At 32.4% G+C, this 144,179-nt stretch overlaps 6 protein-coding genes and 2 long non-coding RNA genes across 24 annotated transcripts; 4 read left to right on the plus strand and 4 right to left on the minus strand.

The window, feature by feature from the left end:
* Window positions 1-6,295: 6,295 nt before the first annotated feature.
* LOC148234041 (palmitoyltransferase ZDHHC3) lies at window positions 6,296-12,717 on the minus strand. 2 transcript variants are annotated; one of them, XM_088187685.1, is made up of 6 exons: window positions 12,655-12,717; window positions 11,511-11,638; window positions 9,080-9,271; window positions 8,790-9,011; window positions 8,466-8,678; window positions 6,296-7,686 (listed from the first exon to the last, which is right to left on the minus strand). In XM_088187685.1, the coding sequence occupies exons 2-6, from the start codon at window positions 11,613-11,615 to the stop codon at window positions 7,528-7,530; spliced, it is 891 nt and encodes a 296-aa protein (XP_088043811.1). In that variant the 5' UTR covers window positions 11,616-11,638; window positions 12,655-12,717; the 3' UTR covers window positions 6,296-7,527. The 2 variants fall into 2 exon arrangements, with proteins under 2 accessions (XP_088043811.1, XP_088043810.1); XM_088187684.1 differs by having other exon boundaries at window positions 12,468-12,692.
* Window positions 12,718-16,739: 4,022 nt separating this feature from the next.
* LOC148234042 (uncharacterized) lies at window positions 16,740-26,805 on the minus strand. Its single transcript, XM_088187686.1, has 5 exons — window positions 26,751-26,805; window positions 19,288-20,208; window positions 19,100-19,195; window positions 18,902-19,027; window positions 16,740-18,835 (listed from the first exon to the last, which is right to left on the minus strand). Exons 2-5 carry the CDS (start codon window positions 20,180-20,182, stop codon window positions 18,069-18,071), a joined length of 1,884 nt encoding a protein of 627 aa, XP_088043812.1. The 5' UTR covers window positions 20,183-20,208; window positions 26,751-26,805; the 3' UTR covers window positions 16,740-18,068.
* Window positions 26,806-31,671: 4,866 nt separating this feature from the next.
* LOC148234043 (uncharacterized) lies at window positions 31,672-35,946 on the minus strand. Of its 15 annotated transcripts, none has more exons than XM_088188055.1 (11): window positions 35,729-35,940; window positions 35,504-35,653; window positions 35,282-35,440; window positions 35,062-35,184; window positions 34,840-34,998; window positions 34,618-34,740; window positions 34,400-34,537; window positions 33,341-33,463; window positions 33,121-33,258; window positions 32,908-33,057; window positions 31,672-32,841 (listed from the first exon to the last, which is right to left on the minus strand). In XM_088188055.1, exons 1-11 carry the CDS (start codon window positions 35,841-35,843, stop codon window positions 32,588-32,590), a joined length of 1,632 nt encoding a protein of 543 aa, XP_088044181.1. In that variant the 5' UTR covers window positions 35,844-35,940; the 3' UTR covers window positions 31,672-32,587. The 15 variants fall into 15 exon arrangements, with proteins under 15 accessions (XP_088044181.1, XP_088044182.1, XP_088044174.1 ...); XM_088188056.1 differs by having other exon boundaries at window positions 34,840-34,989; window positions 35,729-35,920; XM_088188048.1 differs by having other exon boundaries at window positions 33,341-33,478; window positions 34,618-34,776; window positions 34,840-34,989; window positions 35,729-35,920.
* A 1,581-nt stretch (window positions 35,947-37,527) lies between these two features.
* On the plus strand, window positions 37,528-81,722 carry LOC148234044 (tetratricopeptide repeat protein 39B-like). 2 transcript variants are annotated; one of them, XM_088187985.1, is made up of 14 exons: window positions 37,528-37,661; window positions 59,431-59,552; window positions 71,322-71,350; window positions 71,423-71,524; window positions 71,592-71,775; window positions 71,841-71,998; window positions 72,115-72,280; window positions 72,421-72,588; window positions 75,026-75,189; window positions 75,261-75,422; window positions 75,486-75,675; window positions 78,857-78,990; window positions 79,243-79,362; window positions 80,388-81,722. In XM_088187985.1, exons 2-14 carry the CDS (start codon window positions 59,481-59,483, stop codon window positions 80,470-80,472), a joined length of 1,734 nt encoding a protein of 577 aa, XP_088044111.1. In that variant the 5' UTR covers window positions 37,528-37,661; window positions 59,431-59,480; the 3' UTR covers window positions 80,473-81,722. The 2 variants fall into 2 exon arrangements, with proteins under 2 accessions (XP_088044111.1, XP_088044112.1); XM_088187986.1 differs by lacking the exon at window positions 37,528-37,661 and adding an exon at window positions 42,112-42,241.
* A 2,310-nt stretch (window positions 81,723-84,032) lies between these two features.
* On the plus strand, window positions 84,033-86,665 carry LOC148234045 (uncharacterized). The gene is made up of 3 exons (XR_015809947.1): window positions 84,033-84,407; window positions 85,676-85,766; window positions 85,829-86,665. It is a non-coding gene; the product is annotated as an uncharacterized LOC148234045 (long non-coding RNA).
* A 2,333-nt stretch (window positions 86,666-88,998) lies between these two features.
* On the plus strand, window positions 88,999-93,708 carry LOC148234046 (histone-lysine N-methyltransferase, H3 lysine-36 specific-like). Its single transcript, XM_088187834.1, has 6 exons — window positions 88,999-89,250; window positions 90,575-90,856; window positions 91,346-91,463; window positions 92,568-92,846; window positions 93,416-93,489; window positions 93,558-93,708. Exons 1-6 carry the CDS (start codon window positions 89,158-89,160, stop codon window positions 93,582-93,584), a joined length of 873 nt encoding a protein of 290 aa, XP_088043960.1. The 5' UTR covers window positions 88,999-89,157; the 3' UTR covers window positions 93,585-93,708.
* A 4,274-nt stretch (window positions 93,709-97,982) lies between these two features.
* On the plus strand, window positions 97,983-100,085 carry LOC148234047 (uncharacterized). The gene is made up of 3 exons (XR_015809910.1): window positions 97,983-98,104; window positions 98,208-98,564; window positions 99,871-100,085. It is a non-coding gene; the product is annotated as an uncharacterized LOC148234047 (long non-coding RNA).
* A 4,779-nt stretch (window positions 100,086-104,864) lies between these two features.
* p23 (cytosolic prostaglandin E synthase) lies at window positions 104,865-114,734 on the minus strand. The gene is made up of 6 exons (XM_088187265.1): window positions 114,596-114,734; window positions 108,923-109,009; window positions 107,212-107,359; window positions 107,032-107,143; window positions 106,400-106,450; window positions 104,865-106,328 (listed from the first exon to the last, which is right to left on the minus strand). The coding sequence occupies exons 1-6, from the start codon at window positions 114,607-114,609 to the stop codon at window positions 106,258-106,260; spliced, it is 483 nt and encodes a 160-aa protein (XP_088043391.1). The 5' UTR covers window positions 114,610-114,734; the 3' UTR covers window positions 104,865-106,257.
* Between the last annotated feature and the right edge of the window lie 29,445 nt (window positions 114,735-144,179).

The following is a 144,179-nucleotide window of genomic DNA, read 5'->3' on the forward strand; positions in this document are numbered from 1 at the left end:
TTTGGAACTTCTAAACCAATCATGCCTAATTATATTGTAAAATTTTGAATTTCTTAATCAAATAACGCATTCATTTGCTCTTTCTTTATCTTAAGTTCGTGCGGTACCCATTTTTTCATTGACAATAAAATCTTAAAACCACAATTTATTGAGAATTTATCATTTTTCAATGCAATACGAACTTTGTTCCATTAAAATTTAAAGAGTTTGAAAATGTAAAATATGTTCCTCAAATATCAGCACTGAATTATTTCATCTTTATCCAAATCCTTGTGCCGAACACTTGCTATTATCACACTCCACGTAAAAATGTTTTGCGTGGAGTGTGCGACAATACCACGTAAAAGTGGTTTGCTTTTATATTATAACACCAAAGTTTTTACACGAGTATAATTCATGTGGCACCCATCTATCTGCGCTTATTTACAAATTCTTAATCCGTCAACGATCCATGCGTTCATTAAAATACTTTGACGTTTGAAAGTATAGTAATGTAATACGATATCGACTCAAACTTAACATTAAGAAATCGGACATTTCATACTTAATATCCTAATATACAATACATGGCAACAATTTAAAAAATGAACACTTCAAATAGTTGCTGTAAACTAAAAATCGCAAACATGTTAACTAAAATTTGAAATGTTAAATGATAGATTTTTTTAATCATTCAATAATTAAATTAAATGAATAATTAAGTATTGGAACATTTATCACAAAAATCTCATAATTTGTATATTTTTAATTATTGTCAATATATTCCTGTCATAGTTAATTTTCAAAAAATTTTTTACAGATACAAATTCAAACTAAGTTCATTTTTGAAAAGAATGCCAGTTAACATGTTCTTAAATTATGTTACTTTATTAAGAGATTCTGTAGGTTTTTCACCCTATACTTTATTATAATTTTAATTTTGTACATTTTATTTTAAAACCTTAGCACTGGCGTAGTACAAATATGAAAATTCGTCTGTACTATGTTGCTAATATAACGCATTCGAATAAAATAGTAATAATAATACGATAAGCAACCATTACGTACTATGCAATAATTTTTTACCAGTACGATAGTGTTTGTGCGTTTAGATTTGCAAATTTAATATTAAAAAATATGTATAATACAGCACTCTGTTCGAAGCGAGAGATCAAAAACTCTCATGCAAAACTGACTATGTGAGCCATATCATTAATAAAAATTATACGCGTTTCTTGTTCCTTAAAAAATTCTACGATTTTAACTATCTACCTAATGACAAGTGAAAACTTATAACTTAGCAATAAACTTACAAAAAAATAAATAAATTATATACATATATTCCTAGCAATACGATTTAGATTGTACATATGTAATATTCAGTTTCTATAGTTAAATCAATATATACTATTTTGACAAAAGGTAAATTTCTCAAAAAAAAACCATAAATATTACGAGCATTAATTTAATCATTTATAACTCTTAAGGTAGATTTTTATATGCAATAATATTTTTCTTCGTACATTTCATATCTTTTTTTTATATAAAAAAGTCACTTTGCTGTTAACTTTGCCTGAGTCGTCATATTTAACCGTCGCATCAATTAAAACAGTGCTAGTTAGATTAGTGTTCAATTACTGTGATAAAAATTTATGTACGTGCGGATTAACTACATTTTTGTCTTACAAAATTGTATTACAATAAGACCATTTTGCAGTTTTCAAAATTATGATAAAATATCGCATAAGGTAGTACAATGTATAGTGTGAAACATTAATATGTAACTCGTGTGCGTGTATGTGTGTACAAGATATGTATACATACATGCATAAAATGCATTGTATAATGTATTATAGAAAAAACAAATATTTTTCTTACATTTATGACAATTTTTAAATTTCACTTTAAAGTAAACTTACTTTAAACTTTAAACGTGAGGACTTTATTATTTTTGTTTAATATAATGTCGTCATCGCAATACCTCTCGCCTATTCATCGCATACAACATTTAATACCGCTGATTATTTTCAGTTAATTTTAATGTGTTTCTATTGATACTAGATTTTATAAATATGCATATGTTAATAATAATTAAAACAATATGAAATAAAATCGGAGATGTGATAATCTGTCGGATATGTAATAATCCCATGTGATAGGAATTTTTTACTACGTAAGCCTCGTCCGTAACCTGACTTTTTTCAACAGGGTTGTAAAACAGGGACAGGATTTATGATAAGGTATATAAATGTTGTATAAATTTTTATGAATTATATTATTCTGCGGTGAGAGGTATTTAATGTTTTGTTAATAAAAAAAATACCGTCGATACTCTGTCTAACCTAATACTATATAAAAAAATCCCCGTTAGTCATTAAGTTGCGGTAGTGTGACAAAATCTCTGACTTAGAGACTGCCTTAAGTCACAAGCCAAAATGCAGCAACAGTTATTTAAATTTTATAAAATAAATTTCACTCATAAGCGATGACGTGTTTTATATAAGATTTATTTCTTAAATAATTCAAAATATTTTAATATATAATAAATAGATTACACTTGTAATATTTTAAGCAACCGCGTATTAAAAATGCAATAAAAAAGTCTATTATTAGATATTAAAAAAATAGTAATATTTACGATATTACAAAAGTGGCAGTTCTTATTCATTTTTTACTATGTATTGAAGACCAAAATCTAGTTTTATTCAAATAGTTTACAATGATCTACAATTGTGTTAAAAATTAACATCTTATAAAAATATTAATAACATAATTTAAAAATCATTTTAAACTCTATACCGCAAAGCAATAATTCCCAATACTAACTAACTGCATTTTAAATACCTATTTATATCTAAGTTTTTCCTGTCAGTTTGTTTTGTAATCAAAAACGTGATATCACTAAAAAATAATAAAAAAAAACAAACGTTAATTATTTACAACAAAAAAACTAATAAAAATATTAGCTATACTTAAAAAAATATATATTTAGACTAACTGTTATTAAACGTATGTTTTTTCCCTCCTTGTACTGAGCCATAGAAAATTTTGTTATATTTGTATCGATTTAATTTTGTAGATATATTTACATAATATTTATAATGATATTTAGTGAAAACGTACTTTTACATGCTATCGAGTGTTTAATGCGAAGAAACTGGCTTTAAGTTACTCAACGTGTCCGAGCAGAGTTATCTTCATATGTACATAAATATAATGACACAAAGTCACTTTTGTGAACGCTTAACGATGACAACGTACATTTTTTTTACAATTCAGCCTTTTCGAATACGAAGTGAAGAGTTAAAGTTTTAACTGTGCTCTGGACATGAAGTGAAAATTATATATTATTATATTATATTTAAAGTAACAACAAAATGTGAGCAATAAAATAAAATATTTTCAATCTAATTCTTGTTTTCATTTTATGTACAAAACCTTTAAAGAATATACTTTTTTATGTCGTCCATGTCGATTCGGCGTGCGCTCCACTGAATGCGAACTCAGACTCAAACTTTTATATATTTCCAGTCGAAAAGGATAATTTATGCAGGGAATAACAGTTTTACGACATAGAAAAAACATTCATAACACATCACACAAGATCTAGCGGCCCAGGCGATCGCCTGTATTGCATGCCCCTCGGACATGAGACACGGTCAGACACAGCAAAAAGGAACCAATCTCCACTACACTGTCGCAGCCACAACTACAATAGCTTTGAGAACCATCCTTCCGCCAGCTTCTCCACCACCGCTCGGAGAATAATAATCTCGCCTATCATAGTTTGTCACACTATATGTAATTTTTAGTTAATAAATTATTACTAATTTCCGACGGCGTCTTTCTGGCTGCAAAGTCACACCCCTTAGAGCTAGAAAATCTTAAATCTTGAAATGTTCTACTTAAACTTTATAATTTTAAAAATATTTATATTGCTGTTTTACAATTTTGTGTAGTTTCTTTTCGAACGCGTCAGTATATATTTATATATAGATTTAATTTATTAGTAGTTGTTAATGACATGCTATTACAATAGTACTTATTTTGAGTCTTTGCCGCTTTTTGTTGAAAAATGCTCACATTTCTACTCAAGTTTTTTTTAGAAATTTTTTTTCAATTCTCTAAAAAATAACTTTGAATTATTTTAAATTGCAACGTTCGCCAAAATTTAATTACAATTTTTTTGTACGAAGAAGCTAATATAAATCCACATTATTTATGTTGTAGCGGCCGATTTAAAATTATATATGTATTTATTCAGATTTAGTTATGGCCAAAACTTAGGAGCACTCTGGTAGCACTGGCGTAACGGATTTCTCTCGACTGGCAACTCTCGGCGCGCTCGCGCACGGTTATGAGCCCGCGCCCCGTTCATTGTATATCCACTATGTAAACAAGCAGTAACTTTAAAGTCAGTTATTTCGTTTTCAAAGAATTTTTTCAAGTTTTTGTGCAATAAATATTTTTTTATGAGTTAATATTTTTTCAAATAAAAGTTTTATATTAATACATCTGATTTAATCTTTAACCTTTTTCCAAGCGAAAGTATATGTATTTGTCACTCTATATGGAAATAACATAGCAGATTGAAAACAGCAGATTTGTTGCTACTGATCTCGATACACAAATACAACACCGTTGATCAATCAAGTATCTTTTTATATGGTCTGAAGCATACTTATGAATTAAGATTTCAAATATTTGAGCTGATGCTAATAAAATCGACATTGGCCTATAATTCTCTATCGTAGATTTGTCTCCTATTTTATTTATAGGAGTCACTTTCTTATTTTACATCCATCGGGGTAAATAAAAATAATTTATTGTTTTCAATGAAAGCTTTAAAACAAATAACACCAGATGTGCATTTCTGTAAGAATATCAACTGGAATGAAATCAGGACCTGTTGACTTTTTCACCTGCAATTTCCCAAGATTAGAAATGGTGAAACCATCGATCGATAGACATCCCGGAGCGGTTGTCTGAATCTGAACTTGTCGAAGAACGCTTGGAATATTCAACAATTTATTATTATTATTAATAAATATTGACGTGATAATATTAAATAAACGTTTTTTTACTTTAAATATAATTTACATTAGTAAATATTGTATTCTGAGGATTTTCAATTAAAATTATGATTAATTAAAAGACATCTTATTGTATATATTTCTTTTATTTTACAATATAATATTGTTATTATGTTTAACTAACATATATACATAACGCATATTATACAAATTATAAATATATATATATTGTATTAATATAATAACAAATAAATTAACATTCTAGCTCAAATGGAACGCCAGATTCATCACATATAGGCATTTGAAAATAATAAGGAACTTCCTGCACATTTACTGTATTTGGTACAAGTTTGATCGTTAAGCTTTCTCTAATATCATTGCACTGTCCCATAGTATATAATACATACATACATAGTCAAAAATATTTTGTGTATAAAACTGTTCGCATTGATGCTTTATAAAATTCGTCCATTCCAATTAAATTGTAATATCACTCTTGCAAGTTTTTATTAAATGATGTCAAAACAAATAGTTGCCTTTATTATTATCTGAATGCCTGTTTAATCACACAAAATGTATGAGTTGTAGTTCGAGAGGCAAAACTTGAAAATGGATCATCGTACTTCGGTCTACTAACTAAATCGTTTAATTTGTCAATAAAATACTGACTGAACACAGATAGACAAAACGTCAATCAATCCAATTAGTTTCATTTGTGATATAAAATTTAACTTACATAAACTAAAAAATATATTTTTTAAATAAAAAAATTTGAACAACAGACATTTGCCCTTAAAAATACATTAAATAAATACATCGATTGTTATTAATGAACAAACGTCTAATACAATATATTTTGATTTTTTCCTTAAAATTATTTTTATGTAATTAAAATTCTTTTAAAATTTTACCTTCAATGTATAAATCTATCTAATTTCTTATATGTTACTTACATATATACAAAAAACACATTAAATAACATCAATACAGCCATTGAAAATCAATTCATCATTCAATATCTACTATTGTTTCCGTGCCAAGGATTTAAGAACCGTTGGTTTTAATCATTCATATAATTCATTCTAATATATATTTTTCATTACAACATTATTATCACGCTTACTTAAAATAGACACTTATTTTATATCTCCACAGTGCACAAACTCAGCCTTAGGATAGCGAATAAAACTGATAATACTATTTTTGGGAAGTTAATTAAGTAACAAAAAGAGGTAATTAATACTTCAAATGAAATATTAAGGATATTATATAAACTTAGTCAATGTATGCAAAAGAATATATTTATTTTTCTAAGAGTATAGTCTGAACGTATAAGCTAATAATATTACAATAAACTAAATTTGATGGAACGCATAAAAAAAATTTAATGTTCTTTTCTTGCTGTATGGAAAACTATACAGTTATTTATTATGTCAAGAATCATTACACGTCTTTTTGCCAATTTATGTTTGTATATTGTTATCTGAAGCTAAGCAAAATAGATTGTCGTTTTACAAACAACATAAAACGACCTTATCTATAAAAATCATAAACTAAGTTTATATACTATCTATATTTCATTCATAGCTGCAGTGTCTTTATTGAAGACTTATCTTACTAAATATTGGTACAGATTTATCTAATATTTTGTATATTAGTTAACGACTAAAACACATTCGTAACAGTACAGATACTGTAGCAAACCACGATCGTTTCACGACAAATTATTGCAAGCTAAAATTTAGTGATAATGGTTCTACAGTATCTTATTTCATAAAAATAACTCTGTAATGAAACAACATCGATAATAAAATTGTCTTTAGAGATTGATTGAAAGTGCATACATATTAATCCTCCCAAATCAGAAGACTACGAAAATACTTTCTAAGCATGTATTCAGTCAAAGTCAACTATATGTCGTTCCCCCAAGAGACTCCTTAAGCGTAAGAAATTTTTAATTGCATAATATAATCGGTCTGATGGGTAAGGCAAGGCGACTTTTGTGTTTGACGGCATTTGCCTATGTCTTGATATGAATTCCCTAAATTTCGCTTATGCTGGATGACATTTTGATCTAATACAATTAAACAAGCTCAAACACTATTCTGGATTCGACGATAACACTTCAAAAAAATAATACTCATAAGTGTAAAAGTCAGTATAAAAATACTATCGTATAATATACAGGTGGCCCAAAAAACCGAACGCATTTTTAAATGTTTATATCTTTCGCACCGTTAATACTATGTCACAGATACAGAAGCGTGACTGCAAAAATAAAAATGAATTCTATTTTAGAGTATTACATATCAATAAATTCATTTAAAAATCCGTTCGGTATTATATTCGAAGGCAATAAATAACTTCGTTTTGAAAAGCTTTGAAGATAATATCTGACTAGTTGTTCAAAACTCAAGAAGGAAGAAATTGTACTAGGAAGAATTGAAGACCAGAACGCAATCGAAAAGATTGAAAGCGAAGAGCCATTCTTCTATTAAGTCGATGCACCGAGCACTTATACACTGTGCAGAAAGTTCTGCAGTCTCGTGTTGGTCTTGGTCTGCGTGAACGGCGAGAACCAACCGAGTGAGAACCTGCCGAAGACGGACTGGATGCTCTTCCATCGAGATACACGAGCCCACCGCGATTGCTCTTTCTTCAGCTGCTCAATACCCTGCAAACAAACATATATTTAATAAACCAGTACATTTTTAACCACTTCCTGGTCACAGTACTTTTTTAAAATTGACTCAAAAATTCCTAAGATGCGGTATTAAAAAATGCATGCATCCATTGTAAAACAATTAAAACATTCGTACAAATTTTATTCTTAACAAATAAATGCTATAATTTTTTTCCCGACAAATTTGCTCTTTTTTAAGATGAGAATTCACAAAATACAAATTTCTTTAACTCAGGCAAGACCAGGAAGGGATTTAACCATTTAAGTGCCAAGGAGCGGGATCGAGCAGTTACATGTTTTGACATTTTACATCAGTATCTCTTGACAGTTCCCGCATGCCGCATGCGTTTTAGGTTAAAAATATTGATTAGCTACTAATTTATATTGATTATTACTTTAATTTAAATTTGCAACAGTGGAAATAAATAATTAAAATGTATGAGTTTTTTTTTTAATTTACCCAAGATAACAAAATGAGTTTAACGACTGAAACATTTGAAAATGATGACGATTCACTGAAAGATTTTGCGAGTAGTGCTGATAGTACCATGGAATATGAATCCGAAGATAGTTTCATTGCTACTATTTGAAACAAACCCAGAGTTTTTAATCTCATCGAAAGTTCAGAAAATTGCTTCTCATATAAAAAAGTTGTTGATTTTTTTTTTATATCTCTCTTTTTAGTTAAGAAATCGTTGGCAATTCTTACATAAATATGAAGAAAAATGTGTGGCACTCAAATGGTTAAGATAAAAGTAATCAACCCTTACCGTCTCGTCGTTCCAAATTGCTTGCAGTTGAGTGCCAAGCATCACAACGCTGAAGATGACAAAGAGCAGCGCTTCGAAGATCAGAAACAAAAGTAGGACGACTGTGGCGGGCGGAGAGTACGCCGAGCACTCGCGCCACTCCAATTTGACGCAATTGAGCAGTTGGAAGATGGCAAGAATCAGCGCGTGCATTGAAATTATGGCGATGTACAGCTGAAATATGTTAATATAAAACTTAATTAATTGAATATTTATATATTATTATATTCATTTTTCAAAATGAGTTTCATGTTGGTAAAATATATTTCAAATAGATATCCTCACTGTAAATAGCACAAAGTACTTCTGGTTGTTCTCGCCGACGCAGTTGTTCACCCACGGGCAATGATGGTCCATCTTGCGGATGCACCTCTGACACACCGAGCAATGATGAGCTCGCTCGGGCTTAATGCTACAGCACTTGGTGCATTTAAAGAGTTTCTGACCCTCGCGCAGTCCCATCTGCTTGATCATCTCTTTGGTGGCGTTACCCTTAGGCACAGCACCCTGAATGCAAAAACATATATTCTCAAGCTTTTCATGGTTATTATCAATCATCAATCAAGGTCACTCACCGGATCGGTGAACATCGTCCGTAAATGGGATGCGAAAGCGAGAAAGGCAAACAGCTGGAAAACCATTATGTTCATGTAGCTATACAGTGGATAATGAGATGTGCCTGGCAACAAAACCACCATCATTATCACAAACTCGGCGTACAGTATCAACAGCCATGTCAAAATGGCGCAGATAATTCCACAAATATCCTGAAAAACGAAAAGTGAAGTGAGTACAAAGTTATTATTGCAGTTATAAGAAAGACACATTTGTACAATAACTTATTTTAAAAAATATATAATTATTTGATTTACATGCATATGTATCGGCGAAGTTTGTTAATCAACTCGTTTCAAAATAACAGTTATTGAAAAAATTAAAAAATGTAATTGTAACTATTATTTACAAATAAATAGTTCAGATAAAATTTAAATTTAAGTTCACACGAATTTGCCTCATACAAGAAATGTTCTAGATATAATATTACATAAATATCGGTACTGGTCGATTTTATACCGGCCACTGTTTAACTTGCACACATATACTGAAGCAATTGGGCGCACGATTTCTTTCATTATAAGGATTAATTAAAATAATTTAAATTAATAATAAATAGTGTATTCACATAGAATATAATTTTAATTAAATGACAAATTTATTATGGGGAAAAGTGCACATTGTAATCCTAAAAAAAGAGAACTAATTATGGATTTAAAAAATGACAAAGGTTGATCAGTGCAAATAATATCAGAATATCTAAATAAATCAAGATGTCAAATATATAATGCGTTAAAACATTTTAAAACACATAAAACCTGTGAAAACGTTAAACGTAAACAACGTCCAAAAAAAAACTTTGACACCTGTGGATCGAAAAATAATTAGAATTTCCAAGGAAAATTCATTAAAAACTGCTGTAGACATTAGAAAAGTAAATCAATTAAATGAAAGTGACATAAGTGTTAGAATAGTGCATAGAAGACTGTGTGAAGCACGGCACCATTGCTCGATGTAAACCATTAGTGAAATAAAGCAATTGCAAATTAATGTTAATTTTGCTAAAAATCATTTAAACTGGACAATATTAGACTGAAAAAATGTTTTGTTTAGTGATGAATAGAATATGCTCTGATGGAAGGCAATATGTTAGAATATATGTAAACGAAGAGTTCAACCCCAGAAATACCATAAAAACAATTAAAGGAGCTGGTGGAAGCATTATGGTATGGGGTTGGTCCTATCCATTTAATTGAAGGGATTATAAACCAGGAAGTATATGTTAATATTATGGAACCCGTAATGTTGCCTTATGCTGAAGATTTCGAAACATATTTCACGTAAAGCAAAATAGTCGTTCACAGACAATATTATGGAAGTTTTGGAATAGCAATCATGCAGCCCTGATCTAAGCCCTATTGAACACTTATGGAGACATTTAAAACACAAAATTAAAAATTAATTTGTCACAAATTTAAAAGAAATAAATTCAATTGTAAAAAATGAGTGGGAACTGATTCCTGCCGCAAATACCAGCAATTAATCGAGTCAATGCCTAACCGTTGTATGGCTATTATAAGGACAAAAGGTCACCGTACAAAATATTTTTTTTTTATTTTTTTTTGAATTTTTAGAATATACTCATATGTATCTCGCATATATGTAGGTGAATTTGACTATCAATTTTATAAATTCAATTTTAAATTGAAAATAAATATTTATTACAACATAGTATTATTCACGATTATGTAGATTATCTAGATAAAAAATAAAAAGTTGAAAAGTTTTAACAATTTTATGTAAAATTTGCACTTTACATCGCATTTTGACAAAACTTCAAAAGTGTCTTATTAAGTGGCCGCCACTGTATTTCTACTAGCGAAAATATAATTTAACTAATAGGCGCTAATATGCTGCTCTAAAATGTCTATGAAACTCAATTTGACAAAAAATATATAAATGAACATGTTCATTATATTTTATGAAGTAACAGGATAAGTTTATGTATAAAAAACTCATTAAAAACAGCGCCATGCACGGATGTTGTATGGAAATTTTTTGAACACAGCGAAAGGGTTAATGAAATTGAAATATTCAGAAAACGACCACTGACAAGCCAACTTTAACCCCCCCCCCTAACTATTGGAAGAAACTGAAAGGTAGTCGCTTCCAACAAATGTAGATATTATTTGATAAAAAAGCATTTAAATGATTATTTTGTTTCAAAAATACTATTTAAAATTAATTGTAATTTTAAGTTTAATGATAAATATGTATTTGATCTTTCATATAATGTTGTTTTATTTATAATTTATCTTTATTTATATTTAGAATACCAACCAAAAATAGTTTGGCCTTAACTTTTGACCGGTAGTGTAAATTTATTTAAAATATACAATAAGAGAAAGCGGTTTTCATATGTGTCAAAATGGACAAAGTTAAGCAATTTACCTTGATGCACCAAGCGAATCCAGCACAACATCTGTTATGCATGTCAATCTCTTTGTGAAACGAATGATATTCAATGTCCATGTCGTTGATAGATCCCAGCACCATTTTCAATTAGAGACGGCGGGAACCTGATAAATGATAAGATGTAAATGAATGAAAGGCATGTATGCATTTAGGCGCAAATGGTACATCATATTGATATGAAAATATAAGACATAAAAAACAGTTAAATTATCTTATCTTTAATAAGTCACTATATGATGTTTAATTAGTCGTTTAATTAACATTATTTTAAAATTTAATTAAAATAAAGAAACAGGACTTTGCCGTTATTTTTTTAACATATTTTTATATATCTAATAAGACTAATAAGAATGCATCGTTCCTTAGAAATTAAATGGATTAATACACAATTGAATGAAAATCCAATTATTTCTAGTCTCTTTCACTTTTCAACATACCAAATTTAACACAATAGGTGCAATTTATAAAAGTTGATACATAGAAATAATTATAATATTGGCATAAAAATTCATTATACTTGTATATAATTATACTTAGAGCATCATCTAAAACACTGTTGCTGTTTTATGTTGTGAAAAACATTAGCCGTGAATATTATTTATTAATATTGTTTTACGTATTGTGTGTTAGATAAAATCAGATTACTGACAATTTTATTCAATAGTACTTGTATTTTAAATTATTAAGGAAAACGGCTGCCATTTTGTGTTAAAAAATACAGTCGAATAATCATGAGAGAAGAAAATTAGACAATGTTTCTGTGTTTTTAAGTGAAATAAGAGAAAATGCAACACGATATAAAAAAATAATCAGATAGATATGTATATAGCTGGCCATGTTTCTGTGACGGACATGGTATACCATGAATCGCTCGCAATTGCATGTCGACAGATCGCACTGCAACGCAAATCGCTGTGCGGCACGTCTACCTACCGCAATATTTAACGACAATGGAAGGGCGAGTGACGATTATTGCGACGCGAATCGTTTCGCGATCGATACGCCAGAGGCGACATTCGATCAGCGTCCGACTGTGGCCTGCGGCTGCAGATCATCTGGAGCGCGCATCGGAGTCGATTAGAGAGCAGATGAAGGAAAAAACGAGTAACCCAACACTGACCAGCGCCCAGTGAACGGAGCCGGCTATCGACTCGGCCTGTCAAAGTAGCGTAGGGATTTCTCGAGCGCGAAGGGTTGTAACCGACCAGTAATTCAGCTACAAAACTGAAAATATGGTTACAAAATATATATATTCATTCGCCTCGATAGAAAAACGTTAAAAAATATTAGAACACCGCTAACGCATTTTTCTAATATTCATCTTCGGCTACAGATCGCATCTGAGAAAATCTGACCTCACAATCTTTATTTTTATATTTTTGCTAATTTATTGAAATCTGACTGACTGACTATTCAACATGTATGTTTCTTTAGTTTATTAATGAAATATTATTAGTTAGATTGTTAAGAATATCGGCCCATGCTGAGAAACGCAGAACAAAGAATATATAGAAGCGCCGTTAATGGTGCAAAACAAATTACGTTGAAGTCATAACTTTGTCCGCTGACGTCAGACGGCCTTGTCACGCCGTGTCCGACGAATCTTCACATTATTTTTTTCAAAATTCGCCCGTGTATTAAATATTATGGGGTGCTGTTCAGTTATAGGGTGTAAAACAAGTTCGTATATTCCCGCAAACAAAATCATCTACAGCAGTGAACATCACGCTATCCACTTTTTTTCCAAAACACACATACGCTTGACTCACACAATCATATTTTAGGAGTTGACAACCAATTACTGTAATAATACATATATTTTATTTTGTGTGAAATAGACCGAAATATTCATTTTATAGCCTTATATGATATTAAGAATTTTAGCATAATATTATTCTAAAGGTCCAAAATTTCTAGCTCCAGTTCTTTTGTCTACATTTTACCAAGCTCCACAATGTATGCACCTATTTCCATTATATTTATTTTGCAAGTAAAAGAATTGATAAAATAGGAAACCATTGTCTCAATGATAATAAGCTGCTGAAATCTCTTTTCTTGAAATTTCTTCAAAGTGATTAACAAATAATGATACGCTGAATTCACAGCTACCTGCTATTTCCTTTATATTTTGTAAACGCACGAAAGACTTCATCTGCAGATATGATATCTACAAAACCAGTTTTGATTTAAATAAGCTTACAGAGCCTATTATGCTAGAAACACGTTTTTCCTTTCCTCGCAACTCCAAAAATTCACTTTTCCCAATTTTCCAATTCAGAAAACCCAAATGCACCAGCCACAAGTCAGTTGGTATATCAAAATTTTCATTTTTGGCGTTAATATATATTTTTTTTTTCAAATCACAGAATTAGAGGTATTATATCGTTATATTCGAAAACCCATTAATTGATGCACTCCAATAAAGTGTCATCAAATGTCAGTGCCATATTCTGACTAATGCGATCGATAATATCTTCTTCACTTTCAGTCTTATTTTCTTTCATTTCTGGTTGAATGAGATTGAAAATAATATCCTCGTCACTCATTATTTACAAACCTGGATCACATGAATCATATTTTAATCAGTCCTCAATTTTTTCTCTAGCAACATTAGCTCACATAGTTAAATATTTCACTTGAATCCATAAAATCACTTTCTACATTTGATAGAATTTTCCTCCACGATCGAAAACAATACATGATTTTATTCTTGTGACTTGGCTCTAGCACGTACGAATGTATGTATGTGTGTAAAAATTGGAAGCCATTGCGTTCACTGATCTAGCGCTCACAACTTTCAGACTTTTCTTCTTATTGCATCTGGACTTGCACCTACACTCGTATAAAACTCAGATAATACAACAACTGAAGTCCAGATACCATGGTCAGCGAAGAATGTGCGCAGATTGGGTGTTAGAGCAGCAGGAAGTTGATGATTTTTCAAAGTAAATCTTTTTCTCTTATGAGGCACATTTCCACCTCTCTCAGTATGTTAATAAGCAAAATTGACGCATATGGGACAAGAAAAATCTTCATGAGATTCACGAAAGACCATTGCATGCTCCAAAAGTGATTATTTGGTTCGGATTATGATAAGGCGGCGTCATTGGGGCTTACTTTTTTGAAAACGATTAGAGTCAGACTGTAAAAGTCAACGGTGAGTTCTATAGACGCACGATAACAAATTATTTTTGGCACGAAGTACAAGATATTGACGTAAAAGACACGTGGTTCTAACAAGATGCACAACTTGCCACGTATTGGGTGCAACATTGGATGTTTTGCGTGAAAAGTTCACGTTTTAATAACTTCAACTGGCTGCCAAGACCATGCGATTTAACGCTGTTGATTTTTTTTGTAGGATTACGTAAAGAGTCATGTTGACGCCAACAATCCCGTAACGTTTGATCTCGTAAAAATCAAGTTATAGCTGAGATAACGCCCCAAATGTACGAAAAAGTCATCGAAAGAATAGACTGCTGCAAAAGATCCAGAGGCGGCCATTCAATTGGTATTATTTTTCCTAAATAATGAAAAATACAAACTGATATCCTTAAATTTGTGGATTTTTTTTAAAGTTCGTAAACTGAAGTTGGATCACCATTCTTTTATGTAGTACTCACATTTAGTACTACAGATTTTATACCACTAAAATTAAAAACAATTAATTTCAACATTTAATATGCAAAACTCTATTTTAGCTATTTTTAATTTATTCGAAATAATATTATCATATTTAGTGCTTTTATCTTATACAAAAATATTTAAATTATACTTATGTGTATGTCATACTAAATATATAATATATCTAGAGAACAAACCCAGAATAATAAGAATAAAAGCTTCTATTTTTTTAAATAAAAACTTTTATAGAAAACATAATTTATATTTCTTAGGGGTTAATATTCCTGTGTACAAATTCCTCATTACCCTCTGATGTAAATATAGTATTATTTAACTTTTATGTACAATTCTGCACTAGGATCATTTAAAATGAACCATTTTATTATTTTTGTAAGCAATAATTAGTAGGATTACATTTAATAGTTCGTAATTGTATTTTTATAACCATTTCAGCTATAGTTATATGTTAATTAAAATTTGTACTAAAAATATGTAATGTGTATGTGGTAGGGTAATAAAAATAGTTTGTAATTTATTATTATCTTTTATTTTATTTTAAAAATGCATACAAAAATAACTTTATCTGCTTATTAAAAATATATTTATATAATTAACGATATCATTAATCACTTGAAATATTATATCAGGTTCCACACATCCTTACTCTACATATATTACAATTTTATTAATAAATTTATTTATTTTACATACATAAAACATTATTTTGCTCTGTGAGCTATTATGGCTATAATATTTTTTTCTGAAATAATACAATTAGGTGTCAGTATATAATACATATGTGAGCCATTTAAAATCACAGGATGTAAGCCAGATGATGTGCTAGCGAATTATGTGTGAAACTAATTAGTAAATACATACTACTTCTAATGTCATATGTAAATATGACCAGTGTAGAAACATGACCCTGTATGTCATTCGCTTAGATTAGTGCCGTGCCATTGTATGTGTCTAGATGTGATGCCGGCTGTTGGGTAATTGATTAAGTGCATTATAATTTTCGTTTACTTCATATTACCGACTTAAAACGCATAACGAACAATTAAATAATAATTGGTCAGAGTGGAAAGGGTTAATTTTTTACGACTCCGACTCCGCTTAAAATGCTCCGACTCCACAGCCCTAGTAGAATCAATCTTTATAAGAAAAAGGAGGAAGGAAACGAATATTTGATTATGATTATAATGTGTAGATGAGAGTAGCAATAATAAAAGTAAACTCAATATTTAATGTAAAATTAGTTAATAAAAATTAAGCTTTCTTAAAGCGTTTTAAATATTCCTATAATAAATACTCAAATTACTCACTTTAGTAATTATAATTAATGACAGTAACAAAGCTTAAATGAAATCTATGGTCTTATCGTGTTGTATTGTACTTATAAAACTACCGTTAAAAAATGATTTTAAATAATAATTAACTAATTTTCTACATTTTTCCTATGGCCATGCTGCATTACTGCCGTTTTAACGAGAGCCGTCACTGTCTCTAGTGATTCACTGCAGAAACACCAAAATCACCTGCAATAAGTTTTGGAAGTCGCAAAGTTTTGAAATTAAAACATTTATTTTTGTTAAAAATCTATTTATTTTCAACAGCAAATAAAAAAATATAAGCATAAAATATAAGAAAAAAATATCATCTAAATATCGTAATATGATTTATCATAAAATGTCTAGTGATATGGTAACATATAGTTATAAGGAATGTGTCAAGAACACTTGCATATTCATAACATATAATTAGGAAATATTTTCAGACTCATACTCCTAATTTACTGCCGTAATCTTGAAATCTTACCACAATAAAAATTATCATTAAAACGTCATTTGACAACATTTTAATACCTGGTTTTAAAATAACCGACTAGTTTATTGACAATTTTAGGTATAAAAGCTTATAATATTATCACCAAGTGATGGCTTAGTTTAAAATTATCCACTATTTAAAAGTGTGAACTATAGGAAAAAAATAGTTTAATTAACATACAATTTTTAACTTAGCTTTTATTGAATAATTCAAACTAAAGCAGTCATGTTTATACAATTAATGTGAATAAAATTCAGTCAATTTCTTTGGAGATGGCAAGTTACTTGAATTATAAAGAATGTTTTTTTTTGGAATTACACCCATTTGTATATAGAATTTGGAACAGTTGTTAGCTGCCAATAAATTTAAATTTAGTGAATATTAACTAATTAATAATATATTTATTACATACAAACGCATGTAATAATAAAGTTAAAGAAAAAACGTAAAAATACTAATAACTAATGAATGATTAACGATACATAAAATAGCAAAAAAATTTCTTCAACGTCTTTTTTATTTATGGTTTGCTTCTTTAACCCTTTGGATGCTAGTGTTTTTAAAATTTTCTCTTTTTCATATATTTATCGGTTCTTACTATACATTATTATGATTAAATATATTTAAAAACTGTTTTATGCCTCTATCATACTAAGGGAGTAAAAAGTTAACAAATCAATTTACTTTTTCGACTATCGACACGTCAAGATGCAATATTTGTTAATATTTATTTTACATAATTACGCACAACGATATATCGTTGTTTAGCATCCAAAGGGTTAAACGGCTGATGTACCCATTTCGATTGTTATTAATTTTTTGTCAATGGTAAAATATTAGGCGACATCTGTCATGACACAAAACCTAGTATTAAAAGTTAAAATTTCGTGTTAAACTTTTAAGTGTTTCAAAGAAAGGTGCTACAGAGTAATCAGTACTTGCATCTCCCAATGCTACTCTCTAAAGAAATATAATAACTATCAAGATTGAGATCAAGAAAATAAAAAAAAAAAATGAGATTTAGAACCCACTTAAAAATAAAAATAGAATTACCGCTGGTATACATAGTTTTTAACCTCTATTCTATTCAATTAAAATTACATCGTCATCTTCGCTGTCATCTTCGTCGTCCTCGTCCTCGTCCTCGTTTTTGTCATCGACCTCATCGTCGTTTAATTCATCGACCTCATCGTCGTTTTTGTCGCCGACCTGGTCGTCGACCTCGTAGTCGACCTGGTCGTCGACCTCGTAGTAGACCTGGTCGTCGACCTCGTCGTCGACCTGGTCGTCGACCTCGTCGTCGACCTCGTCGTCGACCTCGTCGTCGACCTCGTCGTCGACCTCGTCGTCGACTTCGTCGTCGTCCTGACCGTCGACTTCGTCGTCGTCCTGACCATCGACCTTATTGTTTTTATCTTCGTCCTGGTCGTCTTCGTCTTCGTCGTCTTCGTCGTCATCTTCGTCATCTTCGTCGTCATCATCATCTTCGTCGCTATCGTCGACATAATTTTCGTCATCACCTTCGTTGTAATTATCGTCGCTATCATCATCGTCGTCATCTTCGTTTGCATTATTGAACATGACTGGGACATTTGGTGTATCTTTCCAGTGAAGAATCGATTGGTAATACTGGATGACTAGATGCGGCCAGCGCTTTCTAGCCTGCTCAGATGTCACTAGCTTCAAATTAACGGAATTGCGGCACTTCATGATGAATTCTAATCTGCCAAAATGTTTACGTACATTCATGATCTTCAACGGATGTATAACTTCATACCACCAGTGTTTGGCTTCTTCCTCCTTGATTTTAATTTTGTTATATTTATCTTCTTGCGAGAGTTCAGTCTTTACTGTTGAAACGTAATTGAAAAATTAGCGGGAGCGCAAACGCAAGAGACAATAGAAATTCTACTCACTCGGTACTAACTGACTCGCAGCATTTTGAAACTTCCCTCCGAATATCGGAAGGTCGGCAGCGGTGAGAGGACCCTTCTCCATCTTTACTTCAGGCTCTTCCATTTTAACGGATTCTAGTTTTACATCTGCAACATATGAAAAGTAAATGGAACATTAGTTGGATTTCAAACGAAAGAGAGAATACAAATTTTACTGACCCGGTTTATTGGCAAACTTTCCCCCGAATATCGGAAGGTCGGCAGCAGTGAGAGGACCTTTCTCCGACTTTATTTCAAAGGGTCCGCATTTTACCTCTGCAGCGAACGTAACACATGAAACGTAAATGGAACATTAGGTGGACTTCAAATGCAAGAGGGAAAATATATATATATATATATCTACTCACTGGCTGAATGCATCTCACGAGGTTCACGTTTGGGAATTTTGGGGAACAAATATAACCCCGTTCTTTGAAAAAAGCCATCATTGATTTCATCCCTAGTCAGATAACGGCCGGTAACTTTATCCTTCTCTACTATCCAAGCGCTGGCAGAGGTGAGTGGCACATTCCTCCAAGTGGAGATAGGGAGGTCCGCATACTCCTTCTTAAGCCCTCCAGTAGAGGTGCTCACTTCTTCCATCGGAGTGCCAGCAGAAGTACTCGTTTTCTCCATACAAGTAGTGGCATAAATGCTCGCCTCCTCCTTCTGAGTGCCGGTAGAGGAGCAATCTTCCTCCATCTGAGAACCCGTAGAGGTACTTGCCTGCTCCATCCGAATACCATCAGAGGTGCTCACCTCCTCCATCGGGGTGCCAGCAGAGGTACTCGCTTTCTCCATACAAATAGCGGCAGAGATGCTCGCCTCCTCCTTCGGAGTGCCCTTTTCCACCTGAGAGCCGGCAGAAGTGCAATCTTCCTCCATCTGAGAACCCGTAGAAGTACTCGCCTGCTCCATCCGAATACCGGCAGAGGTGCTCACCTCCTCCATCAGAGTGCCAGCAGAGGCACTCGCTTTCTCCATACAAATGGCGACAGAGGTGCTCGCCTCCTCCTTCTGAGTGCCAGCAGAGGAGCAGCCCTCCTCCACCTGAGAGCCGACAAAGGTGCAATCTTCCTCCATCGGAGTGCCGGCAGAGGTACTTGCTTTCTCCATACAAATACCAGCAACGGTGCTCTCCTCCTCCTTCCGAGTGCCGGCGGAGAAGCAGCCCTCCTCCACCTGAGAGCCGGCAGAAGTGCAATCTTCATCCATCTGAGAGCCCACAGAGGTTCCCTCTTCCATCTGTAGATCCATATCCATTTTGACGGGAAACGGTCGCCCAACAGCTAGAAAACTAGCAAAAGTTAAAACTTCGATTGTGTTGCCAAAAAATGAAATAAGATTTAAATAAATTCAGGGGTGGTATGAACTGACATCTCACTCGCCGATACCATTGAATTTAGCATGTATTTGTGCTCTATTGGCTTCAAAGAGACATCATAGATACATATTGTTCGGTGTGATAATGCAATTGAGAAAAACTAACCAGTGGTCATTACCAGGCTTACACTTGGGCTCAGTTCCTTACGTAAGCGAAAGAGATAACTAAGGTTGCTTTGAGGTAAATTCGAACAAAATGTCCAAATTTATGAAGAATTTGTTGCTGTAGAGCAAGAACGACCGACAGTGCCCAAAATAGTCGATAGCAAACTTAATTAGAACATTCAGTTTTAAAAACTTAAGAAAATGATATTGTTCAAGCCAGGTAATAATCTTGACAAAAACATCTTACTTGTTATTTTACGTAAAAGCAGACTAAGAATAATTTAAATAAGTATATAACGACGATAATTCCAAATGGGTTAAATAGTAATAAATAATAATAATTGTATTAAATAGTAAATAATAGTACTAAGAATATAAGATTTTTTTAAATGTCCAAGAATGTGTCTATTTTATTAATGCTCATTACTTTTATAAAAATAAGTTGAAGATAATATTAATAACTGTAACTAGATGTAGCGAATTGTTTCATAAGCAAGTCGTGAGGGATTAATTCAGAACTAATATAATGCAACAATAACATGGTACAAGCTGATATTAAAGAGCTTCTAAGTGAACCGTCGTCACTTTTGATATGCACAAATAACAACACTACAAATTCAACATCAGACGAATGGTACTATAGTAGGCATGTCGCACAAAATAAATCAACAACTAAATATATAGGAGCAACGTTTTAAATTACAATAATAATGCTGCAATAGATATGAACAATATAATCGTTATGTAATCAATAAATTTCAATTTATAAAACAAAGCTTTGTTGTTAGATGAAGTGCAAACGGCTTACACCAACATCTCGCAGAGTTGGAAGCGTTTTCGAAACATATAACTAATATCTGAAATGCACAGCAAAAACAAAAATTCTTTATTTCATGATAAATGCTGCAACGCATATTGCTAATCGTGGAGCTGTATATTTAAACAATAACATAGAACAAAATGGATATTTATTTATTAAAAGTATTACTATCGTGACCTGACAGGTTAACCCAATGCATTACGATGGCCAAGAGTATAAAATATATTACAATTTTCAAATACATATATACCAGGCGCGTATGGTGAGATACATTCCCTTTCGCGAGTTACGTGACGAGAGCGAGTGAGAAGAAGTGGGTGTGCGGAACGCATGTAACGCACACCCTTATCTCTCATTCACTCTCGTCAGAACGAAAGGAAATGTATCTCACCATACGCGCCTGATATATACGTATACATATACGTACATATACACATATAAGTAAAAAAACGAAAACAAGATAAAAGAACAAACACAAATCACCTCAAAAGGTGTGCAGTGTCCCACACGAATTGAACCAAAACCCTGCATGTGCATTAGAAAATGTCAATATCTCGATGCACAATATTAAGCAGACGAACGGTCTTTGCCAGAGAAGAGTTGGCAAATGCTCCAGTTCTCGACTTTATAGGCAAGAACGAAAAAAAAATTTTTTGATCATGAAACAATTTTTTTATGTTTTTAACCCTAGTGGAATTTATACGTACTACGCATAGTTCTTAACATATCACAAAAAAATGACTAAATTAACATAAAAAATAAGATTTTTTTTATATGATCTTCAAATTGCGAAAAATTCTTTCACAAAGGATTAACAAAAGTTAAGACATCATCGACATATTCATAATAAAAGGAATACCAATAAGTTACATAAACGTAGATATGTGCATGGACCCTACCTCTGATCATTCCCCGGTAATAATGTCATTAAGTGATACAATGATTACTAAAGACCCCGTTTCCACTATTACCAACAAAAAGGACGAATCGGTATAGATACAAAGATCACCCGGAAGGCTTCATTGTGCTTAATGTACCACTGAAAACTAAAGAACTTGAAAATGACTGAAATTTGTTCGTCAACCAACTACAACATTCAAGAATTACAAAACAAAATTATGGAGAAAAACTATTTTCTAGAAATTAAAACTGTACTTAATAGAAAACCATTCAAAAGATAAAGAATCTCCAAGTTTATTAATAAAGTAACGCCAAAACAGGTTGAGGAAATTAAACTTCTAAACTCGAAGAACGTGCCTGATACGGATCTCATAACTGTCCAGATGCTCAAAGAAATGCCATACAAATGAAAACATCGCGTTCAGATTAAATTAAATTAAGACCATCGTAACAGGTTACCTAAATGCATCACAATAGTAAAAATAAAATACATTATATTATAACAATAAACAAAAAATAATACATAGTAAGAAAGAAAAAAATCATAAGATACTGATATTAACCATTTGAGTGCCAAGGAGCGCGATCACAATCGCGTTGAGAGAATGCATGTTTCGACATGTTACGTCAGTATTTATTGACAGTTCTTGCGTGCCTCTAGTTTTTTAGGTAAAAATATATTTAGCTACTGATATATATGGCTTTACACTTTAATTTGAATCTACAATGATGGAAATAAACAATTAAAATATACGTTATTCATAGCCCAAGAAAGATAACAATATGAGTTCAACGACCGAAAAATTTGAAAGTGAAGACGATTCGCTGTACTGATTTTGCGAGAATTGATGATAGTATTCTGGAATATGAAACTAATGATAGTTCCATTGTTACTATTCAAAACAAGCCCAGAGTTTTTAATCTCATCGAAAGTTCAGAAAGCGAAGAAATTGACACAAATACAACTTTCGGAATAAAATTTCCCTTATGCTCATATAATTTATAAAATAAACGTGGGTAGTAAATGTATGCGTCTTTAATTTACATCCAAGCATAATTGAAAAAATTGAGTAGGAATGGTTAGAAATAGAAAATCAACCACATATTTCAATTACGAATGTTACCTCAACAGATTTAAGAGGGTTGGAAAAATTACCGGGTCTAAATTTAAGAAGATGTACTGTGTTCAGTTCCCAAAATGGAGGACCTATAAAAAGATCAAACCTAATTTGTGTCAGATGTAAGAAAGGTGTACATGGAATATTTGTAGGACAGCATAAATGTGAAGAATAAGTAAAATAAACTTTGTACTATGACGAAAATATTATATTTTTATTTACAAAAAATGTTTGCAGATGCAGCCTTCTATATGAATGTTTAAGAAGTAATAAGAAAAATTGTAATATATAAAGGAAAGATGTTAAATTTATAGTTCAACTTTGTTATTTTATTATTGAAATCCATATATTATTTTTTAAAAAAGTTTTTGATTTTTTTTTTACATCCCTCTTTTTAACTAAGAAATTGTTGGCAATTATGACATAGTATGAAAAAATGAATGGCACTCAAATGGTTAAATAATACAAACCAAACCAGCTCCTCGCAGCTGACATTAAATAATGCAATGTCAGCGTATTAAGGAGCCAGATGTCAACAGCCATAGGCGAGACGGCTAGTGCGGATGTCGAACTGGCTTTAACGGGCATTAGAAAAGTATCCGATCGTAATTCTCGAAAACATTCCAGACCCCAAAATTGGAAATCCTCGATCATAGTTTGATTGTCTACAGCAGGGGTGGCCAACCCACGGCGCCCATACAGCCCCGCCTTTAACATTTTTCCGGCCCGTGAGATTAATCACACTTTTACAAAATATATTTATTTTATAATGGCCAAAATGGTGAAAACCAATGTTTTATAAAAAATACATTATTTGTGCATTCGTATATTCAAAAATTAACTGTCAAAATTATGAGAAAAAATTAACTTTGGTTTTAAAATAATATTCTTGCGAATATGTGAGATATATATTTCTTTACAATGTACATTTAGTAACATTATTATTATATTATCTATGTTTATATGTAAGAATAATAGTAAACACAATAATAACTCATTATGTTTCAATTTTTCACTCTAAAAAAATGTCTATTGTGTATCTAAATCTAACATAGGGATATATAATTTTATATGTGACCTGCGGAGTTATGATGCATTTCCATTTATGATCCATTTCCATCATTTGGGTTGGCCACCCTTGGTCTACAGTATCCTTCAGTTTCCCTCCCCTTCCCCTATCCATTTCCCGTCTCCATAAAAGATAGAGATGCCGGAGACAATCAGTAGCTAAATTGCAAGTCAACCCGAACGCGGTCGTCACTCAGACGATCAAGGAAGGAGGCCTAGCCTAACGTCTAGAGGTACAGACGCGAAAGCTAGGCTGGGTAATATCCGGTCGCCCATAAAATGAAAATCCCGAGCCTAATGCGACCGTGAGGACGTGGGCCCATTAAAAAAAAGTATCCTTTAGTAGCTTAAAAAACTACTTAATAACATACAACTCTGAAATAACTCAGCGAATCCTATCCCTACCCTCCTAAAAGAAAGGCGCTGGAATACATAAATGGATAATAACCTATAACGACCCAGATACAACGTCCGTCCGAAGACGCAGCAGACTTGAAAATGAAGTCCCACTGAGACTTGCACTCGGACTAAGCAGCGTTGTACAATGACTCCGTATCACTGCTACTGTCTCCAACGCACAGAGTGGGGTACCTTTGCGCATTCGACTGGAAATATAAGACGGTGTCAAAAGCTCACATACACATTCGACTTGACTACACCTAGACGCTCGGATCACATCTTCGTTAAACGGTCTCCTTAGAACTCGTATTTACACCTCGCCTCCTGTCTGAGCAACCATCCCCAGGACACGCGCTCGAGGATAAATATCGACGACTAGTCGAAGGGTTTAGCTATGACAACAAGGTTCACCGTTAAACACGTCAAGAATACTACTGGAAGGTTACATAAGGGTTACTTTGTATAGTTCGCTGTACAAACGTCCTATTATAAATCGTCAACCGGCGCTGCTGAAAACGTTAAATAAAAACGTTAAGTAAACGACAATCCACGACCTGACTGATTCAAACCAAATATCCTAAGGTATCTCAAGAACCTTTTCTCAACTTTTTCGATTAGTTACTCGGAGATTCTAAATTATCGATTCCGATTCAAGAATACTCCAAGCTAAGGTGTCATAGAGGACACGAATAACTGACGAATCATCAGTGAGATGCATTTCTCATAGCAAAGCCAAGCATTTTGAAAGTTTTTTCGCAAACATCGTTTACGTATAGAGAAATAAAAAAGATTCCATAATCTTTAGTGGAAGTTCGGACAGTGAACAAGCGCGGGATAAAAACATAATATAGCATTTTCCGATACTAAAAGGCAAACGGTTAAAAGAATCTAAATCACTTTGTAGAGAGAATCCGCAACAGAGCAAATGCATCTTAACAATTTTAACCTTTTCCAGTCCTATGTCAAATGTCATTCGACATTGGACGTCAATGTCATTCGACATTGTGTGAGTTTCAGTATAATTCTATACACCACTCTCAACCCGTTACCGGACAGTTGTAGTGAACGCGGCCGGCGACAACCAGGCCTTCAGTATCGGGCCGGCGCCGGGTGGATTCATCCGGCATGCCTGAAATGGTAAGTACTAGCCCATACAACACCACCCACACTAGATGGCACCGGCCTAGTGCCGGATGAATCCATCCGGCACGTGTGATGCTACACTTAGGCTGGTTTTACACGTGCCGGACGAATTCATCCGGCGCCGGCTCGACCCTGCCCATACAACACCACCCCCATTACACAGCGCTGTCTCGGTGCCGGGCAAATCCATCCGGCACGGGTGAAACCGGCCTTGGTGTAGTTTCACACGTGCCGGATGGATTTGCCCGGCACCGGGCCGGCGCCGTGTAGTGGAGGTGGTGTTGTAGGAACAGCGTCGGGCCGGCGCCGGATGGATTCGTCCGGCACGTCTGAAACGGTAGGTACTAACCCATACAACAGCATCCCCACTACATGGCGCCGGCACGTGTGAACCGGCCTTAATGCTCGGCCACACAAAGCGGTCTGTCGCGGCGGGAAGCGATATCTGATCGACGCGATCAGGCGGTCTTGTTGTATGATGATGCGATGTTGCATCATACAACCAGACCGCCGACCGCGTCCGTCAGATATCGCTTCCCGCCGCGACAGACCGCTGTGTGACCGAGCCTTAACTCTTATAATTCCGTCTATGGCGCTTCAAATTCGGCACTTGGTCCATATGGAAGCAATCCGATCAAAAGGTCGCCGGTTTTGCCATGAATGAAACAACATTTTCAAGCTCGAATTCCGTTATCGCTAAGCACCGGACTTGGAATCGCCGGATAATGGAGGGCAGTCAAAACAATTACCTCACTCCTCTTCGTAAGTACGTCGCCCCGATGAAGAAAATGAGTGGCACTTTCTCAAAAACAGGTGAGGATTACGTTTAAAGCATCAGAAAACACGTTTTATATGGATTATAATCGTTAAAACTGCGACGAACGCGCAGTATTACCTGTGAGCCGGGGACCGGACGCGGGCTGTGTGATAGGTCCTAAGAGATCAATCAAACGACCATTACAATATTTTATTTCAACAAAACGTTTAATAATATTTAATTACTCAATAGCACTTTAATATAACTAAAATTGGATAATAAAAAACATTATGATTGGTAAGAATATAAAATATGATAAAAAAAATATAAAATAATATATTTATACTGCTTTTCGAAAATTAAAATGTCTGAAGTTAACACTCACGTCAGCATAAGTATGTTTTTAAGATAAAAACTGTGCTTACTACATATTCTTTTTTCAATGATTTAAATAGTGGTTTAATGTTTTTTTAAAAAAACGGGTCGGATTAATTGAAATAATTTATATTCCATTTTAAAATGATATCTATAAATTCAAATGTCAAATTATATTCCAAAAAAAATTATATTATATTACCGAAATAATATATATTAAAAGTTATATTTGTTTATTAGCTCTACAACCTAATATGGGTATTCGCCTCTTTTTTGGTTTCCAAATCCGCTTTTTTATTATTTGGATGAACAAGCAATTAACATTATGGCCAACGACCCGGTGGTGAAACCAAGCGTCGCCCATCCAAATATTGAGCGACAGGGTTGGTATGAAATTTTACGGGACACGAAAATATTACATTAAGACCATTTTATAACTACATTTTAAAAATATTACATTTTATACATACATCTAAGGCTATTTTATAACCATGTATTTTACACTCACTATATTTTTACATAAAAAAATATTCTGTACATTGGTTTAAAACACTACGTTGGCTAAGTTGAAGAAAACCACAAAAAAAGAGTATGAACGTCGAATAATTATCAAAACTCATTAAATTGCAAGTTGTTACATATATGTATGTATGTTTAAATATGATATTGAATCGAATATCCTTAAATATTTTTCGGTTACAAAAATATATACAGGAAGTCCCCGTTCAACGCGGGGGATATGTTCTGGACATGATCGCGTTAAGGGAAATTTCGCGATCAACGGGGGATTTTTGAAAAAAAAACATTGTAAAATTCTTAAAACACTTTATTTATTAAATAAATATTAATAATAACAAAAAGGCATATATTTCCATCGGGAAGAAGAGTTAGACGGTCCTTGGATGCCAGAAGCATCCATTTAACCCTTAGTTACTCGCACAAAGAAAATTACATAACTGCTCGCATGGGGTCACAGTAGACCCCAAATTGTAGGAATAATTTTTATTATTTATTAAATATATAAGTAAATAAAACTTGTTTATTATTAAAGTGCTTTATTAATTCTATTATAATTAAAAGGAATAAAATTAACTAAATATCTACTTAAACAAATACAAGCTAAATTAAAATAATTATCAAAAATTAACAATTTATACTTATACTGAGATAAAGTTAAAATTTTAGAATATTTTTAGGAACTCTCCGAATCACTTTTATTACACTGTTGACAGTATATTTGAGAGTGATCATTGCACACAAACTTTGCGTTTAGTTTTACTAGTTTTGTTTGGCAAAAAATCCTGAGGTATATCGGGTTTGTTTTTCTTGAGTGTTCCAACTAAAGTGAGCTTGTAGGGTGGATCCAATAATTCATTTGCGAGTTTCACGCTCGTATACCAATTGTCTACGGTTACTCTCTTTTATCAGCTCTACAAGACGTTTTACTATGTCATTTAGGCTGTTTGAGACTTGGTAAGGACCCGCAGGCTGTTTGCCAAAATAAACCTCAAAGGCCAGCAAATAAAATGTCTTGGAGTCTACCAATGCTTGGTTTTTTATAGCGAATTTATTTGGTTTGCTTGGCATGTAAACTTTACCTTTGAACGGCCACGGAACCCAATCAATCTCTTTCAAAAAAGTAACGTAATTACTCGCACGGGGTCACCGCTTAAGAGCGCAGCGACACATCCTTCCACTCCCGTGACTTTTTCGCTACAGGAATACAAACTTCGACGCGGATTATGAAGCTAGCAAGAGCGCGGGGAATTTCGAGAAACAGCAAATGCTTCATTTTTTAATGCGAAATTGCTTTGACCCCATGCGAGTAATTAAGGGTTAAATCCAGAAACGGTATTCCCATCTATGGAAATAAACGTACGTGTTGGCATTCGTTTCCAATAAAGTCCAGTCTCATACACATTAACAATTAAATTGATGCTTAAAAGGGTTGTGGTTGTACTTTAATTATAACCGCAACTTTTTTAAGCATAATATCAACGGTGAAGCTGGTTTTAAAAAATGGAAAAATAATTAAATTTTGGCGGCGCAAAGGTAATATAGTCGTGACGTATGGTGCGGCGGCGCAGGCTTTGCTTGTAGGGCTCCAGGGGCGCGTGTAGGGTTTTATGAGGCGCAGCCTCCAGCGACGCTCGGCGTGCTTCGCTCCAAGCGGTATGGAACAACGCTCCAAGGGGCGCGAGCAGAACGCGCATGTACAGGAGTGGATTGGGGGCCACATGGTGCGTCAGTGCAGCAGGGAGTGGATTGGGGGCCACATGGTGCGTCACAGAGCGTGCGCATTGGGACATGCATTAGAGGCTCCAAGTTGCGGGGCCTCGTCCTGCTTGGTCGAGCTTGGTTTACGATGGCACTTGGGTGGCTTCTCGCTGGAAGCGTGTTGCGGCGCCGGGTAGTTCCTAGGTCACGTGGTCGGCGTCGGCGGTTAACGATGGGGGCCTGTTAGGCCGGTTTCACACGTGCCGGGTGGATTTGCCCGGCACCGGGCCGGCGCCGTGTAGTGGGGGATGGTGTTGTATGGGCTAGTACCTATCATTTCAGACGTGCCGGACAAATCTACCCGGCGCCGGCCCGACGCTGCCCATACAACACCACCCCCACTACACGGCGCCGGGCAAATCCATCCGGCACGTGTGAAACCGGCCTTAGGGATCGCAGGCCCCTCGTCTCGGTGATCTTCCAGCTCGAGTACAAATCCAAAAAAGCTCCGGCGGGATGGCGGTAAGCGGCTCAGCGACTCATTTTGTGTATCTAAAATTTTAATTAAAAAAAACTACGTTCAGCTAAGGTCACATTTACTGAGGTTGTCAACATAATTTGTAATGCAATTAATAAGTTTAAGTATGTAGGGGGCCCATTTATATATACAGGGGTACCTCGGTATACGTCCACTTTGGAATAGGTCCAACTTGGTATACGTCCTGTTTGGACGAGGAACATTTTGCTTGGTATAAGACATTCGTTTGGAATACGACCCGCGTGCGTGCTAAAAATTTTATGAGTCAAAAAGACACATCGCGCATGCGCAACTTGTATGAGTTACAACACCGCGCGAAAAATACGTTTGGTATACGTCCTATTTGGTATAAGTCCAAGGATCTGGAACGGATTAAGGACTTATACCGAGGCAGTGACGTAGCCAGAATTTTGTCAAGAAAAAGGCAAGGTAATTTTTGTAATTTATATTTAATCAACATAAAATCACTGGCCGTGCTCCGTCAAGGGGGTGGTTCAGACCCCCCCCCCCTTCACTAAGCCACTTTACCGAGGTACCACTGTATTTATATTTACAGGATTGCAAAAATGGACAAAACTTGGCAGAACTCTGGTAATAATGGCGTGACGGACACTTTCTCTTGGCGACTTTGGCGGACTCACGACGGCCGGTTGCGAGTCCGGCCTGCTTCCTAGTTCACCGAACATAATAATATTCTTGTCGTCTGATGTCGTCATATTAACAGCTAAGTTGCGGTTGCCTTTTTGTTTGTATGGAGTTTTAGTCTGTTTCTGTATGTCGTGTATTTGTTCGTTATTTCGTCTTTTATTGATTCTATGTTAACGTCATTAGAAACATACCAGGAAGCGTCAACTATCATTCGTAACACCTTGGTTTGGAATCTCTGGATGATGGCGATGGTGGAAGCACAGGCCCCATAGTTGAATCTCGTATGTCCATACTGATGTGTACATTCATATCTTGTTTTCCAGTGTCTTCTGTGATATTCTTTCCATCATCCAATGAATTTTCCGAAGTTGAATTCCAAGTTGTTTACGTTTTACTAAAAATATGTTTCCGCCATGTTTCTTCTGTTCAAATATACTCTCAGGTATTTGACCTATTTCTTATGTTGTAATATTTTACCATTTAGCGACACATTCGGGCATGTATGTTTAATCAATGTGAACGTAACGTTCACATTGATTAAAAATACCTGTTGATTTCTTCGTATTTGCTTCAATTCTCAAATTTTTCATCCATTGTGTATCAATGGTTTATCTGGAGGTTTCTTAACGTTTTCAATAGGTCCTGATGAGAAGCGATCACAGCTGCATTGCCCGCAAATGTCGCTATTGTTGCTGAACCTGCCTCTGGGAGATCAGCTGTATATATTAGGTAGAGGCTAAAAATTAATAAAACAATATTATATATAGTTAATAATTTAATTCAGCAATGATCCAAGGCTTTAGTTGAATTATTTGCCTATCAGAAACCAGCATTTGTTTGCAATATGTATATAATACAATACAAAATTCCAATACATAAATAGAAATCAAAATGCAAATATTGTAAATTAAATGTAACAGTGTAAGTATAAACATGTTATATATATATATCAATTGACAAAAATATTCTTTATATCCGAGATCGTTGTGACTGCCAACAGCGTATTCCGTCCCAACTTTTGACTACCCAACTTAACCTAAAGCTCAACACAACGACGTTGACAGTATTGTTACTTTACGAGACAGCTTACATTCAATCAAACGTTGCAGTTTATATCTAAAAATGTGTCAATCTGTATTTTATATTTTTTCAATCCCCAAATTTTCCTTATTTTCTTATCGCCATTTATTCCCACCGTGCCACTGCTTCTAATAATCTAATGTAGAAAAAATCAATAATGGGTTTTGGAAGTCGTAAGGTTTTGAAATTAAAATGTACATATTTGTTTAAAATCTATTTATTTTTCCATCATAAATGAAAAATATTTATTAACTGATTTAAAATCAAAAAATAAATTCTACAAAAATTATAAAACGTTTTATCTTACTAAAACACTTACATATTCATAATATATAATAGGAAATATTTTTAAAAACACTATCACATACATAATCTTATTGTTTAATATAATATAAATCAATGTAAAATGTTATTTTAATAGTTGGTTTTAAAATAGATTACTTACTTATTAATAATTTTAGGTTGACTACATTTTTGGAACCATTTGTAACTTTCAAGGTTTAGACAAAATCAAATTTAAAATCAGGTTAACTCGCCCACCATTTAAAAGTATAAAATTATAAAAAAAAACTTGCTTATTACATAATTTTTAGCTAAACGTGTTTACTTTATGAATTTAACCCATTCCTGATATACAACGTTATACCGTTGTTTGCGACAATATCAAATAAATGCTATTTATGTTGACATGATATTGAAAAGCTAATAGAGTAAGATTTTGAAAAACACCAATGCAACCAGAGTTGAACAAAAATTAGATCAAAAATATTTTTTGAGATGTCATAGTTGCACATAAATAGGTGCAATATTCCTTTTTAAGGAAATCACTCTTACGTTAATAATTAATAATCGATATATTACATATGAATGTATGTAAAAGTTAAGTTTAAAGAACCACATAAAAAATACTAATATCTAACGAATTATTAACGATACATAAAAATAATATCAATAAAACAGAAAATAAATTTCTTTAAAATCTTTTTCATTTATGGTTTGCACATTTGAATGACTGATGTGTCCATTTTAATTGTTTTTTTTTTTAAATATTATTAAAACTAAAATAGTAAGAACTTATACAAATTATTTCCAATTGATTTCGATGGGGATCGTCAAGTTATGGTTCTTCTTCCCAAGAAGTAATAGATTGATAGTACTTAATGACTAACTGCGGCCAGTGCTTCTTAGCATATTCAGATGGCACTTGCTGCAACGACGGGGTGTTGTAACACTTAACGATGAATTCTACTACGCCATTTTTATTTTGGACGTCGACGATCTTTTCCGGAATTAGCGACTCAAGACCCGACTCTTCCTTCTTGATTCTAAACTCTCGAAACTTGTTTTCAATATTTATAAATTCAGTCTTCACTGTTGAAACGTAAATGAAACATTAGCAAAAGTTCAAATGTAAGAGACAATAGAAATTCTACTCACTCGGTACTAATTTCCCCTCTGCATTTTTAACAAGCTGTGGAAACTTTTGTAGGTTCCCCCTGAATAGCGGAAGGCTGGCATTGGTGAGAAGACTGTCCTCTAACTCTTCTTCTTTTATGGATTTACATACTATTTGTGCACCTGTACCTTCTGAAACGTGAACGGAACATTAGCGGTACTTCAAACATAAGAGACTATAGAAGTTCTACTCACTCGGTAATAACTGCCCCTCAGCATTCGTATCAAGCTGTGGGCATTTGACCAGTTCCCAGGATATCGGAAGGTTGGCAGCAATGATTGGATCATTTTCCAACTTTAGTTTGTGCTCTTTCTTTTCTATTAATTTAAATTCTGTTTTTACATTTGTAAGGTCTGAACCATAAATGGAACATTAGCCGTACTTCAAACATAAGACTATAGAAATTCTACTCACTCGGTACTAATTTTCCCTCTGCATTCATATCGAGCTGTGGGCACTTGACTAGTTCCCAGGATATCGGAAGGTTGGCAGCAATGATAGGATCCTTTTCCAACTTTAGTTTGTGCTCTTCATTTTCTATTAATTTAAATTCTGTTTTTAAATTTGCAAGGTCTGAACCGTAAATAGACCACTAGAACATTGAACGTCAGTGTCCAATTTGTACACACATACATTCGCACGTGCTAGAGCCCAGTCAGAATAATAAAATCGTATAAGTCGCACGAAAATACAATTGCGCTGCAATAAAGGTTATTATCGGGAAACTACAGCGTATCGGCATAGTTTGGAGAGTTTAGAAGAGATCGTAAACTTTTCCACATATGATATTTTATTTAAAAAACGCAATTAAAAACATTTAAAAAATTCATAAAATATTTTTGTTATATAGTGATATAAATAAATTATATACATATAATAGATACAAATTTACATACATAGAAAATATATTTACAAAAAAATTACATAGAAAATATACATATTTTAAAATACAATTAATTACAATTAAAAAAAATAATTAAAAATAAAATTTCTGTTAAGTTGGAAGTCAGTTTTTTTTGGTTTCGTTCCAACAATATTATTACTTTCTAATGATGCAGAAGAAGATTGGTAGTTTATTTTAAATTTTTAAAAAGGCACTATGAAAACTAGTGAGTACCGAATCCAAAAACAGTTTGCTGGTAACAGATACGTCAAAAATTCGTACTGCAATAATTTTGTAAATGCGTTGTCTACGTATGCAGATGTATCCGAGAGAGGAGCGATACATGCGCGTAAGAATATTAGTTGTCTCTCTTGTTCTTGTTGAAGTGGCAATGCTCATTTCAAGGATTTCGTCTGTGCTACATCCCCGGTTATAAAAAAACATATCGGTCTATTTCGCACAAAATAAAATATATATAATATCACATTAACTGGTTGTCAACTCCTACAATATGATTGTGCGAGTAAATCGTATGTTTTTGGATGAAAAGTGGATAGCGTGATGACCACTGCTATAGAAGTACTACTCACTCGGTAATAACTGCCTCTCAGCATTCATATCGAGCTGTGGGCACTTGACCAGTTCCCAGGATATCGGAAGGTTGGCAGCAACGATTGGATCATTTTCCAACTTTAGTTTGTGCTCTTCCTTTTCTATTAATTTAAATTCTGTTTTTACATTTGCAAGGTCTGAACCGTAAATGGAACATTAGCAGTACTTCAAACGTAAGACTAGAAGTTCTACTCACTCGGTACTAACTGTCTCTCAGCATTCATATCGAACTGTGGGCACTTGACCAGTTCCCAGGATATCGGAAGGTTGGCAGCAATGATAGGATCCTTTTCCAACTTTAGTTTGTGCTCTTCCTTTTCTATGAATTTAAATTCAGTTTTTACATCGGCAAGGTCTGAACCATAAATGGAACATTAGTAGTACTTCAAACATAAGAGACTATAGAAGTTCTACTCACTCAGTATTAACGACCCCTCAGCATTCATATAGAGCGGTGGGCACTTGACCAGTTCCCAGGATATTGGAAGGTTAGCAGCAATGACAGGATCCTTTTCTGATTTTAATTTGTGCTCTTCCTTTTCTATGTTTTTAAATTCTGTTTTAACATCTGCAAGGGCTGAACCGTAAATGGAACATTAGCGGTACTTCAAACATAAGAAACTATAGAAGTTCTACTCACTCGGTATTAACTGCCCCTCAGCATTCATATCGAGCGGTGGGCACTTGACCAGTTCCCAGGATATCGGAAGGTTGGCAGCAATGACAGGATCCTTCTCCGACTTTAGTTTGTGCTCTTCCTTTTCTATGAATTTAAATTATGATTTTACATCTGCAAGGTCTGAGCCGTAAATGGAATATTAGCAGTACTTCAAACATAAGACTATAGAAGTTTTACTCACTCGGTACTAACTGCCCCTCAGCGTTCATATCGAGCTGTGGTGACTTTACTAGCTCCCAGAATTGCGGAAGGCCGGCAGCAGTGACAGGACCCTTTTCCAACTTTTTTCCCTGCTCTTCCTTTTCTGTCAATTTACATTCTGTTTTTTCATCTGCAACGTCTGAAACTTAAATGGTACATTAGCAGTACTTCAAACACAAGCGACGATAGAAGTTCTACTCACTCGGTGCTAACTGCCCATCAGCATTAACATCGAGCTGTGGGGACTTGACTAGCTCCCATAATTGCGGAAGACCGGCAGCAGTGACAGGACCCTTTTCCAACTTTTTTCCCTGCTCTTCCTTTTCTATCAATTTACATTCTGTTTTTTCATCTGAAACGTTTGAAACGTAAATGGCAAATTAGCGGTACTTCAAACACAAGAGACTACAGAAGTAGTTCTACTCACTTGGTACTAACTGACCCTCGGCATTTGTAACGAGATCTGGGCACTCGATGTTCCCTTCTAACATTTGACAGCCGGCAGAGGTGTTACCCTCCACCACCTGTGTATCTGTGTCCATTTTGAAGAATAATGGCAGCCAAGGAGGTTTAACACTGACGCGCGACACTAACTGACAGCTAGAGACAACGGCGTAAAGTTAAAACGTTGATTGTGCTGCCAGCAAGAAAAAAAAATACGATCTTCGGTAATTTCCCTAAACGAAAAAGATTATATCTAGTTGCTTTTAATTTTTTCCGTGTGCTCTATATACAAACGTATTTAATTTCACGCTAATTATATTTTTAACACAAACTGATAATATTAAGCATTAGTATATGACATAACATTTATTTATTTGATAAAATTAAGGCAGGTAAACCTAATTTGTCACAATGGACAAAAATATATTAAAATAAAAAAATACCTACAAATGTATACTTATATACATATACGAATACATGCATACAAATACATATACGCTCACACACATATGTGCACGAGAAAATATCAATATTTCGATTAACAATTTTGAGCAAAAGGATAGCCATTGCCAGAATAATTAGTTGGCAAGTGCTCCAATCATAGACTTCACAGACGAAAACAGTAAATACGACAGAAAAAACATAACTATGAATAACCGCGGGGGCGGAAAGTGTGAATTTACCAGATTTGTATTTAATACAGAATGAAAGCTGAAGAAAAACACGATTCGATTATTGAAATTGCCAACCGACCACCGGTAACCGGGCAACCGGGAAGCTGCAACATCATTAAATTTCAAGCTTAACACTGCGACGTCACTGCTGAGTCTGTAGCAAAAGCTTTCTTCAAAATACCAAAAATTGAAGGTGGCAATTGGAGAGTGCTCCCCTAAAGTAACTCGCGAATATAACGGAAATGATTGCAGACTACAGCTTGTATTGAGTTAAAACAGGTTTTTTTATATTTGAAAGCAATACTTATTTATTTGATCGCCGATATTGAAAAAATATAATATAAAAAACTTTTTTAGGTTCAATTGATCCAGAATAGTGTTCAAGAATATCTATAAGCTTATTTTGTTGACTTATGGTTTCCATTTTTATACTTTAAAACATGTACGGCCTAATTGAATATATTGTACATTTAAACACAATTTAAAAAATAAAATACATAATAGTATTTATTTATTAAATTTATATTGGAGGTTTATATTATTTACGATATTCTATTTTGGTTGATATGTACTGTATTGAAAAAGTAGACGAATACTACCGAAAAAATATTTTTATTCTGATGCTGGATGAGATAATTACAGATATAAAATCACGTTTAAAATCAGATACAATTGAGCCCCTTATACACAATAACTAAAGATTAAAATATAAAATAATTATTTGTAAAATAAATAATGTAAATATAAATAATTTTAAAATCAACAGTAAAATATATATTGTAAACAATAAAATTATCATGATAATTTTATTGTTTACAATATATATTTTACTTTTGATTTTTAAATTATTTATATTTACATTATATATTTTACAAATAGTTATTCTATGTTTTAATCTTTAGTTATTGCGTAAAAGGGGCTCAATGTTTAAATTAAATTGCTCGCAAAAAGTATATAATACAATAGAAATACACAGGTTGCTTTTATTAATACTTTGGAAATATTTAAAGTAATATCAATTGTCTAAATCTGTTCAAATATAGTCTTGAAAATTTTAAATACATGCCCGCTTGTGACGTCATAATTGCCAATTATGTTAGTGCAACATCTCCCGCTTACCGCTCCCCTTGCCCGCTCCGCTGTCATATGTCAGTGCGGTTCGCGCCGAGCGCGCGAGCGTCATCTGCGCTGATGGCTTGTCACGACTGCTGCTATCTCCTCTCCTCTTCTACCCGTTAATCGGTAAGTCAGCCCTGCACCACCTCTCATTCATAATTTTTGATCGACCGTCTCGACGGCCATTACGCGCCATTTTTCAGCCATATCCATCTTTAACATCCGAATGTTTCGGGCGTAGAAACGCGACAGATCCATATATTTTGTTATTTTGACGTAAATATAATATATAAGACCATGTTGTGTCATGAAATATGACCGAGTACGCTCTTTGGCTAGAAAATTGCGAATACATACATAACCTTAACTTGTGAGTTGATTATATCGCATACAATTTAAATTCATATATTTAATTCAATTTGAAAAAAAATATGGTTTAAAAATATAAACCTCTTATGGCCAAATTTTAAGACCATATCTTACTTAATATTAATATTAACGAAAATTTTTTTTTTTTAAAAACACAATACAATATAATAGTGAAATATTAATTTATTTTTTGTATGTGATTAAAATAGACGTGTACTACAAAATTTTATGAGTATAATTTTGAACTATTTTGAATTTTAAAAAATGTATAAATTTCTGCATGTTGCAAAAAATAACTTGTACGTGTTTTATACGGTTGATTATGCATTTAATAATATACAATTTTGTGTATAAATTACTGATTTTCCATAAAAAAACACTTAAATAAGAATAAATTACACTTTGCACAAACAGCTTAAGTAAAAGATTGTTTGCTTTGAGTTATTACAATAAATTGTAATCTTTGAATAACTAAACCGAAATGTAAATAAACTTGTAGATTAACATTTGTGAACTTTAGAAATGTACTTATCTCAGTTTAGTCTAAATACGTTTCTTTAACACAAATACGCGATAGGAAATTTTATGATGTATCATCTAAGACAGGCCTTTCAAACTCGATCGTTGGTATGCGCCAAAAATGTAAGATTTAATTTTATGTGGGCCGCAAGAAAACATAAAAATATTTTTTTATATTTTTTTATTATTTTGTAAAATACAATATCATAATTGTTTTCGCGCTCTCCTTTTGCCAAAATTCGGTTTGGTTATACTTTGATCAGTCCTTTTATATTAGTAGTCCATAGTAATATCGGTAAAGATAGCTATCATATTTTTAAAACATAATGTAATATCGAAATGCAGACAAATATGGAGCAATATGGGAGATGTGAGCGATGAGTTGGATTAGTTTGTATTTTGTACTTGACCTGAAAAAAATTTTAAAACTATAATTAGTTTTAGAACTTTCATTAAGTTAGGTTTGGGTTTGAACAGCAAATGGACGTTTCGCAACTGTTAAATTGAGCTTCATAGACATTTTAAAATAGACTATCAGTGCCTATCAGTTAAATTATATTTTCACTAGTAGAAATATATATCTACTGCTAAAAATGTATTTGGATTTTACTAGTGAAAATATAACTCGACCAAAAAAATAATTCACTTTAACATTTATACATCAGATGTAAATAAATAATGATAAGTATGTAAATATATGTATATATTACTACATATAGAAAAGTTTAAATCATATAATTTTACTAGCATTTGCCAAATAATTTATATTTTCACTGTTTAAAATATATATCTACTGGTAAAAATATATTCTGATATGATTTTACTAAAATTACATTTTTTTTAAATATTTTTGGGATTTTAGGAATAAGAACATGACACTGAATATACTATTTATTTATTTTGCTGCATTAAATCCACTTGTCGAATTAACGATAATACAATCTATAAAAACATTAAATTTATATAATTCAGCTGATGCTGTTGTTGACTTTTCGTTATTTCTTTGTTTCTTCCTTATGTACTTAAATGTACTGCTACTAATTTACATTCGTTAAATATTTCCTCTCGTGTCTAATATTTTTTAAACGTTTAAAAAGCAATAAAGTCAACAATAATATGCAAACAAATTTTAACACAAACCGAGCTGCATCAAGAAACTACAATCTGTCCCTTTGAATAATAATGTTTATTGTGAAAGTACTGACTAGAAATTGTGTACTTTTGAAGACAATGTTCCGCTCCTTTTATTTATTGTATGTATAAAAAGCGACGAAGCAATTTATACCTGAAATACATCAGCACATACATTTCAAATTGTAGTTTAGTTCAGATTCTTTATTTGAGGTCGGTTTTTACTTTTTTTTTATAAATATATTCTTGCTATGATTTTTTCCAGAGTCGGGCCCCTCCCCCCTCTTGGCAGGCCTTGGTGTGACACATACCTACTTAAATTATTAGTTTGTAAATTGTGCAATTAGATCTAAATGTAAAATTATTCACTGATTTCCAAGCTGTCTTGATAGACTATAACAATAATACTTATAAATTGTAGTAAAGAGCTAACGACATAAATAAATACTATACGAGGGGAGTTGATAATGTCGTGTAATTAAGATGAAATTACTACTGTCAAAACTGAAGACGTTTCTAAAAATAAACCTGTTTAAATACGATAAGGTTTGTCCTATAGCAGTTAGCTCTTGTATAGAGTAATCTGCAATTAAACACGTCATTCCGGAATTGAGAGTGCAATATGAGGAAAAATATCGAGAGCCGTAATTAAGTTTCCAGCTAAGAATGGAAACTATTCATAAACTATCGCCAATATGATTGCAGACTAAACATTCATAAACATTAAGAAATGTATATATAAAACTGCGATCCAATTAAAACTCGATTGGACAACTCAAGTATCGAAAGATTAACGAACTTATTTAAATATTTATACAGCTTCCAAAGTCACTCCTACGCGTTGAACCAATGCTGATTTGTATATGCAGAAATGAACTAATTCTAGTGGCCTCTGTCAAACGGAAATTTTTTCTAATATATGCACTCCATCGATCAATCTGACGGCTTAGAATTAAATCAATCGTTATCGCTGCACTTAAAATCATCAGATTTATATCAACTGCACGTCATCGTTACGATTTTGCATAAAAACTCGTTCTTTTACCTCGTATTTGTCTCTAACAATACAATGGCTCAGCAACAGTTCCTGGATTATTAAAGCGGCCTATTAAAAAAAATTGCATCGTATAATAAAAATAATGTTTTTAAAATAACATGCTTATAAATAAATATTATATGCATGTTATGGTGGACGTCATACCGTTGACCTCAGTCACTATCTTTTTTTTTATCTAAATTTATGTTTGACGACACGTCTCATTAGGTAGCGGTCGTCAGTTTACTTTATTGTCTCTCATTTTTTGGTTTACCGTCCGGAAAATGACACCAAAAATGTGCAGAAAAACTGTCACTTTCTAAACATAATGATAGCGCTGCAACAATTCGTATTTTAAATCTCACTTCAATGTTAATTTATAATATGTAAATGTAATTTGAATATACGTTTTAGAATGCTTAAATAGTTAAATTTGCAACTACGTAAGCAAACACGATTTGTTCTTTCGGGCGAAGAGATTCTCCACTGCTACATGCTAATTTAATTTATCTAAAGTGCATGGGATACAATTTCACACCTACAATTTACAAATATATGCATCTGGGACTTCGATAAATTCTAAAAATAATCCCAACGACCAGTCTCCGCGGAAATCTCAAAAACACCCCGAGTTTATAAGCACTGAGCTTTTCGAAGTGATTTGTTCCTCAAAATTGAATGCTTCGCGTGGGCCAGACATTGTCCCGTGCGGATGACACGAAGCCTGCAAAGCGGTTAACATTTAACAAGCCTGTAGTTCATGATATTAAGGTATAATTCATTAAATATATTACACGAAATTAATAGGTGATATCATATTATTAACATTTACATCATCGACACGCATTATCTTAAATTAGTTTTTCAAAACGGCACAAAGTTGGGCTGCGAACTTTCAAGATCGCTCGTCTTAAGGCGCGTACACACTAAGCAAATTTGCTTAGTGTGTACGGGAGGCAAATCAGAGTCAATGAAGCGGTGGCTTTGATTATGATGCTCGGTAATATCATAGGGTTGGTGTTATGTTAGTCTTGGGACAACTCTCCTAGTGTGAACGCCAGGCCGACCTTTCGTTGGTTAATTTGTAATTTGTCTTGTCTATTGAACGGGTGTATGTTGTATTAAAAAATGTATTTTCCAAATGAATAAATCATTTGGGAAAAATATGAAATAGCCCATAGTCCAATTCAGGTTTAAGACTTTAATTTTGTTCCACCACACTACTCCCTACTTCATCCATCATCCACCAGCGTAATTTTTTCTTCTTTTATTGATTAGATTTTTGCAGTAAAAAAATGTTGCGACATGCGACGACTGATAAATCCTGTTCTTCCCTCATAATATCGGCCGGTTAAATTGTAATTTAAACGCCACTTAATAATACGTCAATTTATAATTAATAAAAATGGTAGCAAGTTTGACGATTTTTCAGAGCTAACTGCGATTCCACATGGGGTTTGATGAGGATGAGGCTGAATGACAATGCGTTGGCAACCAACGTTGGTTAGCCTAGTGTGTACGCGCCTTTAGAAGATGGTGAAAGTAGTGTGGCTCTCGGCAAAGTGACTCAGTCATAAATCGGAGTTTCGTGCAATCCGACCTCAACACCATAAGCCGGCAAGATATGACACCAGACAAGGCCAAGTTTGAGGTCAGTTACCGATTCCCAAAAGACTATTGAAACTAGGACATGTGATACTTTGACACAGGACTTTTTAACTTTGTCGTTTTCATCAAGTACAATGCCCTTCTTCATCTCTTGATACTTCGAATCTGTCCGAGTCACATTATTTGTATTTAGATCCTAAGCATACTTTCGATGTGTATATTTAATGATCTCTAAAATGTATTAAATTAAGAGCGTAACTTTAAATATTATCTAAACTAAGTTAGACCAAATATTAGTTTCAATATTACTTGATTGTGATATCCTAATTAAAAGTAATAAGACATTTTCTGTTTATATTATTAATATTACTCAATATTTAGTTTTAAGTCGCTTTACTAATTCCACGCGCTCTGGATTTGTCTGACCCATATTTTAAAAATAGTAAAAACGATATTTTAATACATTATGTATTTTAGGCAGATCTTGTTTAAAAGTGTCTACCATTCCAAAATTTCAAATAATCATAAATTTCAAATTGGAAAGCCTTAATTTTTTAATATTTATCGTATGGAATATTTATTTATTGTTTAATGTTTTTTGTTATCAGGATAACGTTATTGTGATAAATGTGTTATTTTGATCAGGATAAATTAAATTTCAAAAGTAAAAAATCATAAAAAAAAAGTAAAAAGGTCAAAACTTTTGTATAATAGAACTTGAAATAAAAAACTATTTGTGAGCATTTTTAAATACTCACAAATAATCCTTGCGGTCTGCTTGACGGAATTTTTCATAAAATTTTCTACTACACGTTTATAAAAACATATTATTTAATTATAATATATGTATTAATAAGTATTATTAAATCTCCTTGCATTGTTTTCGATCTTGTAATCCGTACCTCATTGAACAGTCATAGTAACTGTATGCATTCACAATGTTTTAATGTAGTGCTAACTGTAATTCGATAGGTATGCGATTTTTTGGTACTCGTTTCATTAACACGTTCACTTAAGCAATTATTTTTTTGGCATTTTGTTGCCTTAGCGTATGTAATAACAAACAATCAATGGAAAAAAAATAAATACATATGTACCTATTGTAAAAAGAGCGTTGCCTGATGCTTTGCGAATGGGAATTCATAATAATACTCCAGTTCGGTATTTTATTAGGGTTACTAGCAATGATGTTACTTGTTTTTTAATATATCATTTTTATTAAAAAATTGCAATTGGGTCATGGTATTTTTTTAATGTTTTTCAGTAAATTATCCTCGGATTTTAATTTAATTTTTATATGTATTCAGTCGGGTTTTAATTATTTCCAGCCGTAATTATTCATGGGTTTTGCTTAATATTTGTCACTGCAACATATTCAATGCTGCTGGGTTAAATAGTCCCATATTATTCTATAAATTATAAATTTATTCGATTTGTGTTGGTCTCATGTTAATTTACTTGCGTCGTTAGTCGCGCTTGAGCGAATAGCCGCAACTCGGTTCTTATCGTTTAAAACTATAATATCGAATATTTACAAGTTTTTTTTATATTTGTTTTATTTCGATGTTTTATATAGAAATAAAATATTAGCTATCTGGGTCCTCTGCTCTTTATTAATGACAATTAATAATTCAGAATTTTTGTTGTATGCTCTACTGTCCAGAATCGAAGAGAGCTAAGTACTTGGTGTTGGAAAGAAATAAAAAAATGTGTAAAAAATAATGATAAGTATGTAAATATGTATATTAAAAAAACATAAAAAAAGTTGAAATCATATATTTTACTAGCACCTGTAAAATAAATTATATTTTTATTGGTAACAAATATACATATGTAAGACATTTTTAAAATTTTCTTTGAGGGATAACCCCAGAATATCTGGTTTAGAATCAGGAACAGCACTTCACCTTTATTTAAGGTAGGGGCAAAAGTAGGCCAGTAAGTAGTCGTTTTTTTATTATTTCGATTTCATTAAGATTCATAGTATTTCATTGAATGACATGCATTTTTCTGGCCAAATTCAAGAGGGGAGCTGCAAAAAAAATACATTTGAATAATAATGCTTATTGTGAAAGTACTTCCTAGAAAGTGGGTGCTTTTGAAGGCAATGTTCCATTCCCTTTTATTTATTTTAATATGTATAAAAAAAGCAAAAGAATATTATACCTGAAATACATACATCGCAAAAAAAAACAGTTTAGTCCAGATTTGTTATTTGATGTTTGTTCTTAGTTTTTTTATGAATATATTCTTAGTGTGATTTTTTCTAGAGTCGGGCCCCACGAATTTGTCCCCCCTCCTGCTGATGACAGATATAGTTATATTATGTCACATTTTTATAATAATCTACCCTAAGCGGTCGCTTTTCAAATTACATAATTACTATTACTAAATAAATTTATAACAAATCACGTCATGATTTGGAATCGGACTATGTGTTACCCATTTATTGCTTTATAAAGATATTATTATCACAACTTTCATACATAGTATTAACATATAAATCATTATATAGTCCATCCAAGATGTTAGCGCTCATCATCGTTGTGTTGAAAATAAGGATGCATACATATACCGTTTTCCGCGAATTTGTTTACACCGATAGGAGAACGTTACCAATACTAAATAAGGGCTGTTTTAATGGTAAGGTGACCATACGTTGGAAATTAAATTAAAAATTATAATGTGTTATATTTTTATTATAAATTACTGTCATGTTGTGTTATTTTGTAATCAATGAAACAATTCCTGTAATATTCTATTGGTATTTTTAAAAAATATTATATTAAACAGATATTCAACCCGGAGAGTGATTCCAAAACTGCTATCATGTTTTTGAGTTAAATATGTATATAAATAAACAACATAAGTAAGAAAGTGATATTTGACACTGTCCTCAACAAATTAAATTAAAAAAGTAAAAATTTATTGCACTTGTAATTTCACATGGTCACCCTATTATTTTTCTCATCAATAATGTGACGATGAGCGTTCATATCTTGGACGGACTGTATCTGAATCACTGCCACAAAATCAGTTGCAAAAGACTTGTTAAAAGAGTCTCATAAAACTAATTGATTTGTGTCCCTCGGATCTTCTAAGAATCGCAGTTTTTTCTCATCATCGTAAACAAACGATATAGCGTATCCGAGCGGACTGGACTCGAGTGGACTCCGTTTATTCATAGTCTTTGGTATGTGTTCAGCGATGCTTTATCAATAATATTTTCTAAATTTACGTTGAAAATCAGAGGTGATAAAACACATCATTGTCTCACTCCTCATAATATTTCGATATCTTCTAATAATTCGTCGCTTTTTATTGCTACCTTTATCGTATATTCTTCTACATTTTAATATGTCGATAATTCTCCAATCTTTGTCTAACATATTATAGTGTTGATACGTAGCTACTTGGATCTGTATCTTTTAATATTACTATAAAGATTTGTATTTAACGACTCATGCCGTAACACATTTCGCATACAATGTTTTTAAAAGATATGTCGCCTTTACTAATATGTAACACTCGTTAAATTTAACGTGTGGGATAAAATAGAAACTTAATGTTCAACCAATGTTCGTCCAAATCATTCTGACCTTTCGTATAGTGAGATTTAACTCATTTACCGGGAGCTGCGCTTACGATCTTGCATAAACCACCGTTCGGATTTGTTCTAACCTTGTATACGGAATATAATAATTATAACCGTAATATTATGTCCACTGTTTTAATTGCTTTCCCGGAAACTTCTAGCCAGAGCCAATTTTCAATAATATTTTACGCAACAATCATACCTAGGTTTATGTATCTTGGCACGGACTGAGCTAAAATTACGTTTTTTAAGTCTTCCTGTGGGAAATTGGGAAAAACTCATTAAAAACTTTACACAAAAGCATGCACGTTGTTCGCAACGTATTTTTCTATTCTACTCTGATGTTATTTAATTGTCAGCCCCTAATTCCAGAATTAATTTTCTCCCGTTAATTAATTTCATACCTTTAATTCATTTCCATACGTAATCGTCGCATAAAAATGACACAAATGAAAATAAACTTATGTTAGAACTTTAACTAACGATACATAAACGAACGTATTCTCCGTTATTGAAAGTTGTAATTAACCTAAAAATATTGATAAACTTTAATCAATTCGGGTGATAATCATACCACTTTAAGCTCCTTCACCGCAGCTGTAGGGAGCACATATTTAAGTTATTTAAATATTATTTCAATAAATTAAAGTATTTTTTAATGTTAAATTATTCAAAAAAAATATTACAGGGCTCAAAAGTTCGTGACACATTTAGGTGTCCAATGCATACTGGCGATTTTATCGATTACTTCTATAGGTGTCATCCGCGATCAATGGGTTAAATAATAAAAAAATATATTATAATTGAAGTTGACTTTTCTGGAATGTATTTTTTAATGTAAAAAATAATAATTATACATGACATGTAAGTAAACAAATCATCGAGTTCCTTAAGAAATAATTGCAGTTATATTATAATGAATTTATAAATAAACAAGTATGAAAAGTTAATTACTTCGTTAAGATAACTAATAACAACAAACTTATTCATAGTGCAATCTTATTTCTCCTTTACACTTAGCATAGTGAAGTAATTATGGTGAATAGGAGGAATGAAAGGCAGTAAATTCATCAATTATGATTATTAGGAATGGACTTATTTTACGTTCAAGAAAAACATTATTGTGATAACATTTTACAGTTAAATTTATTTTGATTAATTTAGAGGTTGTTGTGCACAATTGACTGTGATAATAAATATAAAAAGAGGATATTATCTGAGTAAAACTGTCGTTAACCACTTACCGCTTGGATTTTTTTTTCGCTGCGACAAAAATATGTTAGGAAATATCGAGGAAAAATATTTAACCTATTTAAAATTTTATTGACAGAAATATATTAGACCTTATATGACACTGCATGTATTAACTATAATATTTATAAAGCCATGTGTGGCACTCTATGCATTAAGAAAAAAATACAAATTAAATTAAATAAATTAAAAAATGGAAACATAAAAATTAATTATAGTTTTAGAACTTTTATAAGGTCAAAGTACAAACTTAGCTAACTCATTTTTCAGAGGAAAATAATTGAAAAAATTAGTACAGACAGACATAGCATCTCACATATTGCTCCATAGTGTGTCTGCATTTCAATATTACACTATGTTTAAAATATCATAGCCTTACCGATATTACTATGGACTTATAATATAAGAGGACTGGTCAAAGTATATTCAAACAGAATTTTGTTCAATAGGAGAGCGCAAAAACAATTATCACTTCTCAGAAGGTAAAAATTCACGTCAAAAGCAATAAAATAGTGTCGGCGCCGTCGCAGTGGGAACGCTCGGTAACGAGCGTTCCCACTGCGACGGTGACGACACGGTTTTATTGCTTTTGACGTGGATTTTTGACTTCTGAGAAGTGGTAATTGTTTTTTGCGCTCTCCAATTGACCAAAATTCGGTTTAAATGAGCTTTATTCGATTCTCACTCGTAATATGGTTATAAAAAGTCTTAATATAAACGCTTGATAATCCAGCGTTTTCACTGCGATGGCACGATTTTATTGCTTTTGGCCTGGACTGTAAATTCACTATATGGCAACACTGAGCAGTAAACTAATTATCAGATAAATATTATGTGTAGATATTTTTAATAATTTTTAATGCCTCATTAAAATATTTTGCATAAAATATGATTTCAGAAAATATGTCGCAACGGTGGCTAATTTTTATATTTATTTGTAGCATCGAAAGGGTTAACTCGTACCTATTATTATTTATTCAAAAAATTATATTACGATACCATTAAAATACCATTTTTGTAATGAGGCCCGGAATCATTGTTTTCCCAGGGTCCAGTTTCGCTCTCGGCGGTCCTGATCATATTATAAATTATTTGATTTCGATATCTATCCATGAATATAAACGTTGTTTAAATTTAAACCATGTATACTTAATGAAGAAAATATTTTTTTTAAATTTATGTATCAATATTAAAAAATCAAATTTTTTCCAAGAATTTTTTTAAAGAAATATATTTTTTAAATGCCATCTATACCCAATAACTGCCGATCGCCATTTTTTTTTAAATACATTTTTAATCAAACCTTTTAAATGTCCAACATTTTAATAATAATGAAATGAAACTACGCGTCTAATATGTGTTACTAACGCATAGTACTAACATATAAGTGATATATTACATACATACAGTTTGAAACACACTGGCGGAAGATTATATTATACCTTCAACTTATTATGATTAATGCAACGACAGCGAATAAAATTGTGCCTACTTCAATAGTATGATACTTATATTACTCTAATATCAACAATCTATTCTTAGATTAATAATTATTTCATCTTATTGTTATTAATCGCTATTAAACAAATTGTTTTTTTTTTGCCAGGCGCCATTCATTCAATAAAAACATTAATCTAAAACTGAAGTCTATGACATTGACAGCACCTTACAGATTACGCAACTGCAATTATTTTACTATATATGGCTCAAGCTTCACGATTTAATCTCTCGTTTTAAAATAGCTTCGCCAACGCTCGCGCTGAAGAAGCGCGCGTGTTTCATGGAAAGTTTATCTTACGACCCACACACCCCGTCCCTTAATCAGCATATTTTTTTCCGCGTCTCAGATTCAACGCCTAGGTCAGTCGGCGCCTGTAATTTTCAACCCCCCTCCCCTTCCTCGACTATCGTGATCATGTCATAATGGTCATAGTCGACCTTGTCGAACTGTCATCGCCCCTTATCGATTCCACGGTGGGTGAATCCTACCAAGTGCGCTCTCGCTTCCAGTTTTTCCGTCATTTATCTAATGGACAGGGGTCGGGGTGCGCGCACATGTCCACCCCCTCTTACCCTGTCTACCACCCACACTACATTTGACCAGATGTAACCGACAACCCCGTCCATTTTGCATCGTGGCGCACCAACAGCAGGTGGGTGCATACCTGTGAGCGGTTTCGTTAGGACTAGCGTGAGTCTCGTTCTTTACTGTCGGTGATATATAACTTTTTTTACTTTTCAATCACAACCAAATGATCTTTTCGATGAATTTGCACCTGTTGTGTCAAACATTAAAACAAAAAATCTTTGTTTCAATGTAACCGACCTTTGGTTTGTGATGAAATCAAATAAGATTATTTGTTACGAACAAATATTTTATATTTGTTTTATTCATTTTTTTTTCTTATAATTGTGTCGCGTGTAACATGAAATAAATAGATAATAACAGTTCATGTTTATCACCTGAAAGGTCGCATACTCGATTCTGATTTTTTCAAATTCTATTATTTCTAATGGATCAAAATTAATATTTTACTATATTTTTATTTGTAGCAGTAAATGTATATGTATAATTTTCACGCTATAAATGCTACCCCATAGGAAATTAGAGTGTTGGAATATATAAAGGGTTGTAATTTAGTGGATTTCGCATTGAATTTTTTTTATTTTTTACAAAAGTTATTTTTGCAAAAAAATTGCTCTTAATTAATTAAGCTGTATCACTAGTTTTCCACCATAAGGTCGATTTTATTTTTATATATGTATATGTTTTGCAAAAATACATTTTATTTTCGGTTTTCATTCAATATAATATTTTACTAAAAAAAAATATTTTTTTATACTTACAATTATACGCCAATTTTGATTAATAAAAGTTGAGAGGCACATAAAAAGTTAATGATAAAGTCAATTTTGCGCTGCAATTTTAATTTATAAATGTGGGTTAATGATTGTAAATTATAGACATATTACTAAACAAGAGTTTAATTCAGTAAATATAAGATTTTGTTTTATAATAAAATCTGATAAATGTAACACTTATTTTGACAAAATATATTGAATAAAGATGTTATTAGTGACACACGATTTGTTTTTCGTTTTGTTGTGCGCATTATATAATTATGATTTTTAACTAGAAAATGTTAATTTTTTAGTATTTAAAAACTATTATTATTGATATAATAAAGTCTGTGTCAAATGATATTATTTTTTAAAACGTAGCTGTATTTTGTGTGTAAGTACTTTTTTACTTATTTTTAGCAAAAACCTTATACATTATTATGTTTTATTTTTTTTAATGTTAAGCACATTGCGCATATGACTGACTTGACCATTCACGCGTTTTTGTGTCATTTTGCGCACAACGCGAACTACTTAAGTACTGCCTGTCTTTTTCACATTTTTTATAAAACAGTGACTTATTGATAGACCGCGTATTTTTTTTGCATAACGCTGATACAAATCCAACGAATGTACAATATTAATACATTTTAATTTAGTTACACACATGGGTTATATTATATACGTGCCGGCAGAATTTTAATCAATTATGTAATATCCATTTGAATCTATCACTATTTAATTAAAAGTGTTGGTTTTTTATTTCTTTTAGATTTAATTTTTTTTCTTTAAAATAATGCATTTGTTTTTGTAGAAATTTAAAATGGACCACTCCTTCAAAATTCCATCGCATACATAAAATGAAATTTTTTATGTAATCCTCCCCAAACTTGACTTTCTGATGGATTAACTTTGTCTACACTGCTTTGGCGTTTATTGGTGCTATAAATGCTTCATTTCTAATCCACAGTAACAATGTGCTCTGCTTGTTTTTTTGTCGCACCGAATGAGAAAGACACATTGACACGTGCGACTTAACTTTTCAATTTAGACACTTTCCCGATCGCCAACAAATGTCGATAGACCGTCAATTGTGTTGATCCAAGTGTCTTCGATATTTCACAAACATTTCAAACTCCGCAAAATCCCTTTACCTTCTACATTCGTCCACCAACGAAAAATTACCGGATTGAAATCTAGGCCACACAGTCTCTGTATACAACGCAAATGTTTGTAGATTCGCCATTTCTGAATAAAACAACAATATATACCAAATATGAGTAGGATTGATTTCCATGTATATGACTTATTTTCTCCCGAAATTTGCACATGCGAACGCCAAAAAAACATGAAATTTAAACTCTTAGTTTTTTAAAACAATGGTATAAAAACGCACGTATGTATGGCATTACCGATATATTATAGAATTGCTTTAAAGTTTCATAAATTAACATTAAAGTTGTAGTAAATTAATATAAAAAATGAGTACCTTTATTCGTTATGTGTTTGTATCTCGAAACCCAATTTCTCAGAACATCTTATATATTACATAAATACTGAAATAGATTCAAAAATACAAATATGTATATACGTGTAGCGTGAGGCGCTTCTTTCTGCGTCGTATTTCAGATAAATGCGACGTAGTAACAACAAACTCGAATAAATAGCTTCGGCACGCGCGCAAGCGCACTGCATCGCGGTTCGTGTCTCGAATCTAGGTTCGTATGTAGAAGTCAAAATGAGTTCGTAAATCGAGGTATCTCTGTAGAGTAACGGTCCTAGCACTTGAAGTACCCAAGCTACTATATATTTTTAGAGATGTAAATGTGTAATAGGTCTTTGAGACACACCTTATCAAATGCTTGAATTTTGTACTAATAACACTTGTAAACCACTCTAAAATGTCTATGATACTCAATTTGACAGTTGCGAAACGTCCATTTGCTGTTCAAACCCAAACCTAACCTAATGAAAGTTATAAAAATAAGTATAGTTTTAGAACTTTTATTAGTTCAAATCCAATATATAATCTAAGCCAAATCTCTATGAGGAAAATAAGTGGAAGAAGTACAGACAGATGTTGAGTCTCGCATATTGCTCCATAGTTACTCTGCACTTAGATATTACACTGTTTTAAAACTATGATAGCTATCTTTATCGATATTACTACGGACTTCGATGGCGACGACACGATTTTATTGCTTTTGACGTGAATTTTTACCTTCTGAGAAGTGATAATTGTTTTTGCACTCTCCTATTGGTCAAAATCCGGTTTAGATGTAAATCGTAATATTGTTATAACAAGCGATTTTATTGCTTTTGACGTGGATTTTTCCCCTCTGAGAAGTGATATTTTTTTTGCGCCCTCGTATTGATCAAAATTAGGTTTAGATATGCTTCATTTAATTCTTACGTATTGTAAGTCGTAATTTTATTATAAAAAGTAATTATATGAATGCTAGATAACCGAGCGTTTCCACTGCACGATTTTATTGCTTTTGACGTTGATTTTAAACCCCTTTGAATTTAGTCATTTAATAGAATACTATGAAATTTGATGAAACGGAATATTAAAAAATTGCCCACACATTCAAAAAATAATATTACGACGGTAAAAATACATTACATGCGGCCCAGGATTATTATTTTCCCATGGCCTGGGTTCGGTTTCGGCGGCCCTGGCTGAAAGACCACCTGGTTGTGCAGTATTAGGCGAGGTTTAAGAGTACAGCCATCGGTCTAAATAAATCCTTTCTCCGATTCGTGTAAGCTTCTCATAAAGAAACATATAAAATACTTGACTCACTAGCAGCGGTGATCAATAGGATTTACGGGACTTCTATAGGGACTCTTCCACAAAATCACATGGATCCCGACCGCCTGCTACAGCTTTCTTTTTACGACAGTTTTTTTTACAAGGTATTGTGACAAATACATCTCGAAATACGATTCGCGTATAAATAAATCTACTGAATTTATTTAAAAATATTACTGAAAAACTGAGATCTATTACATTTTTTTTAGATATTATTAGGTTAAACCATAGATGTTACTAGCACAATAATAAAATCATCGCGATTCACCGGCGAGACGCTGGCGTTTAAAGGGTTAAACACTTGAACAAATTAAATAGAGCTATACGATGAAATACGTTGTTCGACTCAAGAATGCACGTCCATTTTATTAAATTGCCAAGATGCCAAGATAATGGACGAACAGAAGCTACTAGTTGTCCCGTATGTTCCTAAACCAGTTTGCGCTTGGCGTCTGTATTTCCTTATTTTTTGAAGGTATAAAAAGTTGCAATAGTTATAATAACATCGTTTATTATAATTATTACGGTTAGCTTCGCTTACAGAATAAACACTATTTGCTCTTAGTGATTAGCTATTTGCATATTATACTTGATTTTTTCATTTATACATTTTGCGACTTGAAACGAGAAATGGAGTAATACAAAGCGGAATTTTGATTTTGTTTTACTTCTGCACTATACTGTATGTGCGATATGTAACTTTGAATGTATGTAGCAGCTATTTATGTTTATTACTATTGGATTTGCTAAAATAACAATTATTATTATATGACCGCGATCCCTAACCTAACGATTAGCATTAGAAACATAATACACAATATTTATATGTATGTAATTTATATGTATTGTAAAATAAACGCACAATTATTATTCAAGAACGTACGCATACTTAGAAAAAATACTTGCACAAAGCGAGTTTACGATATAATTAATTACTCGTATTTCGTCACGAGTTGCGTGATTCTTTTTTAGTTATGTAACAAAAATTTTAATAGGAAATTCAAGAACATACATATGTAAATATGCACGTTTTAGGGTTGCGCGTAAAATGCTTGTAAAACAGTGCGTCTAAACCGGTAGTCTCCAATTTACATATTATATATGAAGAGTGAACTTTCGCGACCTACTTTATTATATTGATATTTTAAACCGTGGTCTGAGATATGGCAACCTTGATCATCTTCTTCGGTTTGAGTTCCATCCTCCCACCTGCGCGGAATTAAGTTTTAACCCAAATAAAATTGCATACAAATATTGGAAGGCGTTATTCAGAAAGAATACATGGTTTGAATACTATTATCCTCAGTAAATATTAGTACATGTAGTATTTTATTCTCAAATAAAATGTGTGATTTTTCCATAGAACAATTGAGTTCTATAAAAATATCTAATAATATTATTCCACGTTGTAGGAAGACGACAATGCCCTAAATGACATAAAGAACGCATTCCGCGCAAAGAGTGATCTGAGATAAACACTTATTTTTATAACCCTGACTTTTTCGCAACTCTGTGATATTCACAAGATTGTTTAAATATAAAATTACAAATGGTTTAAATTTAGCCAAATCATATAATGTTAATATTATATTTTACAAATCTATTAACAATATTTACTGAAAATCAACTTAAAATACCACAGCATTTAAACTATCAAACATTATATTTCGTACTTTATTACAAAAATTTCCATCGAATGAAAAACTTAATAAAGATGCAAATAAATTATTTAAATTACTTGTTTTTCTCCAGTTGACTCAGACAAATCGGTTTCCTTTCGAAAAAAAAGTATGATAATTCTTAACGTTTTAAAATCTGTGTTAAATGTTTAAGTTAATCCAGAAACGAATGTCGTTTTTTTGAATTTAAATTTTAACAGTCAGTCGTGCTTTGGCCGCTGATACCTGAGTACGTATTTTGATATAAAGTGTAATCCAACTTCAATTTCCGAATTTTAAACAAAACACACACACACAAATTTAATTTTTTATTATTTATAGAACATTTGCTAATGAAAAATAATATCAATTAAATTGTCACCTCTGGAGCTTTTGCAGCAGCCGATCATTTTGATGATTCACTACGTTTTATTCGCTCAGTAGGACGATGAATTGACAATAATCTTTAAACAATGTTGTTGCACATCAACATTTGACACTTTGAACACGCATGATTATTGACGGCTGTTTGATTTACAGTGTTGTAAACATAGTGTGTTGGTGCATATCTGGACTTCAAAAATTTCAAAAAAAGAACGCTTCTTTTGCACGAGCCATCCAACTTCTCAAATAGCTTGAAAACAAAAGGATGTTTTCGGTGATAGTTGTGAGGAGCTAGAAAAAAATAAAAAAAAAGGAGCTGGAAAGTCCGATAATTACAAAGGATTTTTTTCTATACGTGTATCTTGATGCTTATGAAAAATATTGTTCAAGGATTTTTTTTGTGATGGCTTTCGAAATTATCACCTCGCTGTGAGCGACATCGACGGCGATTTTCAATTTATTTCACTTCCTGTGAAGTGAAATGCATCCCTAGTACACAGGCGTTTTTCGGACGATGGCGTTAATTGAATTGAATTGGAAGGCCCTAATGAAATTGCCTATCTACTATCATGTGTGATGAACCTGCGCCTGCAAAACACTAATTGGCATGATCACGGCGTGTAACGCTAATCGTCAATTTCATCCGACAAAGCTTCGCGTGACGTTATTATTTCGTGTGCGAGTGCGATTGGACCACATGCGGCCGAAAATCAGAACAACGCAAAATCGAATGTGTCACGCGCTAATACTTGACCGACTTTCTTCCGAATTTCGTTCATCTGGTGCTGTGTGGCGGCTCTCAAAATGTGTACTGGCTGAATTTAGCCGATATTGATCGCATGCGTCTGTTCTTCTCTAATCGACTGTTTGGTCTACGGTTTTTTATGTTTATTTACTTTAACTTCTTACTATTAAGACCTTACATTGACGCCCCCTGATATAATGCCACTCTATCAAAGTATTAGATACTCTCAAATCAATTTAATAGGAACTTGATATCAGCAGTATTGACACAAAGATGAAAATGCCGACCGGCGTGGCTTTTAACTTTAAGAGATAACAATTTCCAATTAGACTTGCTTTCACAATGATCATATATCTCTTGAGGTTGTTGGGGTGAATTTGGAATCACCTGCGATGAAATTGTTTGCATATTGATATGATCTCGATGAGTCTCGTTTTTATTTACGCTTCGAAATTCCGTCCCACGTCTTTGTTGACCTCGAGAAGAAGAGAGTCACTACAGAAGTTAATTATATGCGGTTGATTTATTAATTTATAGTAAATCTTCCGTTGCAACGTAACAGGCGTTAGCCCAATCCGTTAGGTAAACACAAACTACTAAGTGCATAGTGAGTGACATATATTTTATTAAATATAAACTACAGCTGTGGCCAATTAAAAGTTGACAAGGCGGTTCTTATACGTATTTTATCAACTTTGATTCATTTTTTACACGTTTTTGAATTTATAATAGATAATTATAATTGTAAACTTTCGTTTTCCGTTAATACTGTTAAAAAATACGAGTATTGTAAAATTATTAGGAATGTATAATTGCGTCAATTCTGTGAAGGGCGCATTTTTTCGTCGTTTCAGCAAGCGCATAATGGCGAGCTTGCAACTCAACACGTGCGCGCGACTTTTTTTTTTGTTCTATTCATAAAAACAATATCGAAGACATTATAAATTAGCTTGTAAATAAAACACTTATAACATTTTAGCAAAATTATTTTTACATAATTTCATCTTTATTTTTAATAAATTTTTGTATTCTGCCTAGCATCGATAAAATCAGATTTTCAATTATTTTAAGATCGATCTCCTCTTCTTAAACTTCCATGATATGTTTTTTCAGCTCGGCTAAATTTTGTGATCGTTTTTATCTTAATTGTTTTATGATTGCCTATAAATTTTCAATTGGGTTTAGGTCGGGGCTGTTTCCTGGCCATGTTAATGATGTGATTCCCATTGACTCTTTGATTTGTGTAATCTATAGATTAATGATTTATTTAGTGGAAGTTTGAATGTAAAAACTATAATTGGACTCACAGAACAAGCTCGATGGCATGGCGCAAAATGGGTTCAGCAATATGTTGGAAAAGTTCCTTAATGGTTGGAATAAAGTCGTTTTATATTCCTGGACCAAAATTTACAGAGCTCAATCTATAAGCTGTCATGTACCCTCAGATCATCACATAGGGTTAGTGCTTGATTAATCGATTAATGCATAAGGGATGAAATCTTACTTCACAGTCGCTTACTATCTGCTCCAAACAGATTACATTTGGATTCGTCGGAGAAAGCCACTCTTCTCCAATCTTCGACGGTCCAATGGCGATGAGCTTTGACCCATTCAAGGCGATTATTTTTTATTTTATCGGTAAATAATGTTTTTTTGCAGGTTTTCGCGCTTTAAATCCAGCTTCAACCAAACGTCTATTCACTGTCACACACACAATCTACTTCAAACTCGAAATATTCGAGTTTGAAGTAGATTGCAATTCTATTTGTATTTCAGCAGCAGTTTTGAATCGATATTTTTTATGATACCCTTTATTTTGCGGTCTGCAAAAGCATCGCATGTAAAAGGTTCAATAGTTTGAATGAAACTAAATTTAAACCGAAACAAACACTCTCGAGATTATGGCTTTTAGTAGTTTCGAATGCATGTCAATAAATGTGAAAGGTTTTACGAATCGTTAAACCTTTTCTGACGCATAATTAACATCTAAATTGCATTAGCCATTTACTCTCCGAGTAAAATAAGAAATAGCGATAAAAAAAATAATTATGGTAAATATAAATAATAGTTTATTCTTTAATTTGGCATATATTTTTTCTATTATTTTAAAGAAAAAATTGTGAAATCGTGACATGAACAACATTGAATGTTTTGATCTTAAACTTTTGACCGGTAGTGTATATATAAAATACACTCGATTTCTGTTTATAAACATGTATAAAATTAAACTTTTTTTTATTGTTATCTATTATCGAGCAAGGCTGGATATTTTGTATGAACATCGCCAAAATTTGCGATAAGGCGTTGATGACCCTCGGTTTCGTTATGCGGAGCGCGTGTCACTTTAATAATTTATTGTCGATTCGCGTTCTGTACGATACGCCAGTTCGTATCGTCCTATAATATGGCTCTATTGTCTGGAATCAAAGTAAAGTACTCCTTATTGAAGAGAATTCAAAGAAAATTTCTGGGATATCTCTACAAGAGGAAGTACGGGTCGTATCCGTATTTGTATCATCGTGCATTTTTATTTGAAGCGTTGGAATACAATTCATTGCATTCTCGGCGTAGCGTCTACTTAATGAAGCGATATCGACAACCCATCAATGCTCGGCGTCTTAGACTGCCTTAAAGAGTCGCGATCACGTCCCTTATTCTGATGTTGCGGTCAAAACATTAGCGCTTGAAAACGCTTCTGTTGCACGAACCATCTAACTTCTCAACGAGCTTACCAAACAAACACAAGAATGTATTCGGTAATAGAAAAAAGATGTGGGATGATGTTAATCTATTTTAGGTGTGCATCAGAACTGTTTTTTTAATGTTTATTAAGGAAACCATTATGGTCATATTTGTTATAAAAAATAAAGTCTAATATAATCATGAATCCCGATCTCCCAAACACAATAGAAATTGAGACAATTTAAGAAACAGTAGTTGACGATAATATTTGCAATATTCTACCTGTCTGATCGAGTGTTGCTGTTTATTTGTTTTTTATCTATACTTTTATTTCCGTTTTTAAAAAAATAATTACGATTATGAAATATTACTCGTTATCTTTTAAATGAAACAATAACATCCATTGTTCAGTGAAATGTTAATATTATTAATTTATACACAAACGTTTATAGCACAAAATACGCGCAATCTTTCTCGGCCGACTATTTAGTTTTCACTCAATCTTCAACAAAGTGCAGTTATGACTCATCGCATTTTGTTACTGTTAACAGCTTGCGCCGTTATAACAGTCAAGGGTTATTTTTCGACGCTGCCACAATTCGCAATTCTGTTTGACGCAGCACAGTCTGTTCAACGATGACCTCCTTTTCAACCATCGGCGGAAAATAAAACCATTACGAACATATCGGATACACGATTTTGGTGTTGTACCTCACATTTATAAGACAGATTCAGAAACAGATCGCATTGTAAATCTGATTCAGAATCTAAAGTACGTTTTATAGGTTTTAGAACGGCGTTCCGGCACTTTTATACGGTATTTTTACTGTTTCAAAAGCAATTGTTAATGAATACACGTGCGTAGCGATTGACAATCTGTGGAATATTTTAAAAATAGTTTAACCCCAAGTTTAAAAGTTTCAATTGTGTTGAATAATTTTGAATCTCTTACGCGTCATTTTGAAAAAGCTATGAATGATCCTAAAATATATAAAAATTACAATGGCTTAAGGTAAATATTATATCTGCAGAATTTTTATTGGATGTGAAGCTGTATATTACAAATTGAAAAATAAGTGCAATAGTTCAAGTTTTTGAAAAAAGAAAACAGATTTGTGGACAAGGGCGTCATTTCAGCTTTACCGAGCGTTCCCACTGCGACAGCGCCAACACAATTTTATTGCTTTTGACGTGAATTTTTGCCTTCTGAGAAATGATAATTCTGAGATTTATAATAATTTTAAATTGTTTATTTCTACAGCTTGGCCGCCTCCGCTATTAGTTCACCTGTAAAGTAAAAGAAGCCCGAAAATGGACAAGGCTCAGGCGAATCTGGCGAAGAAGGAAGATGATTCTTCAGACAACGACGATCTGGCCGACGAGGTAAAAAACTTTTATGCCTATATATAAACATAATCAGTATGACTTATTAATAGTATGGTACAGTGGTGCGTAATCTATTTTCATTTCCAACCACCAATTTTATTTAAAATTCTATCGCGAACTTTTTTTAATCGTCAACGTAGTTGACTTGCGCTTATGCTTCTGGCATGTGAAAACACATAATTTTATGAAACAATGGTTTTATTTACGCATATGGTTATAGATATTTAATTTATGTAAAATACTTTTAAAATTTTAAAAATGCGCTTGCAAAGAACTCTATGTTTGAATCTGTTTTGAAAAACGCATGCTTTGAGTCATCCTAGTCATGTGTTGATTATCCGACTAGGAGAATGCGCGATCTATGTCGCGTCGCTTGGCACTCATCTAACGCCTATTGGGGCTGTCTCCTGTTCGCTCCTCCTACTGCCGTCGCAGAAATAAATATTAATTTATTTTACTATTGATTCTTTTAATGAATAAATTTCGTTGAATTTTGTGAACTCAAAAAAATTTCTCTTGACCTCCGAGGAGATCGGGACCTATAGTTTGTGCACCACTGCTCTAATACACGAATGGAACACAAAAAATGGAATGTAAGTAATGACGATTTATTTGGAAAGTAAAGCCACTTGTCGATTGGAAACTCTTGGTTTGTGGCAGTAAAAAACTAGCTACAAAAAATATAACCTTAAAAAAATGGCGAAAGTGCAATACACATTTTTTATTATAAATAAATAAATATATACTAATAATTATAATAATTCGTGACAAATATCGAATTGTTATCATTACAATTTTGTAAAAATCAATATTTTTAAATTTAATTAAAAAATGCTCAATATCATTTTTTTTATATAAAAAAATACTTTTGTGTAAAATAATCACAATTGAAAAATATTAGTGTGACTTATTTTTAAAATATAAATTATTTATTGAAAAAATATATTCGGTACCATTATTTGCAAAAAAAATGTAATTATTTTTAAATTTGCATAATGAGTTAAAATACGATAATTTTGTTGAAGAAAATTAATCAATTAGACCAAAAAAAACGAGACCTAGTTGTGAGAAATCTACATTTAAAAAACAGTATATTTTATTATATCGTATTAATCTGTAAATGTTTATGAATATTCATTCCAAAATACCCAATTATTTCTAAAAAAATATAACATCTAGAATATTCAGAGGTTCTCAATATTTTTTATTTCTAAAATTATTTTATTTTATTTTATTAATATTATTTTTGAAATTTCAAAACTAATAATTACATAATGCGCGTAATTCACGTGATCGCTAAAAACAGGGCTAAATTAGAACAAATAAATAATTTTCAATATATAATTTTAGAAATAAATAAAATTTAACTCCGTAATTATTATAACGTGTTTAATAGGGTTTTAACCACAGATGTTACAAATAGTAAAATGGTTTTCGATATCTCAAATTCCATAAGGTAAAAAAAATGTTTTTATACAGATTTTTTTATAAATATATTTCACACATTATATATTCGTAAAAGTAAAATCAGTTCCTGTCTGTTATAAACTGTGAATCGCGTACCAATAAAATAAAATTTATTAAATTATTTTTTTAACACTTTACGGTCAATACACGAAGTGATATTCGCGAGCGATACTCGAGAGCGAACCCGGGCCTTGGGAAAACAATGATTCCGGGCCTTATGACAAAAATACTATTTTATATATTTTTTAATATCGTAATATAATTTATTGTATAAATAATAATAGGTACAAGATAACCCTTTCTATGCCACAAATAAATATAAAAATCAACCATCGTAACGACATATTTTCTGAAATCATATTTTATGCGAAATATTTTAATTAGGCATTAAAAATTTCTACTCATAATATTTACTTGATAATTAGTCGTGTTTTTTTTGCTGCTCAGTGTTGCCATATAGTGAATTTTTTGCACTCTCCTATTGACCAAAATTCAGTTTGAATATACTTTAATCAGCCGTATTATATTAGTAAACATATTTTGAATCCTGATAAAAAAAAGTTTGCTGAATTTATTTTAATTTTTAAGATTATATGTATGTGTAATAGTAAACATATTTTCAAGTTTGGATGATTCTCTGAATTGTACGTACTATCATCTAATGTTTGCACTACATTCTCTGGAAGTTGTCCGAACCGAAGTTCAACTGAAGTCGGCCAAGGTCGCCGACTTCCGAGTAGCGGCCACACTGCCACAAATTTCATATGCCGTCCGGACGGCGTGCGTGAATGACGTACGCACGGCGGCTGCTGTCATGTACAGCTGGCATATTTGCGCGCGATCGAAAAATGTGCCAAATAATCGCAATTTTTAAATTGTCATATTATTAAAATTACGCTACTGATAATTATAAAAGTTTGTGTGGGCATTCACCAATACAATATCAGTGAAAACTTTTTGGTCGTAAATATTCAATTTACGCAAAATCTTTGTCGGCTTTTGCAAAATGCCATAAGGCATAAAAATGATACTTCAGAATACGATATCTATGACTATCCTAGAATTTGTCGCAATCGATTCTAAATAATAATTCGTTATGGTGTGACATTTATATAAACCGATCTAGGAAAATACATAAGGATATTCGAAACGATTTTTTTTAACAAAATCAAGTACCACTAATTATTTAATTTTATATGAAAAAAATATAATAACGATATCTGTTAAATATAATTAATCCCTTTTGGTGCCCTAAAATATTCAAAGATGTCAGTAAGAATCTGTTGAAGTCCCCGATAAGCATGTGGTATTTTAACTTGACCACGTGACCACGATGTAGCGCTCGACGTGCGTGTTAACCATAGGACGCCTACGCGCATACTGAAATTGAACCGAGCTACTCGTTCTATCTCAGTTTGCAAAAAAACATATCACTCTCGTCACTTAACACACGAGAGAGCGAAAGGGGAAGTATCTCACCGCTCGCGCTCGAAAGAGCAGCTCCGTTTTGACTCCGGTCCTTTTGCCGACAATTTTCGGAAGCGCTCGAAGCTGGCCAAGTCGACTGAATTACCCCCACTTTACCTCCCGTTCTCGGTAACCTCGGACAACTTCCGAGAGATTTTAGACCGAACTCGACCGAAGTAACCCACTATATTCTCCGACCTTGGCCAGCCTTGGCCAACTTCCAGAGAGTGTAGTGCAGGCTTAATAGTGAATACTGCCCATTAAAATACTGACTAGATAAATACAATCAAGTGATCCATTAACAATTTGCAAAATACTGATATAATAAATGATAATATTAAGAAACATATTCATATAAACGAAACCAATTCGTATATTCACGGTTGAAGTATGCAGAATTCTTGGGTATATTTATTTATTATTAAAAATACATTTAACTTACATATAATTATTAAAATATCTTCCAATGTATTTTCTTTATCTTAACTATTTCTATTGTCTCGTAGAATCAAATTTAAACCAGAGAAGACCCTTTCAACACTAACTTGTTTCGCTTGAGCTCCTAAAAGCATTATTTCAATTTTATATAAATGAGGATATGTATTATTATTTTCGGAAATTCCTCGGAAATTTTTCGTTTACGGATGCTGGTAAAAGCTAAAAATAAGTCACACCTCCGACATTTTACGAACAAACAGTTCCGAGGTGACTCGATTACTGGCCCATACCGGTGATCGAGTTCGACAGGCCTGGTGTAATCTGTCGTGTACATACAACTTTGCTAACCTAGACCTAGACTCGGTTATTAGATGTAGTGTTTACCTGTTTATACATAGTATATATATCCAGTCGAGCGGAATGCTGTCCGAACAATGGTCATGGCCAAGATGAAAGCGTGTCGCAGATAGCGGGGATTTCGCGCTAACCCATTCGATATGCGCCGGGTGAAGTAAATGGGGAGGGAGAGTGGACGAGAGTCGCGTTTAAACGGGCGCCGCGACAGGATTACGGTCGTTAGACACACAATATTATTATTATGTGTATCTGAGCACGCGATGTTACGACGCAATGCGAATCATTCTGACCGTTTTGCATATCTGACGGATTCGGTTTGGTTATTTTCCCATAAACGTGCATATCTTTGTGGATACGCGGACCATTATAAAATGGAAGAGACAAATAATCGATTGCTAGAAGCAAATTGTTTTTATTTTTATAGGCACGTATACTATACAGTAAAGCATTCCAAGTCTTCCAAACTACATGAAAATTGTTCGTATGTACTTAGGGTTGCAAATGCAACAGTGAAAAAAGAGGACATTTCAAAATAAAACTTTTATTGTAAGAGAAAACAATAACTTTAATATTAAAATAATTTTTAGAACATACTACTAATACTAATCATGCATTTCAACATACTTTTCGGAGCTACCCATTTTTGAGAAAAGTTCTTCGTTTCTTAATAAATAACTGTAAAAATCCGATCATGCTATACTCCATAAAACCATATCAACCTCTGCGTTATGAGCAGGAATATAAAAATAAAATTGTCAAAATTTATTGGGACAAGATTAAAAAAAATCCGTCCGTTATTCATGCAACCCATAATCTTCGAAAAACTTAATCCCTTTGTCTTCAGATTTGAGGAATGACATCAAGCTACAAAATTGGTCGTACATTTTCACGTACTCAAATCTTCGTATTTGTACTTATGGTATTCTTTAAGTATCTTAATATTAGGTTTAGATGTAAATTGTAATATATCAGATAACAATATTGTGAGCGACTATACAATAGTTACAAAGATAACAAGTCTTAATATAAACACGAGATAACCAAGCGTTTCCACTACGACGGCGCCTACACGATTTTATTGCTTTTGACGTGGATTTTTGACTTCTGAGAAGTGATCGTATTGATCAAAATTAGGTTTAGACAACACATCCTTTTAAATAAGTCCTTGTTAACTCGTATCTATTCAATCAAAAAATTATATTACGACGGTAAAAATAGTCACGGGGCCCAGAATTATTATTTCCCCAGGGCTCGTTTCGGCGGCCCTGATGAACACCAAGGACTGCACAATAGCCACACAAACTTCCGAAATCCATCAATTACTACACATAAAGACTCTTACTCATTAAAATACTAATGGTCTCGGATCGAATAAGCATTGTTGAACATACCCTTTGTAATTATCGGATAGTCGCCCACAAAGGCAATCTTGAAAATTAAGCTTTTACTAAAAATACTATACATATGTATATAATAATATCAAAAGACCAGTATAAGAATGTGACATCATGTCACATCACGAATCGACTGACTCGAAGTCTCGGCAACTCGAGAACCAGAGACTTTGTTTTAAGAAATATATTTTTCAATGTGGCTCAAGGAATTTGTAGGACCCCTTACATTTATTATTTAATATTTCCTTAAATCTAAAAATAGTGATTTCTTAAGTTTGTCAGTTATCAAGTTTCATTTATAATATAAATATGTATTTAAACGAAAAGTTCTCGTGTTGCGGTGACTGTCAAAAGGAATCAATATTTGCCACGCAGTTGTAGATGCCCTCTCTGAAAGAGTAATTGCTCTGTTTAAATTTGTATCAATAATCACTGATTTCACTCTCAGATGACTTGTTTTGTGAATTTATTTACTGAACATATTCAAAATTCAGTTCTGGATTATACATTAGCAAGTATTATACAAAGGTCGTCTTAAAAAAAATACTGAATAAAATTATAATAGTAAATTTTTAATCTGCATGCGCTTTAAAAACTCCATGGTTTATTTATGTACAATACATTGTACAAGTCGTGATAAAGTACTTCAACGATTCGTTGAATGTTTGAATGAAGTTAGACTCTTTATCATAATGAATGGATTCAGCTCGTTCTTAGACGTCAAATGTCTGAATTGTAGAGGTTCTCTCCAGCAATTTTATTATTCGTGCTAGACATTATTTTACTGAAAATAGAGCAAGGCTGAATTTGATCAGTTTATCGGTTCTCTTCTATAGTCTTTCTTTCCTAGTCTAAAAATGTAGCATTCCGACGGATAATTTTTTACCGAGGAATTTATCCACAGACATTGAAAAGGCCTCATCGTAGGTTTGATCAATGACCGTCAGCGTATGTTAGCATCAAAACTTTATCTGAAAGATTTATGTATTTAAAATGCCCTCCGGAGCATTAAATGTAATCTTGACATGCTACTGAATGCACTCGGTTTAGGACTATTATCTTAGGAATACCTAAATTATTTACATTGTATATTTTTGCCACTATCATACGCTTAATGAAAGTCTTCAAGATTGTGATGACTGTAAATCCCATATTCCCAGAAAGAAATAAAAAGGAATCAGTCATCAGTAAAATTATCCCGTATCCAAAAATAATTTTTCAAGTGTCCTCAAAGCTAATTACTGATATAAGCAAAATATTTCAATTGGTGCTTTGTATTGAATATTCATAGGCGACACTGTGTCATGTCATTGCAGAAAATGATTAACAATTAGCGAAATTGCAACGTATTAATACACGAGTGATGTCTAATCACACACAGTCTATATTATACAACCTAGTGATGTCACAAAGAGTACATAATTAGCATGTTTTCCACACGCTGTTGTATATAATATTACATGTTTGTATCGAGCTCTGATGAATGTTGTGATGATTAATTAAAATCGAACTATGTCGTATATTTTTGGTATTGAAAATTCTTTAATAATGAGCTACATCAGCTTAACGACCAAATTCATTAAATCTAAAAATAGTTTTTTGCGCACTCTTACATATACAGGCACTTAAGAATGCACACTTGGGAACCTAAAAGTGCGCATGGAACACCTTACTACATTTGTACGGACCAACTCTGGAACAAACGGTACATTTTTCATGCCACCACTGAGTACACATTATGTACTCTATCCAATCTTCAGAAATCGGTTCCTTGTAGACTTTTTTGGATCCTGGGCAGCTCCACATATTTCTCTTAAGTGTTGATTTGCATTTCTTGAGATTTGCCTTCGCCTTTCTGTTAGTTTTGTTAAGGCTACACTCTACCTTTCTTTCGGTGCCAGTCGACCACACGCTGGAGCTCGCCGTTAACAGTGTGGGAGAGTGAGGGACCTCTTTTGAGCTTGAAAAACCCCAGGCTCTTTAGAGGAAGTAAACTCTGTGAACACCCAACCGAGGTAGCGTCCTTTGGACTATCAATGACGAACAAAGCACTGCATTTCAAACCAGCAGGCTGATAAGGGACCGGGAGTCGAAACTGAAACTGAGACATCACGAAAGTGATGCTCAAGCATAGAAATGCAGGAGCATGCAACGCTGATGCTATGCAAAAGCTAAGCAATAGATTGCGGGTGATCAGGAGAGTGTTTCCCAATAGCACTCGGGAGAAACACTATTGAGACTCTAACAAATAACGTAGTACTACGGGGGGTGGTTCCCGCTTTTCTAGCCCTAAAAAGCTGGATGCCACCCATTGGGTTGGACTCGTAGAGCCCTATTACCGGTGTTTTAAGCAATGGATCATGTAGTAACACTCTACCTTTCTTTTACGATTGGCTTCTTCAAGTAGTTGTTGCTTATAAGGTGAGCTTGTAAGTATTTCAGATTTCTTATTTTTGCAGTTTGATCGATGCGCAACTGATTTTGATAGCGGTGAAAGTCTATGAAGGTTGCAGATGTTGCAGGATCATTTAGTGACACAACTGGGCAAAAAATCTGCCTCATCAAATACATCTTTATTGAATGGACATATCCCTATGACTTTGAAATCCTTAATGGCGTTTACCGCAGTAGTTGTTTTTAAGTAAGCTGGGGTGAATATTGACGTCATTTGGTAAACTGTTAATGCTCGGCCAGGGTGATTAGTCAGCCACTTTTCGCACTCATTAGAGTAGTATTTTTTCATAGGAGAGAAAAAGCTACTGTCCAGGGGATGCATTCGATGACTGCTGTGAGTTGGAAGCGTCAGTGCTATGATATTATTTTGTCTAAAGAATTCGACAACGTCAACGGAGCAGTGTGAACTGTGGTTGTCCATTATTAACAGTATCGGTTGTTGTAAGCTTGTATCAGACACCATCCCTACTAAAGAGGGTGGAGAACCATTGAGTAGTTCACTCTTTATCCTTTTATTAGTGTATATGAATGCAGGAAGAACAAAATGCCCACTCGCACTCATGGCGCACACGACAGTCATGTTTGTACCCCTTTGCAACGGAAATCTTGTTTAAACATTTTTCGCCTTTCGTGGAAAGTACTTCAGGAGGTTTGTTCCGAACTGTTGAGATGGCGGATTCTTCCGTGTTATATATGGCGTGTGGTGGAAACTTATACTTTGTGAGTAAGTTGTGCAAGTTGTCGTAGAATCGAGCGCATTGTTTTTGATTAAAACCGATGACTCTGGCAAGGCTGGTGGCAGTTGGTTGTCACAAAGAAATATTTTTATTTCTCTTTAAGAAACCATGCAGCCATCTGTGATGTTATATCGAATCGATGGGGAATATTATTTTTTTCCACAAATTCAAAAGCCAAAGCTCTTATAGATTTTGTTGTCAGGCCATAGAACATGTTGTCTAGAGTTTTTATATGGTTAGAGAGTTTGGCCTCCATTTGGGCTATGTGGATACATTGCACGTAGATCTGTAAGAGTATGCACGCACTCTTACAAACTAGGGCTGCGCACTTTTACAGGCCACCAGCAAAATTCAGATTTGCTACAAGCGATGGCATCTCCGTTAGAATTAGGGAATTACGGTGCTGGTGAACGCTTGCTACATTGATTTTGAAAAAGTAGCCCATACCATCATAAATAAACACATTGTACAGGTCTTAAGATGTGAAAAAAATTTAGCAAAATATTGTGAAAACTTACCTGACATCCGTATTATCGATTTATTTACGATGCATGGCGAAGCAGCGTGTTCTCTTATCACAAATGAAGCTAAGAACTAAAGCTAGCCACAAATGACATCTAGCGCGCGTGTATAATGAATGGTGCGCACTGTTAGAGCACTCTACACTATGTATTCAACAAAAAAAAAATATAAAAGTGAAAACAAAATTACATTTAAAACTCTGTATATCTGGTTTTTCCAGAATTAATTTTTTTTAAACCATATTTTCGTATGCTGTATGATCAGTACGTATGTTATTAATTTTGAAGCATCAGTGTGCGCATTGAGTATGTGTAACGAGAGTAATGTTCGTGATAACGCAAAAGTTATTAAACCGATTTTAATCAAACTTTATAATTGGTTTTATGAAACTCTAGCTTAGATTCGATAAACTTATAATTATACTGGTTGTTTTCAACTAATTTTTATTTTTAAATTTGTCGTAAATAAAACACGCTTTATATTTGTTTAGATAGATTATTTAAATTTTTATATGCACATATCTTCAAGGAAGGATTGAAACAATAACGCGCTGCTTTTATATAAATCTAACTGTGATGTATCCCTGGACAATAAGTGGTTGATTTCTCATAACATGACTCACAAGATGCATAGCATTCGTCTTTAAACCATATTTCGAAGTTTCTTATCCATATCTTTGGTTATCATCCGACCTTCTATGCCATACAGAACGTTAGGAAGAACGTAACATCTGATTATCCGCGTTCGACTACAACTAATCATCTTAAATACGGCTTTAATAAATTAAAATTGAAGACAGGGCAACAATTGCAAATAGTTTTAAATTTTAACGACTTATATTTAATTGGTCATTACTTAAATATATGTTTGCTCAGTATAAAACCTGAAAAACATAATATACTAATTGTATACTTTGTTCTTCTGGGCCTGACTTGATTCCTGATTTTATTTTGAAGGGTTGCGAAGTCAGTCTCACTGGTCCTCTAAATTGTATTTTTGATCTAATTTTCTCAAGATGTCATCATTTCCTGATCTATGGAAATGCACAAAAGTCACCCCTATTCATAAAAAGGCTGACAAATTGTGTATAAAGAACTAAACCAGTCGCAGAGTTGTCAGCTCCTGCTAAATTGTTTGAAATAATTATCCATAGATGTCCAATCACTTTCGGCAAGTTTTGTTGGACCCTAGGCATGGGTCTCGTCCCGCCCGATGTGTGAAACTGGGACGTATCATAAGCAGTGGCGTAGCTAGGGTATGTGGTGCCCGGGGCGATCCTTAAAATTGCCGCCGCCCCCCCCCTATACATTTTTGTATGGTCATAAAATCAGCATTTCTTAAAATAATTAACTGGTTATTGTTAATCTCTTGCTATTCGTGGATATATATATTATAGTGCATTTATGGTTACGTACCACACTAGACCAGGGCTCGGCAACCTATGACCCGCGGGTCACCAAGTGACCCGTTTGATGATTTAAGTGACCCATTTCAGTTCTGCAAATATCATTTTTTGAACGTGTTACGATGTCACGACTAGACCACATATATGGTTGTTAGGACCAAAAATATTCACTGATCCGAATAGTTTTTTTAATAGTCACATTTTAATTATTTTGACTCGCAGCCAAAAAAGGTTGCCGAGACCCGCACTAGACGATGCCGCCCCCAAGTGCCGCCCGGGGCGGCCCGCCCCCCTCGCCATACCATAGCTACGCCACTTATCATAAGCCTATATATTAAGAAATCTACTTAAAGCAGACTTATCATTCAGTTGGGTTACTTTTAGGTTATGTTTAAAAATGTTGCCAGTGCTAAAAAACCAATACTTGATCCTTTGGACGCGTTAATCAAAAATAAATATTAAATTGTTTTTTGAAAAATCCAAATTTTATCTTCGTTACTGTGTTTAAATTTACTGCTTCTTTAAATTCTTATTTATTTAAAATTATATTTTATATTTATTTACCAACAAGTTTTTTCTTCAAAATAATTTTTTTACTGATTTTTGAGTAAAGAGATAAATAGGGTGACGTTAGTTGATTTGCGCGTTCAAAGGGTTAATACTATTTATGTTTCGATATAATATTTCATGTGAAAAAAATGTATTTTAAAATTCTCGAACAACATAGTAGACCGATCGAAACTGCTTATTTACAATATTTTTTCAACAAGTTATTCTTTGCACTTTTACCTAAAAAGTTGGATGCTCGCCATTATGCACTTGCTGGGACGACGAAATAAATGCACCTTTCTCAGAATCGACGCAATTATAATTTCCTAATTTTAAAATACCCTTTTTTAAAACAGTATTAACGTAAAACGAAAGTTAACAATTATAATTATCTATTATAAATTCAAAAACGTGTAAAAAATGCATCAAAGTTGATAAAATACTCATACGTATCAGAACTGCCATGTCAACTTTCAATTGGCCACAGCTGTAGCATATTCGTGCATTTTAAATAATCTTTTGTTTGTAAAATGAGTTTCACTTATAAGCATTATATCTATTTTATTATTTTTTATAAATGTTTTTACTTCCTGGTTATGTTGTGCCAAGCCATTGGCGTTCCAATATACTATGACAAGATATGATAGATAGATATGACAAGTGTAAGAAGTCCGTGTCTTCTAGTTTATTAATCTTTTGGTGTGTTCTCGTTAATTTTGATTTTAACCGCGTCAGCATAATTAGCTCCGGGGTGGAATTTGAATGAGTTTTCGTCGGTTCTTAACTAGAAATACTCCAGTGCTTGCACTAGGGTATTTCTAGTCGTTTTCGCAGCGGTTAGATTTTTATTACGGTGTTGAGCATGTATAGAAAAATATATTTTTGTACCTTTTTCGTTGAATAAATAAGTTTGCTTTTGACTCACCTTGTGTAATTATTGTTTGATGATAATAAAAAACATATTTATTTATTTCAGTTCCAGGATGCCTGCGATTTTTCAACTCCGTAAGTATCAATCGCTATTTTTATATATAAAAAGAAATAAAATATCTTAATACAATTTTTTTTCTAATTCAGGGTCACCATGGACCTGTCCAGGGCCATGTCTGAAGCGCAACTTGCCATAGACTATTTCTTTAACAACAAATTCGTAGAAGCCCGCGCCATAATGAAACCATGGTATAAATTTTTACCTAGCATGCATTTTCACAACAAACTACTAATAAATAATCTTTATATTTTACAGGGCGGCTACTTCCATCTACCACGCCGCCGGAGAATCAGTCTTTGCATTTCTATCCGCCACCCTTACGTTCGACAGGGAGATGATAGCCGAAGCAAGTCTTAAATTGAAGCATTGTATGGTGTTGTGCAATGGGGTACGTAAGAGGAAATCTTTCGGAGAGAGCATCAGCACTTTAGTAAAAAAGGTCAGTCTTTATCGATTTATTCGAAATTAATCTTGAAAAGTTTGCTCATGCGTCACGTCTTTCAGCATAACTATGATAGTCACACTGATACAGAAGTGCATGCCGAATTGTGCTATGCTGAAGTGCTACTTCTAAGAGCCATTTTGACCTTCATGGAAGATGAAGAGTTGCTGTCTTTCGTCAAAGGCAGTCTCAAAATTAAGCAGTGTTACAGTAGCTACAAGTTAGTTTTTCTTAATCATATCCAAAAATCTCTTATCTGGATTAACGATCGCAAAAGTGTACCAACTCAATCAAATTCTTTGTCTCAATATTAATTTTTATAAATGTACGTTTCAGAGAATGCGCTACAATTTTGAAGGACCGCGCTTGGACCGACCCAAACTGCAAGCGACACTTTGAAAGCGGAGTCCGCATGGGAATTGGATCCTTCAACTTGATGATCTCCCTACTTCCGGGCAGGATCATTCGCCTTTTGGAATTTGTCGGTTTTAGTGGAGACAAGGTACACAAAAAGTACACAAATTATCACTAGCAAAGAGCGACTATTTACTTTGATATATGTTGCGATTACATGTTCATCTGCGAGCGGTTCACGCTACTTTCAATGATTGCGTATGTATATGTTAATATTCCTTTTTTTAGGAACTCGGATTAAGCGAGTTATTGGCCGGAATCGAATGTGAAGGAGGGCTGAGGAACGTCTTGTGCGTGATGACTCTCCTGGGATATCATCTGGTCATTTGTTACGTCATCAGCGATCAGCCTGGTGATCTTAAACTTTGCGACGAGATTATCACCAAGCAGTTGAAGGTTTTAAATTTGTTGATTTTTAATTTTATCGCATACTTACTACCGAACATTCTATTCATGGTATCAGTGACCATGTTCAACGTCAGAATCATACGAAACTCCGAGAATAACTGATAAAAACATATTTTCATAATTACACAAATAATAATGTCAATAAAAATATATATTTCTTTTATCTTAAAGATAATTAATAACATAGAAGTATTTTAACTTATACGGTTTACAGAAAATTTTCGTACATTAATAAAAAAATAATGCATGATTAAATATATGAAAATTTTGCTATTTTAAATGTCCGTTTAGAATAGAGAATGAATATATCAATTTTAAATCGTGATTTTGCACTTTGAAGGTTAACTTTTAGATTTATCCGCTTCCTGGCTGCATCTGAAATACATTCATTGTAAAATATCGACATGTGTCTCAGTGCAGTGGTAGTCAACTGTTAATATATCTTTTTTTAATGAACGCTTCATAATATAATATAATAAAGACGTATGACATTTTATATTTTTAACTTATGAAAAAACCGATATATGAAATATATTAATTTATTTTTAAATGTAAAAATTATTTTCCTCTTTTTCAAGGTATTTTAATAGAAAATGAGGGAAATAGAAAACTTGTCTCATTACTATTTTAAATAATTCAAACTCCATTGATTATCATCAGCGATTATGGCTGATAATTACTAACTTATCCGTCAGTTGCAAAAATGTTTTTAAAACATTATCCCAAAATTTCATTAAAATATATACACTGTATAGGAAGTCGTAAAAAGAAAAATATAAAATCTAGTAAAACTATATCGTAAGGAAAGGGTCAAATCTAGCTTAGTTGCATATTGGCTGGGAAAAAATATTTCCCGATTTTTGAGTTTCCTTTCCGCGGCCGAATGAACTAAGTCGGCTTCCATATGGGTGTGGCCCTTTTCTAGAAACTTTTTCGTAACTGTTACTATTTTCTGCACAGTTAGACGTAAAAGCGCGTTCAAAACTATATTGTTTTTATTTTGAGCGGTGCATCCGTGTATATAATAAAGTCTTTATGGTATTTGTCAATAAGTTTCGTCAAATAATTTATGAAAAATGTAGCATAAGTAGTAGCTTTCAAGTTGGTAACAGTTTTGTCAGAACAGCAACACGTTACTTAGTGGTAGCTTAAATTATAAACTGTAAAATTATGAATGCAAAGATTCGTTTTAAAATATAGTGCACTGGCATTTAAATAAGTTCATAGCAGTTCGAGCAGCTTCTTTCAAGACAACATGTCTTTAATAAATAACCTTTGATATATTACTAACAATAGGCACGGCAGGTATTAGACTAATATTTTTTGGTTGGAAAAGTGCATTGTTTTCTTGTAAAAGTAAATTTTCAAAAAGTTTTCTACAAGCAACAGGAGCAGAGACAATTCGCTTGCTCTACATACAATCGGTATAACAGCCATAGATTGAATAACGGGTTACAAGTACAGTTTTTGACTAGATTTTCTACAATAGTGTGAGGGTAGTTTTGGCAATGCATGAAGAAAATTCAATAGCGAGCTTCTTTTTTTTATTTGTTCAGAGCTATTATTTATTGTTGATTTTATAGAACGTTCCTGGGTTCCCGTCTGTCATCTATTAGCCAACCAATACCTGATGGCTTACTCTCTTGTCTGAAGTTTTTAGATAATAAACTTTGCTTTCATTGCGTCTCCTCTCTAATCCTAAAGTTTTTGTTGCAATTTTTGCACGTCAATTAAAGTCAGCGTATAAACTTTTTTCTCGCTCCAAGATATTACCCAAAAGTCATCAAATATTTATTTTTCGAATGTCTTCTATAAACATATTACAAGTAAAGACTTTCCATTTTCAATTGCTGATTTCATTTACTTGAAGGTTTTGAAATATCTTGTACATATTTGTCACCGACCTTCCTGAAACCTAAGTACTCTTTTTCATCATTCTCTTTTTTTTTATTAACTTGCCTTTTCCACGTGTCCACTTCTGTCTTCCGTTTTATTATTCTTTGTGAAATCCCATCTTGATCCATTGTTCTTTCCGGGAAACAGTCAATGTCCTCCAACTGAATAGATGATGACAGAGACCGGTTAATGACGTTACATGTTGGGGTTCCAATAAGTTCATCGTTGGGTAGCTACCGACCGATTTGTTTGTTTCAAAGCAGTTCCGCAATATTTCCAGCAAACAAGTCATCACCTACACCGCGCTCTTGCCACGAAGCAAATACAGCCTTCCTATTGGTCAATTAAAAAATATATCTTTGCAAAAATGCGCCAATGGTGGCACAGTATCACCGACGATATGTATTAGGTTAAAAGAAATTTCTCAGGACCTTAATTTTTATTTTATTGAAAAATGATTATAAAAATGTAAAATTGATTAAATTCTTTCTCGCACTTCTTTAATGAAATAATATGTATGATTTTTCAGTTGTATCCATCGGGAGTATGGTTCTTGTTCTACAAAGGCAGACTAGAATTCATGAAGGGAAACTTGGAGAAGGCTGTCGTCTCCTACAAACAATCGTGGAAAAGCCAAGATCTGTGGCCCCAATTTCATCACATTTGCTTCTGGGAGCTTCTCTGGGTGGAATGGTGATATTTTGTTCAACATACAATCGAAATGGCATACGTCAATATTAAACGACTGCAATTTTATCTTCCAGCATGTCTTTAAAATGGCGCGAAGCGTTGGTCTACTGTAATTACCTTCTCGAATCGAGCAAGTGGTCCAAGACCATCTACTCCTATCAGAAGGCGGCCGTTTTGTGCATGATCTGGAATGATCTGACTCCCACCGAGAAGAGCAGTTGCATTACGCTTATAACGTGAGTCCATATTTTTCATAAATTATTGAACAGCAAATTAAATATTCAACTTTCTTATTTCAGCGAAGCTCCATCTTTCAAGCAGAGAATCGCCGGCAAATCGCTGCCGATGGAAAAATTTGTTATCAGGCGGTGCAAGAGATTTGAATCTCAAGGAAACCGTCTCATGCTCCCCGCCATTGAAATGATGTACCTCTGGAACATGTTCCGTGTATTCAAGTGCAACTTTGCCGTCGGCGACAGGATCTTGAGAGTAATATCACACATTTTTAATTTATTGATTAAGAATTATCGTGAAACTTAATAACAATGTTATATATATACATATATTGAGCGCATATACTTATCAACAAACCTCAAGACTGATTTACACGATGCCAGTGGCTAGCTATTTCTTAACAATGGTTTATTCAGTTGGTGGCACTGTGTAAACGGCGACCCTCCGGTCAACTTCCAGCTGACATGTCAGCAACTGGCAGCGTATAAATCAGCCCTTAGATTAGGGGTTCTCAAATTATACTTTATGGTTGTACTACGAATCTTAATGAAATCGAAATATTAAAAATCGACCACTGACTGACCAATTTTTGCCCCCCCCCCCCCCCCTCTAAAAAAGCTGAAATGATATCCCTAATTTTAAACTATAAATTCTCAGGTTATCCCTCAAAGAAAATGTAAAGAAAACAGTATTGTATCTATCCTGAAAATATTTTTTTAAATATGTCATTCCAGTAAAATCATATCGGAATACATTTTTACTGGTATATACATATAAATTTTTACCAGTAAAAATATGATTTATTTGGCAGGTGCTAGTAAAACTATACGATTTCAACTTTTTCATGCGTAATAATACACCCATACCTCGCTTTACGGCCTAGATACGTTCCACAAAACTTGGCCGCAAATCGAAAAGCCGTATAACGAATCAATTATTCTAATACAAATTCATACAAATTCAATGGGATCGGTTCCAAATTTGTTAAATATGTAACATGGTTTATCATTTAAAATGCATTTTATCTTTTTATTTCATTTAAATCAAAAATACATACATAACAAGTACATACATTTGTACATAAAATAATAACAGACTCCAAAAACCTACAATAATCCATAAACAAAAATGAAACAACTTCATGTTACATAAAATATGTGTATGAATACGTACATACTTTTTTTTAAAATGGCTTTAATCTGAAGACGATGAAGAAATAATAACCTACAGATCACTGTTGTTCTCATTTTTCGCTGGTAAGGATGGGCCTTGCTTAAAAAAATTGTCCAACGTTGTTTGTCTTGCCTTTTTGTCTCTTTCGTTCTTCAGTGATTAATAGCAGCTAATGGCTGAATTAATTCCTCGAGAAACTTTAGCGCTACGTTCGACGTCAGGATCGTTTTTAAGGAAGATGTTTATTCCTTGTTCGAAATAGGAAAAAGCTTTTGACAATTTTTTTGATGTTAGCTGTTTGAATACAACAGACTCTGTCTCTTCATCAAATGCCGGTTCTGCTTGCAACTGAATGAGTTCCTTATATGAAAGAGGTTCCCTATCAGCTTCAAGTAGATCAAGCACATCATGTTCGTTCAAACCTTCAAAGCCGAGATCATGTGCTAGATCCAAAATGTTTTGCCTAATTTCAGGAAGGCATTAACTTTTGCATCAGTACTTTTTACACATTCTGACCATATTTTTTTCCAAACATGGTTCATTGTTGTTAATTTTAATTCCTTCCATGATTCACTGATGCTGTCAACAGCATCCTTGATGTTATAGTTTTTCCAAAATGTTTTAATTGAAGATTTACCATCGGTTTCCCTTATAAGTTGTCGGAAAGTTCGGCGTAGGTAATATGCCTTAAAAGTTGCTATTGCAACCTGATCCATTGGTTGGATCAGAGCTGTTGTATTTTTCGGAAGGTACTCAATCATGACATCTTCAGATAGTTCGGATAAATTAGTAGGATGCCCTGGTGAATTATCCAAAATTAGCAAAGCCTTGTTGCTTAAGTTATTGTCTCGCAAATATTTTTTCTTTTCTGTGCAAAAGTGATTTTTGAACCAATCCTCTAAAGTAGCTTTAGTCATCCAAGCTTTCTTGTTGGATCTCCATATGACGGGTAATTGATTTTTATTTAGTCCTTTAAGAGGCCTTGGATTTTAGGACAAATATATTAAAAGTGGTTTTAGCTTAAAATCACCCGCGGCATTTGCACCAAGTAGCAAAGCTAATCGTTCTTGAGACACCTTATAACCAGGCGCAGATTTTTCGGTTTTTGAAATGTACGTGCAATCAAGCATTCGCTTCCAATAAAGCCCTGTTTCGTCCACGTTAAACACTTGTTAAGGTTTATAACCACCTCTTTCAATAATTCCCTTTAAAATGTAGGGATATTCCTTAGATGCGGCCTCATCAGCGCTAGCTGCTTCACCTTTTATTTTAAAATTATGCAAATTAAATCTATTTTCAAATTTTTTAATAAATAGACATCGAAAAAAAGTTTTTTTGCCATTATAGCGAAACATTTTAGGCCGTTAATCGAAAACGTGTCTTAATTGAAGAGGGCCGTTATAGCGAAAGGCCGTATAAAGAGCGGCCGTATAGCGAGGTATGGGTGTATATACATTTACATACTTATTATTTACTTACATTCGATGTATAAATGTTACAGTGAATATGTATTTTTTGGTAAAGTTAATTTTTTTTTTAAAGTGTATATGAAGCTCAATTTAACAGTTGCGAAACGTCATTCGCTGTTCAAACCTAAACCTAACCTAATGAAAGTTCTAAAACTAATTATAATTTTAGAAATTTTTGTAAAGCAATAAAATCGTGTCAGCACTGTCGTAGTGGGAATGCTCGGTAACGTGAATTTTTGACTTCTGAGAAGGGATAATTGTTTTTTGCATTCTATGTGCGAAGATGCGCTTTATTCGATTTTTACTCGCAATATTGTTATAAAAAGTCTTAATATAAATGCTTGATAATCAAGCATTTTCACCGTGATGGTACGATTTTATTGCTTTCGCTGGGGGGGGGGGGGAATTTGACCAAAAAAATAGATGTCATTTAACCAATAGATGTTCAATTGGATTTAGGTCGGGAGTATTCCCGGACCGAGAGAGAGAAGATATTCCTTAATCCTCCTTAAATTTTGTAATCTGGTGAAAGAAATGAACATTATGAACAAAAAAATTAACATACCTATCCAAAAAAAGTCACACTTTCATAAAGATTTATATTTGAAAGTGGAGCTAAACGCTAACGGAATTGTCTCTCAACTTACCTTATCTCCCATTCGTTCCAGTTTCAGTTATTTCATATTGTGCATCATCATCATTATCTTCAATACACTTCTTATTACACCATTTGTAATTAAATACTATTATAATTATTGAATTATATGTTTTATTTAATTTTTTTTTTCTTACAGTTGATCGAATCTGCCGAAAAAGAAATCATAAGTGGTGTGGAAGAACGAGCATTGTTATATCTATTGCGTGGATCAGTACTACGTCATCTCGGCGCACACTATCAGTCATTGGCGTGCTTAGAAAATCTCATTGGGTATGTTTGGTTCAAATAAGTATTTACTAAGGGAGATTAGTTTTATGGCAAATAACTAGAGTACTTAGTTTTATTATGCTTTTAACAAGTAATTGCCACAAATTTAGCTCACAGAGTGGTCACAACATACCAAATATTATTTGGCAAAAACTTGAAGCAGTGTTGTTGAAAAAAATTATGATTCTGTAACTACACATAAAAAGTTACAAGTATAAGCTGTAACTGCTTAAATATTTTATTTATGATTTTCAGGTTAAAGAAACAGATCAAAGAAGATATGCATCTGATTCCATATGGGATTGTCGAAATTGGACTATTGTTCGCAGCCATGGGCGAAAAGGAGAAGGCTATTGCTACATTGGAAGACGCAAAGTAATGATATTCTATATAAACCTTTTATTATTCTTTAATTTATGAACCCTTATAATATCATGCTTATTTTGCATTTAACCTAATCGGCTTAGTACAGTCCGTCCAAGATATGAACGCTCATCGTCATAGTATTGATGAGAGAATATAATAGGGTGACCGTGTGAAATTACAAGTGCAATTAATTTTAATTTAATTTGTTGAGGAAAGTGTAAAATATCACTTTCTTACTTTTTTTGTTTATTTATATACATATTTAACTCAAAAACATGAGAGCAGTTTTGGTATCACTCTCCAGGTTGAATATCTGTTCAATATAATATTTTTTAAAATACCAATAGAATATTACAGGAATTGTTTTATTGATTATAAAGTACCACAACATGACAATAATTTATCATAAAAATATAACACATAATTTTTAATTCAATTTCCAACGTATGGTCATTCTACCCTTAAAACAACCCTGATTTAGTATTTGTAACGTTCTCCTATCGGTGTAAACAAATTCGCGGAAAACTATGTATGTATGCATGCATGCGTACACGCACCCTTATTTCCAACACAACGATGATGAGCGCTATTATCTTGGATGGGTTATACTTCATATTACTAAAATGTAAAAGACAGTTTGCGTGTGTGGCGAAGCTTGGACAGATCTGTGCGTGTGTATCATTTTATGCCTTGGAGTGTTTACTACATATCAATTTTTATTTTAATGATTTTGGACATTATCATTGCTAATTTTCGCTGTTTTTGTCAAGGTTCAGTATTTAGGTGTCGTATGACTTGACACAAGAATTTAGCAATTTCTAAAATTATAAAAACTTGAAGATTTTTTTATAGGGATAGGATTAATAATTTGACTAACAGGTAGTAAAAGGTATTTCTAATAATGAATAGGATATAATATATTAAAAAACATTATTACTTTTAAAATATTAAAGTTTTTATCATGAATGATTTATATATGTATATTTAGTTGCAGTATTTCTTCCAAATTTTAACCTACTGTCCTAACATTGCAGGAAAAACTACTCTGGATACGCTCTCGAGTCTCGTCTTCACTTCCGCATCCACACGGCTCTCGTAAATCTCAAATCGGATCACTAAACACAAATTCTTATGATGTTGAATGTATAGTGTGATAGATATTCAGTGTGATTTTCATATCAAAAATTTGTTAACAATATTTATATACAAATATTTACATATAATATGAATATATATTATACAAAATGTATCTATGTATTTATGCGATATACATATGTATATGTATAAATGTTTTAGAGTTTAGCTGTTATCAATGTATATATTTGTGTCGGAGCAATCTCTGGTGCGTTTTTGTGATTTTTAGTTTATTAATGTTGAAAAATTTTATTTGCATTTACAGTTTTTTTAATAAAAAACTAGCAAAATATCTTAGGCATAACCACTTAGAGCTTCATAATATATTTTAATCGTTGAAAACTAATATATTTTTTAAATACATAACATTCCAAATTCATTTGTGAAGCATTTTATTTTTTTATAAATCAGTTGCTTTAATAAATACATGTATTACTTATATATGTATGGTAGTTTAATGGCTAAATTGGCTTAAAGCCATAGTTGTGTACCATGTTTATTAGATAAATTTATTAAAGCATATCCATTTATAGCTTTATATTATTTAACATAAAATTTTCTATATTTTTGAAAAAAATCCTCAACTAGAAAATTATTTTCATAAAATTTGGACCATCGCTCCATTTAAATTAAAAATAAATGTTACCATATATTATATAATACAGGGTTTAACCAAAATGCATATGTTTAGCTGCAAACCAAATTATATAAATTTAAAAAAAAAGCTGTTTGAAACTATAAAATAAAATTTATGTTTCGTTTTAACTAGATTGTTGCTCTTTAATATATTTTTATTTATATGCACAAGTTAGTTACTTTATTTTTAACGGTAATTGTGATTTGTGTCGTTGATTTAAAATATTTACAAATATTTATGATAAACTCAGCTCTCTAAAAAGCGAGGTTTTTGTTTGAATGTGGTATAGTAAAAAATATTTTATTAAAAATGCACAATGTAAAACTTTTTGTTTAAAATAAACAAATGTGGAAGTTTTTGAAGATGTATACACACTTTTATTTATATGCTTATCATTAAACAAAAAATAAACATGTAAAATTCTACCTCGTATTCTTTTCACATTGCATAAACTATTTCTAGTCCGTATCAATTGTCAGTATTGTGGCGAAAGATGATCAATATTTGTTAGAAGTGATTTATATATTTTTTAAACAAGATAATATGTTTTTAAAAAAACTTTCAAAATGTGTGAATAAATATAATTCAGAAAATAAAATGTTTTATGTAATATATTATCAACTAGCTTTCGATACTTCACTATCGTGAAGTATCGAAAGTATCTTCAAGTGTCTGCTGTAGTCTGTCTTCACCTCATCAGAGTCCAGGCTTAAAATGATGAAATGTGTGGAGAGTTTATGAAATCTGACATTTGTCGCTGTAAGATTTTTCATCGTAAATTACACACGTGCCGGATGGAATCGCCCAACACCGGGACAGCGCCAGCTTACAAACCCTCTTGCCGGAGTGTAAACAACAACTACATACTACGAGTATCTGAATGCATCACGGCTGTCAATTTCTTGTTTGTGGTGTTTACGATCTTGTAATTGTCTACGGTGTAGAAGCATAAATTACTTACCGGAATTAAAAAGGCTAGATTATATCAAGTTTTCTAAATTTTCGGAATATTGTATTCAAGTTTTAAATATCTTATGAAATCAAAGACAAATATATTTTTACTGATTACTATATGTAATCAAACAAAATACAGCAGAAATAATATACATTCCGTCAATTTTCAATAAGCATGATTATATCCGTTTTTTATTATAATTCTTGGACTAATTACGATTACATAATTAGCTTGAGGTTCTTCCGGCTTTATATTGCAGCAGACGTTCCCTTGAAATGGTCCTTGCCCTAGCATTATAGCTTGAGGAAAAATCTCGTCTTGGTAGTCAGCTAGATCTTTAATCTGAAGTAGTTCGGCGGTAAAAAAAGAAATCATAATCTTCTTCATTAACTTCAGCTTTCCCCTCGTACATATATTCTATTAAGCTTCTTAATATGGCGTAATTAACGCCATTTAAATACATTACAGGCCTTGTGTATGGTCTCTAAAGTAATCCAGAAAATAGTTTGAGTGAATGGATAGAAGCAATTTATGAACGAGGAATTGTCGCCCTTCTGCAACCAAAATAGCGTCGATTAACTCTCCCTGCATTAACAGCTTGGAGATACCAGTATGCACGTACGAGGATAAATTTTCACATCGTACATGGTATGGTACATTCGACGCCAAGTATCTATAACCGGTCATTGTTAGAGAATTTCGCGACGCCATGATGACGTCGCTCGCCGACGCCAGTTCGACGAATGCGCGTAGGCGTCGCCATGATCCGCAAGGGTGGGGGCGAGGCATCGTCGCACGCTTTTGTGTTTTCTACGCATGTGTATTTGCTGCTGATCACAAATATGAGTGCTCTTCCTGCTTCTTTTCAACATATTCAGCTCGAAAATAATATTTATCGAGCTAATTTGTTAAATGCTGAACACCTGGATCAATGGGTGAAGGAATATGCCGACAATTCCAAGACAGCTTGGACAATCGTTCGAAAGACGAATACCCAATCGCGTATCCTTTGCAGGCTTATATTTTTATAATAATAAAATTTAATATATGATATATATTTAGTATGGATGACACTTTTCTAGAAAATTGTTTTATTGCCATTACAACAACTATCGAAAAATTGTGAAGTACGTCCAAAAAACTGCTTGGTAAAAATAGACATTCGTATCAACTCGACTACAGCTATTACAAAAAAGTGATAAATACGTCAATGTGTGTTTTGCGTATGTTTAGGTGTACATATTTATACATTATAATAATATAAATTATATTTATATCTTACAGAATGGTTATCTTGCTATTATAAACAATCATATATCTATCTATATAAATAAAAGGCAATGTTCGTATATGGGTGGCCACGATACTCAAAAACTACCAAACAGATTTTGCTGAAAAATTCACAGTTTGTTCTTATTAGTACCAGGAGTATTTATAGAATGGTTCGACAAATCCAACAGGTAAGGCTGTTGTTTTTATAATGTTATCGGGCTCAAAACACTCCCGATAAATTTGACGTCATCTCATGTCATATCGTCGACGTCGTATATTTTTTATTACCTATAAATTAAATTTTAGATGAAACGCCGCGTCATATTTTTCTTTTAGATGTTCGCCGCCGATGATGTCATGTAGGTAAAATGCGTAAATGGCTCAATCCCGCTCCCGATAATTTTGAAATACATCGCGTATCTTTCTTTATAACTGATAAATTAAATTTTAGATATTCGCCGTCGAACTATAATTTTGACATCTCATTATGACGTCACATCAGCGCTGTTGATTTTTCTTTGTTCAAATATATTTTAATTTAGTATTAAATATTCGCATCCTGTCAATTGCTCGTCGCTGTTCTAATTATTATTTAAATATATCTCAAATTCCTGATATAATGTTATTATACATTTCCGTCGTCACATATGAAATAAATTTAATAAAACATAGAACAATTTAGACCAGGGGTAGCCAACCCAAATGATCTTGATTTCAAATGCATCTAACTCCGCAGGCCACATATAAAATTATGTATGTTTATATTAGATTTAGATACAGTATAGACGTTTTTTTGGAGTGAAAAATTGAAACATAATGAGTTATTATTATTTTTAAATTTAAAAAATAAAATAATAAATTCGCAGCCCAGCAAATAAATTTATATATTTGTTAAAGAGTAATATATAATATAAAAAAACATAAATATAAACGTCAATCAACCAGTGCTACTAGTAAAAATAAAAATAATAAAGCAAAAATATTTATGCACTAGCAACACTTGGTTCGCGCAAATCCAGCTGTCAATGTCGCGTGCTACGATTGTCCCGCCCAAAAGTAAGAAAACCAGAAAAAATACAATGTGCTCATTAATTTGTGTGATTTTCTGTAATTGGTATGTTAATGTTCAATAAAAATAATAGTTTTATTGAACATTCTGTTCTGTAGCTACAGATGGTGCTCCTTCAATACCTCCACCTGCAGTGTATTTTTCAGCCTTCAGTAGTGTAGGATTTTTACCCACTAGAACCCTCCTCAGCTCCCGCCACCTTCCCGGTATGTTGCTTTTACGCATTAACTTCGGGGAGACAGCCATCCTGAAGCTGGCGCTCCTATTTCACACGATAAAGGCCTCATCTGTTATCTTTGATTCAGCCCTTATTCTTCGGTGAGGATAGCTCTTCGGCTTCTCTCGTCTTCCTCTTTAACTTCCTCATAACATTCTCCGGTGAAGGCGGCACGCTTCAGTTTTGCTGAAATTCCAAATTCAACCGTCGATCCTAAATTGTTTGAAATTGTCACAAAAAATATGACTCATGGTCCATGAGGTGTTCACAATATGAATTCACCATGTATGACTGATGGAAAATGCACAAAACGTTATCCAAGTGCATTGCTTCCAGAAACTATTACTGGCAATGATGGTTATCCACAATATCGTCGTATATATCAACCGAGCAAAATGGTAAATCAATATTATTAAAAGTCAGAAACAAAGGGTTGCGCCATATTCACCTTTACTACCAAAAACATTCAAAGCACACATCAATGTTGAATATTGCAATTATGTTAAACCCATCAAATACATTTGCAAATATGTCAACAAAGGAAGTTATATGGCTGTTTTTGGAGTATCAAGTGAGAATGGATCTGTTGATGAAATCAATCAGTATCAAATGGAACGGTATATTAGTAGCAATGAAGCAGTGTGGCGTATTTTGGCATTTTCAATACATGAACGACATCCAACCGTTGTTCATTTGACAGTTCATCTCAAAAATGAGCAATGTGTTTATTTTACAACAGAAAATGTACGAGAAAGAGCAGCAAGACCACCTCCAACGACATTAACTGCAATTTTTTAATTATGAAAATATATTTACAGAAGAAAATGAATTATTCCACACAAATTAATTCATGTTATTTTAATTAAATGAATGAATTTATATCGAACTTTAATTGTATTTATTTAATTCATATACATATATATTCAAATTTAGCAATAGCGTAGCATTGCCGGGTTCGCTAGTATCAATGATAATTTAGGTATTACACATTTATTACTTCAAAATACATGATACAAATATAAATATTTATTATCTTAGATGTCACAGAGGCCATTACTTTACATGAAAAGAAATTAGAATTAAAATATGGAATGGATGAAATGATACACATGCTGGAAATACATTAAAGGTACTTATTGCTAAATATTATAAAACTATTACAATATTAACAAATTAACATTTCTGTTTCAGATGTTAGAATAAAAATTGCCAGCCCATGAGAAGAAGGCAACATAATTAAAACCCACGAGGATTCGTTTGCAGTGAAACGAGCACATCAGTTACCATTTGCTTCTGATGTGCTATTTGTGGATAACACTAGCAAGACCTCGACTTTTCCTTCAAAAATTAATTTTAAAAAGTCAATATTTAACTGCCGATAGTATTACAAAAATTGACGCCAACTTGTATTATGTTCCTTCAGAACTTAATGATTTAATTTATTCAGTAGGTATATTTACAGGGCTTTGCTCTTGTGCAGATGGATGGCTAGGTAAATTTTGCAAACATCAAGCATGCGTTTTTGTATTGCTCAATCAATCCCTTCCTAATGCACCGCCTGTCACCACAGAATCACGAATTTATATTGCCCGTTTGCCATTTGGAGAGAATAATATTCCTCCTTTGTCTAATTTTGCCCCATTGGTGGAGGAAACGCCATAAATTTCACCAATATTAGATAATATAATAAATAATAGTTCAGAAATATCTGAATGTGCCAGACCATCTACTTCAAGTATTATTGAACCACATAGTAATGCACTTAATATAGTCATTGAATCTACCAAAGCATTACTTTATATAGATTTTATTTTACATAATATAAGGTAAGAATTCGGACTATGTAGGGGATGGAGGTGCCTAGTATTTGTTTTGTATAAATTTAATGACTATTATGTAATTACTTTATATAAGCTTCGTTTTACATGATATAGTAAATGTGTGGATTCGGACTAGGAAGGCGATGGAGGTGCCTAGTATTTGTTTATAGCTATTATTATACACGCAATAATAAATAATTTAATAAAATATTTTTCCGTTTTATTTCCCCCATATATTATAAGATTTTACATTTATAGATAGTGCTTTCTATTTTGTGAGCTTACTGTAAACTTTTTAATTTTGATAATTGAAATTATTGTCATTTTTTATTGATGATGAACTGTTTAGTAAAATGTGATTTCGAACTTGATTTTTTTTAAAACTGCCACCTTTATTTGAATAATTGAAATTAAAATGGCTTTACTTATATAATATTTTGCTTAATATCTTAAATAGTATTTGATATGTTAGTTTGTTTTTGATATAAATATTGAAATTTTCGCTATAAAGCAAATTTCATTTTTAAATGTATATTCAGGAAAAAAAGTGATTTGATTTTATTAAATTTAAGTTGTACTCTATGTTGTTGCTAAAGACCAGCGTGAATCCAAATTCGTAAGCCCATATAGAAAGCACATATCATATGCAAATATAAAGCATATATCGTTTACAAAAATAACGAAATTGTCATTTCATATATGATTAAATAATTGAAGAAGTAATGAAGTTATTTCACTTCGCAAGATATATTAAAAAGGTTAGATTATATCCAGTTATCTAAATTTTCATAATATTGTATTCAAGTTTCAAATATTGTATGAAATCAAAGACAAATATTTTTTTACTGAATACTATATTAAATCAAAAAAATAATATGAAATAAAAAGCAAAAATTCATATTAATACAATTCAAAACTAGTATGCATTCCATAAATTTTCAAGGAGCATGACTATGTCCGTTCATCGTCTTTGTGATTTTCCTCTCTCCATATGTTTACATTTCCACATTTGAAGAGTTTTCACCAAATTTTTGTCCATCACATAAACATAATCTTGACATACAATCTCGCTGGGTCCTGTTTCCAGAATCATCGTTCTTGGAATGTGATCGCTAGACACTCCAGCGTCGCTCGGTTCGTAATTATATTGAGGTACTTTCATATTAATACTGTTGCAGACGTTCCCACGGTCGTTGTTTATTACATTATCATTTAAAGCATCACAACTGCTATTTGAGCAGTTTATTTTCATATTTGGGTGCCAAATTGGATGGTACAGGTTCCGTTGGGTTAAAAGTTGAAAAATTGTGAGATGGTATTTTCCTTGGCGTTATAATCGGGTGATAAATCTCTGATTGGTAGTTGGATAGACCTCTATTCTGAAGTTGTTTGGCGGCAAAAATAAATGAATTTACCTCGTCTTCCTTGATATCCACTTCCCCCAGATACATATATTGCAAGTTTTTTAATATGTCGTAAGTAACGCCACTTAAATGCACTACAGGATATGGTGCGTGATTTTTGAAAAAATCTCAAAGGTTTGAGTTAATGGATAGAACTGTTGGGGCCTATTTACATATAAATTTAGATTTTGTTATGGCCAAAACTTGGCTGCACTTGGGCAACACTGGCGTTACGGTTTCTCTCTCAACTGGCAATCAATCTTCCGGGCATTCGGACGCGTCGTCTCGCGTCTGCTTTGTAAACACGTAAACAACTTAATATCGCAATAAAATATTACTGCAGCGGCACAATCTATGTCTAATTGCCACCCGTCACCAAAAAAACGAACTTACCTTTACGCTTTTGCACATGCAGCAAAACAATTTCTACCGTGTGTATTTAGGTATTAATAAGGATTGACACCAAGGACGTCATCGCATATATGAAATACTTTCGACGTCATCGAGCTCCATAAATATTCTTAATGGCCACAGCCTTGTCGCCCGTACGCAATAATATTCAAGAGTCATTTTGTACCATTTTTGTTCTGTTATAAAAACTAATCACCGGTGGTCGTTTGTTTTTGCTGCCTTAATTATCTGTTAATAAAACTTTTGTACTGAGCAACAGAACCGAGTCAATTTTTTTAAACATAAGACGCCAAGCACGTCGGTTTCGCTACGTTACGTCGGAGGCAAGAATATTCTGCTTTCGACGTAAATCATACTGACGCACGTTTGAAACGCCGTCTGATGCGTGCGTCAGAGCGAATCAGAGTGTGCGGCACCTTAACCTAACTCCCTCGCTCTGTCACAAACACTTGTGCATCTCTCTTGCTAAAAAAGGGGATATACTCATCGTCCGATATATTCACCTATCTCTCTTTTGCGAAGTTCTATAACGAAACGGTATAGCATGGGCGCGAGAAAGTTAAAACTAAATGGAAATATTGATTTATTCAATATTCTAAGAAACTTTAAAAAATGTTTGTATATTTTTACTTTTTAAAAATATTTTTTATTTTTATCCTATTATTCACTGAATTAATTAATTATTTTTTAGCATTTATTTGTACTACATATTATAAATACAAATGAGAAAATTATGGCAATAAACAGTGATGCTTTTAGCTGTTGATCTTGTTCTTGGTGTGAAAATTAATGCTTACAACCATAACAGTGTTACCAATAGATTTAACGGTTGCTTGTCGACAATAAAACGGGGAAGCTCGATCTATAAGTCGGCTTACGACGTAGGATGCCTCCCGCCAGGAATCTGCGCTTAACAGAGAAAAGGAAAGCCATTATTCAAAACAAATTTCCGAGAGCGTGTAAGAATAAACCCACTGAAGTAAGTTTTTTAACGATCAAACTTATATATACCATGAAGTTTTTAGATTTACTTTCACGAACGCGGACAAAGAAAGTTGCAGGATCTGTTCGTCATGCCCTGAGTTTTTTTTATATCATCGATTCGTACTAAAATTTCAAAGCGGTCCGCATGGCATATTTGAAATCCGGAAAAACGTTCAGTGGATTGCGAATATTTGCTATTACGATTTAGTTTAGTTGCAGCATGTACAATTCCACGACAAAATTAGAGCAAGTGACATAATATTGTTGGTTTTCTACTTTGTATATACTTGCATATTAAAATAATTCAACCTTTGATTGATTTAACCCAATATCTAATTATAATTCTCATTTATAGTTTTATCATACTCGCAAACACGTGTAGATAGCAAAGGTAGTGATATATGTTCCAACTTGTTAATTTACATTATAAATAAACAAGTTGGAACAGATATATTTGGTGTAAATTTTACACCAAAGCGGAGGATACTAGTCCGATATAATTCGTGACAATGGCACTTCAAGCTGTGTTACAAAAGTATACCACAACGGTACCACCGTACCAATGCGGTATAATGGAACAGTATGCATTAGTCTCGTACTACAAAGCGGTATCATTATCGCACCCGCTGCATTGCTCCATGAATCGGAACGAATTTATAAAAATAGTCATGTTCCGGTGTTTTTTCTATCGAACCGTTTACTTTTTATAACAACCATTCAGTGTAAATTTATTGTACACTGATCCCCAGAGTTAAAATTAAGATTGTTTTACTGTTGGCGCAATAAGTCAAAATAGAAAAATTCATACAATTCTATACTAAAGTGAATTAATTGATTCTTGACTTAAACTTGTTTACATAGACAAGTTGCTGTTAAAGCAGTGGCTTATATTTGAGTCATCGTACACAATTTTAGCCTTTGCAGCTCTTGACATCGAAAAATATGATAAAACTGTTTTGTTCACAATTGTTGGAATGAAGTTCAAAAAGTGCTTCTGTCAATCGTCAAGCATAGACAAAATAAAATATTACAAATAAGTAATACCAATTGCTATAAAATAGTTTAAATATCAATATATTTTTTCCCTTTTATTACTCCTAAAAATTTCACATATTTCAAAGCAATTTATCCCAGCTTCCCTACCACTAATCTAAAAACAAAATGTAATGACCAAATCCAATGGCTCCCAAAAGCGCCCGCCTTTTGTCTATTTTTTCATCTGGCCCATTCGCCCCTGATAGTTACATCCTTCTTGAGTACTTATAGTAATATTAACTACATTCTATGTCTTTCATACTAATATATACATATTTCCACAGAAAGTGAAAAAGAGAGCGCCGATGAAAAAGACATTAAAAAAGAACTTTAAAAATACAGCTGAAGGAAAATCATGCAATAATCAAATCGTGTCTTTTGATCTTCAAACAGTAAAAGAATTAGGTTTCAAACGTTTGCGTGAAATGTATGAGACCATGAAAGATCATCTCAAATTAATGGACATTAACAACTTGACCGTATTCATTGAGAATTTCTCGCAGCGGTATAATAATTCTATTCTGGATAGCCTTATTACTCCAGATAAAGTAATAACTCCCCAAAAGGTATATTGTTTTTATATTAATCACTTTTTAGTTATGCATCTGCTATTTTCTGTGGTGAAATCTCCATTCCCACACCTAAACTTTCTAATTTTCTTAGACATTGCTTATTCTCGACTGACATTGTCCATGCTTCAACATTAATCATTGAAGACGATTCAAATGAGCAATATATAAAATAATTGTTCCATAAAACGAATTGTTTATGCATTACTGTTCTACAGATAGGTGTGAGTGAACGGTAGCGAGTGAGTGTTGGTCAGAACAATGAACACCTTATGAATAACTCTCTGGAACGAATCCTTTTTTGAAGAAAAAATCCAAAGATTTACTTTAGATAAATGCACAAACAATTCGTTTTATGGTACAAAGTATTTTATTTTAAAGCACATATTTCAAAATAATCTGTTGAATACCATTTAGGTTATCTCTACAGACCCATACTATAATACAATAGATTAGGTCCATAATAATAAAAATGATTAATTTCAGGTTGCTAAGCGAACTTTGTACTATCTGCCATGGTGCTGCAAATGCGGGCGAGACACTGAATCCTTGATGAAATGCTCGAGATGCTGTTTGTCGTTTCATAGCATGTGTCAGCTCGATCGTAAGTATCTATATTTTGATTACAAATATATTACTGTACTATTAAAAAACATTGAACTTTCACTTTTGGAAGATGAACAGAATGCTCTCTATAGTCTTAACACTACCAACGGGTCGATGAGTAGTTACTATCTTTTACGACTTCTAATGTTTAATGACAGGTTTGATAGTATCTACCCGCAAAAACTAAAGCGTTTTGTGCTGCTATCTATGAATCAATGTTTATACTTAGAGAAAAAAATATTTCAACACATTATTATTTTTATTGCCGTCGCTGACTTCCGTTCAAGGGACTATCAAAGAGCTTTGTTTAAAAACGAGAACATAGTATAACTTGATCATAAATTATTAAAGCTGTCAAATCACCCACAACTAGCGACAAATTTATCACCGCTTTCATCGACTTCCAATGTTTTTAAATGAGGAAATATTTTTACCGATTTTTGTTTTATGAGTTGATACTTCAACGGTAAGCTTTTTTCTTTGCAATTTTCAATCCATTTAAATAAGCAATTTTCCATTATATTATAGTTACGCGTGCAACTCGTTTCATGGATTGAGAGGATCCAATTGATAGCACTATCTTGATTTTTTCTCTTGTTTCGTCGAATTCTATGAATCATCGCTTCATATAGATTAAATTCTCTTAAAATTACAAAAAATTATCTACATGTTTTAGTCAATCTAAAATTTTTTTTTATAAGGAAATAAAGTTCCTTTTAAATTTGCTTTTATTTCCGGCCTAGAAATAAAAATTTAATAATAGCAGTTAAAAAAATTAGCGTTGATAATATAATCTCTGCCGTATCACTCAGAGCTCGGAACACTGGCCCTTACCGGATGGCAGCTAGACATACAGAAAGCATAAAATGCATGTGATGTGAGAGCTAGCAAGACCAGTGTACTGTTCCAAGGTCATACCGTACTACGAAATCATTCTTAGCGAGCAAGTGTGACGTAGTTCGTGCTCTCGGAGAGTGGGAGTGTGTTGTCTCTGATCTCCCTGGAGATAGTGGTCACAGTGATCGTGTTCTCCAGGGGTCTACTGTATAAATAATGATTGAATAATTAGGTAATTTAACAATAAGCTTTTTCATTTTAACAGTGAATTACGAAGATAATCTTCGACAGGACGAGACGGGCCTAGTTGAAACATTTTCTCGGCAATGTCCGGAGTGCATTTGGAATAAGTTCCCAGGAATCGGTGATATGATTTATTATAAAATGCCAAAACACCCGTGGTGGCCAGCCAAGATCATCAAGCGCTCAGACTGTCCTGCCTTCATGCACAAGTCCCCATCTGAGAACCATGTACCGATCCTGTTCTATGGAGAAAAAAAATATTTATGGGCCTGGAATATCCAACTAGCCAGTTTTGGCGCAAGTAACTATATTTTTTTTTCAATTGTCAAAATTATAAAACGATATTTTTTTTAAATTATCTATTATTAAAATAAATATACATTGAAATAGCTTATTGCTCTTTTTGCCAAATTCATGAAAAGTGCAAACCCATTGCTTCATTCATGAATTAGGCAAATTATCTACAGAATGCATGCATGCAAGCCAATAAAATAAGATAAGTAGCGCTCTAATAGTGTTTTTTGCAACTAATCCAAATATCATTTTTGACAATTGCAAATCGTCACATTTATTGTTTTTGCAATATATCCAGCTAAAATTTTAACCCCTTTCGTACCGAGGTTTCGGCAAATAAAGATGACGCATCAAATAGATGTCCTCAATAAAAATTTAAGTCAAAACAAATTTTAAATCTTTTGTAATAACAATTTAAAAACTTTTAGTAAAAATTGTATTATTCAATCAAAATCTGCACGTAATTTTATTATTGAATAGTTATCTTAGTGCAGAAAAACAACCAAAATTGTTTTACTGTGCTATTAAATTATTGATAAATGCAAATTATGTATTAAAACTATTTTTTTTTTCTAGATTTTGCACCTTTAAAAAATAATCCTAATAAGAAGCTGCAGTTAGCATTGAAAGAAGCTTATTCTGATTACTCTGTAAGTTATGGAATATTTTTCTTTATAAAAATAAGAAGTTCACAAAATTGTATTTTTTTTAATACTAGCTTTCGTGTCACACGCCTGATGATTGATACCTAATGTATGTAGACCAGACAAAAATAACTGATAAAGGCTCAAGTTGAAGCATCAACCTTGATATCATGAAAAGGACAGTCACTGGGAAAAAATACAAGTAAACCATACATAAATTAAAAATATTTTAAATAAATATATTTCCTATTTTAATGTTTAATGTTTTCTAATTAATTATTCATTAGATATTATATAGTATTTTTATCTTTTTATTAAACTTTTATATTTAATTCTTACATACATTAATTAATAATCACTGAAATATAATTTAATTAAGGCAAATAACTGTTCCTAAACTCTTACTACATTGTAATTAATGTGTATCTATGACATCCAATAGTTTTATTTTATTAAATATGTTTACTTTTATATAAATTGTGTAATAAATTGAGATAATTTTTTTTTCAAAATTGTATATTTATTATGTGACATATCTTATCCTTGCGACACTCAAAAGTTCACTAAGAAATTATATTTCTTATTAATCCTTTCAACGCCAAGCGCATGATATGATGGGCAACTAAATCTACTGTCTAACGCCAAGCGCATGATATGATGCGCTCGTTAAAACCTTCGTTTTTTAAAGAAACGGAAAGGTAAAAGTTGGCAATATATGTTTTAAAAATCAGTTTGAGTTCCTAGTAAACGATTTCAGTGATTTTATTTATAGAATTTGCGATGAAACAGTGGTATATATAATTATAAAGTCACGCCTTAATTTTAGTCGTTTGTATTTCGCGCGCGGTTTCGATCGTGCTTCTTTAGACCACTTTTAGGGTTAGCACAAACGCAACGCGGAAATTCGTTTTTTTATACTTTAATTTATGAATCGAAATTAAATTATGTCATCAATATTTCAATGATAATTGTGATTTGTAAATACTTGTGAATATATTTATACGTTATTTCGACTGTTTTAATATTGTCAACTGTTTTTGTGATTGGTTTTTATTGTTTGTAATAATTAAATAATAATAATAATAATTACTATTAAATACTTATTAATAAATATAAATAAGATATAATTAATAAAATATCAATATTAACTCTTAGTAAATATTAAATAATAACAATAATAACAAAAACGATTCCTTGTCGTAGAATCATTTTATTTTACTTGTTCTATTATTTTATAATTTATTTGTAATGTGTTTATTTATTTACATTAAATTAATACCATCGTGACCTAACAGGTTACCCCAATGCGTCACGATGGTCGAAAAGTTTATTATTTATTGTATATATATGTGTGTGTGTGTGTGTAATATATATTACATATTCCACCTGGAGTGTAGATATGTTGCACTCTTGCCGGTCCCAAGCCCGGATAAAGGAGGAGGGTTTCTATCATGGAGCAAACCAACCAACGTGGATAAATCCAAATAGCTATGAAAAAATCACAAAGAAATAATAAATCCGCCCCGATTCATAATGACCTAGACCAGGGGTCGGCAAAGTGCGGCTCCGGAGCCGCATGCGGCTCTTTGGCTTCTTGAGTGCGGCTCTGGCACAAATATCCACGGATTTTTGTGCAATTAGCCCGGGCGCTAATTCTGGTCGAGTGTCCTTATGTCTTGATCTTCTGCTTCATAACAAGATTCGATGGTTATCAAGAGGGAACGTTTTAAAACGTTTCGCGTCCCTATTGCCAGAAATTGAAGCATTTCTCCTTGAAAAGGGTGTTCACTATCCAAAACTTACAGACAATCAGTAGATCCAAAACTTTCATTTCATGGTAGACGTTACGTCTCATCTAAATCGGCTTAACCGTAAACTACAAGGGAAAGGAAACACAATTTTTTCGATGTTAGAAGAAGTAATTTCATTCGAAAACAAATTATCCCTTTTTGCTCAAGATTTTGAAAGGGAAACATTGTTTCTCTTTCCGAGCCTGCTGAAGCATCGCCAAGAAAATAATTCCTCTATTGACAAGCACCATTTCAAAACAACAATTTTAAATATGAGGGAAGCATTTCTCAGAGGTTTCAGGAGTTTAAAAACAGCAAAGCGACCTAAGCATTTGTCAAAATTCCTCTTTATGCTACAATAACTGAGTTGAAATTTTCTCCTTTTGGCATTAACATTGGTAACTTTGAAATACAATTGCAGGATTTAGAAAACAAGGAAATATGGAGCTCTAAATTTCACCGTTTTTGTATTGATTTGGAAATATTGGAGAAGAACGAATGTGATCTTAGTTCACAACACAAGTGTTCTGCTTTGAAAGACCTGGAGAATGAAGACATGATCATTTTCAACGTCTGGAATAGTATTCCTGACTCTTACGATCAGCTAAAAAAACTTGCGTTTGCTGTTCTTTCCCTTTTTGGTTCTACATATTCATGCGAACAATCCTTTTCAAGCATGAACTTTATCAAGAGTAAAATGAGAAGTCATCTTATTGATGAGAACCTGGAATCATGCCTAAAATTAAAAACAACAACATATAAACCTGACTTACTGAAACTTTCCCAGGAAATGCAAGGACATTGTTCGCATTAAGTGTTTGTCAGTCATTGTCATGATTTAAATTTATGGATACCTTACTTTCATATTATTGTTTATCAACGAATAAATCTTTATTAAGTGTGAAATCAAGTTTTATTCAGTGTACCCGTAATTTAATGAAGGTCTAAAATTATAATAAAGGTTTACTAAATTAAAAAACAGATTTGGCTCTCAAAACTTTTTTGATTCGTTGTAATGTACATATTTGGCTCTTCGGCCAATAAGTTTGCCGACCACTGACCTAGACGATCGAAATATAGATAAACGATTGGACTTCAATTTTGGAAGCTGGAATGTGCAATATTACAACCAGGAAAAATGCAAACAATATCGGAAGACATACTAAAACTCAAGATATATCTAGAAGCCCTACAAGAAATTAGGTGGAAATGCCAAAACCAATCACCGGTTGTAGTGCCGTGGAAGAAGAAGAAGAATATGTATATATTATAAATTATACATCTTATTATATATAGTTAAATGTAACATCGTATCTTGCTATCAAGTTTTATTATTTATTATTTTTATATATAAAGAAATATGACAACCTTCAACAACAACCAATTGCAAACACCATTGATCAAAAACAAACGGTTTGGTTATTAGGGTTATTTTTGTGTACGATATATGTGATTTTGTATGCATCAAAGAAATCTTGTCGATTTGTAAATTTTTATAACAGGATGTAGGTCAGACGAAGAAAAAATGCGTTGCAGATTTATATATTAAAATTGTCTCAGTGTGAGCATGACCCTGCTTGTCGTTCGCTTGTATAGTGCCGCGCGCGTTCATGTGTGTGTAGGTGTGTGTACGCGAGCCAACTCGCGGACCGACGAATAGATTAAGTTTTGTTCACTCCATATTTCCAACAATACGACTAAAAATGTTTGTTTATTGATATAATTAGAATGTTTAAACCATGTTAATCATACATATATAATTTTAAAATATAAAAATTGAGTATTTTGGCTGTAATGATGTGTTAAACAGAGTAAGTAGCCAAAAAATTATATCGCTAAAAACGCATGGCGTACAGCGAGTAATTAACAATTTACCGGTCGGCGGTCTAAGGGTTAACTACCTTTTCCTCACAAACCAGATGAAGCCCAATGAATAGACTTGCATCAACAATACTGTCACTAAAAGACACTTCTGAGGAAATAATATGTACAAATTCTTGCTATTTTACTTTCAACAAAATAATAACATTTTGAGAAAAAAACCGTTATAATGGGCTCATCAGCCGTGCTACGAAAATGTGCAAAAGATATTTAATAAATGGTCAATGAATCAATAGAGATGAGAGTATGCTATTTTTGTTGGGGGACATTCTAAAGGTGTATACCTATTTCGCTGTTCTGAGAAAAGACACGCCATCTACAAGATTACCTCCCACGGACATCATCCCTCCGCCGGCTTCTCCACCACTGGAAAAAACAACTGCCATCTATCGTTTGTCGCAATATATGTAAATAGTATCTAATAAAACTAACCAGTTTCTACCAGAGTTACACTGGCTACTAAGTTACGCCCCCTAGGGTTCTCAAACCTTAAAGGAAAGTCAGAGAAACCATTAAAACATCGGAAATATCAGCAGAAATCATTATTTCTCGGAGAAGGCTTTGATAACTTTAGCCTAAATGATATACAGTACCTGGCCATATTATTAGACCCAAACAAAATTTAGTTTTTAATAAGTGCCTGAATTCGCCTAGGCATGCTTTTACACGTTTTTTAATTGTCTCTTGAAGATTCGAATTATGATTCCATTTATAAATCTCCTTTCGGTTAGCTCCCTTTTGGCTAAGACTGGCCAAGTAGGAGAGCGAGCGTCATGGTTAGAGAGTGGCTTAAAATTAGAAAAAAATAGCACCTAATCAAAACAATATACGACCAGACCACGTATGTGGTTGTTAGGACCAAAAATATTCACTCGCTGTCAAAAAAGGCTGCTGAGACCTGCAATAGACGACTTACCTCCGTCCGATCGTGAGAGCGTTAGCGTTCTGCAGTGGGTGTAACAATCGTTGATTGTCATTTATAGACCAACCTGCGTTTTCATAGTCGGGAAATTATTTACGTAAACTTTGAGCTTATATTTTCTTTGTTGCTAGGACGCGTAAATAAACAAGATGGCGGCCATTAAAGGAAGTGAGAATGTCGTCGACGGTGCGAGTGGAGCGCGAGACATCCGGCGTGAAAGCGTCCGAGTTAGCGCTAGAGCCACCAGGCGTGAGAGCTCGAGAAAAATATTGACAGAATATTACAACGATTATAGATGGGATATTGTAACACCGAACGTCCGGAAAGGGTAGTTCGGTGATATAGTTGCCAGACGCTTGGCAACCATCTGGGCAAGGACTGTCCCAAGCCAAAGAGGACTAGGTGTTGGATTTACAAGGAGAGGACACAAAATAAACCGTCAACTCTGCAGCCCACAAAAGTGAGAAAAGCTGGGAACGTCAGACTGGGTGAGTACCAAATTAGATCTCATTTACAGGTGAACGATCATGGAGTAAATGTGTATCATAGACACAGGATCTCAGCATAATTTATTGGCAGAAAATTGTGTAACTTTGTTGGAGTTAGAGATAGAGCAGCAAATAACTCTTTGAAAAAAAGAGTATCGTGTCAAATATAATATTAGATTACTTTAACTTGAACTATATTTTTGCCTGGGGGGACAAATAACCTAGGGCCGGCCCTGTGCGGGTCCCATTCTGCTTGGCTAATTCGCCAGTGGTGTTCCAGAGAATTGTGAACAGTATGCTGGAAGGAATACAGCATAAGGAAATTCTGGCCTTTGTGGATGATATCCTAGTCCCTTCGGCAACGGTGGAGGAGGAATTATCTCTATTGGAACATGTGTCGACATCTGTAGTATCGCTTTTCGTCGACGTGTTGTTTCTCAAAGCCCAAAAAATATAACAAAACGTCTTTCTTTCCTCACAAATAGTGTTCGTGGCATGCATGTCATATACTTTCATTTACACAAAACCATGTCTTGCGTACTTCGTCCCCGAGAAGCTTCTTCTATCTTCATGGATTTCATTAGATTGCTCGATCACCATATCTGTCCGCTTCCGGAATTAAATTTATCAGTGCGTCTTTCTGTGAAGAACCGGTTTTTAAAATTCTCAAGTCTTTTTGTCGATTATTTCTTTCAATTTAGTTATATATGTGTCGATTTGGCATAAAGAAAGGACAATTTGGGTGAAAATACGAAAGCATTTTTTCACCGTATTAGTTTACATATTGTTATCCTATAAACTGATGTGCGCTTCTCGCTCTCTGCGCTATATCTCAAAAACTTTATCATACGAAGAAATGAATTTTACCAAAGTTGTATAACATTTTATGCTCTACAAGTCTTGTGAAACATCTAATGACATAATATTTGAAAAAACGATTTTAGTGACCTTTGATATCTTGACTTGATGAGATTTTTTAGCTCATTTTAAAAACGTCAAAATAAAGGTTTCTATCTTTCATTCCGAGATTTAGCCTTATTTGACTGGACTGGTATTGATCGGAATGTTTAATGGTCCTTACAAAATTTCTAAGGAGCTGGGTAATGACAGGTATCAAATTGTTGCACTTCAACGGAGTATACAAACTGTTGATTCAGAGATCGATAGGTCTGGGAGACAGGATTTGATTGATCTGTTAGAGAGTTCAAAACTGAGATCAGACCAGTTAGATGATAGGAGTTTATAGTTCTGGTTGAGAGATGGAGGCAATTATATATACTATTAATGCAGATATTAATTATTTCAGGATGGCCGATTGTTGCATCACATAGGAGCAGGGCGAGAAGTGAACCGAAGGAATGGCTAAGAAGGGGGACAGGGTGGAATAGACCAGCACTCGCCATAGAAGACGATCATCGTTTCGGCACTGTGGTTTGAGTGACCTAACTAAGATGAGGCACAAAGAAAATTAAACTTAACAATGTAATAACTAAAATTAAATGAATAAAAAAATTCCATGGATTTTTTACATTATTTTCTTAAACTTTAACTCACTTTATTTTAAGTCAAGTCAAATAAGTCGAAATAAAGGCTAAATCTTGGAATGAAAGATAGAAAATTGAAATTTTGCATAAACCTTTGTTTTGACGTTTTAAAGACGGGCTGAAAAGTCTCGTAAGATCGATATCAATGGTCACGAAAATTGTATTTTTGCAAATATCCCACTTACTTCGTTGCATGTCATTAGATGTTTCACAATACTTATAGAGCAAATAATTTTCTACAAGTTTGGTGATATTCAATTCTTCGTATGATTAACAGTTTTTAAGATATAGCGCGGAGAGCGGGAAGCGCGCATCCCTTTATGAGATAACACTATAAACTACTGCGGTAAAAAAAATGCTTCCATATTTTCACGCAAGTGGTTGCTTTCTTTGTACCAAATCGACACATTTATACCTTCAAGATATGACTTAATTGAAAGAAAGAATGGATAAAAAGACTTTTGAGAACTTTGAAAACGGATTCTTCACAAAAAGACGCACTAATAAATTTAATTTCGAAAGTGGTCCAATATGGTGAATGAGTAGTCTAATCCATGAAGACAGAAGGAGTTTCTTGGGGATGAAGTACACAAAATAGGGTTTTGTGTAAATGTGTATATGGCATGCATGCCACAAACACTATCTGTGAGGAAATAAAGAAATTTTGTAATATTTCTTTAGGCTTTGCGAAACAACACGTCGACCCAAGAGATACTACAGATGTTAGTAATCTTGAAGAGTAGTTCACCCTTCACAATCCTTTCCCAAATATAAAGCAAATGGTATCTATAGTTGCTGTAAACTGCTACTTTTTCAGAGAATAACCGTACACAAAAAGGTATATCTACAGTATGAATTAAGTTTTTATCCTACATCACTATTTGGCAATGCTGGCATGCGAAAGACTACTAGAGAAAAATTGTATAATAACATGGAGCCTGTCAATATTGAACTGGATCAGGATAATGTAACATGCTTCTTCGATGGTGGATTTCTTCTGCGTCGCGTCGTATGGAACAAAGATGGTACTTTCTCCATCGTTCTCAATAAAAACGTCAACTATTTGCAAACGCATTTCGGTTCAAATATTGTTGTATTCGACGCTCAGACTACAGTAAAAACATAAAAGCAATAGAGGAGCATTTGAACAACAAAAGACCACCATCATCGTTGGAGAAAATATTGACTGGATGGTTATTTTAATAAGACGAACCTACGTCAGCAAGAATTTGGGCGAACAGAAGAAGAGGAATCTTGAGAAGCATGCCGACTGGTGATGATATTCAGAGGTGGACCGAGTAGCTTCTGATACCATTCACTAGGAAGTTGTTCAAACAATTACATCGGTACAACATGGGCTAGGACTATCCTATCTAAACAAAAATACACCTTGCATTTTATCTCAAAGGTGGTGTGGACACAAATGTATTATTTTGTTATTTATTGTTTATAAATTAAATTTATTACTTATAATGTATTTAAAATATTTATTTTATTAATTTTAAATTTTAATTATTATTGTCTCATAAATTTCTTATTTATAAATTATTAATATTTTCATTATAAAATTAACTTTCTAAAGTGTACTAGGCATCACTATCTGTAGTTTATGTAGCATTATCCTATAAGCGGGTGCAGTTTGTAAGTTTTGTAAAATATCTATACACCCACACCTCGCTATACGGCTGCTCTTTATACGGCCTTTCGCTATAACGGCCCTCTTCAATTAAGGCACGTTTTCGATTTACAGCCTAAAATGTTTCGCTATAATGGCAAAAAAACTTTTTTTCCATGTCAATTTTTTAAAAAATTTAAAAATAGATTTAATTTGCATAATTTTAAAATGAAAGGTGAAGCAGCCAGCGCCGATGAGGCCGCATCTAAGGAATATCCCAACATTTTAAAGGGAATTATTGAAAGACGTGGTCATAAACCTGAACAAGTGTTTAACGTAGACGAAACAGTGCTTTATTGGAAGCGAATGCCTGATTGCACGTACATTTCAAAAACCGAAAAATCTGCGCATGGTTATAGGGTGTCTAAAGAACGATTAACTTTGCTACTTGGTGCAAATGCCGCGGGTGATTTTAAGCTAAAGCCACTTTTAATATATTTGTCCGAAAATCCAAGGCCTCTTAAAGGACTAAATAAAAATCAATTACCCGTCATATGGAGATCCAACAAGAAAGCTTGGATGACTAAAGCTACTTTAGAGGATTGGTTCGAAAATCACTTTTGCACAGAAGTGAAAAAATATTTGCGAGACAATAACTTAAGCAACAAGGCTTTGCTAATTTTGGATAATGCACAGGGCATCCTATTAATTTATCCGAGCTATCTGAAGATGTCATGATTGAGTACCTACCGAAAAATACAACAGCTCTGATCCAACCAATGGATCAGGGTGCAATAGCCACTTTTAAGGCATATTACCTACGCCAAACTTTCCGACAACTTATAAGGGAAACCGATGGTAAATCTTCAATTAAAACATTTTGGAAAAACTATAACATCAAGGATGCTGTTGACAGCATCAGTGAATCATGGAAGGAATTAAAATTAACAACAATAAACCATGTTTGGAAAAAAATATGGCCAGAATGTGTAAAAAGTACTGATGCAGAAGTTAATTGCCTTTCTGAAATTAGGCAAAACATTTTGGATCTAGCACATGATCTCGACTTTGAAGGTTTGAACGAACGTGATGTGCTTGATCTACTTGAAGCTGATAGGGAACCCCTTTCATATAAGGAACTCATTCAGTTGCAAGCAGAACCGGCATTTGATGAAGAGACAGAGCCTGTTGTATTCAAACAGCTAACATCAAAAAAATTCTCAAAAGCTTTTTCCTATTTCGAACAAGGAATAAACATCTTCCTTGAAAACGATCCTGACGTCGAACGTAGCGCTAAAGTTTCTCGAGGAATTAACTCAGCCATTAGCTGTTATTAATCACTGAAGAACGAAAGAGACAAAAAGGAAAGACAAACAACGTTGGACAATTTTTTTAAGCCAGGCCCATCCTTACCAGCGAAAAATGAGAACGACAGTGATCTGCAGGTTACCATTTCTTCATCGTCTTCAGATTAAAAAAAATTATGTATGTATTCATACGCATATTTTATGTAACATGAAGTTGTTTCATTTTTGTTTATGGATTATTGTTGGTTTTTGGAGTCTGTTATTATTTTATGTACAAATGTATGTACTTGTTATGTATGTATTTTTGATTTAAATGAAATAAAAAGATAAAATGCATTTTAAATGATAAACCATGTTACATATTTAACAAATTTGGAACTGATCCCATTGAATTTGTATGAATTTGTATTAGAATAATTGATTCGTTATACGGCTTTTCGCTTTGAGGCCAAGTTTCGTGGAACGTATTTAGGCCGTAAAGCGAGGTATGGGTGTAGTCTGTTTTTTTATAACAGTCAGTCGACAATAACAAATGCACGCAGGGTTCACGTGAGTACAGGGCTGAATCAGAACAAATAAACGAATTTTGTTAAATAAATAAAACACTTCATTAATTTTAAAAACATTTACAATTAGAAAACACGTAAAAACTAATACTAAAGGCAAGGATTATAAATAAATCATATTTTAAATACTAAATATAAAACAACTTATTGAAATAAAGCAAATAAAATCGATTTGAGGAATCAATTCTAGCTTACATTAATAAAAATGACTATTTAATTCTATCACATTATCTAATTCACACATATAAATTTTAACCTTATCCTTAACATGCTCAACACATTTTTTCCATATTTCTGGCGTTATTGTCCCAAAAGCCCCATAAAATAATTTATACATTTCTGAAAATTTAAAGTTATTATGTTTATATACTTGAATAATTCAATAAATTGATTTTTTACACACTCCTGCCTTTGTTGATAATTTGTCAATAATTTGGTTGGGATTTCCCAAAATTTCCCTTTAATATATATTTAAGTGTTTTTTTTTTTTTAAATAATTATGTTATTTCTTTTAGTCCGTTTTTTTGGAGGACTACAGGGGTTAATTTTAGTACTGGTGTCCGTAGCAGACATTTTTACACTTTAAAAAATTCGACAGCCGTATGCATACAAATAAAATCTCGCAAACAGCAAACCAATACTACCATGTTGAAATAGTATTTTGGGGTGGATCCGTTCAAGTGAACGACCAGTTAGAAGCTTTCTGTGAAGAACACCTGATTGTCACGCGTTGAGCACTGTTTACAAGCGCTGACTGTTGGAAAAAAATAGAGTGTAGCGACATCTAACGTATAGGAAGCGAGATATTTGCAAAAAACGATTTTTATGATATCTTTACTAGCGGACCCCGTCTTAAGAATGTCAAAACAAAGGTCTGTGCAAAATTTCAGCTTTCTATTTTTCATTCCGAGGTTAACTTCTGATATGACTGGACTATTAAATTAAATTATGGGACGCATCCCTAACTTTTCAACTAAGCTGTGATTTTTTTTATGCAGTATCCTGTGAACGCTCCACTGCATGAAAAGTCCGCAATATATTTCTTCAATCTTTATAAAAATTGTTTGAATTGTGCAGCCGTAGGATCGCGAAATAACTAATCCAGTGGATGTTGAACTTAGCTGGTAAGTAGCAATTGCTAATTGTCAAACTTAAAAACAACCGCAAAATACTTATAAATACGCTCGCCTGCAAACATCTAGGATTAAATTGTATCTGATGGAACGGAATGGAGAACTGTAGAGGTAAAATAAGGAGAAAGCTTAGAATGTGATTTTAATGATTTATTATATAATGGTTCAATACATAAAAAAAATCGCCACGAACATATCAAAATATTACAAAAACAATTCATTCCTGTTGACACAATACACACTGTTTCTTTGCTTGAAATATTATATCACATATTTCTAGATCAAATCTATTTGTCGATATACATGTTTTTATATATTACGATGGCCACATAATTAAGCCTATATTGAAAAGAATATTTATAATGATAATAATAAAAAGAATTAATTTAAAGTAACACCCACTACTTAATTTGATGACCAGAAGACTGATCTTACCAACGGCAATATACAACAGCTACAAACTGTGGTAGTACTCAATGTGTAAGTTTAGAAATTAATTGAAGGGTGGAAATCCTTTAAGTTCTAAACGCCATTCTAAACTTTTATACGTTGGTTTTGTAAACCACGATATATCCGCTAAGTCTGTATTAAAACCTATGGCCATTGTAAATAATATATACAATTAACGATATCCTAAATGCCAGTATAATTAGGTTATATTTGTTTAAATGCCCTTATTTTAAAAATACACATTAATAGATCGTTTGAACCAACATGCCTCGTGATGCATAATTTTATTTTTTTAAGAAATGTCTTTAACCATTTGACCGCGGATGACACTTATACGTGTCATCAAGAAAATCGCTAGTGGGGGCACCTAAATGTGACATGAACCTTTGAGCTTTGTAATACGATTTTTTTTTTTGTATAATTTAATATCAGCCACGGTGAAAGGGTTAAAGAGGAATATACGTCGATTATATTAAAAGTTTAGTAAGAAAAAAATATTTTATTATCTCAGATTTAACTATGGGATTAGAATTTCCATCCTTCAATAAGACGATTCTGATTCTATAAAAAAAATTACCTCACTCGAGCACCAGTCATAACCGCAATTTGATAATTAAATGGTCGACGATCGTAAAAAAACCTTAACGCTAAAGTTAGGATCGATTATTACTACAAAAGAAATCGAACCGTCGAGGTATGCAAACAATCATAATACTATTCGTCGTTAATAATAAACGTGCAAGTTTAATACGGCTTATTAACGGTAGGTAAAAGATGAACCATTACAAAAATATAAAAGAAAAAGCAGTAATTGAAATTTGTTTTGAACGTTCAAGACTATGATGATAGGTCAGATGGGACAAAAGTAAAAACGCGGATCAGCGATCGATCGATACACAAAAAAATCGCATTAAATCCACTTATGAATGCAAAAAATCTTAAGACTACTACTGTGTTGTCCCATCGACTTACAATTACAAATAAATGGTAGAAAACATATCATCGCAAATTAAGACAATAAATTAAGTGAACGAGGGTTACAGAACTCGAATTGTTGTAAACGGTGGCTCACCAATCTCTATCCTTCGAGATCAGGCAGAGCGTCATCGTCAGAGTCCGTCTCGGTATCGTCAAACTGGGGCTTCTCGGCTAAAAAATAAAAATATAGAAATCAATATATCGTCTAGAACTTTTATGAAAATATAATATTTATTACATACCGTCGTTGTTACCAAATTGGTTCATAATGTCCTCAAACGAGTTATCAGGAGCTGCAAAATACAGGAAAAATAAAACAAACAATATAAATAAAGTAAGACACATAGATTTCAGGATTAAATTATGTTTCATGCTTATAAAATAGATTGATTCCTGCAAGGTGTATGATATTCATCTTCCAAGTGAAGTCCAGGTGTGCGACGCCAAATGCCGTCCTAATATATGGTACATTTTGATAATTCTTATACATCTATACCTCTCATAGCATTCTTGGCAAGGCAAGGAATATTTTTTACTAAGAACAGTAATGCATAACATACTTCATAACTCCTTGATAAAAAATATCATTTATTGAGATATGCACGAAAAAGAAACAGCAGTAAACGAGAATATCGACATATCAGTAACAGCTCCGAGACGAAAAACATCAGTCCAGACGTTAAAAGCCATATTGAAAGATACGATAAAACAGCAAAAACAAAAGTTTTAGTTACCTCTCATAAAATAGTGAAGGAATATAATGCACACATGGGAGGCGTTGACCTCATGGACAGTTTTATTGGAAGATATCGAATACGAATTAAAAGTAGATTAAATTTTTGAATTATATAGTATAAGAAATGATGAATCAAACCTTTCTCATCGCTGCTGTCGCTTTCCTCGAATTTAGAAAAGTCTACTCTTAACCAGTGCTGTTTGGCGTTTTCGAGCGTGAGCCTCGGCCAGAAGGCGCATTCGCTGTCCTTCTGCAATGTAATGAAAATAACGTGAATACAGTCCGATTAGAGTATAACAAAAGCGCCGAATCACTCACCTTACGTAATACGAGCTCAACGTTACGCCCCTTGTTTATTTGACTGGATTTGTCTGGGAGTACTTTCGCGTACAGTTTGATCTTGCCTTGAAAAACGACATTGTCAGGTAAACATAAGCCCTCAAAGTTGACGCTGTCTTCCTCGATCCTGTCAAAACGACGACAGTTATTAAAATCGTCTATGCTCGTTTCACAACGCAACATAGCAAAGGTTCATACATTTCAACTTCAAAATATTATGATGTCACACATTAAGTTGTGCATTTCTGTCAATGATGATTAATTAAATAGTTATATACAAAACAATACGCAATTTCATGTGTAACAACTTAATACAACAAATTGGACATAAATTGAAATGTAAAATAATGCATTTAATGTAAAATTAAAATAATTTTCATTTTTATAGTGTAAGTACAAATCAAATTATGTTGAAATCTGCCCTGAGGCAAACTGAGAAAAAGATTGATCAGCTATTTAATAACAATAAAATAACCATTTGTATATTTATACACTAGTAACTCTTTCATCTTTTTTATTATTATTTATTATAATGCACTATGTAGTAAATATTTATAAATAATTAAAAGCTAAGTTTAAAGTTCTAGATTGAAATTATGCTACAAAAAAATGTTTTTGATAGCATGTGCAAGTTTTTTGTTTTATATGAATTATACAGCTACTCGTGACGTGTATCTAAAATTTTACCATAAACTCAGATTCATTACGTAGTTGTGTAATAATGTTTTGAATAAAAAACGATTCTATTAAATGACAAAAAAAAATTTAAAACTAAATATTGTAGTATTAAACAGTATCATAAATTGTACAGAAAATCGTAACAAGTATATACTCCACTACAATTTAATAAGAGATTTATCAAACAATGTTTTTTATAAATCATTCAGTTTAATCAAAGTGAAATAATTATATACGTCTTACGCTTCGTTGTGAAAAGATATGAATAAAGCTATAGCAAAAAAGTTGAATATGCTAGCAAAAAACAAACAATAATAATTTTATATATAAAAAAACGAGTTTTTTGTAGCGATTAAAACACATATTTTTTAAAATTACAATATAGAGCGCAAAACTTAGCTTTAAATGAGTTGAAAATGTATTACGCATCATATCATATTAAAATATAATAATCTAAAAAGATGGATCTTTTCGGATATTACCTGATTTGTATTTATACACACAAATCGAGTTATGGTTATGGGACAAAAATCTTGTTGTGTCTTGCATTGGAGCTGAGCATGGAAAGTATAATTCATATATTTTTAGAAAGGCACGAAAAATCAAAAATTGAACTATATCAATATTGTAATAAATTATGTCTTCATAATCTACTAGTAAACTCGATTAGAAATCACACGTGACACAACATTGGAAATCAGATAATACTTCCATTTAAATTGAACTGAACTTTGACTGCAATATCGTTGTTGATCTAGGTATGAATTATATCACCATATCTTTATTGATATGACTATTTGTTTTACTTATTAATTGATATGTATTCGTGAAAATATTGAAATAACACCATAGCATTGAATCAACAACAATATGCAATACAAAAGGCGCCGCCAGAACTAAAAATATAATACAACGCATCGATGCCAATCGATTGTTTCACAACTGTTACAGAAAATAAATTGCAACTAGTTACAATACAATCAATATGTTTAATACATATATAAATACTTACGTTACGGTAGGATTTTTACATTCTACATTATACGTTAAGTAAATAGAGTCATATGTTTGGGCCCACATCGCCGGCGGATAAGCAGGTCTGAAAAAAAAAATAAAAAATTATGTATGCTTAGGTCAACAGGGGCATATACTACATATATTTTATGTAAATAAATAGTGTATTCTAGTCTCCACATTTAAATAACTCAATATTTTTAATAAAATCCAGCACTGATACCTTCGATAATTTAGTAAAATACTTGAATGGAATATTATCATATTCTATCACATCAGACAAATAACGCATTATATAAATACTTATGGAAATATGTCATCAATAAAGAAATCATTTACAATAAATAAAATACAAAGTAATGTAACTCAGTAAAGATAACCTCGTCTGTCCGAGTTTACAAAACTCTTACTTTTACAACCACGTCAAATTTAAACTCGTCTCGTTTTATTTGATAGCGCGCTGTACCCAGTACTAAAGAAAAGTATGTCACTTGTAAGCCGTTTATTTATTTTATTATTAAGTTGTAAAATAATTGTGTGGCCCTTCAAGGACATGCATTATTTTATTTGGCCCACCAATTGATTTCAGTTGGCTACCACTGGTCTAGTCGATTCCTCCTCTCGGTTCTTAACAGAACTTGGTGTCTTTTTAATGGCTTATACTCAGTAAATTTTCAACATAATATGAATTTTTACAAATAATTTCTTTGACAATTATTCAATGTTCAATATACTCCGCTTATAATCCTCAAACACAAGGCCCAATTTCTTGATTGATTGTAAGCATTTCTTGGCGGATCGTTTCCTTTAAAACATTGCGACGAAATAACAAGTCTTACTCATCTTATATAACCAGATCCAAATGTTAAAATGACACCTCTCACTCATGTTTACATTCATTTGTAAAAAAAGAATGATAAATAATTTTATTGGTTTAACTATCTATCGAAAATAATAAACTAAGGAAACTTATCCACACTTGTTTTGGTTTGAATTCTATTTATAGATATTACATCGCCTTCGAACAAACACGCCTTTGTAGGAACTCTAATGACTTTTGTTACTGTATTTTGAATGCTACTCCTGTTTTGTATTTTTAATGTTTCATTAGACATAAGTAGTGACCATGAAAGTGACATTGATAGCATATCTAGCAGTTTTCAAAGTGACTATAATGCAGAGAATAGTTCACTATTATTTCGTAGAAAAAACATTTTAGGCCATTAGTGAACGAGACATATGACGATACTGAGTCAAATAAAAATGATTAGAAAAATGTTGAAAATATGGAATTATAATACGGTAAATTTGGGACGCGCTATTTGGATGCCAGTTACTTTATGTGCGAGCAAGCCAACGGGAGGATATGTCAACGCACGCTCCCGATTCATATTGCAAATAATCCTAATATTTTGGACAAGTTTCGTGAAGTTTTAGACAGTAACTTTTAGAAAATGTTAGCAGTTGAAACCAATCGATATGCTGAACAAACTTTGAAGAACAAAAACTACAAAAAGAAGAAAACTGACGCTAAATGAGCTCAAGATTTATTTTGCATGTGTATAATAATGACAAGTAAAAAAAGGAAGACTTAGAAGCAATTGGTCAAAATAAAAGAATAAATACGCCAATATACAATGAAATTATGCCTTATCTGAGATTTGAAATATTATCTCGTTTTTTACACTTTACAAATAATGAGAGTATTAAAAAACTATTTCCAATATTGAAATATTTCACTTTGATTTCATATTCTTTTCTCTCAAAACACGATGCAGTAAGTCTTAGAAATATGAAAAAATACTGTCTGAATGGGTTAACTCAATCAACGTACTTATGAGTACACAACTTTTCAAATAATCTCAGAGGAAAAATTGATGGGTCAGATCTGTGGGGGCCATGGCACACCAGGTTTCCGTATTCTGTATAATAATAATAATAATAAATGTATATTGTCAAGGTAAATGCCATGAATTTAAAAAATGAATAATCCATTCGGGGATATGACTAATTCAGATAGATTATATTCGCTAATTGGATTAAAAAATAATGATCTAAATTTATATGGATTCGGATGCTAAGATAGACGATATTGAACTTGCACCCGATCATAATGATGTATCAGAAGAAACTTATCCAAAATAGTTAGACATAGCGTAAATTTGTAAATGGATAATGTATAGGTTTTTTATAAAAATATTATTTTTTCAACTTTTTCGTAAAATCATTCTAAATTCAAGATTTGTTTGCAATGTATTATTACAAACAACATAAATATGTTTTTGACATTGAATAGTTTTTACAAGAAATGTATGCATGCACTCTTACCATATATAATACTTAACTAACAGGAAAGTGTTGGAAAAAAGGACCATTAATTAACAGTCCTTTTTTCCAACACTCATAAGCACATTTATGGTTCTTGTCGGTAGTTTTATAAATGACGCATATTTACGTCATCGGCTCTTAATAAGTTATATGAATGATGCATATTTAATAAGTCTTCAGTCATTGTAACAATAAACACACATTGCAAGATTTCTCTTTGTACTAATAAGTTTCTAATCAGAAAAAGGAACAGGTAAGAACATAAAAGTAGAGGAAATAATACTGTTTCGAAAATCAAAGAGAAAGTTTACTCAGTGCAGAGGTAAAGATTATCCAAGTCCTAAATATATAGGTTTGCAATGACATTGTTTAGTGGAGAAAACTCGGACAAGTGCAAGAGGCAAACTATTCATAGCTTGAAAAAAATATCCCGATTTCCGATTATATATTCAAGACCCGGCGTCAGTCAACCACACGCTGGAATTCGCCGTTTATAGTGTGGAGGAGCGACGGATGTTAAAACCCAAACCCTTGAGGGAAAGTAATCTCTTGGGCTGGTCGTCTACGTGAGGCACTACTGATGACGAGCAACGCATATCAGAGTAATGCAAGCAGAGCCCCGGAGAAATACTAATGCAGCTCCAATAAAATAGTTAGCACTACGGGGGGTGGGGATCCCGCTCATCTGGCCGTTAAAAGCTGGGTGCCCGCCCATAAGGGTTAGATTCTTAGGGCCCTAATACTGGTAATGGCAGTGCCGCACGCAACGGATATCATGTAGCTATACTTCAATATCTTCAAGACGATTGAAATATGTATAATAATACATTAAATTCATATTTAGAAACTAGCAATGTTATGCTGAAATCATGTTAACTCGGTGATTTGTAACTAAAGAAAGTCAACAGTGATGTCATAACAATGGAAAGCTTTCTTCACCGGAAAGCACTAATTGTTTAAGCGTTTGGGACAAAATTAAAAAAATGTAATACGCTAACCGGAGATAAAGTATTATAAAATAAATGAAAGGATAGTAATTTCTTTATACTTGGCCGTATAAAACCACAAGTTTTAACCAATTTAATGCTACATTTAGCAATGAAATTTTGATGTCAATCACTTGCAATACCGCAATAAGAAAGTAAAATAAATTTTCGATTGATATGTTTCGTCAAGTCAAAAATTTTCCAAATCAAAACAACTTAATATTTCAAGAAATCAAGTATATAGTGCCTTAACACATTTTGAAAAATATACAACGTATTTGTAAATCAAAAAATAATAAATTTTTCAGGATTTTAAGAAAATATATATTATATGTACTGATATATATTGCTTTAAACTTTAATTTTAATCTACAACAATGGAGATAAACATTTAAAATATACGTTTTTCATATCCCATGAAAGATAACAATATGAGTTAAACGACCGAAAAATTTGATATTGAAAACGATTCGCTGTGCGATTTTGCGAACTGATGATAGTTCCATTGTTACTATTCGAAACAAACCCAGTTTTTAATCTCATCGAAAGTTCAGAAAGCGAAGAAATTGACACATACAACTTTCGGGTTCAATGAGGTTCAGGAGAATTTCGATACATTTCATCAACCAAGCACTTTATTTCTTGAAACGCCCGGTGTAAAACACACGCAATCGGCTGATGCACATACAACAGATTATTTTAATCTCTTTTTTACAACCAGTTTATGAAAATTGATGGTTACGGAGACAAATCGATATGCGAATCAATTTTTATTCTCACCCAATTTTAACGCATAGTGCAAGAGCTAAGAAATGGAAACCGGTTACAATAATCGAAATGAAAGCTTTTGTGGCTGTACTATTAGAAATGGGTATTACTCAAAGACCTATTATGTACTCATATTGGATAAAAATCTCTAGGTATATTCCTTGGGTTGGAAATTTTTTTTCCAGAAATCGATTCTAACTATTATTGAAATTTTTCCACATGGTTGATAATACTACACTGTTTCCTCCTGGACATGAAAAATATTATGCCTGTGCAAGATTTACACCTTTAGTAGAACACGCTAACAGACTTTTCCGCTTCCACTTCATTCCTCATCAGCAACTTAGCATAGATAAATCGCTGGTCGGAACTAATTCACACTCCTCTCTTTTATAGTATCTTCCTAATAAAAAACATCACAAATGGGGAATAAAGTTTTGGATGTTCTGCGATTCAAACCTATAAAAAGATCAAACCTAATTTGTGTCAGATGCAAGAAAGGTGTACACGGAATATGTGTAGGACAGCATAAATGTAAAGAATAGGTAAAATAACCTTTATACTATTACGAAAATATTATATTTTTATTTATAAAAAATGTTTGCAGATGCAGCCTTCTATATGAATATCTAAGAAGTAATAAAAAAAAAATTGCAATATATAAAGGAAAGATGTTAAATTTATAGTTCAACTTTGTTATTTTATTATTGAAATCCATATATTATTTTTTAAAAAAGTTTTTCATTTTTTTTACATCCCTCTTTTTAATTAAGAAATTGCTGGCAATTATGACATAATATGAAAAAAATGAGTGGCACTCAAATGGTTAAAACTGCAGAATTTAATAATAATAATGTCAATAAAAAGTAATTTTTATAAAAAAAATTTTATGTTTATAATATTTTTATGACTTGGCCGCCATTGTAAATTATCCAGAATTAAATAAGAATAAAAATTATACAACAAGGGCTGTAATTATTCAATTTGAAATGACAAATTGAATGTTTAAAATATGTTTTTGACATTTCGTTATGTAGGTTCGAATATGATAATTTTTTTAATTATTTAAAAAATATGAAAAGTGTCTTTACATGGGACAATTAAGCTATAAGCTTTATATACATAAATTTACATTAATTATGAAAATAAAATTTGAGGTTATATCACGCGTGCCCTTTGTGAATAAAATGCGGTCTTTTGATTTCAAGCAACTTGAGTTTAAATGCCTTACAGAAGTCATTACAGAACGATTCGATTGTATTCTGTAATAAACTAGTTTTAATGCACTCAAATCTAAAATACATAAATGAGAAGTTTGTTTTTGTTACACATTATAAAAATTTAGGTAAAATTACAAATATGAAATCGAATTTTGTAATAAATGATCGATACAAATGCAATTTGCACGTGATTTCGTAGAACGTTCGAGAAGGTCGATCGTCGCGGGGCGCAGCGCCTCGTGGGGAAACATTCGAGATTATTTCAATCGATAAGGCAAAAAGAAAGATGGCCGACGCGAACACGCCGGCCGCCGATTGTGTCGTTAGGGCTAAACGAGGGGCCGAGCCCCCGGCGCGGGGGGCACTCACTGTGAGTTCGACATTGTTCGCTTTGCAGATCTTCGCCGTTCGTGTGTCGTGAGCGAGGCGTGGCAGGGAACTAGTCAGGAGCACCGGCGATAGATTGGCAGCAGCGGGACCTTCGTCAGGGAGAAGCCGAGGTGTTGTCAGCAGCAAAAACGCGGCGCACATGTATACGGAATTACGAGTGCGGCGTTGAAAATAAAAGGGGTTAAGAATCATAAAGTTTTTTTAAATAGTATACAATAAATAAAATACACGCTTAACACCTTTTCTTTATAATATAAAATACAATATTATGGATAAAAAATAAAAAGATGCCTTTTATGCGATTTTTTTGTTATATATTTGTATAACTACATTTATTTATTTAACACGTTATTTTTACAAAAGAATATTATTTTTCCGCTGTAATGTCCGATTTCAAAAGTGGCCGACAAGTATTATGCAAGTATCTTTCCCAGTCCTTTGCTGCACGAAACACTACTTCGTCTGTCCTTCCCGTCCGGGTGAGAGGGGGAATGAGACAGTCAGTAATCGCTTTTTAATATTACGATTTTATTAAGATTCATGATATTTCATTAAATGACATTCATTTTTATGGCCAAATTCAAGGGAGTACCCATATCAAAAATAAATTTCCCCATCTGCACTTCCTCCAAATGACGTCCCTATTTAGAAAAATTACAAAAATAATAAAATAATTTAAGATTTGGTTATGTCTGACACATTTGTAGGTAATAAACTTAGCCGTGATATTTATACGGAAATCTAATTGAAATACGGCAGTTGCCGTCTCATCAAAAATCGTTATATACGATATATAACACATATTAATTAAAAAATAAAAACAACACTTTTTAATTACTTTTATACAATATTTTTGACGTTTTTTTTTACAAAATACAGTGAAAAAATCAAAATGGAGACGATATGCAAAAGGCGCTATCGGAATAGTTTGGTCAAAACCTCCAACATTTTGTGCTAATGACATTAAAAAAATTAATCGAGAGGTAGGAAAACGTTATATCTTTAAAAAAAATATATTTGGAGCTGATTTTTCAAGCTTATATGGACAACGAAACTAGAGGGATGTCCCTCTAGTTTCGTTTAGAAAAATGCGACTTGACAAGACCATCTTATGATTAGCTTCGCGTTGCTGACCTGATTCTGTTATCCTTTATGTTGAAAGGGCTAAATAATATTTTTTATTGGGTCCTTGAATTCTTCAACTTATTCTATACAGTGACTAATATTATATTTCCCAATTCCTTGGCATAAAGTCATTTACTTGGTTATTGATTTCTTCCTTCCTTTCCTCACCTTCCTTCTCCTTTATTTTATTAGGGAAAGAAAAAGAAAAAGAAAAAAAGAGAAAGGAAAAGAAAAACATTAATTTTTTCCTTTATATTATATATTTAATAAGCATTTGTTATGTAGTAGTTTTTATATAAGTTGTTTATTAACGGATTCGAGTGACATTTTATTCTTTCGCGATGTTTGATTTTTAGTTTATCGAAGTATTCAGTTAGTGTTTATTTTTAAGTCCCGATGGATAATCGAGTTGCAGACAAACCAATGAGCATTTGTCGCCATTCGTAACGAGATGTAACTTATTCTATAATTTTCTCTTTGTTATGCGAAATTGGTATATTTAAATTTCTAAAATACATTATTTTTTTGAAAAGTTTGCCAAACACTCTTAGAATGCTTTTAAATAATTTAAAATAGAGATAAATGGGATGATTAAACTACATCATGAGAGGCTGTTGGATTTGCCAAATGTCCATATTAAGAGTAAGCAGAGATCAAGTAACCGTTGAAAACATGGCTAAATTAGAGCAAGTTTTTTTGTAAATACTAATAATTTTAGAAAAAAATTAAAATTTAAACACGTAGAGTAAGGCAATGATTATGATAATTAAACAATAATTGTGTTATCATAGATCAGTTTTAATATGATTTCTGTTTTATTTATTCGTGATAATCGTAATTTTTTTAGATAATCACAGCTGATAAGAATCGGAGACAAAATTTATTATCGGTGTTCTCAGAAGACATTATTTTGTTTAAAAAAAATTGAAAGGAGCGATAAGATTATAATCTCGACAACCTTACCTCGTGTACTTTAACACATTGATACCGTGTGCGCACATTTATGAGTTTCGTCAATTCAACTTCATATAGCAAAAACATACGTTAATCTGCGTACGTATCCCTTTAATCACAGACGTTGCTAACTAGAAGAATTAAAAAAAATAGGTACCTCAAATTCCAGAGACTCGTTACAGGGCAGTGCTTTACAAATTTTTTAGTTTCATAAAATTTCATCTCTTTTTGACTAGATATTTCTAATATTCAAGTCAATTTTATAACACACACCCGTCGGTCTTAGAACGAATTCACTAATCTGAGGATTTGCCGCAAATACTTAAACCTACGCATAACACCGGTTGGGAGTCACTGAAGTAGGCTATTGTTATTGATACCACGCGACGCTTGAGAAACTGGGATCAAACCAGGTGACGATATATCGATATTTTTTGCTTATTATTAAGTTGAACGGTCGTGCAAATATATCCGCGTAAATCGACCGTGAAGTGTTAAAAATAAAGAAATTATTGTTTGTCATGAAGTTTGATATCTGTTAATTTTTATAAAAGAATTTTATCTTAATCTCTATTGATTTTATTTAAAAAATATGTATATTTATTGATTCTGAACAAAAATGATTATTATATTATATTGATACGCGAATAGGGCTCTCAATTATTCGTAGTTTTCAACTATTTAAATATTGAATAAATATGAAGTATTCGAATATTAGAATATATTCGTATGTTTTTCCCAGTTTTTACCGATATTTATTTATTTAATCAATCAGTGCAAGAAATCAATTATGTAGTTCCTTGTAAAATATTTTTTCATAAAATAATGAGACGCAGTGAATTTTATTTTAACTCAAATACGATTTTTTTAGAAGTTTCTCATTATTTTAACAAATGACACATGCTTATGGCAAAATTTAAAGTAAGCTAAATGACGTCCCTGTGTCGCAAAATGAATAAATACGAAAACTTATCATATACTAGAAAATATACGTGTCCCAAGATCCATCATGATAAAGAATTAACGGTTCTTATCGCAGGTTTTACCGAAAGTGCACTTTCGCTAATGGCTAATTCTACGAAGTCATATTCAATTTCGGCAAAACGACCGTTTCAATTCTCCATGTCTTCATTTTCACAATGTAAAAAAACACATTTATTTTTCATTTAAATAAAGTCTGTAAGAAACAAAATTAGCTTAAATACATAATATCATAATCACAAATTCGATGTACATATAGATCGGAGTCGTTTTATAGTTTGTTTTGTGCGGAATTGCATGTAAATTAAGATCAACTGCGATTGAATTAATTCAGAAAAATGGAATGGAATGGAAAATGTGTCTGTCGTAATCTGCCTATAATCCAATAACTCATAATGAATTATGCTCTTCATATCCCACCAAATGCATAAAATTATCTTATTGGGGTGTAATGCTTAGGGTTGGATTTGGGGGTTGATTGGCATCCAATCAAAGCCGTTTACGTATCGTGTTAAAACAAGGGATCCACTTTTCATTTTCAGTAACAATTCGACTAAAAATAAATCTTTTTAGTATCATTAATTATTGGCATAATGATGTTTTCCTCAGACAATTTATTAGATATCCATATTCTGCAAAGTAACATCTTTCCTAATTTATTAAATGTCTGTGAACTGATGTAGGCGACATGTTGAACTTTTGTGTTAGATTATGTATGGTTAATCTCAGACCTGCTTTACTGGCAGCACTAATATCTTCACTAACAATCCTAAGGACTACCAATGTAAAATTTCCCGGAACGATATTTCGAACCACATTTGAAATTTTCTAAATTTAATAGCATCCCTGCATGGATTATAGATGTTTTAAAATTCTATTGTCGCATTATGACCGAGTTGAAACTGATAAAGCATAATATGGCTTGACTGAAATGATTTTATCTTCACTGCCATTGTTGATTTAGGGTTGAACATATCAAAATAAAAAAAATCCCGTTACTAAATAACATTATTGTTAACAAGCACCGAAAGAATAATGAAATTAGCTTACAATTTTGCAAATGTAAGAAAAAAAGGGACAACCTGATATTGTAATTAGCACGGAACTTAAAATTAAACCTTGTTAATGGGTGTTTACATTATTGAACTTAAAATTAAGCCTTATTGTGATTTAAGAAGAAATTTAAAAAAATTAAATAATAAGCAATTAAATGCCTGGATTCTGTAAATCATAAAATACATTTTTTCGTAGTTTCGAAGGAAGTTATGTAACTTCCAAAAAAACAAAGGGATACATCTATGTTTTATATAAATGTATTGATAGTTTTACAATAGAAAAATAGTCAGTAAGTAATATAAACTAATTGTGTTGAGATGTCATTATTTAAATAGCGTTATCGGTTCAAGCAGATTGTGTATAATATTTGGAACGTGCACTGCGAATATAAAGTGAGAATGCTATTTATATATTTGCGAATGTGCGCAGATATTCTTATAATTCAATACTATGTATACATTTTATTCCTTTAGGTCTTTATATAATTTATTTGTATTTGTTATTCGTTATTCGATTGTACGTGGACGATTTAAATCTAAAACAATGTTTATACTGTGTAAACAGTAAACCGAGAGATTTGTACTACAATATAACACAAAGGCATTGTAATACAGTATAATTCCAGTTAAATATTACATAATATAAATATCATTTAATAAATAAGAAATGTTTATTTTAATTTCATAGTTAATTTTATAACCATTTTCATGTTTACAATTGAGTAACCCGGTACTAAATGATAAAAATAAAATAAAACATTAGTGGATACAGTTTAAGGGGAAAAGCTTTATAACCCCTTTTTAATTTGAGCGAAAGAAAATATAAAAATAAAAGTAAACAACGGATTAAGTGTTAATTTAAGTATATTGAGCTGAAAATCTGGAAACATTAAAATCACATTTTAATGTTTCCAGATCTATAAACTCTAAAGCAATGAACGTCACAGCTTCCAAATTGTACACACATTCATTCGCGCGTGCTAGAGCCCAGTCACAAGAATAAAGTCGTATACGTCGCACGAAAATACGATTGTGTGTTTTTTTTTTGTTTCTACCAGCGCTGCAATAAAGGTTATTATCGGGAAACTGCAACGAATCTGCACAGCTTGGAGCAGGGCTGTGGAGTCGTTAAAAAAAACATGGCTCCGACTTCGATTCCGATATTTACTAACAACACGACTCCACTCCGACTCCGACTCCACTCCGACTCAAAAAAGTTTAATTTTATCAGGTTGTTTTCCTACCTTTGCAAATAGGCAAATTTTTCATGTTATAGGCATAAAAATAAAACAAGATCAAACTTTATTAATTATTTATTTGTATTTATTCATAAAAACAACATTGCTTCTATTAAATCTGTATTCGTAGAAGCTCTCAAATCAGAATTGAGGATTTTAAGAGTAGAAAATAACCGCTGTACGGATACTTGGGTTGGCGGCAATTCTGTAACGGTCAACGCTGAATCTTTTACGATTTCTGGATACCGCTGTATTGCCATTTTAACATTTAAATTATAAGCTCGGTCAATTTTATCCACCAATTTCAATGCATCGTCAAATTCATTTTTAAATTTTTAAATAGAGTCTCCTTCATCTACTATATTAGGACTCAAACGAGGACGTTTTATTTCCTCATGTTTATTGAGATATTTTTCAAAATCATCTTCAGATTCAGCGGTTGGTCGGAGTCGCTTATTTTTCTCGAATTCGACTTTGACTCCGACTCCGGCCAAAACACCATGACTCCACGACTCCAACTCCGACTCCACAGCCCTGGTTTGGAGAATTTAAAAGAAATCGTAAACTTTTACACGTATGATTATTTAAAAAATGCAATTAAAAACATTTCAAAATCGCCATCTCCTAGTTATTAACTTATTCCACAACACAAACTTACACTTATTCCATTCTCTTCTGCACTGTCTTTTGCAATTAATTGACAAAAAGGTGTTTTTTTATACAATGCCAGGTCATTATTAGCTCAATCTAAACCATGATTGTACTTTATTATTCTTTGTTTAAGTTGCTTTTTGTTCAATATATGATATTGCTGATTTAAATATACGATGTGCATAAAATATACAATGTAAAATTATATTAATGTTTTATTTCACTTAACTTTTAACATATAAGACTGAACTTATAACATATAAGACTGAAACTGTCAAAAGAATAAAAAGATGCACCACCGATTTGTAAACCAAATAGAACTTGGGCAAGAACCAAGAAGCGATCAAGAGAAGGACAATGTGATTGGTCGATTGAAGAATCGAATTGAGAAAATATCATTACAAATGTCATCAGATTGGTTAGATCAAGAGTGCCTACAAATAACAAGAAGAAAAAATGAGGCATATAGATAGATACATAAGTGAAACCGCACACAAATAGCTCTAGCACTGTAACGAGCCCTCGATCTCTGTTACGGACCAAAGAAGCGAATCCACTAAGTATTGGAAAGTAAAGAAACTATCAGCCACATGAACAGTACCAAATAATTTCACCAGATGGTGAATAAGAGTAGATAAAAATTCAAACCTCGCATCACCAGCTCTAAATAAAGCAGATATTGGAAAGAACATTGGAATTACAAATTGACGCTTTTCACGCATTAATGGGGTCCATAAAAGAATACACAACAAACCGCTGCAAAAACTCTGATCAAAGTATTATTTACAAATCTAAGATATAATTATAATTTTTCCACAACACATAATTTATTATTATAAAAAATTGAATTTGACTTATAAAGGAATGAAAATTAGGATCGAAGAAAAGAAATCTGTATTGCAGGAAGGTGTTATTCTTTTTTGTAGGGTGAAAAAGTTTCAGCACTGATTTAGAAGATAATATTGTTGTATACAATTATATTTTACGATAAGAACTGAGAAAGTTGACGGTAACACCGACCACTACTAATATAAGAATATCCTAATGAGTATTTTTAATTGTCAAGATTGTCCACAAGATTCCGTGATTTATGAAAATTCGTTTGAGGCTTCCACGACCTAATAAATTAAAGATCCACTGGTTTAAATAAAGTATCACATAGGAAAGTATTGAAAGCCATCTAGCGATGCGCTTGTTCTTAAAAAATAAATATTTATATACCCAAGTTTCAAACCAATTATAGTTTAGCGATAACTTATTAATTTTTATTCGATAGATGCCACAATAAGCCATAGAATTTTAATAATTAAAAACATCAATAATACAATGAAGTAGTAGTAGGTATTTAATTTTTATTACCAATGTCTCATTGGGGTTAATTTCTATCCACCCCATTCTAGTTGACTAAGTTGGTTTTATTGTTAAAAATTACTACTGCTGTTATCGTAGTCGCAAAAATCGTTATACACCACATAAGTAGATATTTTTAATTTTTATTTTGTTTAATTTCTAATATAAAACATTTTTATACTCTTTTTTAAGATTTTTTCAACGGGGTGAACTTTTTTATTTTTTTGAATAGTCGCCTTAATAGCGAATTAAACTAGCTAACAATCTTATCCGAGAGATTTATAAGGGCTATTTTTTAGAAAAGTTTAATAGCGATTTGACTAAAACTTCCACAGTTATTGTGTCTTCAAAAATAAATAAAAAACATTTTTTCCACTTCTTATTTTATTATTTCTATTAGTATAGAACTTTTTTCTATGATTTTTTACGAAGTTGCCATTTAAAAAAAATAATAATAGTTAGCGGGATGAAACAAGATGCTGGAACAACTTAGCCGAGATATTTACAACATACATTTTTAAGAAAAGTTTCATGAGTATTTGACAAAAACTATGGAAATAATTTCTCAAAAACTGTTATATCACATACTATAAAAAATAAAATAAAACATATATTCTGCAAATGTCGTAAAAATTAGATAGACTTCTGTTTGTGTATAATTTATTTTTTTATATTATTTAAATTTGCATTCTACAATTTTTTCACCTCTTTTCTTTATTCTATGGGAATTTTTAGCTGAGCTACGATTTATTAATTTTTTTATTAATCAACATTTTGAAACAAGACAGATAAATCTGACTAAGGAACTTAGCTGAGATATTATTAAGATGTATTTTTAAAACAAGTTTTATCTCAATATGATTAAAATCATGACTTTAAAACCCCATATAATTAACAAAAAAAATATATTTTATTTTTAAATTTATTTTTTAATGAAGCTACAATTTTTTAATGATTTGTGTGTAACAAATAATTATTAAAAAATTATTAATGTGAAATTATACACTAATTAAGAATCTATTAATACACGGCGCGATTCATTAGAGAATGTTCTCTAATGAATCGCGCCGTGTTATGTTTGTATCACGTATTAGCAGCCACAAAACTATTAATAGATTCTTAATTAGTGTATAGTTTCACATTTCAGTAAATGGTTACGCTGTGGCATCATAACGGTGTTGTATTTGACCAAATATGTGATACAAAATCCAATAATTATTTGTTACATACAAGCGGGGCCTACCACCGGGGCTCCGCCATTGGCTGGTTGGGCCTTCTGCATGAGAGTGACCTGCCGCGCCGTTTGCGTGCGAGAATCAATTCAAGACAAACAATTCTTGAATTCAACACCACGATAATGTGGCAACTTTCATCCATGAAATTTTGATCAAAATGAATCATTTTCATAAACGAGGGATACATGTAAATATAGCACTATAGCAGGATATCTTCATAAAGGTGTAGAGATGCATGTATAATATTTTATATTATATAACATACATATAGAATAATCAGCAACGGCTAAAACTCTTCTTGTATGATTTCTCCTTGTATGGCGTGAGACAAAACATCATCTAATGATATAATCTTATATAAATTAGATTGTGCCATAATTTTGCTTGTTATCAAATAGTGCACTCCACAAATATTCGGCGGAATTGAATAAGCACTGGTAATTTGCTAAATGATTAACTTCTCCATCGGCCTTCTTGGGAAGTCCGTCTTAGCGGGGCTTCAAAGTCTGCCATTAAAAATGTTTGCTTACACAATGGCAGTAGCACGAATAGTCGCTACGACTATCGGACTACGACTATTGGTTCGCCTCGCCTGTTAGTCATAACAATTATGTTGTCCATGTTTCAATTAAATCAGAATAATTATAAAGTTAATAAAATTCTGACCATTTAAATATAAAACAATATATTAGCTACAATAGCGCATTGGTCAAAGATTTTTATGAAATAACTTAGATTAAATTATTTTATACATAGTTTACGATTAATTAAAGCAGATGATTCCAATCGTCAATCCTTCGTACATTCATAAAAATAATAAATTATTTGTTTTAGTTAAATTAAATTTAGTCTCCGAATCATTTTATACATAGACATTTTATTTTTTAAATTTGACAGCGAAGTACAAAATTTATTTTTACTCTTTTACATAATAAAAACACTAAGTTATAATACATTATAGCCATTTTTTTATATATTTTTACAATGAACGTCCATCATTTTAAGAAAAATTTACTATGGTGCACTATAGTGCAACCCATTAAGTTTTAGTTTAATCTAGTCCTCGTTATTTTTTTAATAAAAATATTTTTTGTGGAATATTTGCTTCTTAGAACTCGAAAGAGCATAGGAGATCCATATAATACCATTTAAGGAACATTGCTATATAAATAAAAATAATACATACGCTGACTATACACATGTGAATATGTGGTGTGCATGTACAATTCGTATTAATAGGCATGAGACGCGATAGGGTCAGCGAAAACTAGTTTCCGATTGTGTGCAGCATCAAAAGGGGTGGGCATTTCGCGCTATTCTAGGGGGAGATTCGCCCCGATTGGAGGTCCAACGGTATTGTGGTATATAATCATACACATGTATGTGCGCGCGCAATAGTGAGCGCCCAACCACCTGTATGCAAATGTGCAATGTGCGGATGACCATATAAGGCAAGTGCCGACGTTGAACCGACTGCAATTTTTCCGTTGAAATTAGTTGAAAATAATGTATGAAAAAACGACTCATTTTCTAGTCACAAATTTCAGATTTATTTACCGTGAATCCGCTCAATGAGGTTGGGGCTGCAACGCGCCGAAAGTTCGTAGAAAATCGATTCAGAGATTATTGCGGAATCGTAAATTGCGAAACCAAAAATTCCGAATATACACTTAGATGATTGATGATTTAAATAATGTAGCAAATAAAGAGCTTATTATGAATATATTGATTTTAAATAAAATTTACTAGTTTCATAACAAAATATTCTGTCCGGCAAAAGCCGCAAGAATTAGGTATAATAAAAAAGTTTTTTATTCTACTCTAATATTTAATATAAAACATTTTTGACCGAACGTATTTTATACCAAAGTTACGGTTCATTTTATTTATTTTAATTGCCGTTATTTTGAAACAAGAGTGCAGTTCTGTCTGGCTAACAAACATTGCTGAGATATTAATAAAAGTTTCATGAAAATTTGATTGAAAATTCGGCAGATATCGCTCATAAAAATGGTTAAGCCCACATTCTATCTCAACTTTTTTTTATAAAAAAAAAGCACCGCGATCTACCAATATGCTTGGGAAATATTAATATTTTATATAACGTATACAAATATTTAATGTTTTTTTAACATTTCAGTAGAAATAATTAATAATTATCCAAACTTTTAACATACCATTGTTATCCACCAACAAGTTTTATATACAAAGAGACTAAATACACATAATGTTATGGAAACTATCTTTAAAATGGTTATATTCTAAAATTTAGAAGAACAAAAAATTAAAATTTAGGACCTAAATGATCAATATACACATATATGTTATGTTAATATCATAGATGACAATAAGATTTTAATTGTAAAATATCATGTATTAAAAATATTTTACAACTATATTAGTAATTTACATTGATATGATATTAATAATTAAATTTCCTAATTATACACAATTTTTTACTTAAAAAAGAGAAAAATATAAAGCAGTTGGATTTAAAAGTAAAATATATTAGACAATAAAATAATCATCTATGTTGTGGAATTTTCGTGTTAGCAATTTTTATTTGCGCAATAATTCGGACACAATTTAGAAGAAATATTGATCAAGGATGAAATGCTAACAGATGTTTTTTAAGTAATGACGGTTTTGTCGAATTATTTGAGAACATTCGATGACAATTGACGCATTTGGAAAGGAATACTCCATTACGTAGGATATTGGTAAATCTATATTTTATAAATGCAGAATTATATCTTAAAATGAATAAAAAAATAAATTTTAGTTAATAAGAAGAAAAAATCTAAAAAAAAACAAACCTCCTTTGGGAAGGTTTCTTTGGGTTTGTTCCACAAGACTATCACTATCTAATGATGTAGAAGAAGAAGATTGATAGTTCATATTAAATTTTTAAGAAGTCCCTATGAAAATTGTGACCGTACCGAATCCAAAGACAGTTTGCTGTTAACTGATACATTAAAAAGTCTTACTGCAATAGAGCATCGGCATTCTTTTTGTGAATGCATTGTTTACTGATATATGCCAGTAAGAATATTCGTTGTCTCGCTTGTTCTTGTTGAAGTGGCAATGCTCATATCAAGGTTTTTCGCACAAAATAAATAAAAAAATAATATATATGTAATATTACAGTAACCAGTTGTCAACTCTTAAGTACGATTGTGTTAGTTCAGCGTGCGTGTATTTTAGATAAAAAGTGGAAGCTGTGACGTTCACTGACTTATATGATCATTTCCTAGATTTTTTATAACCTTACAACTTAGTGAAAATGGTTTGTCTATCTGGTTCGGGGTAATGATATGTCTTAACTTTTTTTGTTGAACCCATGACCAGAGCTAAAAGTATTTTTTTTTAAATTATTATTCCTAATTCAATAATGATTAGAGGGTTGTAATATATATGTATATCCTTACTATGATTTTTTCAAGAGTCGGGCCCCTCAAGGAGAACGGACCCCGGGAATTTGTTCCCTCTCCCCTGCCGCTCTCGGCAGACCTGCATACATATGTAAATACATAAAAATACTATTATTATTTAAAATTCATTAGAATAAATTTAATTGTTTTTTATGTGTCTTAATTGCTGTATATATTGTATATTTTTATAGAATAAAAATAAATAAATAAATACTAGTTAGCGACTACTAATACTAGTTATTATATTCAAAATAATGATTAACCCGAAAATTTTTCGTTAGAATAATCTTAAAATATTAAATTTATTTTTAATTAGTGTACAATTTACGTGATTTTTCTATAAGTACATATTGGAAATGTTGTCGAGTTCTAAATTATTATGGCAAGATGTGAGTCAGATGATGTGTTAGCGTATTAGGTGTAAAAGTAATAAGTAAATACATACTGTTTCTAATATGTCGTATGTAAATATGACCAGTGTAGAAACATGACCCTGGATGTCATTCGCTTGGATTAGTGCCGCGCCATTGAATGTGTACGTGTGACCACGCCGTCGGCTCTTGATGGGTATTTGATTAAGTGGATAATAACTTTTGTTTACTACATATTACCGACTTAAAACGCATGGCACCCGACAAACAATTAAAAAATATTGGTCGGGATGGAAAGGGTTAAAAAGGAGTCGGTCGAATTTTCACGACTCCACAGCCCTGGTATAATCTAAAAATAAAATAAATAAATAAATATTTAAATGTACATATATAGTTTACAAACAAAACAATTCATTCATATATTTAAGTGGCATCATAACCATGACACATGATCTGATGATTTCTTAGATAACTATCGAATGAGTTTAAAACTGTTTTCAATTAACATTTCCAAGCATTGTTTAACAACATACGTGTTAACAACAATGCAGACTACAAACATATTAGTTAAAAAGGTTTGAAACGTAAAATTCGTACCCCTGCTCTTTCACATTAAGAATAAGTTGCTTTTATGCAGATTATCCGTAGCGGGGAATATTTCAATCGGCGAGCACTTGTTCAATTGAAAATCTAGTTTCTGCTCCTATTTAAATAGAAACGAGACTTACCCGCTTATGCATCAATACGCCAAGGGACGTTCAAGGCTCTTCATTGAAACTAAATTGTCAAAAACTGGAGTGACTCTTTGAAAATGGCCAAATAAAATAAGGACGGATGTAGACATTACTTATTCACACCATTGAATTAAAAAATGTTCAATACATTAGACACAATTGTATATATGAATATTTATCACATACGTACACATGAATGCACATGCACGCAAGCACATATGTGTGTGCGCACTTACACGTGCATACGCGCCCATTCCCTCCCACACACAGATGTACACCATACGCACACACCCTTACGAACATCCTTCCCTCCCCCAAACATACACATTGAATGGTTATTTTAGAAGATTTTTTTTAATAGTTTTATTTATACTATCAAACTATTATATTAAATTGTTAATATTATAAATTTTTCTGTAAAATGTATGGTTAAGTATGTCAACAAAAATCCCATTTTAGACTGCACGTATGAAGTGTATTTAAAAGAAATTAAAAATGACGTGGGTAAGGCGACTTTTGTTTCTTTGAAAGCAGACATAATTACCAATGTATGGTATCTTGTTGTTCTCAGTTCGTATTTATTTTGTGCTACTTACAATTCTCAACCAGAAATCTTTTAATCTCAATGAAAAATTGAATGCACAGGCTTATGATGCAGCAGTAATAAGCGGATTACGAAAGAGCAATCTAAATGAGCAATATAATACAAATTGTTTGTGCATTACTGTTGAACAGATTAGGTGCGAGCGAGCGGTAGAACTTTACCTTATATAAATGTACAAACAATTCGTTTTATGGAACAAAATATGTATTTAAATGCACATTTCTCTCAAGATAATTCGCTGTAAAATAGCACCCTTTACGAATTGGAGTGCAAAATCTAATGAAAGGAATTTACCCCAACGCCCATTATGTTCACTGTTATGCATATCAGCTGAATTTAATATTAAATAAAGTCTGTTCATCGAATAAGCGGATAAAATTTTTTTTCACAAAGCGGATTTGGCGTCTTATTCACATCCTCTCCAAAACGATTTGTTTCGCTGAATTAGTCAAACACGAGTACCGAAAGTTTGTGAAACACAATGGAACTTTCGTTCTAAGATAGTGAATTATATAATAGATAATAAAATATAACTTCTGGAATGTTTTAACAGAATCATAATCGAAGAAGAAATCATATCTCCACGTGCTGTAAAAGTTGAAGTTTGGGGTCCAACAGCTGAGCGTGAAATTAAATCATTAATATTTTAGTGTTACGATCAATTCGCCGCTAAATGCATTTTATGGTAGTTGCATGTGTGTAACCAACAATAAATGTTTTCCCAAACTCTAATAGGATAAAATACGTAAAAAAACCACAATGTGCCATAATAAAATTTAAAATACTTCATTAACTAAAAAACATATGTACATATATCGGCCATTAAAAATGGTAAATTGCACCACCATAAATAGTCAATGCAATAGCAATCAGTAATATGTAGAACAATCTAAATTCGTTATCAGAATTAATTATTAATTACACATATATGATGAAACATCGATATTAATATTTGTCTCTAATTGTCTCATCAAATTGCAGTTTCCTTTGTGTTTCAAACCTTCATTGTTTGAAACTGACTGCGCGAAACAATAACTTTCACAATGAACGATCTCTATTGAGACAGGAACTCGAGTATTCATGAAATCTTAAGTTCAAAAGTTATAGACAAATCTCGAGTTGTAAAGTAAACTTTAAACTAAAGTTTACTAAGAGTTTTTATTAAATATTTATTTCAAAAACAACATCAAATATACGAAAGACAAAGTTTGAAAGGATTTAGTAAATAAAATCAAAACAGTGCAAGGTTGTAGTTTTACATATTCACATTTTTATATTCAATAACATTAACGCGGGCGACGCCACATTCATCCCATGATATATAAATATCAATAGACATCCAAAATATAACATCAAAATCGCTCACCTAACACAATGTGTTCAGGAACAGCTGGTATTATTTTAATAAAAATCACAACTGAAATCCAATGCACATTTTAAAAACATTATTTCCCATCAGTAAACTTACCATTATTAACTATATTAAGTTTATTTGGAAGTACTTACCTCTGCGAGTAACTATTTCTCGAAATGAAAATTATTAAAAACGGACATCAAAATCACCATGGTAACGAAAACCTCGATAAATTCACAAAATACAGTTGAAAGAACCTAACCTCAAATTTTGTGTGCGTGCCTAGTCCCCCCTATAAGTCCTAATCTCTACGCTATAGGGAGGTCGACTGTATATAGTCTTATGTGTAAATGTGTCATATTTTTGAATTAATTCATAAAATTAAAAAAAAAATTAAAAACATTATTTTTTTGTTTAATATTACATTATTTTATTTTAGATAAAAATATAACTCGGTTTTTTTGTAAAAGATGTGGTCACGTACACTAGTTACTTGAATAATATTGAATTTAAAACAACAACTGTTTTTTTGTCGCCCGATGGCGTATTGTTCGCGCAAACATTATGCACCAAAAGACATTTTTTTCTCTGCATTTTGAGGTTAATTATGACTTGTTTACTTGATCCTCTATGTTCAAATGATCCTTTTTCATCTGGACATTACGAGGTTTATTGTGGTTAATGTCCCTGTTTCTATTACGCTATTAGCACGTTCATTCTAGTAATTATCGTTATTATGGTGCTTTACTGCGAGAATTTACAAAAAATAACTCCCACAATTTCATCGTTATTTAATATTGATAGTTAATATCAAAACCTTCTACTACACAACAAAGTGCGATTGCTATCAACAACAACATGTTTTAAATCGTTTTGCTTCTAGCTTAAGTATTCCTCGACAAACAGATGTTAGAAATTCAGAATGTGTATTAAACACGAAAATTAGTCTGTTTTTAACGTCCCAATCAATGAAGAGAATCGTATAATCTATAAATAGAAAATCATAGAACAAAAATAAAACAAACTAATATAACACGTAAAATATCATTTGATTAAATCGACGGATGGATATTTCTTATAATAATAAACCGTTCATATAAAAGTAATCTAAAGTTTAGACGACCTTCCGCTAAATCACGCTTTTAGGTTATGTCATTTTAAGTGACAGATCAAATGTCGTTTTAAAAATATTTGGTCATAACACACGTAATATCGAACTTATACATGTCAAATATTTAATACTTATTATTTAATTAAATTAATGCTAATGCAATTAAAAATATTCGGTATAATATTAGAAAAAATATATTATAAAAAATGTAATATTACGTATGTTTACTTTTCGTTTCGCAGTGCTGCCGTTGTAAATGATTTTAAATACCATAACTATGAAGGTATTATTAGATATTAAATAGTGATTTAGACTAAAGAAGGCAAAGGGTGAAATCCCGTGGGGAGGGGGGCAATTTCTATGTTTCCATCCCCCCTACTAATTTCGCAATTCACAAAAACAAATGTTTTACTAATATTTGCGTCGATGATTTGAGTACCGAGGACTGAAATAAATCGACTTAACCTGAATGCGACTGAACGCTAATTAAAATATAATCTCATTATATGTTCTGGCCAGGGCTGTTGAGTCGTTAAAAATCCTGTTGCTATTATCGCACCGCGTTGAGGGTCCGCGCCGTCCTAACACCACATAATACGTCCATGTTTGGATGTATGTAAAATAAAATCGTAAATTTAAGATAATTCATTAAATTGCAAAATTAATTTTCGGTTTAAAATTAAGGTTTGTCAATTTAATCAGCGCCACATGCAAAAACTATATTATTATGAACATTTGTTCTGCTTTTGGAAATAACCTCTGAGAATGTGGCCAACAACGTTTTGCTGTATACTACATACATATGCTTAAAAATATTATTATTCCCCAAACATCGGTTAAAAATATCAATTAACGTCGTTGTTTGTTATTCAGTGTTATTGATAGAGACGAAATACACAAATGCCCTCATCCCCCTTTTTATTCAATAATTTTCAAACACATAAATTTTAGTATGAATTTAAATGATCATAAATGGAATAATTAAGTTCTGTAACATTAAAATTAATTTTTATTTTAATTAGATTGTAATCATTATATTTTAAATGAAAACAACTATAATTGTAAAATATATATTTATTAGGTCAGCACTTACATTCGTCTCTTTATAGAGTACATAACACTTAAATAAAAGACAGAAGGAAAGCGATATAAAAGAGTACAAATAAGAAAATAAAAAATAATGATTGCAATAATATATCATACAAGGCATTAGAATCTATTTCTATTAAATTGTAAAATTTTCAATTACAGTTTAAAAAATTATAAATAGATTTTCCTTGACTTTTCCATAGCAAATTTGCTAAAAGACCGCTCACAACTGACTATTTATATTGCAATTTTCCAAAGAATTGGGAAAATTGCGTAGATTCAGAAATACATCATCTCAAAATTCCGTAAATCCGTGCACTATTTTGAAATCTTCAATCTTATAAATTATTTGCCATTGCCACCGGTGTCGTAAAACAGTCCAAAATGTATGCAACTATCACGTAATATGTCGGTATTCGTTTCAGAGAAAAGAGTTTCCATGTCTAGTAGGAATCTAAATTGTATGTCTCTGTTTTTCGAACATCCAAATTTTATATTCTGTTTTTTATTTTATAAATATTATTATATTATATTTTTTATATATTTTATTTTCCAATAATGGCAACTATTTTTAGTTTGAGTATACTAGGGCTTCATAAAGCATACGAAGTTTTATAAATAAAAATAATTGCCCACTTCACGGGTACAAGAGAGCTGAATGCAACATACTGACTCATTTGATGCTTTCCTGCTACATCGTGCCACAAAAACGCACAATAACCTAGTGTTAAAAAATGTTAAAAAAAACATAGCAACAATGTTACATATGGTATGAATAGTGATACTTGCAGTGGCGGCTCATATATTTATCTTGGCACTGTCACGTTCTACAACTGAAATCTAATTTACATCCGTATATTGATATACATAATTAATTGCATAATAAAATATATATCAGACAGATTCTACAAGTGTTTCAGTGGTTAAATATACAATTAAAAATTAAATCTTAGTTTAAAATACAATGATTTTTTTACCAGGCCCCACTATAAATCAGTAGCCAAATGTCCGAAATATCGATTGGAACAATAAAGTCAATTTAAAAACCGGTCCATAAAATTAACTTTCTGTGGTTTCGCTTACTAATAAAGATCTACATTGTATATCTCACCCAAAGCTTTTTTTATAATTTTACAGCGCATCTCAATCAAAATATAATTTAAAATACAATCGATTTATTTTTAAATATATAATATTCTAGGCATTCGTTTTTTTTTATAAAAACAATCATTAGATTTAACATACAATCAATTTTATGCATTGCAAAATTTAATTTCTCGCTACTCTGACTTTTGTTTAAACACTCGCCCTTTGACATTTCTTTCGAATTGAACCAAAGACGGGTAATTAGTTGAATTTAAGGAACGAGATTAAACGCTTAGATTTAAAATCTTCGATCAATCAGAAAGCAATTTGCATCGCTTTTGCCTAGTGAAATATTGTGACGTTTAAATTAAAGTATAAAGGACGTAAATTAATTAAAAACGTTTTCTATTCATCAAAGAAAAAGTTGAAGGTGATATCTTAATAAGTTTTCCATTAAAAATAGCTGCAGTTTTCAATGTTGACGTATTTCCTAGGAATAGATTAATTAACCCTGAACTCAATTTCATACGTCCGGAAATTGACTTGTTCGTCAACATGGAAGCTAAAAAAATGTCTTCCGAAGAAATATCTAGTTACGTAATGTGAATCAATCAAATTATAGTATAACTCAGATTGTATGAAAAGATCGGATAAATTGGAAATCCGGACAAGAGAGAAAAAAGTCCGGATGTCTGGCAAGCCCAGAACCACCTTTCTAGAATACGACGGATGTTATAATAGAAAAGTTTCGCTATGCCATATGAAACCTTTGAGATTTGTAGCTGCAAACTTTACCTTATGAAAAGACACGTACATAGTATGTATTATGTTTGCGATGCATGCTTCTATTGAATACGTGTATAAATGTACTCCAATTTTATAATTAAAGTTAAAATATTATTTTATTAAACTTATCAACAAAATTGGATAGCAATGATGATCGATCTCAGTATTGATCAGTATCGGGTGCGGGTCTCTCTGGTCTCTGGTTCCTGGCAAAAAACGTGTTCGTGAGTGGTGCTGCGTGATTAAGTGGTAAAGTGATCAAATACTACAACATTTAGAACTATCCTTCGATGAAGTTTGTATAGAAAGCTAATTAATAACTAATCGTGCTCCACCTTCAGTACATCCATGAATGAAAACGTAACTTCAATGGCAATTTGTGGGTGACCATTTGATAATTATAAAGATGCCCACAACAATAACAACGTACTGTTTTTAGATGTATGTCTCGAAGCTTATAAAAATCTTTTTGTGTTTTAATAATTGACATTAATTTATGACTATTGCGCAAAATTCCAATTTAACTATTTTGTTTTAGCTTTTTAGATGCCATTATTGGACACACAATTTTTTTAAAGAGTTTTATTAAAATTTATTAGATTTAATAAAAAAGTGTTTTTGTTACGTAATAGCATATTTTAAGTTCGTGTGGGGGGGAGAGGGGACAAATTCTCTGGGCCCGTTTTTCTTGAGGGGCCAGACTGGAAAACTTTTTAAAACTAAACACTTTTTTTAAAAAAAAAATCTGTATTCGAATTTAAATTGACTTCTGATCTATTTCTTTATTTTATGACATTTTTAATATATGGTAGTTGTATTTAATTTTTTTATATTTAATTGCGATTTCATAAAAATATTATTGATATTAATACATAATTTTATACATAAATAGATATATTTATTTAATGATAAATATTTTTTAATGCACACATACTTTTAACCCTTTCGATGCTATGAACGCCAGTTGACGTCAACCGTTTTTGAGGGTTTTATGAGACTTTAGGTCATATTTAAAAAAATAATTGAATTAAATTTATTGCTATCCCTGGAGAAAAGCCAAACAAATTTAAATATGAGATTTGAGTATTACATATCGGTTTTTATTTTCACCATGGCGCTCGCATACAAACTTCGCGCATGAGTGTTGCCACATGTGAAAATACTCTTGGATCGCGAGAAGTTTCCGAATTTTTTATCACTTTACCTCAATGAATAAGTCTAGTTTTAATCACATGTGTTTGCAATAGATTTTAAGGATTAAGATTTTTTAATTGTTTTAACTTATAATTATATATATATTTTTAAAAGTTACTTTTTATATCATTAAAATTATTTTTTTCTAAAAATTAAAGGTTGTTTTTAAAAGTACACAGATTGCTAATTTCTCTGAGAATGCACACTACATTATCACTTATTTTAAACTTAGATCTTCAGGTTTAGTGATATGTTTATTTTAAAAACAATTAAATTACTCGCAATATCGAGCAAAATGATATCTACTCCTTTAAAATAAATAATATTTTTAAATTATATGAAATGTTTTAAATTTATTAGTCTACCATATGTATTAAGTGACAGCAGTTTTAGATGAAATTAGCGACAATAAACACAAACATTAAAAAAGCTTTAATGGCAGCACTGAGCAGCAAAGAAAACACGATTTTTTTATCGGGTAAATATTATGAATATTAATTATTTTTAATGCCTAATTTGTAGCATAGAAAGGGTTAACTTGTACCTATTATTATTTATTCAAATAATTATATTACGATGTTCAAAAATATATAAAATGCTATTTTTGTCGTGAGGCCCGGAATCAATGTTTTCCTAGGGCCCGGGTTCGCTCTCGGCGGCCCTGCCTGTTTATCAAGCTTTTTCTGATTTTTATTATTTTATGCCCATTGTAATGTGTTTATGTGTCATATTTTATTATAATAATAAAATCGATAGTGTTTTAAGAGCGAGACGTAACACATTTTCGACTCGAGATCATCAACTTTCCTTATATTAAATAACGTTAATGACGCTTAAGTGCGTCAGTGGCCTGTAATGTGTAAAGTAATACTAAAGATACTTAAATTGTATTTTTACTGTTTTGTAAAATTTATTAAAAAATATCAAATTTAAACGCTACTTATAAATAAATGTATTTTGAGGAATAAGATTTGGCAATCTTATTTTTTGGTTTAGTTTTGTCAATCAGAAAATACCATTATTTTATTAATAATTCTGTTACGTATTTAATTTTTTCCAAAACTGGCACTTGATGAAGTTATCGTAGTTCGATTCTCTGCCGCCAGATGTCTTTTATGTATAGCATAAATATGATAATCTAATGATTATATGTACTGATAAGAATGTGCATTGGTTTAAAATTTGCATAGAATACTATAAAGTTATGATCAAGTATTAGAGTATTTAAAACAAACTGTAATCTAAAAACCTAAAAGTAGTAGTATCATTAGTCCCCTCCCTAGCAAATTCGTGCGATGAAGCACAATAATTGTAATGAAAGCGAGTTGCGATCTTGACCTACAGAAAAGTGGAATAATTGGTTTGTGGATGACCGCACACTGATATTCCATCACTACATAATATGTAATATTTTTGCCAAAAGCCATTTTTATTTAAAAAAAATCTAAAATGAGCAATTAAAGTGTCTTTACTTTCAACACTGATGACAACCCCATATATGATATATGTAATATTTTATTTAGCTTTTGTGTTTGCAATTTCAACTTTCTTCCTCATGAAGTTGCTTTAAATTAAATAATACAATTTATTGATATAACATCTAATTCTACATCTCACGTGAATCATATCCTATAAATGTTAAATTATCAGTTGTACACAGTTTTGCCCTATAAACGACGTAAAGTTATTTGTTTCGGGAGCTTCACCGAGTCACAGCTGGCTCGTAGAATCAATGATTATTTTATGCCCTGTCGAGAAATTTACTATAAACCTGGAAGCTGACAAGAGTTACCGAGAGTTTCAATTAGAAGACCTCAAACCCTTTTCGAAACTTTCTACAACTAGAAACTGGAAGTTTCGAATATTTGCACAGTTTTACATTCTAGAAAACTTCACATCAACAGTATTGAAAACACACTCCGACAAATTAAAACATATAAATCTTAACAACATAACCCAGTAAAAAAATATCATTTCTTAATAATGTTTAACCCGAAACAATTGAAAAATAAAATGTCGCCATTAAAATTATTAATTTATCAGAACATTTCAAAAATTATTATTGTAAGAGATTTATTTATGGTCATTGCGAAAGCAAATCTTACCGCAAATTGAAATCTTTTAAAGTTAAAAGGCAAGCCGTTCGGAATTGCTGCCTCGATTATATTTGGCAGGAATGTTTGCCGCACAACCTACACGTAGAATACACGATTTAGGTCAGTGGTACGCAAACCATGGTTTTGAAACTTTTTGGGATCGCAAAATACAAAAATTATAAGGCTTTACCCCAATAGCCGTTAGATGGAGTGCCAAACGACGCGACGCAGATCGCGTACTCTCTCAGTCTCTTAGCGACTGCCTGACAATCAACACGTTTTGAAGATAACGTGTGACGTGTCCAGAGGATGACTTACGGCTTGCGATTTCCAATACAGTTTCGAACATGGAATAAATCAAGAGTTCTTGGAAAGCGCATACCTAACATTGCATTCGAACAATCAAAGTATTTCACATTAAAAAAATAATTATACCCACATGCATAAATAAAATCATTATTTCATAAAAGTATATATTTTATTTAGGTTTCTATTAAGCCAGAAGCATAAGAGCAAGTCCCACAAAGAATTTCACTTCAACCATGTTCATCTTATTGTGCGATCTTTTTTTATCGTGTGAACATCTTAACGTGGAATTTTTATCTTATGGTCATTTTACCGTGTGGGCTATATTTCGTGAAAAAATTCACTCATTCCTCCCAAGAAATAAAAAAGTTGACCCGTATAGTGAAAATAAACATATACATAAGTGGCGTGCGGTGACATTTGAAGTAGGGCATATGTGGTCAGGGGGAGTGGGAAACAAATACCATATTTTAAAATTTATATTATTTATTTGATAAACATAATATGCATTTATTTATTGAAAAATAATTTAATTCGACGCTCCTTCTTACAAAAGTAAGTTCTTATTTTGACTATTTCTAGTGAACGTATTTATTCTTTTCATTGTAGAAAATGATCTTTCTACAGAAGCACTTGTCGCCGGTATGGTAATAATTAATTTTATTAAATTGAATACTTCTGTTAAAATATATTTTAGTTCATTTTTAATAATCACATTATTAATGCAATTTATAGATTTTAAACGTAACTCTGGTGACGAATATACATACATATATATAAATTTGTTCACTTTTTAACCTCATAAAATTAGAAAAGTTCCGTACGAGCGTTGAAGTGATATAAAAAGCGGTTCTGGAAAATTCTTTTCGTATTCCTGAAATTTAGAACACGATCGTCCGGATGTAGTGTACGAGAGATTTCACACCTGGGATTTCTCTCGTACACTTTATTGCTTTTGACGTGGATTTTTCACTTCTGAGAAGGGGTAATTGTTTTTTTTGCGCTATTTTATTGGTCAAGATTTGGTTTACATATGCTTAATCGATTCTCATTTATCGTATTTACCACTGGAAAAAGTTGAAATGACATCCATGCAATTTTTAAATGGAAGTAATTAAATTATACTTATTTACCTGCGGAACGGTTTCCTAAGATATGCGTATATTGACTATGGTCGGAAGTACATATTTATGCGAAAAATTGTTTTCTACAATGAAAAATAACAAAACTCTAAATATTAATATATTAAAACGTCAACTTAAAATATTAATAAGTATATCGAAATACATATATATCCGCATCTTGTATTTTATAGTAAATTGGTGGGACGAATAATGACGAAATGGATATAACTCAAAGTGACTTTGTTAAAATAAACGGAGTATAGAGAACATTTTTAAATCATCTGAAATGCCTAATTATATTATTAACAAATAACGAAAAAATCAAAGGGCCGATGTTGGATACTTGAGGAACTCCCGAAAGGGTCGAACCTGGATATCCAAATATTATAAAAATTTATCTAAATATCGTGATGATCAATTCTAATCGAGCTAGGTTGTACATATTAGTAATAAAAAACTCTGATAATGAGCTACTGCATGTATGTATAAAAAAATCATCCGCAAAAATACTTATTTTTACACCTTATTAATCAAAGAATAAGCAAGATAAATGTAGTCAGATTAGTTGGTAATGTCAGATTTTGACTTATTTATTGTCATGGTGAAGGCAATGCAATCGAGTATTGAAGATTGTTATTATTGAAAGAATAAGTCAAATTAAAATAGAAATAGAGAGTAATAAAATAGAAATTAAAATTCATTTTTTAATAATGAAATTTTAGTATAACGAAAGTGAGAGCGAAACCGTCGGTTGCGCGCCTGCGTATTGAGAGCGCCGGGCCTAATGGCGGCCTTCGAGTCGCACATGGGCGCAGGAGCGTGCGGCCGACGGACGCTCGTTCGCCGGCCGCGGCGCGTTCGTGTGCGTGCGCACGTGTGTGCGTGCGTACGTATATCGATTGTGTCGATGAGAGATACTCTTGCGGCGACTGTACCGCGCGGGCTGCGCACACCACAGTGCGCCCCCCACCCCGCCGCTCGCGGCCGCGGTATAGCGCGCGAGCGGCGCAAGGCTGTCAGCCCTCTTTACTTCTCTAGCCTCTTCTTCTTCTAGCCCAGTGGATCACTTAGGGTTACCAGATGCAAAAATCATCTATATGGCTGTTCCGCGATCTTGACCATTTGACGCATATGATCTTATATTGAGTTACTAGACCGGAATTTTAGTGACTTCGGAAGATAATGCCTGCTGTATTTTATTTATTCTACAGTTGCGTCAAAAAAGTTCTTCATAATAGATTAAATATACGATTTATTATCTATCATTAATTTTGCGATTCATAAATTGTTCAATATACACTGCAGAATATTTTCATTTTAGTACTGACACAAAATGTATAATAAAACGAGTTTCATTATTATCATTGGAATGGAATTTTCAAACAATGTACAATTTTTCATTTTGGAAAATTCACCAATAATTTTGAATTTTGCAAAGAAGCTTAGACGAAGTGTGTGTGTCGTTGATTACTGCAATTATTTAAATCATAGAATTTATAGAGTGTCTAAAGTTACCATATGAGAAAATGAAAAAGGATCTATTTTGCAAAAATATGAAGTTTTCGACACCATACTAATTAGGCTTACCATGCGTAGGGTTGCCTTATGCATAAGTGAAAAAGGAGAACATTTCAAAATAAAATAAAATTTAAGTTATAAACCTTTATTCTAAGAGAAAAACTTTAAAATATTTTTTATATCATACCAATCATGCATTTGAAGATATTTTGCAGAGCTACCTGTTTTTGACAGAAGTTCTTCGCCTTTTAAAAATATCTATAAAAATCCACCCACATCTATTCCGTTCCTTGGTCCATTGAGAGCTTATCAATGATAAACCCCTCTCAACAAACAGGAATGCAAAAATAAAATTGTAAATTTTTCAGTCATTTTGAAAAGCAATCAATATTGGGACAACATTTAAAACTGCTTACTGCCCATTGTTCACGCAGCCTATAACTTAATCCCTATGTCTTCAGATTTGAAGAATGACATCAAGCTGCAAAATTCGTCGTACAGTTTCACGTCATTAACGATAACACTTATTTTTTGCAAGAACTCAATACAAGGAATCAAATCTTCAAATTTTTAAGGTAGCATTCATTCAAAACATTTTGTCACTCGGGTCCATTTGATCAAATATTCATTTTATCAAGTCACATTGAAATTCATCATAGATGTTCTGCTCTTCTTCCTTCGAACTATTTACTTCAAGAACAAGCTGCTTCACTTTCAATAGCACGAATTTACCTTCAATTCTGTTTCGCAGAATCTGCAATACTAATTCTAAGATGTTCACATTTCCAGAACTGAGTTCTCTTCTTACTCTGCAGATGCTATGTTTGTTTGAAATACAGACATTAAAGAATGTGTGAACCACAAATATATTTCCGAATATGGATTTTCAAGAAAATTCTTGTTACTTTTACACCGCACAAACAATTTCAAAACATTTTAGGGTTGATGGAGGACATTATATTTTAATTGACTTGTCCTCCGTTTAGATACCATATGGTAACCCTAACTATACGCCTCGGTTTGATCGGGATTGTCCTGGTTTCGCATAATTTCTGAGATGACCCCTTTTTTCAGCTCTCTCAGCATCCCAAAATAAACAAAAATTTCCGAGATGACCGTTTTGTAGCTATCCCGGTTTAGAGCATCATAATAATGAAAGCATAGTACAAATAAAACTTATTTTCGGAAAATCTATGAAAACCTAATCTGTGATTATCGATCGGAATTATGATTATTTAATAATCAGTAATTGTAATATCACGGGCATGATACAATTTAAAAAAACACTAAGGTCCATACGGGATTTGAACCAAGGTCTTTCGGGTATTAGTCACCGACTTATACCACTGGTCTATCTTACGCGTAATAAGAGCCTCGATTATTCGCTACCTACGAAGTACAAGCTATGTTGGGGTAAAGGGTATTTCTTAATTGTGAAAACTAATGATATAAAAAATGCTTAAACCAACGCAACAGGCTAACTGTTTTATGGTATAAATTGGCGGCTCTCTATAAATCCCACTATACTACTGTGAAGTCTTTGATGAAACTCAAAAATTTTCTGTTTCAAGTTCAAGTTTATCATCGAAGGTTTTGAAGAGGGTTTCTGGTCTTATAATTAAACTCTCTGTAACTCTTCTTAGCTTCTGGTTAATCGATAACTAATGTCACGTCATAAGTGTCCTGACGGTGTGGTACAAAATGCTATTTGACTCCCCTATATATAATGTAGCATTTTATATGGGTCAAAATTTATATACACGTAGTAATAACCTTTTTTATGTGGTGCAGCTATCTAATGTCATTTTTCGTCTTTCCGGTTCGAGTTAATATAATGCAGTGCTTTGTAAATCGACCAAACTACGAGCATGTAACCTTTACATAGGTATATATACAGTACTATCAATAGTTTAATAACCATCTATAAATGATTTTTATTTTATTTGGTTTTAAAATTATCTGTAATTTAAAAATAATAAATATGCCAAATAGCCATATAGAAGGGAATAGTTAGCGAAAGATCGCTAAAAATAAAAAAAATAATAAAATTGACAGTGTTAACTATGAAAATCAAATTAAAATTGAGTTAAGAAAAAATCAAATATTTTAAAAATCAGGGCGAATTTTCCCTTGAATTGGCTACAATCGACTTAATCTTATACGTGGCGGTTTGAGCCTTAAATAGATGGATAATAAACACTTTTAGAAACTTAGCTCTAAATGGCTTGCCCCCATAGCGACCTTTGCAATAGAAACATTTAAACAGATCCATTTTAATATATGCTTGCATGGTGTGGAGTAACATCATTAATCATAATCATTCAAAATTAGGCGTGTTAATATGCTAATAAAATGCAACAATGATTCTAAATCCCATAACTAAGTATACGATTTATTATTATTTTAATATTTACGATTTATTTTTCCTTATATTGTACTAAAATAAAGATGAATATGGTTAAAAATTATGTTTTAAATGCAATTATTTTATATTAACGAACGTTTAAAAATATGCATTGTGTGAGTATGTAGGGCCTTCTATGACTTCGTATTGATTATACTTCAATGAAAACGTGCATTATGAGCATAAACAAGTAATAATACCGAACAACATATTCGACTAGCTTATTATATCTATATTTGATGAATGGTATTAAGTTTCAAAATCTGTTGTATAGTTTTACGTCAATAATGTTAATATCTATTATGTACAAAGCAAAACTTCCAATTAAAACTCCTCAGCTTATTGATCAACAGGTATTTTCTGAGTCCCTTACACACCAGTTTATAAAACACGAGATTCTTAAGTCGCAAAAACATCACAAGTTAAAAAATGTATTTTTAAGATACTATAAAATCAGATGTCCTTTTCCGCGTATTCGAGTATAAATGTAATCACATGACATTATACATATCCAAAAAACAATGATCTATATATTCATACTGATACGGGATTTTATACAAAGATAGAGAGAGCTAAGAGCGTTGGGATATAATTCATTGCATTCTCGGCATAGCGTCTACTCAATGAAGCTAAGGGGAGGTGGGTATCGACAATCCACTAATTCTTGGCGACTTTTAGCTGCGGGTTTTAGAGTGCCATTTATGGCACTCTAAAACGCGATCGCGTCCCTTATTATTGCTTGTTGTCAGCGCTTGTGAATGCTAAGCACAAGGATGTTTTCGTCGATAGCTATGAGGAGCTGGAAAAAGATGTGTGATGGTGTTCCTCTATTTTGGGTGCGCATCAAAACAGATCTTTAAAATGTTTAATTATATTATTATTATTTATATAATAACCATTATGATGCATTGGAAAAACCTGTTAAATCATGATTGTCAGACTTCATTTTATGACACATAATAATAAAATTATTCTACTAGTTGTGAGGCTGGATAAATTATCTGATTATAAGTATTTGTGAATACAATTGTATTATATATAAATTAGTATTTGAATCTCTGGAATTATTTTGTAATACTTGGAACTGAGTATGCTAAAATTATACTTATATTTTATAACATATTTTGTTTCATATGAAACTCAATATGTTATAAAATAAAAATATAGCAATATTTATCTTCAAAGGGTAGGAACTGTCTCGTGAAAAACCCTTTGTCTCGTCATATTTATAAAATTTACTGGGAAACATAATATTGAATAATCATCATCGGGAATTAAAAATGGTCACTGGGGAAAATTTAGAATTGACGAAATAATTATGAGAAACAAAAATAAAATAAAGAATGTAACATTACTAACTTATTACTTCGCTTATTTGTTTTATTTTTCTATTTACATAAAATACTCATTAAACTGCATTTTAATTACTTATACAACCTTGCTCCAGCTAGATTATACGTATACACAAGAACGCAAAGCAAAAGTTTCGGGTCCATGACAGGCCAGTGGTCCGGGCCACCCCTCCCTTAAAAAATTGGCAGGTGTTACAATTTTACCACCCCTCCATGCAGTAGTTTGAATTATATTTTTCGTCAATTCAACAGCCAATTCTTAAATTGACTCCTCCCCGTGCATAATAATAAGAAAAACTCTAATATAAACTTATCAAGTAAACGTGTTGCACATCTGTTTTGAGATAGGGGATAAAAATACCAAATATGGAGCATTCCTATCTTTCTATTCATTTAGCGTGAAATCGTCCTTTT

This window comes from Plectrocnemia conspersa, unplaced genomic scaffold (assembly GCF_051122295.1).
Source record: "Plectrocnemia conspersa isolate PC_06_02 unplaced genomic scaffold, ASM5112229v1 ptg000006l, whole genome shotgun sequence".
Lineage (NCBI taxonomy): Eukaryota > Metazoa > Arthropoda > Insecta > Trichoptera > Polycentropodidae > Plectrocnemia > Plectrocnemia conspersa.

Excerpts from the sequence above, each read along its gene's own strand:
- LOC148234042 (XM_088187686.1), bottom strand. The coding sequence starts at position 20,182 with ATGGATATGGATCTACAGATGGAAGAGGGAACCTCTGTGGGCTCTCAG. Across the intron at positions 19,196-19,287 it reads TCGTGAGATGCATTCAGCCA|AGGTAAAATGCGGACCCTTT; the intron begins GTGAGTAGATAT and ends CGTTCGCTGCAG. Across the intron at positions 18,836-18,901 it reads TGCGAGTCAGTTAGTACCGA|TAAAGACTGAACTCTCGCAA; the intron begins GTGAGTAGAATT and ends ACGTTTCAACAG.
- p23 (XM_088187265.1), bottom strand. Across the intron at positions 107,360-108,922 it reads TGTAAAAATCCTACCGTAAC|GATCGAGGAAGACAGCGTCA; the intron begins GTAAGTATTTAT and ends TCGTTTTGACAG. Across the intron at positions 106,329-106,399 it reads CCAATTTGGTAACAACGACG|CCGAGAAGCCCCAGTTTGAC; the intron begins GTATGTAATAAA and ends TTTATTTTTTAG.
- LOC148234046 (XM_088187834.1), top strand. The coding sequence starts at position 89,158 with ATGCCTCCCGCCAGGAATCTGCGCTTAACAGAGAAAAGGAAAGCCATT. Across the intron at positions 91,464-92,567 it reads TAGCATGTGTCAGCTCGATC|TGAATTACGAAGATAATCTT; the intron begins GTAAGTATCTAT and ends TCATTTTAACAG. Across the intron at positions 93,490-93,557 it reads AAGCTTATTCTGATTACTCT|CTTTCGTGTCACACGCCTGA; the intron begins GTAAGTTATGGA and ends TTTTAATACTAG.
- LOC148234041 (XM_088187685.1), bottom strand. The coding sequence starts at position 11,615 with ATGGTGCTGGGATCTATCAACGACATGGACATTGAATATCATTCGTTT. Across the intron at positions 9,272-11,510 it reads GATTCGCTTGGTGCATCAAG|GATATTTGTGGAATTATCTG; the intron begins GTAAATTGCTTA and ends TTCGTTTTTCAG. Across the intron at positions 9,012-9,079 it reads GGACGATGTTCACCGATCCG|GGTGCTGTGCCTAAGGGTAA; the intron begins GTGAGTGACCTT and ends TTTTGCATTCAG.
- LOC148234044 (XM_088187985.1), top strand. The coding sequence starts at position 59,481 with ATGGACAAGGCTCAGGCGAATCTGGCGAAGAAGGAAGATGATTCTTCA. Across the intron at positions 59,553-71,321 it reads ACGACGATCTGGCCGACGAG|TTCCAGGATGCCTGCGATTT; the intron begins GTAAAAAACTTT and ends TATTTATTTCAG. Across the intron at positions 71,999-72,114 it reads CAGTGTTACAGTAGCTACAA|AGAATGCGCTACAATTTTGA; the intron begins GTTAGTTTTTCT and ends TGTACGTTTCAG.
- LOC148234043 (XM_088188047.1), bottom strand. The coding sequence starts at position 35,843 with ATGGACACAGATACACAGGTGGTGGAGGGTAACACCTCTGCCGGCTGT. Across the intron at positions 35,654-35,728 it reads CGAGGGTCAGTTAGTACCAA|ATGAAAAAACAGAATGTAAA; the intron begins GTGAGTAGAACT and ends CAAACGTTTCAG. Across the intron at positions 33,058-33,120 it reads TGAGGGGCAGTTATTACCGA|AAGGTACAGGTGCACAAATA; the intron begins GTGAGTAGAACT and ends TTCACGTTTCAG.